At 36.2% G+C, this 132002-nt stretch overlaps 1 protein-coding gene across 2 annotated transcripts; it reads right to left on the reverse strand.

The window, feature by feature from the left end:
* Window positions 1–22733: 22733 nt before the first annotated feature.
* LOC150092848 (LIM domain only protein 3-like) lies at window positions 22734–121555 on the reverse strand. Of its 2 annotated transcripts, none has more exons than XM_090414497.1 (4): window positions 121388–121555; window positions 34942–35212; window positions 27516–27641; window positions 22734–24735 (listed from the first exon to the last, which is right to left on the reverse strand). In XM_090414497.1, the coding sequence occupies exons 2-4, from the start codon at window positions 35205–35207 to the stop codon at window positions 24525–24527; spliced, it is 603 nt and encodes a 200-aa protein (XP_090270623.1). In that variant the 5' UTR covers window positions 35208–35212; window positions 121388–121555; the 3' UTR covers window positions 22734–24524. The 2 variants fall into 2 exon arrangements, with proteins under 2 accessions (XP_090270623.1, XP_090270622.1); XM_090414496.1 differs by lacking the exon at window positions 121388–121555 and adding an exon at window positions 56970–57348.
* Between the last annotated feature and the right edge of the window lie 10447 nt (window positions 121556–132002).

Here is a 132002-nt window from a genome sequence, read left to right on the forward strand (position 1 = left end):
ATGAGAGCGCTGAAATACTCAAAGGAAGCGGAGAACATGACGCGTTTGGTCAAACAATGAGTATCGAAGATCCAAAAACTGAGACACCAGAGGAAGGTGAACTATTTACTATTAATGATCCAGCAACATGGCCCAAAATTTTGAACAACGCAACACTAACACAAATTGTACAACGCGGTCCACCGTCTCCTCCGACTGAAAATGATTTTCCAAAAGATGACAACAAGAGGTGTTTTTCCACAGCTCACTATGTTAGGACAATTGCAAACGGAGATTCAAACTCTTCCAACTCTATTTTTTGTTTTTGTTGCAAATTATTTTCTTCTGATGTTAATTTTTTATCTAATAATGGCTTTTCTGACTGGCGACATGCAAGTGAAAGATTAAAGTCGCACGAACGAAATCCAGTGCACATGAAATGCATGTATTCATGGACACAAATGGAATGTCATTTAAAAAATCACAATACAATTGATCAGACAAATCAAAATGTCATAAAATTTGAAGCAGAACGGTTAAGAAATATTTTAAGACGAATAGTAGCAGCAATTCTTTATTTATGCGAACATAATTTAGCTTTTAGAGGTAATTTTGATACTTTGTACACAGCCCATAATGGTATTTTTTTTGGAATCATAGAATTAATTGCAGAATTTGATCCACTTTTAAAATATCGTTTAATGCGATGTTCGGGAAAAAAAATTATAAGTAAGAAACAAAATTCGTATCTATCACCCATTGTGCAAAATGAATTAATTGGGAACCAAAATTCAACAAAATATTGTAAATATGATACGACAGGCAAAGTACTATTCAATAATTCTCGATTGTACTCCTGGTGTTAGTCATCAGGAGCAAATTTCAGTAATTTTTTGATTTTTACATATATTTGAGGCAGATATTGAAATTCGGGAACGCTTTTTGACGTTTTTAACAACTAATGACACTACTGGTAAAGGTATATCTGAAAATATAAAATCACTTTTGAATAAATTAAATCTTAAATTGTCAGATTGTAGAGGGCAAGGGTATGATAACGGAGCGAATATGAAAGGCGTATATAAGGGAGTTCGTGCTTACATTTTAAATGAAAACGAAAAGGCATTTTATACTCCTTGAGCCTGTCATAATTTAAATTTGATTTTAGGGAATGTCGCAAAATCATTAATTATAGCAATAATTTTTTTTAATGTTATACAAAAAATATATACATTATTTGCTGCCTCAACTTCACGTTGGGAATATTAAAGAAATTTGTTAAACAATTAACTCCAAAACCGTTATGTGATAGAAGATGGGAATGTAGAATAGAATCAGTTAGAGCTGTACGTTTTCAAATTCCAGAATTTTTAAATGCACTACTATCAAAGTAGAAGTGGTTTCAATATATGAACAAATAGATTCCTTTGAGTTTATACTAAGGCTTGTAATTCGGTATGAGCTTTTGTCAAAAGTTAATTTAATAAGTAAAGTATTACAAAATGCAAAAATTCCCATAGACGTAGCAACTAAGCATGTCAACACGTTCATTGCCAATCACGCGATATGAGTTCTCACCGGTTGGCAGATCACGCGTTATCGCGTTGCCGTCGCTAACTAAATAAAAAAATAAAAAAAATTTGGCCACCACACGAAATTCCAATTTTTAGCTTGGCAATGAAAGTGTTAAAGAGTTAGTGCAGTACTTTGAAGAGCAGAGAATATCAGGATTTGATAGATGTTTTGAGATTATTAAAGAACTGTCAAATCTATTAGAAATAGAAATTAAATTTAAAGAAAGTCGAGTACGTCGAAGAAAAGTATTTTTTGATTATGAAACGCCTAATGAATCACACATAGGTGATAACAAAGATAATTTTAGGATAAATTTATTTTTTTTAATTTTAGATACTGCTCTACAATCTGTCAAAAAAAAGATTTGAATTGTATGAAATTCACGAAAAATCATTTGAATTTCTTTATGATATGAAATTAATAAGAAAAATGACAGAAAATGAATTCAAATTTTGCTGCAAACAGCTGTATCAAAAATTAAATGCTGATATTGATGAATCTGAATTTTACAATGAATTAATTATTTTTAGAAATATTGTTCCAGAAGATGCACCCATTAATATTTTAAAATTCATAATTGCAAATAATTTGTCGGATATTTATCCAAATATTACTACGACATTTCAAATATAATTGACCAGTCCAGTTACGGTCGCATTAGCAGAAAGGTCATTTTCAAAAATAAAATTAATAAAAACCTCTGCGATTTTCTATGTCTCAAGAACGTTTGTCGTCCCTGGCAATAATATCTATATCTATAGAGTGTGAAATAGCAAAAAAATTTGAATTTTGATAGCGTTATAAATGATTTTATTGATAAGCGCATTAGGTTAAATAAAATTTAATATATTAAGATTTCTTTTAAATCTTATAAGTTGTTATACATATATTTCATTCTTTATAGTAAAAATTGTTATTTTTTTCATATTTTATATTATTATTTATATTATTAAATAAATCTTTGTTCTGGCGTATTTATATGATCATGTGTACTTACATAATAAAAGAATATATTATGTACATACAAACACATTTATTTTTTAACTAATTTTTTCCCTTTACTTAAATTGATGCTAAAGAGCATACTTGTTTATTTATGTGCATAAATATTTTTCATATTTGATTTAATTAATTAATTAACAAGATATCCATTTAAAATTTAAGTTACTAACTTTCAGGGGCCCGCTTTTCCATTTCGCACAGGGCCCCGCAAAATGTAGAAACGGCCCTGCCTCTGATCCTGTGCGATTAACAATAGCTTGTTTTCTCATTGCAGTGGCTCAGAAATGTTTGTCTTTCGCGTAACATCACGTGATACTCAACAAGAAGACAACAATCAGTCAGATACTTTCACAAAACTGATCTTCCTAAGAAGAACAGTTTGGTTTGAGTGTTTTTTTTTATTCACATTTTTATGCTTATTTAATTAATAATTTTCAGCTTTTATCTCCACACCACGAAGGTAGTCAGATCTGACTAATGAAAAGTAAAAAAATTATTAAAAAAAAGTTTCTGCTAAACTCATAAAATATTTTGTCAAAATAATCCTGTCATTAAAAGAAAAATTCCATTAAAATCAAAATATATAAAACTCGTTTTTCTATAGAAATTTTCATTTTTTAAAATAATTTTCTCCCTCTATTTTTTTCTTTCTTCATTTGCCTGCAGTTCTTTCTCTCTCTCTCCATCTCTGTTTTCCCTCTCTTTTTGTCCTTGAGATGGTCCTTTTCTATCTCTCTTCCTTTTTCTAAGATTACTAGTTATGAGCCTCATCCTCTGATACTTGATCCTTCTTCATCAAAAGTCTGAATCCGCATATTTTTTTTTTTTTTGTTTGTTTGTAGCACTGCGTTCGAAATTTTCCTTCGCACGCAGTGCTTCCACCATTTCATGTAGAGTTCAGTACCACACTGCACTTTTAAGCTCGTGCATTACGAAAACCAAATAACACGGGTCGTTATTATCTGTACTCATCTGTCTACATTTTCCTTGATTTTAAAATAAGAAATGTCACCGACCGTGAAGTTACCATTCACATAAAATTGTGTCTTCTGCCTGGGTTCGAATCCCGTCTAAGATGTGATGTATCATTACAGGAATTTAACTGAAGGGATGGGTTAGCTGGTCTCATAACGAAAGTAGTAGGATTGCTATCCCTCCGGAAAACTATAGTTTTTTATTCCTCAAAACAGGCAAATCGGCGAGAGAACATACGCAATTAGGAGATATTATTATTACATCACACCTCCAAGGAGTCCAACGACTCATCGAGGGAGGGCATCTACTCTCATCCACCAATCTCCATCATCTAACACCAACGCCATCTACCGCCGACCACCACCACTACCACCACCACTTTCACAGACAATCACACTGAACTCAATAGCAGTTAGTAATTTCAGTCCTAATTTCAAATAATCCAGCCCAATACTTTAATTAGTCCTACATTCATTCTCTTTACTACTTTTCTTTTTTTTTCTGTGTTTTTCTCTCACTAGGTGGTGTGTGTGTGTGTGTGACTTAGGAAACCGTAGTAACTAATACAGAGTGCACTTACTATCCTGACGGAGAAATGGCGATATTTTCGTTGACGACTTGTTGTTACGACAATGAAATAATAAAAAATAATAAAAAAAATACTATTAGGCGGAAGGTGCATAGCAGAAGGGAAAAAAAAACCAAACAAACATGCAGTTACTTTCACTTGCGCACGACGCCTTTTCCACTGTGTCCTTACGCCATTAAGCCACCGACGTAAATCCCCGAGTCTCCATACTTAGGATTACTGGGTTGCTATTTACATCAAGACAAAGGCGTGCTGTATAAAAATCCCCATTATGCTTATACGTAGCGGCATTTGTTCCCGGGAATCATAATGTCACGCCAGTCGAGGCAGGAATGTCTCGTGGCATCCGTTTTATGATAATCACCTGTGGAAAAAAAAAAAAAATGCATTAAAAGCTCGCGCGTCTCCTCTACCATTGCCCGAAACGAGTCCTTTACTCTCACTAGGTGGTGTATTAACTCTTAAATCTCGAATTTCTATTCGCAGCTGTGCCAAGTAGAAATAATGCCGACGTCCATCTGAATAGCTCGAGTGACGTTCTTCCGCTCGCGCGCGAGAGAGAGAGAGAGAGATGCGTCTGCTAATCATCATCAACTGTTAACACTTTCTACTGGAAAGAGAGACTTAAGTAGCAGTATACGGACTTACAGGCAGTATAAAGGATGGCGGAGGATGACAAAAGCTACCGAGCAATGGAAGCGCGAAGGGGCCAAGTAATTCCCGTATTAAGAACATAGAAGAAACCTCGGCGAGCTGTGTAAGGCGAAGAAGAAATGCGACAGTCGTACACGCTGAAATGGTACCAATGAGCTGTTATTGTGTACTTCTTGTTCATCACTGCGTTTTCCTCTTTCGCCCTCCTACCGAAGAATTTTCCCGTGAAAATAGTAGAATCAGTGCCGAAGTATTATGCTTTCCTCCGTCAACACTTCCTCTGCTAATTCTGCAAATTTGAATTCTTCTTTTCCAATTCTTAATTCCCCAAAGTTAATTAAAGAAAATCACTCGTAGTTGTTGCATCCCCATTTATGGAAAAATCCGCTTGGAAATCCTCATTCACGCTTGAAGAAGATCAAATCTTTCAGCTGAGGCAAAGCCATTGCTGCTGCTATGCAGAACAAGAAGATCGTCGATTCAAGAGGCGCTGCGTTCAGAATGACGCAAACAACCAAGACCATAAGACGAGCTTGTTCATCGGCTTTGCAGGGGCAAGGAAACTTCCAGAAAGTTAGTCGACCTCCATTTAAGACTGACTAACTTACCTTCAAGTAAAAAAGCCCTTATGTTTCTTTAGTATCAAAGTGGAATTTGACCAAGGTGTGTCTCCAAGCATCGTTCTTCTAAATGTGTAATGCAAGAGATTAATCAAAGGCGAGTACAAACGAAGAATATTTTACACAAATACCTGGGAAGAGGAAGAGCATGTGAAGTACGATATATTGGATGATTTTCATTTGCTTTTCGTTTTTTTTTTTTTTTTTTTTTTTTTTTTTTTCTCCCGAGTCATGAAAAGGGAATCAATGATCAGTCAACAGCATTTACTCTCAGTACCACAAAGCAGTACTGGGGGGACACAAATGCGAAACTTTTCCCAGCGAAACTTTTTTTAGGGGGGGGGGGGGGGAGTCTGTTCTACCATTGGGAATAAATATTATTTTAATCATTTAATAATAATAATATTTATTCACTTAAAATAACTGCGGAAAATAAAACATGTTTACAAACGAACAAGAAAAAAAAAAGAAATATTTATCCTATCATATTTATCAATATGAATACGGATTTGTAAATCTTCACTTAAGATATTCAGCAATATCTTAAAAGAATATCTGAAATATTCAGTAAAGATATTGTTAAAATATCTTTACAGAATATTGGAAAGATATTTTATGCATTCTTATGCATCACCACCCACGGAACTCGTAAATATCCCTCCCAAACTGTTTATCAACGTTAACTAATATTATCTTTCAAGAAATATATTTTTTTACCCTCCTGTGTTGATACCGTAGCTATTAAACCTCCCAGCTGCCACCAAGCGTCAACTTACGGAACTACCGGAAGTTTAAAACAAAATCGTTTTGATGTTCGTGATTTAATCCACTTTTAATTAAGAGTACTCAATTAAGGTAAATATGTTTGAAAGACCCACCTATTACACACCACGTTACAGCAAATTAATTTTAATTTTGAAGCCAAATTAATAAGTTTCCTAAAGTGAAGGGCCATATAAGCGAGCACGCAAGTTTTCTATGGAAAATATCGGAAGCCTTTCGACGGCTCCAGTTTGCTTATTTAAATATAATTCAGCGAAGTTAATCTTAAGATGCCTTAGGAAATTCACAATGCACGCATTATTAAAGCCAGTAAACATCTGAAACTACAACACAAGACATTCTATTGATATAATAATGCCAAATAGCATTCGGAATAATTATATACAAAATGCTGTAAGTAATTCTTACATATTCATAACATATACGGGAAAAAAAAAAGAAATTTCGATAAATATTTTAGATAAATTGAAGAGATAAACAGAAATGATGTATTAGTTTGTATCCAATTCTCTTTCCAACTCAATCGATGTTTGTAATAATTCCAGGAGGGGAAGGTAAGGTCTACCCAGCAGTAACCCTCGTCACATTCTTGTCAAATGTGTTTCTGTAACGGCAACTCTAAAATCCAATCACTAAAAATGCTTTTAAATTAATTTGCTAAAAGCAGTCATTAAAACAGTTCAGATATTAAAGTTATCCCACTTTGTTGCTTTGCAACACGAGACTAACAATGGATCTCGTGCGAATCGCATGTTATTATAATGGCCGCTTGTGTCAGAGTAGAAAATATGACAAAATATAACAAAGAGATAGCTGTTAAAGTAGATGTTTTCATTAATTAAATCAAGGACTGTAATTAAACTTCCTTTACGAAGTACAAAGAACATCGTTGGGAAGGATGGGTTTGAATGTTCGGAGTTAGAAGATTTTGATGAAATGCAGTATGAGGGATAATAACTGAAATTTTACAGAAACATAACGTTTAAGTTACATGTCGATAACGTAATTAATTAGGCGATTAACGTATACAATGAATACCGTTGGCAATTTTATATAATCAAGCCAAGAATCCTTTTCTTCTCCACACAAGTTGTAGTAATAGTTTAACTAACCACAACCCCTCCCCCCCTTTAGATTCTATTGGATGAATTTACCATCCAAACTACACTATTTCCTTCTCCGTCTTGTCATTATAGCTACTAACGAAGGGATGTAGCGTAAAACTGTCGCCATGTGCTGACGAGTGTTGACAAAATAGGAGACAAGGTCCCGTGTTCGGTCGACTACCTAATGACAACCAACTGGTCTGCAGGCAGCGCCGCCTGCTGACAGATTCCTCCCCACAGCGAAGCAGCTCTCCGATTACTGACAGATGAAGAGCCTTTATAAACACCGACTTGCTGATGAGTAGCAGGAGGAGGGGGTGAAGGGAGTTCAGGACCTGTTATCACCAACCCAGCCGTGCATTTTAGGTGGAGGGGGGGGTGAAATCTTTCACAAATGGATGATGAGGAATGAAACTGTCAACACAACTCTAATTGAATTCTCCCTCCCTTTGGCGTCTGGCAGGACGCCGATAGGGCGCCTGCTGGCCCACAGCCGTAGTACGGGCAGGATCCGTCAATAGCTGACACGGGATATTGGAAAGTAGACGACCCCAAGATGTTATAACTGGAGACAGATACCTCGGTATTAATCATAGCCAAGGAGTGACATGAAGACGGGTGGATAAATAAGGACAAGAGAGGGGAGGGGAGAAAGAGTACGAAGAAAGAAGCGTAAAAGGAAACAATCCATTCGGGAAAAACATCAAGGGAGAGAAAGAGGAGGTGAGAGAGAGTGAAGATTGTAAAGGGCCAATGGAAATATATGTAAAAATTTGAAAATAATAATGAAAATTTTCGTAATCACAGATTACATTAATTATGATAATCATAATGTAGTACTGAACCTATTTCAAGTACATTTAACTATCTTAAGTCTGCTTTTACCTTCATACAGGAGAGGGTGAATAGTTTTCTCGGTGAAATCATGAGTGTTTCAACAATTGTGTCATTGAAAACAACAATACTAGTTCAACAATACGTAATGAAAGACTTGATTTAACTACTGTTGTCTCAACAATTGGTAACATTTAAGCATTCATAATAATTAAATTGCAATTGTTACGAAACACGGTGTTGCATAACAATTATTTCTATTTTTTTTCAACAATCGGGCAATAAGCTTGTAATATTTTTACACGTTTCAAAAATAGTAAATAATATCCGTGAGGGATAATATTTTCTGAATCACAAGCTATTACACATACTGTTATTCAGCACTTATGTATACAATCATCATTTCTTGGAAGTAGTTGGCATATTTCTCAACTTGGTCTCTCAATAACTCCGTTAAGGTGTGGTCTGGACATTTTTACTGTGTTCTATTGAGGATAAAGATTTATATTCAACTTCCCTAGTCCTAGGGACGCAAGGAAAGAATACACGAAAAGGGATGAGGAGGACACTCGAAAAGATATAAAAAATTTATCGTAGGTGCACAATGGAATAAATTACTGACCGAAAAGACAGCTGTTCATATATAACCACAACATATATAGCTGTCTAATAATCCAGGTGGGGGATGCGTTCGTCAAGGCAGTCGTTTCTTTAAAACACTCTCTCAGCATGGGCCTGTCTTTACAAGACGGGAGAAGAAAAAAAAAAGAAAAAAAAAAACTTTTGTTCGTGACTATGAGTTGGAGACTTTTAGAGGCTTAGCTGTTCGCCTCGACTCTTTTTGATTTATTAACCAGACTGTTTGCTCGTGCATTGGTGAGGATGTGTGCGTGCATTCGCGTATGGGACTTCGTGTGCTTGGTTATGAATAGAAGTTGCGCAACCACTTTTTTTTTTTTTTTTTGTTAAGTATTTTTGCAACTCTTTAGAATAATGCTATGGTATGATGACATTCTCTTTCTCTCTCTCTGTACGCGCGCGCACACACACAAAGTTAATTGGAGAATGGAACAGTTTTTTTTTAATGAATTAGTAATCAAATAGCAAGTTATCACCCTGTCCTAACTAACCAATTATTTGAGATATTTATGGTTCCTTAAGGCTCTTTTATCCAATTCCTTTTTTTTTTTTTTTTTTTTTTTTTACTTCTGAGAATTTTTCATATTTTGATCAAACGGCTATTTTTTTTAACAAAATGCTTTCGAAATTTAGATAAAATTATGTTGCCACTGTCCGAAGAACAGTTTCAAAAACTATGTCGGCAGTTCTTAGGCTTAATCGTTGAAAAAACAAATAAACAAAAAAAAACAGTCAGCCGCAAAGGAAGAAAACGAAAAGAAAGACGTTAAAAGAAAATGGAAGATATTAGTGGGAAGTAAGAAAACAATGAAACAAATATTTTATCACTCAACCAGCCGAAAGCAGAGAAAACAGCATATATTTCCCTCGCGCAAATATAATACCCATTCTCTAATTACTGTCATTTTAAATTAAAAGATAACGTCACAATAGCCAGATGGATGCACTGTGTTTGTGTGGTGTTCTATTTTCGTCTGTACGCATTTTTTTTTTGGATGGACACATTTTAATGAAATTTGGAATCCACAAAAATTTGATGTCTCAATATTCAATTAGGTTTCAGCTGAGTCATTTTAAGTGTCAAGCGTTTCAAATATTAAAAAAATATTATAATATAATTTACAATATATAATCTAACTTAATATTAAGTAATATTATAAAAGTTGAGGGATACATAAAATAATTAAAAGTAAGATTTTATTTTTTGTGACTTCCACCCAAGAAAGGCTATAAACTTGTAGTACATTAGTAAACGTGGGTGGACTACGAATTTTTTTCTATTTTTGTTAATCCTATATATATATATATATATATATATATATATATATATATAAGCACTCAGCCAATCAAGCCGACATTTATTTATATTTATAAAATGCCATTTAAATTCTCCATCTTACGTATTTAAATATACGGTCCCCCCAACATACAATAAATATTACTACTACTATAGTTGATCATTCAATCAGTAATAACCACGTGCTAAGCATAAACTGTTTCTCCATTTTGCTTAAAAGAGGCGAACCAATCACACGCCAATAAATATAACGAAGATTTCTTCATGATAAATACGCAAGTTAATATTCGTTATTTCATAAAACATATTTATGTTAAGACGCCCTCTATCAGTAAATTCAACAATATTTTAGGATTTTTAAAAATATAAGTCAAATATTTCACTACTCAATATTAATTCCCGGAAAAGAAAAAAAATGATATCGTTGTGTTCTTGAGAGGTGGTAGTGTTGTGTGTGTGTGTGTGGGGGGGGGGGGGGTAATAGGTGGGAGTTGGCGTTGGTGGGTTTCAAGTACGACAGAGCCCAACGATAATCACTATGCGCCCGCAAACTTCTTTCCTTGTCCTGGTATGTTTGAAAGCACAGTTCTCACGTTCGACGCTATACACGAATATCTGGGGAGTTGACCCTGCCTCCTACGGACTGACAAGTTCTCCCCAAGCAAACAAAGGGTTGTTGCCCTTATCTCCAGTTGCACTTGACATCTGGGTGTAAAGTGCGGCAGTCTACAGGGAGCAACGGAAGAGTTTAGTAAGTGGATGCTCTGTAAATATAATGGCTAACGGAGATAACACGCGGCTCACAATAGGGAACGAAATGAGGGGGGGGGGGGAGATAGGAGGCACATAGGGTTACTCATCACTCGCTAAATATCCGCCTGAACCTGACTTGTAATCGAAGCAAACTTGGAAATGCAACCTTGGACATAGTTCGTAATAATGGACCGCTGATTTCATCTACGCTATACCAGAGATGATTTTTACCGAACGGTACGACCCCGAAAGTCATCAAATAATCAATGAAACCGAATATATCTGTGTGCGAAGGTAGCCAATTTACGGAGAGTTGTTCAGATATTAAAAATTTTTCTCAGCTCCCCCCCCCCCAAAAAATCCCGGAAGCATTTAACTTATTCAATGACCACTATTAGAACGGATGCCATCTATTACGTGCACCGTTTATCCCTTTCGTTTACTCAAAACACTGAAATTAATAATCATTCTCTTAAACCAACGTTAATATCATGTTAATCCATTATCAGTAATTCAATTACCTAAAATTTAATTAACAGTGGTTAATGAATACAATGGCTAATGAACTACTTATTTCTATTTTAAACACTTTACCTCATTAATTATCTGGACTGGTCAACACAATTAAGGAATCCTAATAGTTCGGCCCCGTAACACATCGATCTTGGGAATGTCAATACGTGTCTATGCGTTCAAGTCACTCAATGTCACCACAAAGAACCGAGAGAGAGAGAGAGAGAGATTGCGCGCGCTTCGAAGTCCTCCCAGCGTAAACTAACGTACGTTTCGGTGATACCAGGTGGAAAGCTACAAAGATCTGAAAACGGTCAACTAAATCTCAAGAAAATTTTTATTACTATTATTATTAGTAATAGTTTGCGTATATGTGGCCAATGGACAATACCAGTCACAAACCAATTCTTACTTCTCCATTTGCTGTGTATTATAAATTTCATTTATTTATTTTGTGGGTTGTTAGGGAGGGGGAGATGTATATTATGAGCTTCGTATTATCACGAATTAGCGATATAATGCAGTGTCCATAGTTGGGTCACTAGAACACAGCTCATTAGGAATACGGAAAAATATCAGATCGTCGCAAACATGCTTCCTATCTCAAGTACTGGAATTTTTCACCCAGAATGAGTTTACCGTTCTACCCTTTGGACATATGGGTATGGTGTGGCGCTGTCTCTACGTTTACTATTAATACATGCAGAGGAGAGCGCAAAAAAAAGAACTCATTCTCAGTTAAAGAAATCCAGCGCGTGAGATTGAAAACTGCACCCCATCCTCCATGATTCTGTATATTTTGTCACACAGCCAATAGGACAGTTATGGCATTGGGGAGGTTATAATTTATATTAATGAATTAAAAAAAATAAAATAATATGTTTTAATTAATATTAAAAGTTCTGTATTACTCCTGAGGATGGATTGAACGATAATATAAAAACACAAGTGTTTGTAGTTCACCAAATGAACAATCCACACTCAACGTAACTAATATATACAACCATCGAGGTATCATACTAAATCTGGTTTCTCTCATGAGATGCAAATTATCTTTATATTGTTGTTTCTTTTTTTTTCGGGGGGGGGGGAGTATAAATATAATGATATTACGTAGAAATGTTTGTGAGAACAATCTGTGAAAGACTTAACAGACTGTATAACCTACATAATCATTCACATTTCGCATATAATCTCCGTTCTTCTAGGCAAACATCACACACACACACATCTCCCCACCCAAAACACCTGTCGATTCCTATTTAAAAATGAAACATGCGTTTTGCACAAGCAGAAGTTCCTTTGCGTGTTGAATATGAAATGTATAATCAGTGGCATAACAGCTGAATGTAAATAACGACAAAAAAAGTCAGATGTTTCACAGATGTTTTTATTTTATGAGGTTCAGCAACAACATAACGATTTTATTTTTATTCGTCCGTAAATGAAGAACAATTAGGGTTAATTTCCTCTCATTATAAATGTAGGCCCACAGAGAGGTTATCTTTACGAAACCATGTTGGGCAACACCTGCATTAACACGCATTTCGACTTAGGTGATATCACACGCTGTTTAAAACTAGCTGAAAGTAAAACCCACCAATATCTCTCATATTTTAACATCCTACGAAAGGGGGGGGGGAGAACAGAAAAATATGTCTATGTATATTTATAAACGCCTGAAAGAGCGAAGGTGCGCGGAACATTGGCTTATGTTCCAGGCCTATCTATTCAGAAGTGTATAATGGTCGACATTGTGTATCGGAGATGTGGTGTATTGATACCCTTACCCTATGCAGGCTCATGTATTCACCTACACAAAGCGTGCTGCGTCAGTTATTACAGGTACTTCCTGTGTCCCGTGGAGTTAGAGGGCACCCACAGCCCGACCGCGCGAGATATCCATTGTGTAAAAGTCGCCCACATAGCTGTAGTGTAGGAGGTTGCTTGGATTATTCCCAAGTGATAGCCTGCCTTCAACCTTGTTCTATTCTTCTAAAAACATGTCGTGTCTAGAGATGAATAGCAACAAATAAACTGGTGCATCCTGGGAAATATCCTACATTCTTTTTTATGCAGATATGATAAATATTGAGCGCATTGTTAGCGCTGGAAAAAAAAAACGTAATGAATTCTCGATTCCATATAACATTAAAAGATTTATTTGTCGTAATTCCACAAAAGACGAATGGGATCTGAACTGAAAGAGTTCAGATCCCATTCTGAACTCTTTCATGATGAGATATAACATGCTTACATACAAATTGTAAGCATGTTATACCGTATTGGGTTAACATGCTTATATTTGAATGTAAGCATGTTATACCGTATTGGGTTAACATGCTTATATTTGAATGTAAGCATGTTATACCCAATACGTCAACACATTTAAAAGATTTATAAACATATTCGCGAATTATTAACAAAAGTAGGATTTTTTTTAATGATGATTCCAAGGGTTGATATATTCGTATTCGATCAGATAGCAAATTAACAATATACTGAAATACATAAACATTATTTTTAACGCCAATGTTAGCCACACGTTTCTTATTTATATGGAAATGACTATCAAAAGAAGAACAGAATAATAGGTTCTATACGATGTCGAAACTTTGTTCTTGATTAAGGACAAACTTGTGGTTTTCGCATTTTTAATGTCCTTGCTAAGGACGCTATGCAATAGGAGACAGACTTTCATGCACGTGTAACAGAGCAAGCAGTGGCATGATTTCGATCACACCCCTTCCTCTTCAATTAGCTTCAGTGAAATCTTCTTACGGGCTTCTCCTATGGAGGTTTCATAGGGTCTGCCAAGATCTCCCAAGCCTTCTTCCTTCATTACCGGATGGTATATATATATATATATATATACTCTATAATATAAAATGATAAGCCGTTTTTTTTGTAACGTTTTTTGTCAAGTTATTTGAAACATTTTGAAACTCAGGGGCTACCCTGAGTGTCGAGTCTTCAAAATTCGAGTCATCAGAATTCAAGAACTGGCCTACCAGTCCGCAACTCGTGGGGGATGGACGCCATAGGTACCAGGGGGGAGGGACCCTCCCCCCTTTCGAGTTTTCAAAATTCGAGTCATCGGAATTCAAGGAGAACCTGTCAACCAGTCCGTAACTCGGGGGGAGGGGCGCCGTAGGCAGAGTCCCCTACTATATATATAAAAAGATAAACTGAAATTTGAAACGTTTTTATGTCGTTTTTTTTGTCTCTTCATTGTTTTGAAACGTCCAACAATGTGTTTGCCTTCATGAGACAACAATTTGTTATTGCTTCAGGTTACAACAATCAAACTCATTGTCGACCAAGCCCGGAACTCGGGGGGGGGGGGGGGGGCATCGTAGGGTACAGGGGGAAGATCCCCCTAGTATATATATATATATATATATATATATATATATATATATATATATATATATATATTAGGATAACCAAGTTATTTTATAAACTTGGTTATTTTAACTCCTAATCCCAAGTATGCAAACAATTAAGTTTGCGTCTGAAACAAAGTTCAAGTCTAAAGATGGTACAATACCAGGGCAACTCATTGTAAAGTAGAATTTACAATAAGTTGTAAATTCTATTTAATTGTAATCCTTTACAGTGAGTTGTCCTGGTGTTGTACCATCTTTAGACTTGAACGTTGTTTCAGGCGCAAACTTAATTGTTTGCATACTTGGGATTTGGAGTTAAAATAGCCAAGTTTATAAAATAACTTGGTTATCCTAATATACAATATCCCCAAGTTAAAAAATTTATTACATCTATATATATGAAATGGACATAATAAGAAAAGATTTTTTTAAAATATTAATACATCTGTTTTGAAACCTGAGATTGTCATAGTAACTTCTCAACAATCATGAATTTTTTTAACTTTCTTTTCGAATCGTTTTCGTGAATGTCGTATACCACGTGACAATAAATTACCTTCATCGAGTGAAGAATTTTTTCGCAACGGATGACAGGAAGTGGCAAGATAGTTATTCTGATGTTCTCCTCAATTTCAATATAAACGTATCTGAGGGTGCTAAAGCAAAATTATGTCGACGCTTGCAAATTCTACCGAAATTAAGCAGTTGCAATTGAGTTTCTGCTAATGACAAACTCAAGAAAGTAAAACTAGCTTAAAATGACACTTTTATTGTTGTCAATAGCCGTTTTCTGAACTCTGAAGTAATTTTTTTTTTTTAATAATTCCCGCATCCTCCGTTTCTGATAACTGCTAATTTGGTTCTGAAAACAGGCTTAGTGTGACACTTGTTACAAAGAAGACGGGCAGCAGAAGGACGCTAAATGATTGATCACCAAACCTCACTTCGTGTTATAACACCCCCCCCCCCTTAAGATTTTGGACTTCTTTCCTTTTTTCAAAAAACAAGCTGTTTCGAAATCATTTCTGATGGCTTCAAATAGGATGTCAATCTCTCAACTAAACGACACATTAAAAAAATTATATTTTGGTAATTAATTCTGCTTTAGTAATTATTAAAATGCCGGAAAACAGAATTGAAGTTAAAAGTTAAGATAAGGCTCATTTTATAGCATAAACCAATACGTATATAATTTTAATTGTAATACAAGCTTAATAGTAAAAGTGTGCAGCTAAGATGTATTAATAAAATCCAGATTATGTATTTATTCTTGTATATTTTAGGTATTCTTAGTATTTGTCATTTTGTTCCAAATTTTGGAATCTGCCGATCTAAACGGGATTCACCATTCTTCTTTTTTTTTTCTTTTTTTCCCCCCTGTGTTCCGTCTAACAACAAAGTTCATAACTGTGAATCACAATTGTTGGAAACAGAATCACGTGACACTTCCATGTTCCGTTCCTGCTTTCTAGGCGATTCAAATAAAGGTGTTTATACGAATGTATAAACTCCTTATTTTGGGGACGGTAACAAAGTGAGTTTTTCATCCTTCGATCTACAAATTTGTTGCTAAGGGTAAATACAAATCGTGCCTTCCCTGCAATCAAACAATACATCGTGCCTTTCATTAATTATTTGTTATGTATTGTTGAGCCCTTGATTTTATTTCACTCTGGGGAGGGATGTTCCCCATCCTGAGTAGAGCATTGCTTCAACATACGAAATCCCAAGTCTTTGAGATGATGTTTAATTATTATCTTGGGAAGCTTTTTATGAAGAAAGTTAAGAAACAGAATAAAGAAGGATCGAATTAAAAACTAAAAGTTTTCATATGTGTGTGTGTGTGGGGGGGGTGCTGATTATATGCTGGAGTGCAGAGTAAAAGAAGTTCCTGAATTAATAGTCTCAAGAAAACTTAGTACGTGAAGGTCTCTCAGATTAAGAAGAAAAGAAAATTGAAAAAAGAAAGGACAGTATAAAAAAATAGAAGGGAGAAAAAAAAAACGGGAAAACTTCAGGAAGTTGGGGTTGGGTTAGGTTAGGTAATTTATCACTGAACAGTTTCTTTCGGAACATCGTATAATATTCGTACGCGAAACTCCCAGCAAGCACTGCATTAGATATAAATAAAAATGATAATTTATATGATCGTTAGAGTCACACTTGTAAAGATTTCGTGCATGCTACAAATCCGTTTATTATTCTTTTGTCCTTCGCGATCTCCTGTTAGCCAAACTACCGGATATTTGACTACACGGAAAAGATATATGCAACGCCCTTCCTCCGTCCGATCGCTCCGTAACTAGGCCTTAAGAAGGCAGAACTCACTGGGGAAACACGGAGTAAGCATCCAGGATATAATTAATCAAAAGTTTAATAACGTTTATATTAGCCGAGTCACGTGACTTCCCCATTCAAGTTCTCCTGCGTGGAACCACCCAAAATTATCACTACGCCAGAGCGGGGAAAAAAAAAAAAAACTTGTTACGAGCAAAAGGTCATCTAATGGCAGTGACTCGTCCGTACAACTTTTTTTTTTCTTCCTCCCTCTCTCCCTTTTCCTTCCTCCACCTCCGGGGGTATTCAACTCCGAGGTGTCTCTATACACTCAAGACATCGCGGCTGTTTTAGACCCACATTTTACGTGAGCGGACGATGACGAGGCGGGGGGGGGGTAAAACGAATGCAGGTACACCTAACACTCCTACCAAGAGAAAATTAATGGGCCGAGCTTAGCTTGATCCCAGTCTGATAAGTGTCGTCTACGAGTCTCGACCCGGAACGCAGATAAAGGAAATGAGACCTCTCCACTACGGCTATGCACTGGCGTTCTCCGGTTCTACGCATGCTCTGCCAAAGCCTCGTGAAACGTGAGAGCCTTGCACGACGGTTGATGGATTATGAAGACAACTAGATGGTATCTGTAATGTTGGAATCTGACCTCCTGCTCCTGTCCAGTTGCACGCGGACAACCCGAGTTGCGGGTGTCAAGTCAGTTGCTTCGCTCCGATAACAGAGAGCGGTAAACTGTAGCAACACTAGTCAAGCCATGAAGGAACTTGAGAAGCTGAACGTAAATATTTTGGGATCATGTATTTAGTGATTTCCTCTGTGCCAGCAGAATTCTCGCCATTTTCTAAATTCTTAAGATGGTGTGCTCTATATTTCGTAAAGCAAGACTGCTCTCACTTGATGTAGACTCGAGCAGTTTCAGATATGCCCGGAGAAGGCCCGCATAAGGGAAAAGAGATGGTATTTTTATTGCAAAAAATGTTGATGCTCGTATAATTTATGTTCATAATCTACAGACAGACACACAGAATGCGCTCTCCTGTCAGTTTCCCTGTTATATATAACTTCCTACACCATAAAAGTTTACTGATGCTATATCATAATATATGCTACAGCATCGGTAACACAGCACCAATAGCATTGTTGGAAATTTAATATAATTTTGCATTGTTGGTAGAATCACTAAGTCGTCCTTCAACAATACGCTGTTGCTATAATAACATTGTTTAAACGCTCTTAAAAATTACTGCAGTGCTAACTGAGGTTTAAGCTAATGCGTCATCGTGAATGATGCAGGATAAAGCCCTTAGTGAATATGTTCTCAAATGTTTCCCTTTCACGAAGTAATATTATTCTTCCGTGAACAAACGAGAAAGGATAATGTCAGGAAAGTGGAAGACAATCAGTTCTCAGTATCCTAGCAACAAGGGGCTCTTCATTTTGTCCTGTTCAGAAGAATGTTTTTCTATAATTAGCGATCTTCACTTAAACTCGTTTTGAGTACTTTCTAATGTAAATATAAATGATACAGAAAAATTGTATTATATGCGCAAAACAGAGAAACTAATATGAAAAAAGGGAAACAAGCTAGGGAGGGGGAGAGAGAGAGAGAGAATTTCAATATCATGCAGTAACTTCTAAACAGAGATGAGCAGACCACGTAGCATTTTTTTTTTAGATGTGTTTGATAAAAGCTAACGTCTTTAAGATTCCCTCTGTCAGTCCATCATAATTCCACTTTGCAAGGATGGATTTTTTTTTTTTTTTGATGAAATATAGTATTTGTCATCTTCTAAAATGTATCTAAATCCGACCACTTTTAATAGCAGAATAATACAAAACATGCGCTGCAAATGATAAATAAGTAAATTGAATCCAAGTGGTTAATAAGAAAAACTGAATTATTATGTCGGCACACATTTCACGTCCGTAGACGCCGTATAGTCACTCCCGTACCTCACCAGGTTTTGGGAGTGAAGCCATCTACTAGAAGAAGTGGTAGGGTAACAGATGCCCTTTCCAGAGTTGGTAGGACAATCACAAGCACACAAATATCCATGCCCATGGAAGGATTCGAACCCGCCAGAAAGCGATTGTTTGCTGCCATTTCTCTTGTTATTCCACTTATTGACTCACATCGGGAATATTCGACTGAAAGCCATCTTGGCTTTCGAAAGTGTCCGAAATCTAATTGTTGTCGAACAACTGAATTAAATCTTGGGTATATATATATATAGGATTAAAGGCACATTAGCATGAACATTGATTGTTTTCGTGTGGAACTCGCAGATGAATTTTATATTTACTCATGTTCTTGCTCCATCTTAAAAACCTACGCCTAAGCAACTGAAATATTTACTCATGTTCTTGCTCCATCTTAAAAACCTACGCCTAAGCAACTGAAAGCGATATTTTCGTAAGCTAACCGGCCCCTTGATTAAACCCACTTTTAAGCGCTAAATGAAAAACACTGGCACGAAAAGACCGACTCGTAAAGCTCTGAAAAGTTGTTTGGATGGACGACCCTTTCCTTCATCGTCAATATAGTCGTATAATATTCACGCCTGGTACTTAGGCCTTCTTGATGACGCCATAGAACATGTCATCACGTGTATTTTCATGCGTAGTCAAAAGTCAGTGCACTTTCTGAGAATGTCCTTCATAACATGATTGTTGAGTATATACTGTTAGTGGGGCAAACGATAAATTCCATGACTACAAAAATTTGTTTCTTATTCCTATACGCGCTGTAGTAAGCATATGTTGATCAGCTTGGAATAATCCTCTATAACAAAGTTTCCAAGGAACATGAAATGGCTTGCAGCATTGTTATAATGTTTTTGTAGTTGTTAACCGTTTTAGACGTTGTTGCAGCATTGCTAGAATCGTTTCTGTAGTTGTTTATTGTTATCGATTTGTTGTTGCATCATTGTTAGAATTGTTTTGTAATTGTTAATTTTTGTAGACGATTGTAGTTTCAGAATTGTTGCAATTGTTTTTGTAGTTTTCATGGTTACAGATTTGTAATTGTTTCTGTACTTTTCATTGTTGCAGAATTGTAATTGTTTTGTAGTTTCATCATTATAGAACTGTTCCAATTGTTTTTGTAGTTTTCATTGTTGGAGACTATTAGCTTTATATAGTCTACAACAGTGCTTCCCAAACTTCTGGATGTCAGGGCCCCCTTTGCAAAAATTAAAATATTTCACACCCCCCCCCCTCGAAAAAAAAACCCGTAATAGAGAGATATATTATAATATTTATTGTATTTATATTCAAAACAAAACATACACAGAGAATATTGCAAAAATCAAATGCAAATATTACATTTTTTGCCTCTTACCGTTTGGTTCTGAAGACGATGCGGGCTGTTCTGGTAAAATATGAAATACTGTCCTTTTTTTTTTTTTTTTTTGAGTCTGTTTCTGCTTCTTGTAGAATAATATCACCACTTACCGATACTGGCACATCACAGACTGATAACATGAAATTAGTGAATATTACTTGAATAAGGGAATCCCCGGACCAGGAACATTTTTCTCTTTTGTGACTTTTCTCCCTTGTACGGTAATTAAGCCTAACGCGAAACAGACAGCAAAGGCAGTCTGTTTATTAAAACGTGCATATGATTTGGTGCGGTATTAACAAAAGATCGCGCAACCGAAAGATAAAAGCATAGCTGACAATTGAGTTGAAATGCTAACTCTCTTCAACCGAATTCCATATGTGAAACTGCCATAACATTCATTATATATATATATATTACTTAGTTTTAACACTTTTACGAATTTTAACACGTTCGGTTGAATTTTATTGCTGCCTTGGGAAATCGAACTCACACACATCTAATTAATAACAATAGTTTTTAGTTAGATACTGTGTTTGCCCATGCAACATATGGTTTTGTTTCAGTCTATACAGCATAGTTTCTGCATGAGGGGACATGTGATTCATTAATTAGTGTGTTTTTATTCCAGTTGTCTCTAATTGCACTATTTGTTGAGAAATACATTACACAGACTCCTCATACCTTATTCACTGGCATAATAAAAGTACTTGTTTTTATTGCCTCTGCAGTATAGTGGCTGTTAGGGAGGGCGTGTTGTTTACCGCTGTAAGGGAGTTACTATCTCCCCACATGAATTTGTTTAAGCTTTTTTTCATGTGTGAAGTATATGCGAAACTTTTATTGGTGACAGAAAACTAGCTCGGATGACAGCGATAATATAAAACGAGTTTTGATATATATATATATATATATATATAAAGTCAATATCAACAGTCCCTGATTACGAACGCGTGATGAAAGGGACAGGAAGATTTGGAGCTTCCCTGGAGAGCATTCGAAGTAAATACAATTAACCACTGCTTTGAAATGAAACATATGAATAAGCAATATTTACTAATATTCATTAAGCGCCGAAATACGCAGGAAGCAAAGTTTGTGAACCAACACCAATGTGTGAATTTTTCCATTAAAATATAAAAAATAACAAAAAAGAAATAATAATAAAAATTAAATACGTTTCTTTTAAGATAAAAAAAATCTACTTAGTCTTAAAACATTTTAAAATTGTTTTCATTATTTCACGCCCTCCTCCCCCTTTCAACAAAACCTACTGCCCATAGTTTGGGAAGCGCTGGTCTACAATACTAGGCTCGAATCTGTTTATTCATTATATTTTTCAAGATAATATGATAAATAAGAAATTGCCTACATTATTGAGTGGGTGAATATTTAATTTGTGTTGTTGCCAGATAATAACAGTGGATTCAATGACTCTGGAATCAGAGAATTGTAAATGCTGCATTTATGAATACAACAGTAAGTGGATCCAATCATTAAGAAATACATTAACAATGTTTTAAAAATAGGGGGGGGGATCGAGTTTTCCATATCGGTAATCTAAACAAGCATTCTGAATTACTTTTTCGATGTCTAAGCTTGGTCGTTATAATAATAAAAAAAAATCATTAAATTACACCATAAAGTTAAAACTAACCAGCAAAAAAGAATGACGGTCTTTCTGAGTCTTGAATCCTACGCAAACAAACCAGAAGAAAACCTTCTGGCTTTAAAAGAAGTTGAAAAATAAAGAAAAAAAAAAAAGAAAAAACATTCAATGCTTTCTAGTGGTATGCAGAGAAAGGGACTTGGTTAATCCCTAAGTGGAATTTTAAATAGAAGAAGACTGTATATAAAGTGCTAGGAAATCGTGAGAGGTTTACTCTGTTATCCACCAGACAAGGAAAGGCTATTAAAGGTGGGAAATATTCCCTGACGAAGGCAAAGTGTGAACAACTCCGTTCTCAAAGAACTCGCATTCTCGCCACTTCGCCCGACACTCACGGGTCAACAGGGTATCAGTGAAAACTTTTTAAGCTGCACAGAAATAGTTGAGTAGTTGATTGCAGTGTTAAGTTTATTTTGAAACTTTATAGAACTAAATTCGCAAGTGCTTGTTCGGAGTCTAAGAAAAGAACGAAAGAAAAAGATCCTGCAAGGTACATTTGTAATAAATTGTACACCTTTGCGGTGCACACGAGAAACGTAAAACTTGCATATTCTTTCTAAATATAGGCACATCAAGTAGACAGAATTAACCTGAAGATGGTTGTAGTGATGATCGAAACGTCAATTTTTTTTTTAAATTTAAAAAATCAAATTATTGTGGTTTTATATGAGAGATGTGATGTATGTAATTCAAAGCTGAATGAAAACAATAACCAGAGGCGATTGTATCATTTCCTTTATTTTACAGTTGCCTATAACACAGTGGGGAAGACATGCTTCCAATACCAGCAGGTAGATGTCGTCCCCAGCTTCTTTATGCAAAGCCCAAAAAGATACACTATACACTTATGGATTATCAGCAACGATTATTATTATAAGTTCCATTGAAAACAGCTGTCAGTAAAAAGAGGAAATAAACACAATAAAACCAAAGAAAACTTTAAATGGAACATCGTATTACCTTTTGTGTGCATGGTTAGCAATTAGAACATGGCAGTCACACTCAATAACTAACAAAAAGAAATATTTTCAGTGCAAACTGTGGTAATTATTTCAAAGTTTTATCTTAAAAAGCGTTAGAAAACTAGAATTCAGCTGCCACCTATGTTTACTATTTGAAATATATTTGTACATTGGTGAAAAGAACAAAATTACCAACATTCTACATTTAAAGGAATTCTCATCTACCCCATATAAATAGTTACAATACCATACTTGAAATTTACAGTGCATCTGCTAAATTTATACAAAGTTTTTATGTTGTCACATACATGATGTCCACATTAATGGCGTAAATGCAACCACCGAAAAACAATACAGTTAGTTTGATTGCAACTCATCATTAAAAATTTCTTCCTCAGCTCCCAAAAAAAGCACTCGTTTTCTCCAACAAATCCCAGTCTATGCGAAGATTGCACGTTTTAAGCACTGCTTTCAATAAATGGTATTTATTTAAAACATCATCTTTGCCTAATATATTTACATTTCGAATGTTGCAGGCGAAGGAGCAGGAAATAGGGAACAAGGTAAAAGATGTGCTATTTATTCAACAATTTCCAGTTTCTGCTGATAGTGTTCTCCCTAACTGGCATTTGTAGATGTGAAACTAAACTATTTTCAACCCAGCACGTAACTAAACAATTCACGAAGCATCTCGTCATTACCATTGCTGTAAACTCATTGTTGTACTTGACCGATAGTTTTTGTCTTTTTGGAATACTAACAATAAATGGGATATTACTGATATTTTGTAGGAAGCAAGAGGAGAGAGAAGGAAGAAATGCAGTTTAAAATTGGATGTTGTTTTCACATACGGTGCATGGCAAGCGTTGTCCAGAAATAAACATACATAAAGAAAACAACCAGTTCGGTTATAATATTGATCGTCACTTTCTTGGATGTTTTTTTTTTCTTTCTTTCGCTCTCCCTCTTCAATTCCTAACCCTCTTTCATTCGCATTTCTTAACCCTGGCACGTGCATCTTCTTCACAGTGGCAGATGTACGACGAAAAGAAAGCGGTGGTAAATAATGTTGACAGCTGGCACACAAAAAGGACACAGTGCATGCACGTGATTCTCGGAGGGGGAAAGAGGAGAAGAGGGGAAAAAAATTGTAACTGCGCTCGCCGAATTAGGCGAGAGACTTTCTCTTTCTTTCTTTCTTTCTCTTTCCCCCCCCTCCCCTTCCGATACCGTCGACATTTGACGGAGCTCGAAGGCGAAATTCTGTAACATTTTTCGATCCGTTCGTCGGCCCCACCGCCGCACACACCGATTGTTAAGACGCGAACCGTGCACTCCGACTCCAAAAAGTCCACTTGATGTCACTCACGTGTAACCTAACGACTCCTACCCCCGCTGTCACGCGCAATAATCTGCAGCTGTGATGGCCGACGGCCTCGTGTGGACAACGCGGCCTGCAAAGTCCCTCCATCGTCATCCTCCCAGTCTCGTCCAGACTACTACAGACTTTTAAGAGGGGGGTCGGCGAAAACAGCAAGTGGCAGGGGCTACTTGCCATCACTTAGCAACGAGCTCGGACTGCCGTAGCCACTCGACGCGTCATCTTGGGAGAAGGGAGTCAGGTTGTCTGTCTGTCTTTGTATCTGGTCCAGACTGTTGTAGGTGTAGGGCAGGCTGGCGAAGAGAACGCGCTCCTCGTAGTCGTATTCGCAAAGGACTTTGTTGTCGTACAGATAGAATCGGTCTCCCACGCAGAATCTGCAATGCAAAAATAGAAAAATTGAGTAACCGAAAACATCTCTTTGTATGGATGCGGTGTCAGTTCAGTTTTGAGAATTTTTTTAGATTGTTGCAAAGGAACAAGACTCACAGAAGGAAGCTGTTTTATATTTTACCACTTTCGCAAGGAAAAACACCGTGTGTGTGTGTGTGTGTGTGTGTGTGTGTGTGTGTCGTATCACCTTGCTATAACAACAACCCTGCTTTTATATATAAAATCACGAAGGAAAGCAAAGATATTAATTACTTTCTCACTTCCTGAGTTAACTATTATGTTATTAATGTAACGCGATTCGTTTTTAATAATATGGCCACGCCTATTCAAACTGTTCCTTTGGCAAAAAATTTAGTTTTCAAAAGTGTCAAGGACAATAAACGTAATTCTTTCCAATCAGAAGAGCCATTATCACGATGCCCATCGGATTGTGATTCAGAACAGAATTTTGATATTTGGAGGATTCTAATTAACTATAAAATTAAATTATAACAAATATTTCTAGTTTAGGGACCGCCTTCAAACTGTAGAAACCATCACCAGAGTTCAGCTCACCAGAAAAAGACATTTCCTCCGATGTTCTGCAATAGGAACAGCACATTACTTAAAGGTGTAACTCATAACGAATCTTATCCCGAATATAAATCACTTTGATAAACACTTCCAGAAGTGTTTATCAAAGCGAGGAGGAAATAAACGACTCTTTCCTAGTTTTGCTGTTCCTTGATCAAACAAAAAGAGGTGGGAGCGAATTTCGCTGGAATATTTATCATCGTTGCCGGTCACTGGCAGCAGAAGTTAAGCTTAGTTCCAAACTGTGACGTCAGAATGAAACTGCGCTGTAATCTAGTCGTGATGTAAAGCAATTGCTCGTAATGGGATAATAATGAGACGGGGAAAATTGACCCGTGTTGATCAGACAACGTATTTGGTAACGACTGTGCCATTCAGGCCGATACAGAAAGCATTTCGAGACATCCGTTTTGAGTAGAGGACCGACGACTGTATGTATAGTGCGTGTCTTGAACAAAGAAAGGTACACAATCACACCCTAGCGTTGCTTATTTGAACCAATTCTTGTATCCCTCCACTTGGATTCAAACAGTCGGTGCACCAAAAGGGTCAGCTCCTTTCAACCTTAAATAACTTTTGAAGATTGGTAGGCAGCCAGTCAGAGACCCTTCAGTATCACTGACAGTGAGTCCAAGGCTATCAGTGAAACTAGAGACTTTTGGGGGAGAAATTACAACAAGCAAGTGTTATTATCTCGTAGTCTTCAACCCTATGAGGTATATATAATACCTGTAATAGTGTTCTACTGTTGATTTATTTTAAAATGAGGGATTTAAGTCCTAAATTTCGGTGAGGAGAAGCCCCATCCTGCCTGTGCCAAAGATAGACTAATTTTAAGCCTTTTAGGTTTAAGAAATGCTTTTCTTCAGCCGGAAAAAAAAGGTTCCAGTTGGCGAGTAGAATCGCACCTATCGTCTAGAGAGCATTTGTGTTAAATCCGATTATCGTTTCTCTGCCGCAAAGTCTCTAAATTTGCGCCCTTCAAAGTGCATCATAAACTATCTGTCTGTTTCTCTGCGAATGAAGTAGAATCATACACAGATGAAGTGTTTCGCCTTTAACTGGCAGTGTTCTGCATACGTCACAGACAGACTCATCTGTTTGATGAACGATATTCAGCAGTTAATTAATATATAATTGATGTTCATACAAATGTTTGCGTTCATCCATCAACACGCAATGGACTCTTGTCTATCGTTACAACGGACTAATAAAGACGAGCTTCTGAGTCCTTGAAGGGAATAACTATATTTAAATGTTATTGAAGAGATAATGTTACTTCCATCTCCTGCCAATGACTGGAAATCAGAGTTTTATTCATTCGTTTTGCCTCATTATTTGGTTATCAAGAAACAGGAGAAAAAAATGGAAAGAGTTTTACTTGGTGCATGAAATAGTTTACACTTCAAACTGAACTAAACTTGATTCACGCAAATGAATGCAACGAGCTTAACAATGGTTAACGTGTTTTACTGTGAAAAAGAGAAAACGGTACATTTCTGAATGCGCACGTGTTTCCAGTACCATTATTATGATTTGATTCTTACGTCATAATACATTGTCGTTTTTTTTTCATTTGTTTAAAAGCAAACGCCGTGTGCGTGCTTAAATATATGGATAGATTTCGAGAGAAGGTTCTTAATGTTAAAATACTATTTAGACATCTTTGTTATCAAATAGGACTAATACCCCCATGAATATGATCAGAGTTAATAACAACAACGGTATGAGAACATAGGCAAATTCTTATTCAGTGGAAGATTAAATGTCAAAGATTGCTCAACATGTTAAGAAGTATTTGATCCTTGAATAACTGAGTGAAGCTTCAGTATTTATGCATTAAACCGATTTATTTTTGGCACACATTAACAATCTTAAGATCTGACGAATCGTTATTAAAAAAAACTTGCCAATTACTTATAACAGAGCGAGTCCACACAGTTATAAACAAAGCAAGGTGATTTCTATTGTGGCTTCTGTTGGATAAATTTAAATTCCATCAATATTAATGAGAATGAAACAAAAGAAAATGATTCGGTTTTTTAAAACGTTAATGTGCAATCACTCAAGCGTGATAACTTCGCAAACTTAAATGCGCGAGATTTTTTTTTTTATTTTTATTTTTTTTTTCATTTGCAACAATGTTTGGATTATCGTATTTAGATCACCGTAAACTCGGTCATACACTTACCTGTGATTGCACTGCTGACAGGCGAAACACTCTAGATGGTAAACATTCCCTCGAGCTTTCATCACCATCTCGAACGCTGGGATGGTTTTGTTGCACGCCGAACAAAGACCTGTTGTCCCGAAGAGTCTGCAATATCAGATCAAGCTGTGAGTTTCAAGAGCTCCAAATAAATGCGGTAGAAATTAATTTCAAAACATGATTCAACTCGCAAGAAGTAAAACAACCCTTCCGAAAGAAAGAAATAACAAGAGTGATTTTTATTTAGCAGTTGTTTAAGACTCACATCAGTGAAATCAGTTTTCTTTCTTTGTTTAGAAGAATACAATTAATGCCGAGAGAGAGAGAGTCAGAACAAAGAAATTTAAATATTCATGATATGGTAAGTAATTGAATTTATGCCAGTATATAATTCTTCAACATTTTTCTTGAGCATTTATTATTATTATTACAGAAGAAACGGGGATTTTTAACTTTGCAACTCCTAAAAACTAACTATAGAAAGCACTTAACTATACTAGTTAGCATTAGAAACAGAAAATGGCGGCAGTTTTCACCATATTCTCATGTCGGCTAGAGATCGTACTAATCTGCCGACAAATGACCAAAGTAAAGTCGGCTGACCGATGTCCCAAAAAAAGTTAGGGCCAAAGACCACTTTTTATGTAATGCATTGTGTGAAATTTCCATAAATGGATGCAGCTGTGACGTCATATTCTTCGTCATGATTTAATAATGTAATTCATTATGACGAAGAATATGACGTCATAATTTTTTTTTCTCTTTTATTTTTTTCTGAAACTATAATGTAATAGATATTTTAATTAAAATCTCTAATTAACATTTCGACAGCTGGAAACATTTCCCATGATGTCAGAAGATGGAATGATGAGCTCCCGTAACAGGCTCATCGTTACAAAATCAACCATTAACCCAAGGTCATCACTAATTGTTGAGTTCATGACTACTGACGATTTATAGACCCATAGGGTGACGAGAAAATGCAAATAAAAACTACCGCGATCTAGAGTTCCTAACCCCCAAACGGTATTTTTACGATCTAAAATAGTGCGAATTCTACTATCGTCTTTTATTTATTTATTTTTATAGGGGATAAAATGGTGAATTTCAGGAAGAAAAAGCCTACTCGCCTGTGCTTGGGAGAGGAGGGGAATGTACTAACTCGGAAACGGCCTGCAAAACGGGTCAAAAAAAGTTTTTTTTTTAAGTCGGTTTTCTAGGGTTGAACCTCTACCAGTGTTTCTTCTGCGTTCATGGAAATTACCAAGAAGTATACAGGCAGAACACTGATAGCCATATACAGGTCAGAAATGGCAGCACGGATTCGTCTCGATCCATTTGCGAATTGCTAAGCTATTCAACGTAAGATGATCTAAAACTCTGATCACGTGCATTTATTCGACTGCGATGTAGAAGCAATCGGTTCTGTATGAATTACCCTGTACAAATTCTTTAGTTACTCGCAGATGTAACAACAAGCATACGTTATACGGTTTACAAATGTAATATATAATCATAACAAAGAATAATGGATGGTATATTTTACTCATAACAATCTATGGTAATTCAGAGTTTACATTTTTCTATCACAATCCCACCAAAGGTTGTAAGCATCAAGTAAATGCAGCGATGTGCATGGATTCTCAGCTCATCTTTTCTTTCCTGTGAGGATTACCGGCCATGGGCCAAAGTGGCTTTTAGAAACCTGCCAACTGGTATGATGAGGTGGTTAATCCCATCTTATACATTGTTTTCCATGTCTCTAAACTGCATATATGCAACTTCTAGCTGGTTTGTTTCTGGAAGGAACACCTCCAGATGAGACTGGTTTTAATGAAGGCGAGTTAACCAGTCTGATGGAGGTTCTCGCGTCTTACATGGGATTTGAAGCCAAGTCTTTCCAAACGAAAGGACTGGAGGCTGCTGTTTGTCCGAGAATTATGGATTTAATAATTTGGGAGCGTTGATTAAAAAAATAAATAAATAAATAAAACAAAATGAATAAAACGAACACGATAGTAGAATTCGTACTATTTTAGATTTGCAAAATACCGCTTGGGATTAGGATTGACAGTGGCGGTAGTTTTTATTTGCATTTTCTCGTCACCCTATGGGTCTATAAATCGTCAGTAGTCATGAACTCAACAATTGGCAGACCATAAGTATGCTATGTTCGAAGAACGGTGTAGTTTTTCAATGAAATATAAAACCATGGCTTTTCGGAGCTGCTATGATCTGAAGGAGTGATAAAGCTTGTTGGTTTTTTCTTCCCTAGAAGTGCGATTCTTCTTGGGAATCAACATATTCACATTAGGCCATATTTCTTCTGTGTATGATTGATGAAGACATCAGCATTAATCGTTCCAATCTCTCTCTTTCTCTCCCTCAACGACAAACCCGAAGTTTTCACAGTGGAATAATCCTAATTGCATTAAACCTCTTATAATCGAATCAGCGACCTCTTTCGATTAATTCTCCACCAATGGGCGTCCATCTGTATAATATACGTTTTTGGGAATTGCGAAATCCTTAATATATAATCTAATTAGAAGGAATTCTTAAAAGTGACAGCTTTAAGAAGGGGGGGATGACGAGAAAGAAAATACTCCAAGATATATGAACGCAACTAATGACCTTTTCGACATCGCCATTGCCATAAATACTTGAGCTTCACTGGCGACTTGTGCACTGTACTTCGGATGATGACGTACGGGAATAAGACACTGCAAGCATAAAGCAGTGATATTTATGAGCCGACTCACTCCTCTGAATGACGGTGACACGAGGGTTGGAGTGAAATGTTTATAAATGCTCGGGACCGTTAAATAGAACAAACTCGGGGAAAAAATGCGGTTGGCCTACAAACCGAAAAATTCCGTTTCACCCTCCCTCTACATAAAAATATGACGTTGAAATAGTGTAGACTAAGTTAGGAATGTTTTGAAGGCGGATTCTAGTTTTTTCAGGTCAAGAATAAGAATGTCTTCGTAATATATAAAAAGAAACGTTGACCCAAAGACAGTTTCTACGTGTGAGATTACCATCACGGAACACTCCTGATGTAGATCATAAATAAGTAACATACGAAGCCTTTGTAGTTCAGTTGGTTTCTACGGAGCCCTTGGGTTGAAGAGATATGGGTTCGAATCCCGTCTGACGCGAAGAATTATCAGAGCTTTTCAATTAAAGGTGAGATAGTTAGTTTCATACAGTGGTTGAGGGGTTTCCCTTCCGGAAACTTGGATTTTCGTTCCTGAAAACAGATCGACTTCGTGAACACACACACACACGTACAGACTACTCGCTCTTTTGGCGATGCAACATAGGAGTTCGAAGGAGGCAGCTGCCTCAAACCCTTAATTAGGAGACGTAACCCATCTCGGACGAAAGACAAATGAAATGGACTATACGGTGTGTGGATTAATCAGATCTTGTATAATGAGCTGGCAAACATTATTATGTCCCACGTGTATACGTGGCTAAATTCAAATACGAAACCATCATTAACCAAAACCAATATTCAAAGTATCTGAAGCTATTTACGTCTCATCCATTCCCTTCATTTACATCATGAGTTTCACCCAATCAATGCGCAATTATTTTTAGATGAAAATAAATTTGCGTCGTTATCATCATTATGTTCATCTGCAATTTGTTTAGGGACAGCTAGAATTCCGCGAATGGTAATGATTATCTAATAATTAAAATGACAGTTTGGCATTTAACACTTAAAACAGAACAGAACCACCGTAATTTATATTCGTTCCCCCCCCCTTCCGTGTGTGTGTGTGTGTGTGTGTGTGTGTGTGTGTGTTATCAGGTTTAAGAAATATCGTAAATTGTTGTTATAAATGCGATTTATCCTCCTTTTAAATATTACAATGTTAAATAATATATATATATATATAATTTAAATTTTATTTATTTTAATAAAATACGCATAACAACAGAAACAAAAGTGTTGGACATATGGGAAGATATTTTAGAATTAAAATGGCGATGGACAGGACATATTGCACAGATGAACAGCAATAGATGGACAATGATAATCACCCAATGGCATCCATGCGAAGGAAGACAAATACCGGGAAAACCAGAGAGAAGATGGAAGGGTGAGTTAGTGGAAATGATTGAGGAATGTTGACATCGGAAGCCTTCAACAGAGAAAGGTTAAACACATTTAAATACAGTCAATTGATCTGAATCAGCTCCTTATGAAGAATGTTCGTTACTGTAAAGTAGTTGTTAATGTAGGCTATGAACTTCGGTTGACTTGTTTGATCAGCCAAAGAAAAGATAATCAGAATAGAATGAACAATTTTATTAGCCTAAATTAGAAAAATAAAAATAATCTGCAAGTACTTAATTTAGTTGTTTTAGCCTTAGTTTATTTCTCAAGGACACTTGCAGGTTTAGGCATCATGAAACGTTTTTTTTTTTTTTTAATTTATTTTTACTAGTATACACAATAAAGCAAAAATTTTAATTTTTGTTTACATTTGAATTATTAAAAATTGTTCAGGTAAACAGTTACAAAAATTAATGAATATAGTTGATTGAAAGCCGACTTATATTATGATACCGAATTATAAAAAACATTTCAACTTTTTTTAAATTAAAAACCGTTTCCTTTTAAAGTATACTCTGCTTGTATGTAATATGCTTTAATACAAAGCCTTTTATGAATCTTTTCCGGGGATTGAGAAAAATCTGGGCTATGAAGAAAGGGCTCTTTCTTGATGAAAGTCTGATTCACCATAATTGGCCATTTTTGAAAGCAATTTCATTTCTTTTGCATGTGAAAAAAAAAAAACATTATTATTATTATGAAATTCATGTTTCTTTTATGAAAAGAGTGATTGCTTTTCGCAGTTTGTGGCATTTTTAAGCCCTTTCCATAAAACATATGCAAAAATAAACGGAATTTCCTTCAAGAAACAAGGTAGCGTGGAATTCCGATGTCAACAAACATCAAAACAAACGAACGAAACCCTTTCGTTCCCAAGATTTCTTTTTTAATCCTTGCTTATAAAAAAAAGTATGGCATTTATTTATTTATTTTAATAATCTCAGAGCTCTCTTTTGAATGAACAATACAAACATAACATATAAAGAAAACATAGGTGAGTTGAAATGCCGAGAGAGAGAGAGATGTAGCCTTTATTTTAACTAAAAATTCGCTATCTCTAAACTTTAATTATTATTGACCATTAGCGTCGTATAAGTTGTTAAAGTATAGAAAGAATATCCATTCAGATTTTCCAGCCAGCGTAAATTTTCTTGAGAGTTTATATAAGTATAAACTGTGGCATAGGAGGTTGTCTTGGTTTGCACTACTTAAAAGACACGAACTCAATCCATATATTCCTTTTTATGAGTGTGTTTAGGTTTCACTGGCCTGAGAGCCGTTTCGACAAAATTGGTGCTCATCAGAAATCAGGCAGAACGTTAAGAGAGCAAGAAATGTCTAACTGGAGCAATCATCTCATGTCAGATGGTTTTATTTTTTATACTCTCGATAGGTGCATATAACAATCACTTAAAGAGCCAAATGCTTTATTCTGACAAGAATGCCTTTGGATCTTAATTTAAGTTTTTTTTTTTTTTTAATTTGGATGTTATATTAACGTCAAAATTCAAAAATTAAGTGTTAAATACAACTTTTTAGTTATTAAAATCCATGCACTGGCATTATTGAAGAGTTATTTCATAGCTTTCCGATCTAAAGATGTAATATTTAGGCTTAATTTCGGATCGAATAAAAAAGGAATGTCTTGTCAGTTTTTCTAACGATGCATAAATCTAACAGCAATTAAGATGACCCAAAACAACGTAAAAAATAAAACGCAAATAAACGGTGTATTGCAATTAAAAATAATGACGACATTCGGCGACTTAATTTTTGAATTAATTCATCCTGTTTGTTGTTAAAGGACGCTGATTTGTGGTACAACAGTGGAGATAACAAACCAAGTCACGTGTCGATGAGGTTCGTAAAAAGTTCATGTGCAGCCGGTTTATTAGGACCCCTCAAAGGTGCTAACGAATTCTCGTAAAAAAGGGTTGTATTTAATTACTTAACATAAACAAAATAAAAATCAAGAAATGCTGATCTTTTTGGAAAAAAAAAAAAAAAGAAAAAAGCGCCCTCTACAGAAAGCAAAACATTATCAAGAAAATATGACAAGAAATATTGAAGAGGGAAAGATTATCTGCACGCAGTATCGCTATCCAATTAAGTGCACGCATTGTGGCTCACATTGCTAACCCAGGACTAGCGCATTACTTGTAATTAACAGCCGAGAGCGAACTAGCGCCATCTATTTTGCAAGCATTAGCTGACCCGGGACTATCTGGTCCTCATTATCGGGAGACGTATCTTTGACGGCAAACGATTTTAGGAGACGGACCTCATTAAAGAGCAGGCCTGCTGTGTGTATGTGTGTGTGTGTGTGCGTGGTAGGAGGGTGGACGTTTAATGAGAGAACAGCACGTGACAACGAGGAAACGCGCACTGGAAGACAAGCAGTCCGAAAAACCTAAAAATAAGCAGCCGAAAATGGATGAAGCTTGGAACACGTTTATGGTTGGGGATTTCGCTGTAATCCGTGCGTCAATATGACTCACTGCCAGCAATTTTTGCATCATTACACAGAGCATGGAGCATCGTAAGAATGAGAGAGAGAGAGAGAGAGAGAGAGAGAATGATCGCACATAGCAGTTGCATTTTATTCTTATTTAATCGAAGCTCTTTTCTTTGTTTGACAAGTTCGCAGATGGTGACGAACAGACGTGTTCTAACAGCTTCGGAGGATATTGGTATGTGGGTGATGGGAAGGTTATTACTATAATTTCAGATAAATAGTGATCGTGGAAATATCTGCAGAAAATAAATGCACCAGAAACTGAACTGTTGAAAGAAAATGGAGTCAAGCAATGAGTAGAGGTCACTAATCTAGTTACCCTCGTTAGCATGGTCCAGAAATTTAGGGCACTCAAAGCAGGGTCCAGAATTTTTAAGGCACTCAGAGCACAGAGTCCAGAATTTTTTAAGGCACTCAGAGCACAGAGTCCAGAATTTTTTTAAGGCACTCAGAGCACAGAGTCCAGAATTTTTTTAAGGCACTCAGAACACAGAATTTTTTAAGGCACTCAGAGCACAGAATTTTTTAAGGCACTCAGAGCACAGAGCACAGAATTTTTTAAGGCACTCAGAGCACAGAGTCCAGAATTTTTTAAGGCACTCAGAGCACAGAGTCCAGAATTTTTTTAGGGTGCTCAGATCAGAGGCCAGAATTTTTTTTAGGACACTCAGAGAACGACTAATGTGAACAATAATAATCTGTTGGTAGATGTTTGATGCATGTTTTTGAATAAAAGCATTTAATTAGTTATCGGAATGACTCACCTGAGATAATCCCTTTTACAGAGGATCAAATTAGCCTTTGTAAACAGAGTTGAGCCAACTTCTCCTAATCGGCAGTCGCAACAGGCACATTTGAGGCAGTCTTCATGCCAGAACTGGTCTAAAGCCTTCAATAAATACCTTTCTCTGATAGGTTTCTGGCAAGCAGCACATTCTAGATTTTCACGTGACACTGGTCCTACAGACGCAGTAACGGAGGACGAAGGACCCCTTTTCCTCTGGGTCCCTTCTGTCTTCAAGTCCATCATAGTTTCTGTAAGAAATGGAAAACCATTAATTAGCAGTGGAACACTTCCGTGTATTTTTTCCATTTAAAAATGAACAGATAAAAAGCTATTTTTCTGTGAAAATATAAGGAGCATATTTCGTTTTTAACCGAAGCTTATTTTAGAAGCAGTGGTGATTGAAGATTTGCTATGTTAGAAATGCTTGAATCGATATTATTATAACTGCTTCAAACAGCTGGCATTGCCTTGACAACATAGCAACAATATTTGTCTAACAATGCATCGCAGCATAAGAGAATAATACCAGCTGATGCTAATAGTAACCAATGCTATCTCGACCGTCCATCATCTGCATGGCGTACAGCATCAATTTAAGTATTACACATAAAGAAGTGGATTAATAACATGCCTTCTGCACTGATTAAGCATTGACCATAAAAGGTTCAAAACACAAAGCATAAAACGCTTCTATCTATGTAAGCTAATTATACATTCATTTGTGCCTTCCCCTTTCTTGTAGCGGTATCATTATGTCTGGAATAACCAGCATACATATAAGGGCTGATTATATAACTTTGGCTTTATAATTATACAGTGGTTTCTCTGTGGATAGGCCGAGCCAGCCACCATTATGGATACAGTATTGCAATTATAGTGCACAAATAGAGTACACAGTATCAGAAATCATTGTGTATTTCATTATTATCTGAATTCCCAATGTCGTCTGTTTTGTTGGTTATCACTAAAAGGAAGCTGATATCAACCAGTAGCACGTGACTCGATCTTATGACTAAATTTTGAAAGCCTTCACCCCCCCCCCACTCATCAGCGACCTTTCTACAATGCTATTAGAGTCCCAGATAAAAATGAATGCTAGACGCTACGTCTATAATTGAAGATCTTAAAATATAAAATAAAAACCTCTACCCTTTGGGCGACAGGCATAGGGTTTAAATTCCGCCTGGGTCAAAGAGTACTGTATATAAAGGCTTTCCAAAATTAAATAGCAGAAAGGTGGCACGATTTTTCCCTCCTCGAACTCGGGTTCTGTCTTCACAAAAAGATAGATTTGCCTCCTGGCATAATGCTAAAGCAGCCAATTAATATTTCCACCATTTCAGGCTTTCATCCAAGAGAAATAATTGTAGACATCGTTAACAGTAGTGAATGTTAGCATTATCTCATCAAGTGAATATTCCAATTGTTACTCTCATTTGGCAACATACTATACAAAATATTTCATGAAATGCCGTACCATATTAAACAAATGATGAATTTATCTCAATTCTATTCATGAATCTTGCTATCATTTTGTGTTAACAAAAGCTGAAAATCAGGTCTGCTGCTGTAAATTATCATAAAAGACTGAATATTCGAGTTTAAACATTCCCATGGCACCTGGTTACTGATATTCTCAGCATGACGTCACCGATCGCAACAATGGAATAATAATATACTGTTCTCTTGACAACAATGATAGCTGTTCCAACATTAGCATGATAGATGTATTCTCGTAAACAATGGCGCTAATTGCTTTATGTTGCATGGTAACATTGGCCTTAGAGATCACATCTCTTTAGGCTATAGTTTAAAAATTCCCGCAACTTATTACAAATCACAACCTCGAGAGAAAAGAGACTCCAGAAAATTGCTGATCTAGGCAGCATGTTTGGAGAAAAGTAAGAGATCACAACAGAACGTGCTAATAGTGTGTGTATCTCGGACTAAATTGAGTTTTAAATTTTAACATGGACAGCCTATTACCCGGGGGATTTTATTATTTTTTTTTTTAATTCGTGCATTCCCTCTATCTCTAGATATGGCGTCTTAAACTCTCCTAGGTGCAAATAACAGATGCGCAAAATGAGGAAAACAAATACTTAGGTGTTAAAAAATTTATCTTCCTTAAGGAATCAAAGAAAGAGTCTCGTGAACACACTCAAGTATTTGGAAACGTAATAATCACGGGAGATCCAGGGGTTTGTTTTCACATCAATACATCGTGCTGAAATTACCTCCCTCCCCCTAGAAAGAAATAAACAAAGGGGAAAACAACAACAAAAAAATATATCTTTTTGTCACTCCTATTGATGAGCTCTCTGCGGACCCCGTTTCGCTGCCAACAATTGAACTCCGACTCTTCAAGCGGAAAGGAAACTTGGCTAATGAAAGCTGTTGGGATTTCTAAACTATCAACGTTAAGGACAAAACGTGGATGATAATACAATTAATAAACAGCTTAAACGCGTCAAATGTTTGTTTAGTTGAGAATAATTTAGGAAATATTGAAGGAAGTAAAGGCTGTTTGAAGTATCTTACACAGATAAGTGTTATAATGATGATGCTTTGGAACTTGCGAATGATTGGAGAATTATTAAAAAAAAAAAAGGAAGAATAAAGTAATAGGCGAGAATTAGTTCTGGGTATCTTCTTGGAACGTGTCTTGGGTTCAAATCTATTCTGGAATACAAGGAAACAGTTTTATAACTGCTTTTAGTTGAAGGTGACAGATCCCTCCCTCCCCTGAAATGACACAAACTGGCCGAAGCACACATCGCATTTCATACACCCTTTATGATCTTGGGTGTTTAAAAGTAATTCCAAACAATGAAACATCACAAATTTGTCTTTTCCTGTTTTAACAGGGAAGCAGCATCTAAATTTGCTCCTTAAATTTGATAGCTTCACCGATTCTGACAATTTACCTTCTTCTTGGTCTATGATCTCTTGTGCTTTTAAGCGTCAAGATTTTGCCAAAGAGATTTCCATGCCGTCCTGTCCAAGGCTTGTTCTTTCGCTTCTTTTCCAATTTTTCTTCAATTTCCTTTTGCCAACCTTTCCTGGGTCTGCCTATGTTTCTTTTTCCTAATTTCTGGCTTTCGTATACAGTTTTTGCTATTCTTCCATTCGATTAAGGTGTCCAAACCACCTCATTTGGGCTTGTGTTATGAATTGGTTCAGAGGTGCAACTTGAAGGCTGTCTCTTATAGTTTGATTTCTTATTCGGTCTAGTCTTGTTTTTTGTGCCACTTTCCTAAGATATTTCATTTCAATTGTTTGTAGTTTATTTGTATTTCCTGTTGTTAAACACCAAGACTTGCAACTGTATGTTAATGTTGGTAGAAACACTGAACAGTACACTGCTATTTTGGTATTCTGGGTGACTTCTTTCTTATCTAGGAGTGGGCCTTTCATTGCATAGAATAGCTTTGTTCCCCGAGTTCTCACTGTTGTTAGTTTATGTGTCTAGTCTACTATGTTCTTGTATATATGATCCCAAGTATTGAAAGGAGTGGACTTGTTCCAGTTGACGGTTCTTTATTTTTATCATGTGTTTTGATTGGTTTCTAGACATGATCATTGTTTTAGTTTTATTTATGGTCACATTCCTTTTCTTTGTTTCTTCATACCAAATGTTGATGTTATACTGCAAATCTTCAGCTGTATTTGCTAGAATCACTACATCATCTGCAAAAGCCATGTTTGAAATCCTGGTTTCTTTCAGTTTCCTGTATCCTAGGGTAAAACCTTTTTGTTTTTGTTTGGCATGCCTTTAAACTCCATTAGACATTTACCTTCACAATCTGAAACTCAGATAAGGTTATCTGAGCTGAGGCTCAGATGAACTGTTATACATTTCAAATTTAAGTGGATTACCTTCTTCTTTACCTAACGAAGAAAAGATATACATAGTTTATTTATTCATAACGAAAGCAAAAACACAACTTATTGGATATACGTCATACATTATCCAAGCGAACGTAATTTATTCGCTAGGCAAACAGGAAAATAATCCACTTAAATTGAGAATATATAACAGGTTATCTGAGCCTCAGCTTAGATAATGTTTGCCTGAGTTTCAGATTAAACTCTTCAAAATCAGTAGAGATGACAATCAGTTGAGATGTTGTCATGATAACAAAGGCCATGAAGAGAACGAATTGTATCTATTTTGCAACAGGAAGATTACTACTGTAGACGGGATTTGAACCAAATGCTCTTCAAGAGACGTATGGATTTTAGTTACTTAAAATATCTTACTATAAAGCAGTGGGTGCTTTGTATTTTTTTTTTTTTTTTTTAAATATTCCGATAAAATTCTGTTGCTGTCAAATACCTCCTTTTCCCACCCACCACTTAAAAAAATCAGACGTCTTGTATGCCTCCAATTTGAGCCTCGTCTCTAAATTATCCTGGCAACGTCATGACTAAACTAAAAGATGATTAAGAGTCGCTGCACTACCTATAATCAAATTTAATGCTGGCAGATGGTTATATCCAGTCTGTCTACGATAAGAAAACTCAATTTACTTCACTGACCAGAATGCTTTTTTCTTTTTTTTTTCTCCCGATCATTTCTTCTCTGCCGTCTGTCATACAAAAATCCCCTGAAGCCTCTTCATTCATCCATTACTAAAGGGAAAGAAGGAAAGATGGGGGGGCAGAGTTACATGGCACTTAAAGAATTTTAAACTCGCTTCTATCCCCCTTATTGTGAAAACTGCAGGTCCATTAGCGGGTATTAATACCTTGTACACGTAATTCAGCACTTTTAATAGCCCTACTTGTGTGCTGGAGTCGGGCTGGCTGTTCGGGTGATGCCATTACAGCAAGATCAGAATTACCCGAGCCATGTGTGATTATGAGATAAAATTAAATCCCGAAAGTAATTGACTCTAGAATATTGGAAGGATGGCTGCTCGCCTAGTTTCCTTGCAGCCTTAGAACCGAAGCGTCTAATGTATTGAGCAGGATTACTTAATCTTATTCCTTTAATAAATCTGTTTAGCTTGCACGGCATAAAATTATGATAAATTGCCGCTGTAAATTAACTCGAAAGCGGCCGAGTTTGAAAGAGTGTTTTTATCCCGTCGGGAATACGTAATAGAAATAAGTTACCAACATCCATAATAATTACAAGCAGCATTTTGAAACTTTTGCAAACATTTTCTGTGATTAGGAAATAATAATCACATTAAGAAGGATGTCATTGTCTGGACGTCAACTTGGCCACACAGACCAGTCGCTAATAACCAGATTAGAATGGATTAATTGTCGAAAACGAGACTGGGCTGGACATTTGTCTTAGATGGGACGCAAGCGCACTTAAGCAATTGGGGTAGAAAGGAATCATTAAAAGCGATTTTAAAAGCAAGAACAAAGACGCGGGGGGGTAGGGGGTACGACTGGGGGATAAATTCATCTTAGTGTGTCTTTTATCTCTGTCTTTACCTTCGCTAGCTGATACACCCAAAAGAGCACTTCGCACCACTGAACTGTTTGCTTGAACTACGCGCGAGATGATCTGTTCGTTAAAGGAAATGAGAGACAATGGAGGCTTCCACTCAAATAAAATATTATTATTATAAACATAAAGCTGGTGCTCTGTTTGTTCACTTCCGTTTATATAATGGTTATGCAATGTATGCCGTGCGATGCTTACAGCAAATGACGTCATATCCTGCTTGGTCCAGTGGATAACACTTCTCCGACCCATTTATTGGAGGCCTGAAGTGGCTTCAAAAAATTCCATGTTTGGTCTCTAGAACGGATTATGTAATTGATTACGAAATTCCCCTAAAAATCAATAAAATCCGCGCAAAAGAATCACTCCATGATCATAACAACCTGGGAGCATTTTGAGTGATTTTATTTTGTCCTGCCTCTTTCATTCTTTTTTTTTTTTTTTTTTTTTATGTGAAGTTTTGAACGCGTATTCACACAAGGTTCGATATGAAGCAATACCGAATTTAAAAAAAAAAAAATTATTGCAATCGTTTGAAGTGATCCATATTACAGTTTATATATTCCAAACTAGCTGCCCGTGGATTTCTAAATTAAAAAAAAAAAAAAAAAAAAAAAAAAAAAAAAAAAAAAAAAGCAATGACCCCCTCTCTCTTTCTCTCACTCAACATCTGCATCAGATATCTCTTCAATAAATAAACATCCATCGGTTTAAATGACTTTTATATTTATCAAGATGAGGATAAAACCGAATATCCATTGCTGTTGAATATTATAATTACACGGAAAATAATAAAATGAAAGGAGAGAGAGAGAAGGAAAACATTGTATTGTATAGTGTTCAGTTGCATGCACGTGGCTTTTGATTTTTGCAGCTGTATTGCCCAATGGCGCTTCAGTTATGGATGTCAACATAAATTCAGTGGAAGTCTTTTCTCACAAGTATGATATTTAATAATCATTGGCTTCCATTTGTAGCGAAAAGTTCAAGTTGGTGAGTGTCATTTGTGTAATTCCTCCCCTCCTCAATCCAGCTGTTGTGAAAGATGAGGAACAAACAAATAAAACTACCAATAAACTTGCTCTCTTTGTCACATCTAGTTGTTGCGAAGCCATTATAATGTTGTTTCGACATGGACTGTGTCCCTGGTGAATGGAATGTTTTCGTCCTTCATCCTCGCGGATTAACATTATAGAAAATGAAGACATTACTGCAAAAAATGTCATTTCCCCCTTTCTCAATCAAAAATACAGTGTCGCCTTTTCTTGGGAACGCTTTCATTTCTTTCATTGGGGGTGATAATGTGCAAGTATTCTCTTTTCATATAATGAGTCCTAGAATCAACTAGAAAATGAAAATCAATCCCTGTATGGACTTCATTAACCCCGACAACTTTAGCCCGTTGTATAGCCTTAACGAGCCATTCATGTTGACAGCAAAAGAAGACCTGTGGTCTTTTGCCAGCACGAATGGCAGCCAAGATGATGACAAACAGATGGCCAGATTGATGAATAAACTTGCATCTATTCCTATTCTATTTGAAATACTTCAACGAAGCAGGTTGGTATAAATAACTTGAATGGATAAGAACCACTCACGGCTTTAGGGATAGCAGAACTCTGGCGTATCCTTTTAAAGCGGTGCAACTAATATTGTCAGAAATGCTTTTGTACTAAATTAAATGGACAAAAAATGGAGCTGATCAGAATGTGTATCGAATAAACCAAAATTTGTTGCATTTTTAATGGTAGATTAATTTAGCTGCGAGAGCAACACCCTGCATAATGGAGAATTGAATGATGATAATGCACCAAGCAGAGAAGGTGTATTATCGGGTGGGAATGTACGTCTTAGAAGATTGTGCTTACGTACATCCTCATCTGCAACTAATGTCAATATTCGGATGGAAATAAGAAATCAAAAACGAAAGAGAAATACAGTGAGTGAGTGAAAGTCGAGTACATAAAAGTGTATTAAATGAAAGAAAAGCACCGACAAAACCCCAATGACTGAAGATTTAAAATAATTTAGGAGGGGAAAAAAAGTGAAATCATTAGAATTAAATGAAGAAAGAACATTTTCAGAAGCCCAAGATGGTTCCACCGAGTGGATGGACCCTGAGGACATCAACCAGTGACACGTGCAAGCGCCTAAAGAACGATCAACGATAATTTAATATTGTACACGGGAACTTGAAAGGGAGGGAGGGAGAGAATAGGAAAGTGAGGTTTTTATCATTATAATTGGGGATAGTGTGCAAGAAGAACTTCTTAGAAAGAAGCAGGCTCACTGAAAAGTGAACCAAACGGCAATTTTAAGCATAATTTATTTTTTACTTTTTTTAAGGAAGCCGATTTTAGCAAAGGTAGAATATCAAATGGCTACATGTTTGAGTAGAAGTATTGTTCCAGTTACGAGTATGTATAAGGACATGTATACTTGCACATCTCCAGAATAAGATATTCTGGAGATGTATACTCATCCATTTTTCCACATCACTTCAAACATATAATTCTTGTCTTCAGTTTTACTTATATTTTTATCTCTTTTTTTTAATCCTCATCAGGGGGCATAAATTTTCAGAAAAGGGTATTCCTAGGCTTACAGTAATAATAATAACAACAAAAATTACTAAAAATGTGGATGGTACGCCATTTCAAATTTCCTACTTTTGGGGGGGGGGGGTAGATCATTACAAACTAATACGACAAAAAATGTAAAGCATTTTGGGAAGTATTGTCACAAGGTTTTGCTAAAATATTTGGACAGTAACGATGGTTCCAAGAGCAAACTAAATACGAAAATAATACACTACATTCCTAATTGACAGCTAACATAACCAATTACTCTTCTGAGCGGAATTACAGAGGACTTTTCCACTTTGTCATTCAAATTAACTTTTTAGTAAATACGATAAGACAAAATGGCGAGATCAAAAGCTATTTGAATACTAGAACGACTAATATATAAATGACATTCAACTGTTAAGGAGAATGATGGTGTTTACTGCAATGGAATATTGAAGACTTGCAAGTCAAATCGCGCTGACATTTTCAATAAAAATCCAAAGCGTTAAACACAACAACACAGAACTTGAATAACTAACACACCTATCAACAAACACGTTACGAGCATGGGAAGTTCGCCGGAGAATAGAAACATTATACGGGAAAGTGCAGACTGTAAATTTACATTAGACGTAATACGCATGTGCAGTAGAGTCAAATGACAATAAATTTAAAGTAAAGAAGATATAACATTCAAGAGTCAGGGACTTGATCACTTACTCATAATTCGTACTTATGATATTCTCTCGTTTGCATGGTATAAGAAGAAGACCTTTCTTCTTCTCCTCGAGTATTCTGCAATTGAGCAGGTTCTTCTCTTAGTAGCAAAAACTTTCCTTCCACTATCTTCTGTTCTGAGCCTTCTCTTTCAAGGTTGTGTCTCCATTCAGCATCTCATCTCGCACTGTTTTCCTTACTCTTCCTCTGGGTCTTTTTCCGTCTATTTTTTCTTCGATGGCATCTCTAATGATTCCATTCCCTCTCAGAATATGTCCGATCAAGTTTCCCTTTCTTCTTTTTATCCTCCCTAACAGACTTCTTTCTTCTTCTACTCTTTTTAAGACCTTTACATTAGTTATTTTATCTGTTCATTTGATTTTTTTCCATCCTTCTCCAAATCCACATCTCAAAGCTTTCCAAAATCTTAATTTCTTCTTTCTTCAATGCCCAAGTTTCAGCTGCATAGAGGGCAACACTCCACACATAACATTTTATTAGTTTTTTCTTTAGGTTTCTATCCATTTTACTTCTGAATAAATTCCATTTTCTATTAAAGGCATCTTTTCCCATTGCTATTCTTGCTTTTATATCACTTTTACATCTTCCATCACTGCTAATAACACTTGCTAGATATTTAAATGTCTTTACTTGATTCAATTATTCCCCATCTATTCCGATATTCATATTTGCCTCTTTCCTTGCTATTTTCACCACCTTTGTTTTTCTGATGTTAATTTTCATTCCATAATTGATACAGGATTCCAGTAATCATCTGTCTTTCCAATCTATATCAATCCCTTCCATTACTTCCACCATCTTATCCCATTTTACAAAGTCAAAAGCGTTTTCAAAATCTATATAACAGATACTAATTTCTTATTCACTTCCAGACTTCTTTCACAGACCTTTCTAAGAACGGTTATTTCTTATTTTCCGTCTTGAAGTAGAATATGATTTTGCTTGTGGCGTTATATTTAAGACTTCAAAAGGTAGTAAAGGCCATCTCAGAAGAACGCATGGTTTGCAGAGATTTCCTAGGGAACATTTGATTTTTTCCATCCTTCTCCAAATCCACATCTCAAAGCTTTCCAAAATCTTAATTTCTTCTTTCTTCATTGTCTAAGTTTCAGATGCATAGAGGGTAACACTGAGAAAATCTGAGAGAGAGAGATTTTCATATTTATTTGCTGCCATCGTCAATTTGAATATCCAGACAGTAAGACTGGTTAAATCATCACGGTACAATAAGTTCAGTGATGATTGGCGAATGACAGAATTGTTCTTACCACTATTTTGGCACCATTTATAAGAAATTAAACTCTGTCTTTAAACACTGGATTGTCGCGAGTTTCAAGTGCAACTTTATCTGTTTTATGTTGGCCTACAGGGCCAATTTCTCGATGGACTAATTGCATACTACAAAAAACATTCCAACATCATCAAAATGTTTTTTTACAACTGGGTCATTGACGTCCAGTCTGCGCCATCATCCGATGAAATGCATCGATTCGAAGAATCCGTTTCCAGTCCTCCAGAGTTTAGCTTTTGCTATTTAAGTCCAACTGCCACTGATCACCAACTCATGCTTTGGGCTAGTAACTGGCCCATGGAAATTAAGTGCATGTGCGCAGACTGCACACGCTTTTAGATCAACTTGGGAGATCAAGCTTTAGTTTTTCTTCATAACACGTCTATCAAATCCTCAGACTTCTGTGAAAATTCCTTGATCAAGTTCTTGATTTCCAGGATTTCCAGTCAATCTCCTTTTTGGTAGAATGTTTCGAAATGAGCATCATTTTCTTCTGGACCCTGCTGTATAGCAACCCTTTCATCCATAGTCGTTACGTTCTACTTTGTATATCATTTTAGCTCAACTGAATCTGAATTATTTGCTTATGGACGTCTCCCTCGTATACTTACTTTCCTCGAATACCAATTGCAGAATCTTCACCATCTGGCGACAAAGTGCAGTTCCTCTCACGGGTTCTTCATCATCATCTTCAAATTCCTGCCATGTACCCACAAGGGGTGTACAGGATATGATAGTACTACATGAAAAATTACATCATTACTAACTTCCTATCTACAATTTTCCTCCAAATCAATCTGTTACCCGACAAGACTCCAGCATTATCAAATCTTATATTTCTATCTTCTAAGGCACTTTGTACCGTATCAATCCACCTATATCTTGGTCTTCCTCTGGGTCTTTTTCCTGCCAACCTGGCAGAGAACACATGTTTTGCCAATCTTTCCTCTCCCGGGTTCTTTATAAAAGGTAAATGATACGAAGGCGACGTAACTAAATACAACCCGCATAGCTCAGAAAATACACAATTTCGTGTGCACATTTATTTTCTGAATAGATGACACGAATATGAAAATTCAAACCTGCGGCAGGAGTCTCCTTGATATTGAGTGACTTAAAATATACGATATGAAAAGAGGAGCTGTAAATAATTGGTTGCTGGAAGTCAGCAGATGGGTATAAAACTAATTTAGTCCCTTTTATAACTACGTAAGACAGTTTAAATCAGTGGAGACCCCACTCCCGAAGAGGGAAAAAAAAATTAATCGCTTACTGCCCCTTCATTAAACTCCACTGAAACTCGAGACTCCACTCAAGAGGAAAAATTAGCGCTGTCCCCTTTATTAAACCCCCATTCAAACGCAAGGCCTTTGTTCGTTTACCGTTATTGCAGTTAGGATTCTAATACGCTGACCTGCTCTCCGCCCCATGTTCTTTTTAAAAGGACCCGTCCCGTGCCTCTTTCTGACATGGCATGTGCGTGTCTGTTTCTCTCTCTCTCTCTCTCTCCTGTCTAGGACACTTCGTTGGCCATCTGTTGGCTAATTAGTTACGGAATTCATAACGTGAGTGGTCATAAGTTGGTGTGATGACCGCCGTGCGCCAGCTGGACTGGCCGCGGCAATCAAGCATTAAATTAGTTTTCTCATCGTTTACAGGTGGCATACGATGAAACAAAAGAGAGGAATTCCTAGTTAGGTAATGTCCAGAGTGAGGGGAGGAATGTGCCCTAAGCGGGCGTGAAACAAAGCCATCAAAATATAAAAGAAGGAAGGGAGGTCCGTTGCACATATGAAATATGAATAATCTACTGACTGTCGGGTGTAATTACCTCGTAACTTCGGTGCTTCGTTCATTACCTCGGGGAATATTTATGAAGCCTTTTGTCCACATTCATAACAATCTGGAAAATAAGTCACGCTAAACTAACCCTTCACAACTTTCCGTAGTCGACCTCCTCTCTTAAATCACTATACCATCACGATCATCGAAATCACTTCTATCCCCCCTCTCTTTCTCCCCTTATCCATCTCTCCCCGAACGTTGGAGGTTAGCTCCATATGGTGATTTGATTTTCACGTGGGAATTTGTTGGAAATGGAAGGGAGAGGGAAAACTTTGAAGGGAACATCTTTTGACCAGCCGTTACTTGGAAGATTTCGTTTTTAATAACAGTAATTAATGGAGCACGCTCTTCCTCTTCAGAAATTATGAACCAAGCAGCCCTTGATGGGATAAAAGCAGGCCGAAAATATGCAGAGGATTCATAACTATTCCGCATGGTGTCGTTAGTGTTAATCAGTTCAATAATAATCTAGTAATGTAGCTGTGTTTCAAAGCGAAGTTTTAAAGTACTAAACAAAAATATATTCAATATCACACACACAAGATAAACATTTTTCCAGGAAAAATATTTATCTTGTGTGTGTGTTGAAAACTATGACATATTTCTTTGTTTTCATACTTTCCAACGCTATAGGGAATTTTTCTATTGTTCGGAACGACTTCAAATTTAGAATAAGAACCCTCCTACACAGTTGGTGTCCCTTTCGAAGAAACTTTTAAAAACTGTTGGCCCAAGGAGTAGCTAGGAGCAGTTTTTTTTTTTTTTAAAGGGCTATGTTTTGTCCCACTTTTTCAATTATTGCTCGGCAGAAGATAAAAACCAAACAGTAGACTTTTCGCTCGAAGGTGGGTGATAAAATTTTCCAAATAAATCATGATTAGAAAATATCAAAAAAGACAATATAAAAAAGAAATGACATGAAAATTTAAGTATTGCACAAAAACTATGATGCTGTTTTGAAAAGAAAAAAAAAAACTGCATAAAATAAATCAGAAATATCGATCAATACTGATTTCAGTTTTAGTGCCAAGTGGTACTAAGAAATTCGAGAGGAAAAAAAAAAAAAAAGAAAATAACTAATCAGAGCACAGTTTTTCTTGGGATACTTGCTAATCTCTACGTTTTTTTTTTTTTTTTTTCCCTAAAGTTACCCAACTTCGATTATACAAAAGTTACTGCTCTCAAGTCGTGGTAAAAAAAAAGTGCAATACTAGTATTTGTTGTTTAAATTTACATCAGTAAATTTTAGCGGCACTCCGTAGCTCAGTCAATTTCGACTGAACCCTTTGGTTAGAAAACACCCGAATTCGAATCCCGATTCGGACAGGACTTTTCAAATAAAAGTGAATTAGACGGTCTGAAATGGGGGAGGCTCCCTATGAAACAGACAAATAGGTCCCTTGAAAACACATACAAAGAGTTTTTCTCCTGGAAATGAGAGTTTTTCGCCCTATTAAATAGACAAATAGGCCCTTTGAACACACACAAAAAATACTCACCCTTAGGGGGAAGCAGCAGAACAAAGCCCGCTGCATTAAATATCCTAAAATCCGTAATCAGGGGACTCGACCCTTCTCGGACGGATGATGAATTTTTAGGGGTTTCGCCTTTGTGTGGGAGAGACCCACACGACCGTACTGTATTCCATACAAATAAAAGACTCCCTTTATATATAATACAAAATAATAATAAGGAGGTTAATTAAATTCTTAAGAATATGAAACAAGATTTAGACTATAAAAACGAAAAAACATTAAAAAAATCATAAACAAGATTCCACAACACAAAGTCATGTGTTAGTCAAAAGGAAGCTCCTACGGAAAAGGGGTAGGTGGGTGGGTGATCGATGTACGAAGATGACATAAAAGGACAGAAGATGTCACTAGCAGAACTCGTCCTCCAGCCCGTAAGCCATCCAAGGAGACACGAGATTGATAAAGTCATCGTTAGCAGGAGTGTACGCCTTTTAATTAGTTGCATCTCGATGCCAATTAACACCAACCGGTGTGCTGTTAAATCACGCGAATGGTAAAAATGGCATTTGAAAATATTTCGGCACGATGACGACCTTCAGCAGACCAAACGAGACAATAAACCAGAGAGAGAGAACAAAGCAAAAATAGAACAATTCCCGTGAACAATTGGGAATTTTGCATGGCAGTTTGTGCGAAAGGGGCAGGGAGAGAACGAGGGGAGGAAGTGGAGTGAAAAGAAACTGGATGATGGAGTACACCAAACGAAAACACGAAGATTCATGCATTTAAACCATAGGAGGCACACGCACCTATACATTACAGTCAAAGTGGGCCATTAACTCGAAGAAAAATCTCGCTTGTTTACCGAAAGAACCACATGCAAGACAAACAGTACCTGTATAGATGACAGGTGGTTAAAATTCTGCGGAGTTTCAGGAATTGCCATTCATTCTGCATATACCGTGTTTGCCGACATGCAGCGAACAAAAAAAGAAAAAAAAAAAAAAATTCTTCTCCTGCTCACACTGACGCAACAATATCAGACCGTTTGCATTGTTGGACGTTTGCTGTCTCCTTGCCATTGTTGATCCTAACGTCCCTGAACAAATAGGCATAATTTTATTCTGGCGCTAAAAATGGACGCTTCCTTATCTGTTTTGTTTGACTCCGAACGCGTGCAAATATCATAACGGACGCGGAAACTCGCCCACAGCAGCTGGGACTCAGAATCAAACATTGTGTCCAAGTGCAGGGGAAATAAACTGTATAAAAATGTAAACTCCATTACTTATTCTGCATATGATATAAAATTTTATCGACTTATATTCTGACTCGAAGGTATCATTTCTGATATCGTTCGAAAATCTTACGGTTCATTACCAAGACAAGTACTAGTAGGTCCCAAGAATACCACCAGAGGGCAGGGAAAACAACCCTCAAACCACATAAATATGATTACTATCGATGCATTTGAAATTCACGGTCTATTCGCTCAATATATTTATATTTGGGGACGTATTACAATATGTATACAGATATTGACTTTTTTTTTTTTTTATCTTGTCCATTTCTTCTGCGCGTGCACGCTTGACAATGCGGATCTATTGCTGGTTTACTCCATTTGGAGTTAGCCCTTATCACAGAGTCACTTTAATATACCACCACGGGACACCGCACCTGCGAAATTCTTTCCCCACTGCTACCAACAAAAGAACTTATTCACAGTTATAACAGCAAAGTAACCTTGTTTAGGTCTCTTTTCATATATTATAGTGTAGAAAAATTTTTATTTCATAAAAAGAAATAAAAAAAATCGGAGAAGAAAGTGCACGAGGCGTTTTAAATTCGATTTGTTTATTTTCCTACGCAAGCAATCAACAGAAAGCATTGAACTAAAAAAAAAAAATAAACGAATGAAACTGATAGAAAACTAGACCTTCTAAACAGACCTTGAGCTTTACAATGGGAAACGCATATTTAGACGATATTTCAATCACCAAGTAGCACCATATAAAAGAATATGCGCTTGCGCACAATTGTGACATATTGTGCAACTTTTCGAAAAAAAGAAAAAAAAAGTAAATGCATAAAACAACAACTTTTTAAGAGAAGAAAGTCTGATGCATGGTCATATTTCATTATATCACAAAAAATGTAATGATTATGATAATAATACTGTCGTATAGAGTATTGTTTGCAATTTGGAACACTGCATTGTTGTGTAAGAGTCACATGGTGTAGGCAGCTTTCACAACAATGCTAAACTGTTTATATATGAATACAAAAGCGTAAATCGCCATTTGTGACATCACTGTTTGTAACAATTGGAGCAAGTAAATATAGGTAAAGATAAGTGAATTAAAAAAATTAAATCATATCAACAATGACCAAGACTGGCAAGTGTCCAAGAGAAAGGATCAATGTTCTATTAAGACATCCACTCGGATGGTGGTGGATGTTTCTAAGAAATTTAAAGAGGGCACGAAGAGGAAAAGACCCCCCAAAGCTGTAAAACATTTAAAATTTAGAACTTATTTTCTGAACTAGTTACCTAAGTTAATGTCTTTTTTTTTTTTTTATTAATGCTATTAACAATACTTTTATATTTAGGTAAAGATTCAGCATTCCGTGTCAATGACATCGCTTTCAAGGCCTCCCCATCCTCTAAGGTTGACTGTATAATAACCAAAATGAGCCAAGGACGTCTGAATGTGTGCTTCTTTCGACCTCAGTAGGGAGGGCTCTAGCATCCATAATATTTACTTTAAATGGCGCACGTGCAAAGCAAAAAATGCTTCAAATCGAAGTGACGGGATCGCCTTAATCGAAACCAGTCCATCACTGGAAAACACTGTCATGCCACGGTCGAGTCGTTCTATAAGAATTAATAATCCATTTCTGGGATGTTTTATCCTCTCTGGATAATTCTTCTGCATTGAAGAACAGAAGAGAAATATTTCCGAAATAAATTATAAAAATATTTCTGAACTTCCCATATGGACCACTTGGTGGCGCTGAGAGCAAATAGCATTAATGTTGGATGTAATTATTTCGCGCGGGAGAAAGTTAACGTATTTTTAGAAAGACTAATCTATTATATTTACATACTCTCGTCCCCGTTGTTTCTTTTTTCTTCTACTTTTATAGCATCGTATTACTCTTGTTTCGGTTATACGTCCAAGTTTAAGCCCGAAAAGCAATTAGGCACCTTGTAAAAGATGTCAGACAACTTTGAAACAGGATAGGATATAAAAAAGAAAAAAAGAGATGAAGTAAAAAAAAAGAGCGAGTACAACTTGCTGGTTAAATTTAAAAAGGAAAAAAAATCGTTTGCCAGTGCTAAGGACAGATTTGACCCTTTTTAGCAAGTACGCTTTGTTACCTTAACCACTGATAGCCTTTGCCATGTCTGGAGATTGGGAGCGCCAACCATAAATAAAATATGATACTCACCTGCATTAGAGGATGCCAAATAGGATTGCGGGAAGCAAAATTAATGGAGTAATGGATGCCTACGGAGCTATTAGGAAACGAGACACAGTTAATGAACTAATAGCATCTCTTCGCTAGTGACGACCAGGGTGGGCTGTTCTGTGTCCATTAACTGTCACATTTTCTAGCAGTCTCTTTGGCATCTCTTTGCTCCTTGTGCTTACTCGAGTGCCGATGACGCCTGAGTGGAAGACTGAATGCGGTGAGTGCGCTAACAATGAAACATCCACGGCAAGAACCAAAGAGGATAAAATTTCACAACCGCGCCACAAAACGATGTGCAGAGAGAGAGAGAGAGAGAGAGAGAGAGAGAGTTTGTTGTGTAGAAAGAATGGATAAATGATTAAAAGAGTCCTAATGCCTTTCCTTGAGCTAGCTACAGCAATTAATTATGAAACCGTTTTATACGATAATTGATGGACTACTCACACTCCCTCTGGTGGTGAATTTGTGCGAGTTATATTCAAGTATTCTACGCATAGAAATATGCATTATTCTAAGCCTTGTCAAAAGGTGATCCTGTTTTTGTTATTTCATCTTTCAGCAAATGTGGTTTGCCATTTATTCTTCTACGCAATTCATAAATCAAATGTTATGTGGAAAACAAAACAAAAAAAATTTTGCGATCATTTTACTAATTGGATTAAGTCATTTGGTTAAGTTAAAATCGCAAAATGGATTTTTTTTTCCCCTGCATTTCTTCTCAGGAGTGAAAAAATTTATTGCTGGGAATAATAGGTTAGCTGATAACCGTTTATTTTCAACAGCGAGCCAATGGAAACTTCAGTATATACTATTGAACGATATCTTTAACAGAAAGAGACTTACTGAGTATTGCGTTGGGGGGAGGGGGGGGTCAGTCGAAATCTTCAAGTGGTAGAGGATCATCATCATGCCTATCAAGGATTTAGGCCTAGCGTGGCCTGTTCCGGCCTTAGAAGTCATCGTTGAATCTTTTAAGAGGACGTCCTGGTTTTCTTTTTCCTAATGGCTTGTACTTTAAGGCTTGTTTTGGTAATCTTTCTGTTTTCATTCTTTGAACGTGTTCCATCCATTGATGTTTATATTTTTTAATTTTTTTTCTATTACTGGTTCTTGGTATAATTCTTTCATAATATCTTCGTTTCTTTTGTGATCAAATAGGGTATACTTTGCAGTTTTTCTCATCAACTTCATTTCTGCTGTTGTTAATCTTTGTTTGTCTTTTTGTTTTATTGTCCAGATTTCGCTTCCATACATTAAGACTGGTAGGGCTAATGTATTGTATACTTTTAGTCTGGTTTGTTTTTGAACTAGGTTTGGTTTAAATATAGAGTTAATTACACCTTATTTTTAAATATTTTGCAATTTGTACGTTTATATCTTTTTCATTTTCATATGTGATCATACATCCTAGGTAGTTAAATGAATTCACCTGTTCTAAGATCTTGTTATCTATTAATGCTGGATCTTGTCCTTTAAAGGCCATAGTTTTTGATTTTTCCGTTGATATTATCATACCATAATCTTTGGTTATCTCATTTAGATGTAAAATGGTAGAAGATGAATGTTATTATTATGCAAACTCGACGGCACAGTAATTATTTTTGAACATCGAAATAAATGAAATATCTGTAAACATTGTTATAAATATTTTTGAGAAAAATAGCCTAAAGCAAGCACGTTATTTTAATATTGAATCTATACAGGTGTCTGTTTGGCAATTGATAATATCAATAATATTATCAAGACTAATACAAAAAAAAAAATTATATTACTGTTTAATTTAATCCAGGAAAATGTTGATCTCGAATCATCCTTTCGAGTATTCTAGGGATAGAAATATGCATCATTCTCAGCCCTCAAAAAGTGATCCTGTTTTTACTATTCCATCTTTCAGCAATCCTTATCGTGTTTTTTTTACTTAAACACAGACTTGCAGAAAACAGAGTGAAAGAATCCATTTTCTTCTCAGGAATTAAGTATTTAATAAATAAATAGGTATTTTCACGCGGAAGAAAGACATTTCTTGTAGCATCTGTCCTACTTTTACTACCTTTTAAGAGCGATGCGTTAAGGTTAGGGGATGTGACGGATACATCCAATTCAGCGCACTTTCGTACATCCTTTGGTACATTGCAAGTAATACTGATACTGCATTTTCGTCTCCCCCTCCCCACAAAAAAAAAAATAAATAAAAAAAAAACGTTGGCAACAGCGTGGTGGTGATTAATAGCATTGGAAGCACGTGCGCGTTTCTGACACGCTCAGATAGTACGCATGTCACGTGAATAACAATCACGAGGAAATATAGCGCGTTTTAACCAACGCCGCCTCGCGCGGGCTCGTCTCACACACGGACAAACGAGTGGAGTGCAGAAGACAGGATGGAGGGCAAGGGAAAAAGGAATCGATAATCCGATCGCCCGATTGAATCCGTAGCGTTCACCGGAGGCTGAAAGTCCACTTGAAATCAATTTCCAACCGGAAACAGTTTTGTCAATGTCACTGATGCCGAGAGAAACCTCGCAAAACGCAATGCGCCAGTCGTCTTGACGAAAGAAAAAAATATATATAATCACAAACGTGTTTAGGTGGTTGCGCCATCCTTACCGTTCTGATCAGCTGGGAGTACCAAATGTATGCTAAAGGAAGCTCGCGAGCTAAAAATTGAAAAGGCACACAGAGAAGGATGGAACGAAAGGCAAAAGGAAAGTGAAGAAGAGAGGGAAAAAACTAAAAAAAAAAAAAAAAAGTACACATATTAAAAAAAGAGGATACGTAAATAGCACGTGACCTATTCCTGGGAAGGTAATTCCAATGTAATTGAAGACCATTTCTAGAGGAGAAGGTTCACATCAAGCCAAACAATGAACAAATTATTTAGTCCACATCCCCCACTTTCGCACATCGAATCCAGAAATCAGTGTTAAAGCATCTTTACTTGCATCGATATCTAAAATGCGATCTTTTTTTTTTTTTTTTTTTTTAAGTGACGGTTGCTCTTCGTGTCCGGTTCGATATCACGAATTTTTAAATAGGCTAATGATGCAAACCATAACTAAATAAAAACTGTAATATTCAATTGTTTGCACAATATTTTCCAGCTCTACTGAATTTTCGTTATTAAATGTAACTTATTAATTGACAGAATGTTTCAGATAACGTAAGGAGCTTCCTTTGAATTCCATACTAGTGTTCTGAATGCTTAAGAAAGAATGAAAGAAAAACTAAAGAACAGTAATCAAAAATCTACAGGAATGTCTTCAATGCAGTTCTAAAAAGCTGGAGATTCCATTGTGTGTGTGTATATAGACAGTTACATTATTTTGTTGTGTAGCCACGGAATTGCCATTCTCTATCTCTCTCTGTGTGTGTGTGTGTGAGAAAGGTGTTTATGTACTTTCCAATAGATAAAGAACTGAGTCTACTGGAATAGAAACAACTTTTGTTATCCAGTTCTGATAATTATTAGATCGTAGAACTGTTGTTCCTATTGTTTAGGATCACCCAAGCAACTTGGACTATGACGTCACAATAATATCTGATAATTGCGTACATTTCCCAGTCGATTTATCTATTGTGCGGGAGAACAAATACAACTTTTTTATGAGATCAGCTAAGACAGTTTTATATTAAAAATAAACGTCTGTAAGCTCGAAGACCTATATGAGATTTAAATAGATTTAAACCGAAGAATCCAGCAATTTTCGGATACTTCCAACAGTTGATTAGACATAATAATCCATTGGGATGTCCAATACGAAAACAATATATAATTATACGTGAATAAAAAGATGAATGCGTACACAAAACAAGCAGGAAAACAAACAGGCAAAGTATATTGATAAACAGAAGCGATGTAGACAACAAATCGACTGTCCCATTTCGCTAATGTGTTTGATGTTTTTGTAGCCTTCATTCCCTCCCGATGTTCGCAAACAATTTACTAGTTTTAGTGGAAAATAATCCATTTGCGTCCTGTTGTCAACGGTCGGTATGACGGGCGAAGTGCCTGATAGGACGATGATTTTTATCTTCCACTAATGTCTCTATTTGAAAGGCGGCTAAATGTCCCTGACTGCTGCTATAGGTTTTACATTCACTCCAGCATAAAATACGATAATTTCCTGTTCTCGTTCAACGTACGAAGTCCCATCAGTGCATAAAATGAGTCGACACCGAAGACAGATTGAGAAATGAGTCCGACTTCATTAAGGTATCTAATTCCATATTAACTTCCTTTGCTATCTGAGTGCAGAAGGTAGCAAAAGAACGTGGGAGGGGATGAGTCGATAACTTCCATGAGGGGGCGCTGTCGTGCGGTTTCTGAGGCATTTCAGACGAGAGGCCTTAAGCTGTTTAATTGCAAAATCGTTCAGAAAGGTATTAGTGAGAATAAGATAAGTGCGGGGTCGCCTTTTGTCTGTGCTTAGACCTACAGATTTGCTCGTCCCTCCGTAGAAGGTGGAGCGTATTTCGTGCAACGCAGTTATCGGCTTATGGCAAAACCGTACGCTCCGAATTTTCCAAGGTGCTGTCCATAATAAATTCACGAAGGACGGAAATTGTTGTGGGATTCGAGTAATGAAAGTTTAAGGGCTAAAACACGAATGCTTAAATTACGCACCACCTGCATTCCCTGATGGAAATTGCACTTAATGGATAATGCATCGGGTTTCCTCGGGATCAAAACCGAGAAAAATAAAGGCATCTTGTTGAGAAATAATAGAATGGCGTAAGATAAGTAACGTGAGACTCTCCTTCCAACAGCTGCGCCTTCAAGGATGGCTAACTGGGGAAAAGTCACAATAAAGAAGGCCCCCTAAACTCTGTGGTCATGGGGAGGTAACTGCAGTGTCTCAAACGATATTTCTTCCCTTGTGTAACTCAATCTGAATACGGAGTAGGTGAAGACACATCGTACGTGGGGAAGTCCTCCCAACAAGTCGTTTATATTACGGAACTCTAGACAACTATGTTAATTGCATGCCACAGACCGTGGCAATCCTCGTCTACGATCTTCTACGGTTTAGGGGTTGCTTTTTTATTTTCTCTTGTAAGTCATAACGATATAAACTCTCTATATTTAAACCTATCCTACTTCAAAAACAAAATCCAGACTATAAGTATACGATACGTGAGCCTTACCAGTCTTATTGTATGGAAGGACAATAAGACTGGTAAGGCTTATTGTCCTTCCATACTTCTTCATGTCCTTCCGATGACTTCTAAGGCCGGAACAGGCCACTCGAGGCATACATCCTTGACAGGCATGATGATGATGAAGCCATAACGATAATTCCCGTACGTAAAGAAAGGATGATGAGATGCATGCGGTAAAAGAGGGATGCAAATCGCTTCCTTGTAATATCAGCGCTGGCAGTAAAGCAGATTGAGACCCGAACATAAACGTGCTTTTAAGGGTATGAAGTTCGTTGTCACTCGTGTTTTTTTTGTTCTTGGTTTCATTAAACACATTTATTTAGAGAAAGGACGATCCACAGAGGAGATAAAAAAAAAAAATCTGAAATTAACCACACACACATGTTACGAGGTGATGGAAGCCTACATACGGCGCAGGGTCAAGAAGCACAGCGAACCGTGTCGAAGGACGCAGTTGCACTCAGCGACATGTAGTTAATACGATCCCGTCTTCAACTGGAGACCAGCAACGCCCTCTTAAAAATCATAAAGCGTGAAATGATAGGCGAGGAATTAAGTTTCCTCAGATATTTCTTAACGCTCCCTCGAGAGGCGCAAGGTTACAGCCACCCCGCCCATCCTGCCGCCCACTGTGCGGGTGTTCCTGCCTAACTTCACGCGTCCCCTGTCAACTTCAGTAGGCGGTTTAATTTTCTTCGTCGACATCCGCGGCTAATGAAAACCTGTTTCCCGGACGGAGCTGACGAGGTGGCCCACCTGTAGGTCAGTGATGACATCAATGATATATCTCCCTTCGCTACAGGAGTCAATCAGGCTCACAATATTTAGCCTGGGCGTGGTCTCTTTTGCTAAATTACCTGCGTCCCAGAGTAATCTTCTTTGATTAGACAACCTGCCATTACGATTGCCAACCGGAACAAATATGGCCCGGACAGAGATTAGTTTTGACGGAGGGGGGGGGGGGGACGCGGATGACATTTGGCATTTATACACGAAAAGACACTCCTTCCTATATTTGGGAGAACACCTGCCAGAATGAGAATTTGTGGTACGAAGATTAAACTCGACTTCGTTAGGATGCTCTTTCAAGCAGTTCTTAGAAGTATTTAAAAGGGGCGAGATTAACTTTGGTTGAACTAGTGCTATGAGTAATAGGATTAAAGCACATTTCGGATTATGTTTGGATTATCAAGACTTGTGCAACTAAAAAAAATAATAATAAATTAACGATAACAGGTAAACGTATCATGAGGAAATTTCTACCGATGGCAAAACCATATGCACTAAAAAAAATAAATAAATAAATAAAAAAAAAGTTTTTTTCCTTCCAAAAAAGAACAAAAATCGAACCTAATGGTTCACAAACGGGATGTCGCGATGTTTTTCTTAACTCAAGTATCCTTGGAGTGCGAAAATAAAGAAAGTAAGAAAAACAAAATCTTTGAATTTCTTTCTAACTTTTTTTTTTAATCAAAGCCAACACACACCAAAACAACCGGAACCTTCAATATTATTAAGTCATTAAGAAAGCCAAATATAGGAATGTCTACAACGCTAGAATTCTCGCATTTGACACTTCAGGTAAAAGAATTCGAAACGGTATTTTAGTGGTAAAACTTTTTTTTTTCAAAAAAAAGTTCGCATATCTCTTGCCTCACCAATAATTCTCCCACATCTCTCAAACCCCACTGTTCCCCCCCCCCCCTTCAACAATGAATGTATATCGCCATACGCCGGGGATGCCACTGAAAAAGAAAACAACCAGTAACATCCCACAAAGGAGTGTCCGTTTTTTTCCTTCCTATATATTCTTCATAGATCTGTTCATATAAAACATAAGTAAAATTTGAGTAAAAAGCCAATGACATTATAAAAAACGGGTACTCCTAAACAAAATTAGGCTAAATAGCCATAAAAATAAAAAGAAAGAAAGACATTTTGCACTCTTTACTGAAGAATTTACATAAGTTTACCGGTATGAGGTACTGTTATTCGCCAACGACTAACACTTTAGTTTACTTATTAAATGAATTTCCTCCTCGGTATCTGAGCCCACCTCCCTGCTGATTGGAGACCTGAAGTGGCTTCAAACGTGTCATGCTTGATCTCTAGAGCGCGACTTCTGAATTATCTAATTAACCTCGCCTATCCACTAATGTACTATACGCTACACATGGATGGACTTTACATGATTACACCACAAATATTCAAATTTTGTTTTCAACTGGTGAGCGCGCCATGAGTAACTAGAAGAGTTCTCATTGAAGAGATCGCTACATCTCAATTATTGCATCTAAAGAGTAAAATCAGAAAAGCAAATCTATAAACAGAATTATACCGAAGCTAAGAAATACATCTAAATGTAGTTAAGAGATAGAATTTTGGGGCGGCGTGCCACAAAAAAAAAAAAAAAAATCAGATTAAATGGCCAAATGCTTCTCAACCATCAGTACATTCTATCAGACCGTGTTTGCAAAAAGTCGTGTGGATCTTTCGCCGGTCTAATCAGCTATCTCCAGACTCATCAGCAGCTTTTTGGAAGACACTTATACTTGTTTTGAACTGCTGATGAATCCGTTTCAGAATCTATTTCGAGTAAAAGTTTATTTTAACTGTTTTGCAGTTGCGAGATCTGCACGTTAAGCCAAAACACTAATAATCACAATGAAAACAATAATAATCCCGAAATTTGGAACTAAAAGATCCAGTCAAACAAAAATAGATTGATTATTAAGTATAAAAGGAATCCTAAGAGGTGCTTAAAACAACTTCAAGTACTATCCCTCCTGGAAAACAAACAGCTCGACCACTTTTGAAAAGATTACTGTGGTTATAAATTTTAGGCCGAAGTAGGTCATGGGTTGATCTGAATTAATATCAGATGACTATCGGCAACTGGAAAAGTTAAAACACACTTTAAGAGAGGAAAGAGAATATGTCAAGCATCAGAGTCAAAAACGGGTTGCGTCGAGAGTTGACATTCACTACTTTGAAGGAAGTACTGAAGCTTAACAATAACTTCTTTCTTTCGGGAATCGAACCCAAGTCTTTCCGGGCAAAGGGCTTCGTTTATACCGAATGGCTATGGAAGCTCTATTAACAATAACAATTTTTTTAAATATTTTTATCATCTTCTATCTCATCTAACTTAAGTCTCTTTCTGTGGTCTCCTTCCAGCAGGTCTTATCGTGAATGCTCATTTAACGATTTTCTCGTTATCCATTCTTTCTATTATCTACAAGGCTCTTATTTCATCAGCCAGCAGTAGAATTTATATAAAATTAGTGTAGTTCTTTATGTCTTTTTTTCCAGTTCTATTATCTTTTGCAGGCCGTAAGAACTTTATTTTCAAAAATTGACTTTTACATCGCGGTCTGTTATGCTGCTGGTTTCTGCTTCATATAAAATAAGTCTAATTATTGTAGTGAATAATAAGATCTGTTTGAGGAATATATCATACCTGTGTTTCTGTACTATCATCTCGTGTAATCAATATTCTGAGATATTTGAAAAAGTGGCATTTTCAAATTGCTGATTATCAATAGTAAATAAACTGGTCGCTTTGGTTGTTTCTGCATACTTTTACAGATTTGTTTTATCCTGGTTGATTTGTATTTTTCAATAGTGGTTTATTTATTTTTAAAAGTTTTTAAGAGTTTTAAAATTCTTTAATGAGTGAATTTGTTCATTTCTATCCATTGATTAAATTTTGTTGCTTTTTTTTTTTTTTTTTTTAAGGTAAAGCAGTAAATCAATAGTAATGTTTGTAATCGCATGTCCAGATCATACAATCTTAATTCACGATTTTCAAAAAGTGTTTGAAATCAGTTTTTTAAAAAATCTTTTTGTAGAGAGAGGACGCTGATGACTTTGGGTATTCTTGCTGAGTTTTGGTTAAGGGGTTATTTTCGATACAACTGCAAACCGATTCATGTACGTTGCTTGGTCTTCATTAGTTGAATAAATAGAAAATGACATCTGGATATTGGCGACTTCCCCCCCCCCAGTGTTTCCTAAACTAATTCATCATTTTAATGGAAACAAAAATTAGCAGTAACTCTTAAGGCAAATCATCTAACGAGTCACTGACTGTTCTTATTATAAGGAGTGTTCAAAACCGAATTCGACCCTGCTGTAACTCTGGCTTTAGTTGAATAGTATCGGCCTACCCATTTCAGTTCCACAGAGATATTTAACACGATACTGTCTGCTAAATTTGATGAGTTGAATGTAATTAATGAAAGATGATTGTGAACTCATAATAATAGGTCCTAATTCATCTGAAACAACTTTCGACATCCCAAAAGAAACTTAATAATAATAAAAAAAAATATCCCGAAGAAATCTACCAGAAGCAGTGGCAGTATGTGAACTGAAACTTCTTAACCTCTTTTATGCACAACCAACTCATATCTTGTACACTAAAGAATATCCTTACATATCGTATAATTGCATAGCTTCTAATCCAAATGACTAATAAATTCTTAGAAAATCTGCCATATTACACGAATATTAGTCCAACTTACCTTCTAAACGTGGCATTATCAAAAAAAAAAAGTCAAATGGTTCAGCAAAATTCGACGACTTTTCAATAATCCGAAGAGGTTATCAAGTGGATCAATGAGAAACAATGCCATGTGAAACTTGCATTGGTTTCTATGACGTCACCCAAAAGTACACGTGATGCATGACAAGTTCTAAAAGAATGTATTGTTAGATTTCTTTCAACCTTTTACCGACAGGAGAGGTTATAGAGACAACTGTGTCAACAGCAAACTTCAATAGATCCCATTAAAAACCCCGTGCTTATAGGGGTGATGTAGTATTGCGTTCTGTTTATGCAGCTGTGTGTGTGTGTGTTTGTGCACTTGAGATGTTTGCACAGCTCCGATAGAAAACACAACTCGAAATTTCAACATCCGTTGTATGTATAGGGTGTTATTCAAACAGTCGCCACTGCTTCTCTATGGCAGGCGCAAACCCCCTCCCCCCCACACTTTTTAGTCTCCACCCGTTAGAGAAATATCCCAAAAATAATGTAATGCCTTGTAATAGTAGACTCGTGTGTTATGAAACAGAAGGATGGGCAGTAAACAAACTAAAATGCTTTATTGGAGGCGTCTATATCATCCAAGAATCTCAGAAATCCACGGGTCCCTCCTTAAATAGCTCGAATGACTTAGTAGGAATACTCGAGGATCAAGTTGGCACAGTATTTCATGGAATTCGACATATTTATTGCGTCTGTCCAAATTTTAAAATTTTTGCAGTTTTAATTCATCCAGGAATATGTTGTTCTAAATTTTACTACTCAAACTAAATAAGTAAAAATAAATAAATATTTAGTTATGTTTTAAGTTAGGCTCTCTCTTTTTTTGCGGGTATTACTATCAATCTACTGCTAGCTGAGCCACCGATCCTCTGTTTCTGGCATTTATATAGCATATGGGAGCATTTACTCAATTAACTTGAGCTACAAGACCACATGTCTGCAGTTGACGAGAAACAGTAACTGTGGTCACGTGCTTGTATGGTTATAATGGAGAGGAAATAACCACGTCGAATGAACACATCCGGGCCCTCTGAAGACAAGCAAAAACTTAAAACATTTATCTTAAATGCCTACATGTGGATTAAGACTAAATTCAATGGAATGTGACAAAATATGAATACAAATATAAACTGATTTTGTATTCATAGCGATTGAAGATAAGAATTATTAGCGCTCTAAAATAGAAGAAATTACACAAAATTTTCTTCCTTTTGAAGCCTAAGGCAGTATCAACATTGTGTTTAATGATAACAGAATTTGGATTGCTTGACAATGCGAATCTGTACAGGGAGGATTAAGTTGCGTCCAGTATTCTGAAATTGCGTATTTTTATTGAGCTGTCTAATTGTAGGAAATCTTCTTGTCTTATAGTATTTCCTGGAATTAATGGAAGCCCCTCGAAAAAGACAATCTTGGCTGTTTCCCCACCGATTTCCGATAATTTCTTTAAACGGGTTGCTAATCTACCATGGTTAATGAAACATTGATGAAGTTGCACAGAACACCATTAGTAAATAGGGGAGTCGTATGATGAATTCTCGAGCAAATGTGATTAATCTTCGGCATTTTTTAAAGCAGGAAAATGAAGGAAAAACGAAATTTAAAACCCGTATCTTATAGCATCGGCTTCATCAATTCAATATTTGGATTTGTTTGAACATTTTTAGTCAGTTGGAATTTATTTCCTTTATGGTTTTTAAGTATTTATAAAATAAAGAATAGGTATCGATTCGAGTTTTCATCATTCTTGCTTTCTAGTGTTTTTTTTTTTCTTTTTTAGGAGGTCAAATTTTGGAAGAAAAACTCTTCGAAAACTGAAGCTTCAAACTATTCAGAAAAGTCCAAAGAAAAATGAAAAAAGAAATTTTCGGGAGTCGTCGTAATATTGACGGAACCGATGAAGAATACCAACGCTAGATGGGGAAACGCACTCACATACAAAACACTGGGAGAACGAGAGATCTCGCAGTTTGTGTGTGTGTGTGCGCGCATCAGAAAGGGGGAAAGAGAAAAAAGTGCAGCAGATCCCATCCCCTTGTCCTTCAGTGAACGCACCGGTTGATTGAAGACAGAAGTAACGTAGTGCCTTCTGGCGTCGGTTTTGTCGGCTTGTCCACCGTGTCGCTTCGTGCCGACAGGCCACAAATGAAGAAAGATCATTTCATTTTCCTCGCTCACTTTCCTAGTGTCAAGTCCACGTGCTCCCCGTCCATCTCCAGGTCCAGAAGGTATCTCCCAAGGGCAATGTATTAAAAGAGGCCGGACGTAAGAACAGCCGTGGAATTCGGTTCCGAAAACACATTTCTCTCAGTCTGTGTGCGTGCCACACTTAAACAACGCCCTCTGCTGTTTTAATACCGAACCGCCTCTTGTGTCTCACAGATGATCAATTTACCACAAAAAATGGAGTATTTTATATCCGTGTCCAAAGGTCTTTTAATGTCTCTGCCTCCCCTTCGCGATTGCCAGCTTCTGAAACTGCGACAGCTGTTCTGATTTATAATGTTCTGTGTCCTCAAATCCCTCGAGATACTGTCGTTCTCCTTCCTTACCGTTGTCGCTTTTTGTTTCTTTTTATCTGCCAACGAGATGTGCTGAAACACGACGGACGTTTCGGGAGGGTGGGTAGAGAAGAAATGAACGCAACACATTATCTGGAGTACTCCGGGAGGTAGCAGCGGTCACAATTACTTTGCTATCTGCTACCATAGTGGAATATCAAAGGGCACATTCCCACCTACAACCCCCGTATCGGTGGTTGCTGTTTTTTAGAGTCAGTATTTGATTTGAGTTTTTTTTTACTTCTTTCGTTATTTGGGGAATTCTTGATAGGTTCCAGAAAAGAATCACCTGTCGACTAACAATTAAAAGGGGAAAAAGAACTTTTATGATGTTACATTGTTGCGTCGTACTGTCTACCAATGCATTGTTGCAAGTTTAAACAATGAGCTAAATACAACGAACATTAAAACAGAATAACAATAGAAAGACCTCGGAAGAAAATTCTAATAAATCGGAAGTTAATGGATCCCTACAGATACCATTTCTTCCACCACCAACAGGCTGTTCTCGAATAAAAAAAGGTAAAAGGATTTTTCCTTTTGGAAGGAAAAGGAGAAAATATGTAAGACAGAAGAGTAAAAGATAGAGAAAGAAAAATAATGGAAAACAAAAAGGGAAGAGAAGATCAAAGAAAAGAAAGAATGAGCAAGTGAGAAGGCGAAAGAAAACATATTTTACTTCAATTATTAAGCAGCGAATAAAAGTTATTGTGGCTTCAGGACTGCGTTAGTTAAAACATCGAAAGAGCAATTAATTGTGCTCCACTTCTATTCATCATTTAGACAATGGGGATGATCAGCTCCATTGTCAAACTGATTAATGGCATTAGAGTCAGGAAGCGTCTAAGACAGTATCGTTCCACGGTTTTGTTCTATTGTGCGATTCGAATATGTCTTCTCACTATCTCTCTCTTCGCAGGACTTCGTCCGTTAAGATCTCCTCGCTAAATCCTGAATGGTTGTCATCCTTTCAATATACAGTATGTGGTCCGAGACTTAATTAGTATTTCTTCTGAAAAGATTTCTAATAATTATCTGAGCAGTGTAGTTATGGTGTGGCCGTTTTCTTACTGCCGGATTTAGAGGGAGAGATTGAAGAAGGGAGTTGCGGAGAAGGTCAAAAATTACAGCAACGCGGAGTTCAAGGATCACCGTGACTGACAACAGCAGCAGCGTGCAGCCCCCTTACTTATACAAGTGTACATCAGTCATTAGCCTGTCGTTATCGATCACCCGGCTCCTGTGAGAGGGGCAATTCGGGGAGCATTTTTACTTCCTCGGAAGAGATTCCCAAGGTAATTGATTCCACTCTGTCACTGGGATGAGTTGCAGCTCATCTCTCGGTGACAAAACTGTCAACATCCATAGGTCTCGGATAAGAAATTCTCTATAGAAAACAGATACCGCACCTACCCGTTATTTTTACACTGTTTTTTTAAACTGTTCTTCTATTAATATTTGCGGACCGATCAGTTTACCGCAATGGGAATGAACTAAGTATTGATATCTTGCACATCCATGCAACTTATAATTCATAAAACATGATTAGTGACAAAACAACAAAAAAGGGGTCGAAAAAGATCACGTGTGAACCTACCGATTTTATTTCTGATACTTATGGAATCGAGAAATTTGATTTGTTCTTTCTACAATCAGTAAAGTACAGAACAATATTTCAAGGAATTTTCTGATCACTGATACAATATCAGTGAATGATCAGTGTGTAAAAGGACGGATGTTAAGGCTATTATCGTACCGAACTAGTCAACGTTGATTTAATGTCCTGTGTTAATTTAATTTTTGTATATGATGACGATCAATTGGTTCGAGAGAGGAGATACCCAACCAGGAAGTTATTTTATCTAAAAAAAACTACGTATATTAAAAACAAAGGCACATTTAGATATATACTCAGGTGCTAGATAATAACTTTTCACATCACCATTAAGAATAATCAAGCCGTACCATTATTACAGCAATTCCCTGAATCGTGTTATCTCGTATTCAGATAACAATTAAAAAAATGGTGTTGAAAATAAGTTTAAAAAATAGTTGAAATTTATTTCAGTTATATAGCCAAATCATGTTTTTATTATAATGTGTTTATATAATAAATTAATTTCTTTAAAAATAATTATTTATATATTTCTTGGAAAGATTTATTTCTCCACCTAAGTATATGGTAATCATAGCCGACTTAATTCATTGACCCCCCCCCTAGATTTTCTTACTGGTGCTATTTTTATAAACCGAAACTATATTAATTCTAAGAGTCGTAGGTTTGCTGACCAAAGTTTCCACATCTGAAACTGATAATGAAATGTCTTAAATGCAAACGCAGACCATCCCAGATTGGTCGAGTGAACAACTTGCTAGTTATCAATTTAAATCCTATAGATGTTTGTTGAATAGATAGATAGATGAAGAGTTTCTGTGGTACATAATGACCAGTCAGAGCGAAAACTGACCACTCGAATAGATCAACAGCTGAGGAAACCCTGGTGAACCGCTAATTAGGTCAGAGGCTTCCAGGCAGTTGGCTATTGATGGATTTCTCTCATATTTCAGAAATAAAGTGAGGGAAAAAGTCGTTTGCTATGTGGAGATCGCATTCTGACAAGAGATGCTTCAATGTTAGGCTCAAATTGTCAACACTCTTAGAAACATTTTATTGCGATGCATTGCGTCCCTTGTATGGTAGAAGATAAGATAGTCAGCTTGGATCGTAAAATGAAGTTGCAACATCAAACAAGACTGTGTTAAAAGAAATATTTCATTCAAACATTACAAAACAAACAGAAACCGAAAATGAAGACTATTAATATAGTTTTAACTGAAAAAAAAATAATGAACATAATCATATTGGATGATTCAGTTTCTGTGAGCATCATTTCGTATTCTGTGATGTCCCAGTCAGCATTATGTTCTCCCATTCTCCACTCGCTAATGTGTGGGGAAGAAGGGGACCGAGTAATTGGGAACTCTAACAACGTATATTAAGAGCACTAATTCCGTATAGAAGCACTGGAATGAAATCTAGTATCCAAGTAAAATTTGAACCAAGCGGCAATTCCCCCTGTCCTTCCCTCCTTTTATAATTCCCCTATCTAATTATTTGCCCTTCTTTATTGTGACATCAGCACGCGCTGCCATTAATAAATTGCCTTCCACATAGGATTAATTCTGACTACCATGTCAAAAAAAAAAAAAAAAAAAAAATCTACCAGGGAGCAGCAGTAGAGTCAGGTAATTGCAGAGCAATTTCAACGTTTCAAGCCACGTCAGCTCGGTAATAAAACGGACGCATCTAGGAAAGGGCTTCTTGAAAGAGAAGTAATATCCTCCTCCCCCCTTTCCATGTATGCTGTCCCCCCAGTGAAATTTCATGTAGCAAAAGTATTGAGGCAATAGCAGAGGCTAAGATGTGTCCGTACGATGGAGATCGGTCAATATCCTCTCGTGCAGTATCATGACCCCCCGTATAACAGACCAGCGCACCATTGTGTCATATCAGCGGACGTCGGGGATCGCACGGACAGATAAAAGTTCTCCAGGAACGCTGTGTGAGAAATGGCCGTATTCCTGATGTCGAGACAGGACATTATGGTCAAGAGCTGGTGTCGCCATCAATGTGTCAGTGGGGAGGACCGCCCACGCGTGACAGCAGAGGCGCCACAGGCCACTACTGGCGAGGGAGACAGATATTGGGTAAGTGTGCAGTAGAAATTTATAGCCACACGTGAGCTCGCGCCGGAAATCACTCTCGTAGCTACTATCAGCCCTAGCTCAGTCATGGCTACTTATGAGTGTGGTATAGAGAGGGAATGAAACTAGGGGGTTGGTGGTGGTGGGGGGGGAATATCACGGCACGAGAAAGGAAATGACAGCCTCGACTTAATGAATAGGTGCTTTCAAAGCTTTCCTGAAGTTTTGAGTTTGCTACATTCCTCATATATATCTGACGTCAAGAACTTTCTCTACTTCCTTCACTTACTTTCGCTTTTCCTTGGTGTTTTTTTTTTTTTAGACTAAACCTTCATCGATGGTAGAGCTCTCGAAATATTAAAATTCCTGAACAATACGGAAAAAAAAAAAGTTTGCTATTTTAAGAATGCCAACTCTTTCCTAATCAAAGAAGTGCTCTGTTTTAAAATAATCCATATTTTAGAATACAATGGGGGGGGGGGAGATAAAAGGTTAAATGACCTCGAACTGCTTCGACTTTAGATGACCTTACATTCTTGACTTTTAGCGAGCAGTTTTTCTACAACACTAAGATGAAAAGTGAGGTAATATTTTATACTCGCATTTCAGCGAAAGGTCACACATTTTAAGGTCAAAAGGGTATGAGGGATCTCGGATATCACCCGATGATTTAGTTCAAGGTGATACTGTCGATTCAAAACATGGCTCAACTAGAACAAATACCTCGTTTACGATGCTTGCGTATATTCTACGATTTATTTTTTATATAAATCAAATAGTTGTTTAGCAATTTTTATTTTGCCAGTCCGCTGCTGAAGCTGTTTGTTCTGCAACCCAGTTCGACTTTACGAAGCTAAAAATTAAATGAATGTTTATTTTAAATAGTATATTCCTGCTAAAATAACGCCTCATCTTCGAATATGTTTTCTTAATTTCACTTTAGTTTTTTTTTAGTTGCTTCCTGCTCGTCGAATTTATCTTATACGCACATTGAGCTGCTTTTACCTTAAGCAGCAAGACAAGAAAATATTTAAGTAAATGTTTATGATCGAGACTGTTATTGCTGTCTTTTATAAGCACGCACCTTTTGGGGACTTCACTTAAGGGATGAACTGATTATGGTGGACAATAACAAAATGTTATTTCAGCCATTTAGAAATGCATTTAGTAATAAATTTAACAGAAGATCTTCATCCAATAGGCGAAGCTGTCTGCTGCAAAGAGTGTAATAGATGTAATGAGAACCTTATTAAGTCGTTCATGTGTGCTGCATTTGTCTGTTTTAATTAACATATCCCAATTTTTACAACTTGCGTTCTTTTTTTCGTTCTCCCTAGAGAAAAATCTCTTTAGATGAATTTTATTAAAAGTCTCGCCATTGTAACGTCAGTATTTCACATACATGAAATATTTTCACTGACGCATTTACGACAAAACCGAGCTATTTGGCATCGTTCATCATTTGTTACATTAATTGCATTAAAACATAAAAAAAAAGTACAGTTAAGATTATCTACGACAGAGATCATTAGTGGGAATTCTAATTTAATCAGTTTAATTAGCTTAATTAAATTTGGTATCTAATTAGAACGCTGGAAAGATGCGTGGCGATACTTGGAACATCAGAAGAGACACACAGGAGTCAAAACACAAAAGCGTACATCACGCGTAGGTGTAGAAGTGTGTTATGCATCTCATGACTGCTGCTTCGATTAGATCGTTATGTAGGAACAAGTGACAGCCCTACTCGTTTGCTTGTACCAGATGAAAAAGCTACGCTACCAATAAGCTACCCCGCTTATTGGAGTCCTGAAGTGGCTTGAATATGTCCGATGTTCTAGAGGAGGTTTCTAGACTATGTAAAAAATAAATAAAAAATTGTAAAAATATAAAAACAGAAAAACTCCTTAGCCTACCCATAGTGATCATGTACCATACGTTTGCAACCTTTCACGGATGGGGGGTTACATTAAAAAAAAAAAAAAAAAAAAGTCACAAGGAACATTTTGAGGATGTTTTTTTTTTTTTTTTTTTCTCCCTAAGAGGGATTCATCTTTTTACAATTTTTTCTTTTTACTATTATCTACCAATATGTTTTCAACTGATAATGAAAAAAAAAATATAATGAAATTGCCATAACGGGCGATAAATCATCATTTTGATGATTTGATTCTTCAGCAGAGGTTGTATACAACACCCATTCTTAAAAGAGGGGATGAAAGGGTCCCAAACACGTAAACGTCATTGTCAGTTAGATTCAACAGAAGCTAAGATGTCAAATTTTCACTAAAAACACTAGGGATACAAGAAAAATTACCGGAAGTACTAAGAGCGCATGTGCAATCTTTTTTTTTTTTTTTTTTTTTTTTTTTTTTTTTGCCTCAGCGCTCGAGAAGAATGCATGATCTGTTATTACATTGATTCGGCTTCTACTTAGCGACTAACTTTGGAAATATTAACGCAGTTATTAAAATTTTGTTAAGGCTTTTGAGGGTCGAATCAACCCTCCCCCCCGCTTCTAAATAACTGTATAAATAATTGGTTGTTACCCATTCGTGCTATTTAACACGAATTTCATCTGTAAAATTCGTGCAACTTGCCAGATATCTTCGTGACAAGTTTTTCAATAATAATCTTTAGCATAACACGATTCTGTAACTATTCAAACAGGAAATGCTTATTTTAACGAGTGATGTTTATATTTAATGATCCACAAACGAATTTTTGAAGTCTGGTTAAAAAAAAAGGGGGGGGGGTTGTGAGGTGGCAAGGAATGGAACTTAGCTGTAGATTATAAGTATACAAAACTGGTTGCTGCTTTTAGCAAAGAAATAAATAAAAGAAACACTTAAAACACACTCCACGAAGGTGTCAATGTCGCGTTCACCACAGGACTCGTTTGCTAACCAGTCATTTTCTGCCTAAATTTGCTACTGGGTATAGCGGAGATAAAAATAAATTAGTAATGTAGCGACTTCTTTTTTTTTTTTTTTCCACACGCGCGCGCTTCACGTAGTATGACGAGAAAATTAACGGAAAACGTCTTATTGGTATGTTATACCGCAGGTAGAAATACGTGCCGATACGGGTGGCGTGAGTTGTTTGCGGAGTTCCAAATCGTTCCAGTTTCTGTAATTCATTTGGGTTTGCCGTTAGCGAGACTACAACTCTAATGGTTGGCAGTTATGGGTAATTCAGGTGATGTAGTCGGTGTGCCATAATTTGTTCCATTTATCGGTTCGTTAGCATCTGGACGTGATGGGGATAGCCTATCTTTGGTTGATAAAAAAAAAAAAAAAAAAATCGAGATTATACTTCACTACGGCTATATCTACTAAGCAGCTTTCTTTCTTGCTTCCGAATTGTGGGGGGGGGGGAGGGGAGGTTAGAGAGGTGAAAGAGAGAGAAGCGGAAAAGGAGGGGGAGGATATTGGGGAGGGCGAAAGTAAAATATTACTTTAACGGGAGGTGATTTGTAGGAGCGCGAGGGTTTAGTTAGATCGAAGTGCGCAGGCAATCACACTGTTACTACAGTGGCCATATTAATGACGGCTGCATTATGCCACGGACGGAAGGGCTAAGGCAAAGCCGCTTAAACAAGCAATCTCTCCTGCGCGATAAATCACCACGTGTACCTAAGCCGCACCAGCGCGGATCGCCTGGCCGTTATGAGGCAATTCATTTTCTGGAAAAGATTGTCGCCCGCGTTTCTCGTCAGTCGGCTAATCCGCGCTCCTTAGCTGCCTGCCGTAATGGTAGTGTACAAAGCCAGCCGTTAGTCTTTTCTCACTGCAACTAAGAAGAGCTACGGCTTCCCTTGCGGCATCGTTTACCGCTCGCGGAAGGCGGCTGCCGAGAGAGAGAGAGAATGAGAGAGACTATTCCTCTGTCCATCTAACTGTATGGAATCGGAGTTTTCTTCGGCGAACGCTCCTTTTGTCTTCTGACAGCACAGCCGGTGTTTCTTACAGGTTCGTCCGTTATTTTCCCCTGCTGTTTATAGATAGTGCATCGCTCTGCTGTTGTTCTTCTTGTTGAAGCGACTAGTCAGCCACAAGCGAGAAAGCAATTTCCCTTCCCCCTCAAAATTTATCCCTCCCCCTCGTGCTATTCTTTCCCCATCTTCCCTTGTTAGAGTTCGTATCGCTAAATACTGTTCTGCGAATAGCATCGATTGTCTGCGGACCAAATAAACTACGTTCGTTGTACGATTACTTTAAATACTGTGCGCAAATACCATTGTTCAAGATCTCACTTATTTTAAATGAGTTCACCGAAAGCTAGCTGGATCAGACGTCTATAAACTAAAACACTGAGATTCTGTTGTTCAATGCAGTGGTTTTCTATAACACGATAATCACAATCAGTCTCTTGAGGTCAGTTTTTCCATCTGCAGTTCATTTCACTTCGATTTTTCTGTCGTCTACAAATAAAAATGTAGAAAGAATCACGTTCGTTTCCAGATACGCAGTCTAAAATATATATTTCTTAAGAAATGCTGGGTTTTCTGCCTACTTATAATAAGAAAAATGAATAAAATGGCTAAATAGACCATCATAAAGGTTTTTGAGTGGAAAGAGAATTACAACAAAAGCAGATGGTAACTGAACTATAATCACAGAGTTAAAATATATTTTCGTTGATGTTGTGACGTCAACAATAGATTTAAGAATATGAGCACCAACCAATCAGAGTACTCAAACAATATGGATATCTGCTGCACGATGACAAAGTTATAGAAACGTGGAAATTTCTATATTAAAGTACAGCACCGAACAGGTAAGTTAAGGAAAGCACTGCCACCTGGTGACAACCAATAAAAGCGACTAGCCAGCGCCTTCGCTCTCTCTATCTGTTTCCTATTGACCGCCAAATACATTTATATTTTAGTAACTTGGCTATTATTAAGTGCATCCAGTTTTCTCGACGACTGAAATAGTAAGACATTCCACGAGGAGACAGCTGGGATTACACACTTAATTTCCATCGGAAAGCAATTACTAAGTTCGCAGATAATTTGTTTGCACGTTTTTTGATTTCCCAAGGGACGAAGTAGTTATTTTCCAAATACTTTTCATTCGAATCCTTTGGGAAGTTAAAAAGGCAATAAGAAAAATCATGGACTTACTTGCTTCCTTCTTTTGGCGTGTTCTATCTAGCGAGACACCCAGTACGCTTATGACGTCACACCTGTATTACATTCATTCGTTTGCCTCTCTCTCTCACGTTATTCAGGCGCACGACTAAGGGCTAAAGTTTACAACAAATTGAAATCCACTGCACTTAACAAAGCATAATCAGAATTAAGTGATATTCGACGTCATAAAATGCAGTTTTGAGGTTTCGTTCGGAGCTAACAACAACAAAGCTTGGAATTCGTTAACTGATTCTATTGGAGAGGCGGGGGGGGTAGGCAGAATTGACAATACTGACAAGAATAAAATGATATTGAGGAGGGATATGTAGATTTAAATGGAAGCAATGAGAAAAATAAATTAAAGAGATAAGGAGTAGATTCCAAAAAACGTAATATGCGAAAGAAAAATGTAAAATAAATAAAAACTGATTATGGATGCAACTGCTGCTAAGAATGAAAATTTAAAGTAGCAAACGCATCCGGTAATATGTCTTTTTCTATCTTTTTTTTTTTTTTTTTTGCAAAGTATTTCTATATAGCAGTCCTATTTGTGAAAGGCTGAAAATCTCCCTGTACTGATTTAGTCTGTGAATCAGGCAAGGATCAGGTAAGCCAGGAGCCATGCTTCAGAGGTTTTTTTTTTTTTTTTTTTTTTTTCCCCATTGTGTGCTGATTACGTAAAAATCATGAAACCATGCTAGCTAAAGATCGCATATATCAGACTGCACGTATCGAAAACGTTCAATTACAAAATCATTAAATACTTTAAAGCAGTCAATTTAACGCAGGTATTTTCTAGCCTGACTACGACAGCTAATCTACGATAAGTTCACGACCTTTTGTAGGTGGAATTCACATACAAAAAAAAAAAAAAAAAAAAAAAAAAGCACCTTTAAACCTTCCATATCATTATGTTATTACAATTATTTTGTAACAAGGACATCGCATTAACAGCTTCAATTATTGGAACACTGAGTATCAAGGGGATCTGATACTCTAAACTTTCTTTACTCTCTGTGTGAAGTATATTTTGGATCTAAAATACTCTTGCTAGAGTTTAACCTCCATTGAGATTCGAAGCTTTTTTTAATGGAACCAACGACGAACTCAAATGTTCAGGATAAACAGGCACGTTCATTTCAATAGAGTTATTTATTATATCTAAATGAGCTTTTTTTAAATATATATATTTTATGCCATGTAATATTTGTATTTTATTTATAAGTAACTACGTCACTAGGTCGTTTAGGTTCAGATGATATCCAATAAGCCCCAGAAACGTGTTTAAAGGGGGATATTATTGTTTATGGAAATAGTGAGACAAGACCTCTGTTTGCTTGACGCTAGAGGGAGCTCTGAACGTTCGTTTTGGGCACTGAATGAAAACTAAAATATTTTTATGATGTAAGAGATCGCCTCTAGTAGGTCCAAAGATTTTCTACACGTTCTTATGGTTAATAAGGTTGGGTTTTTAGATAAAGACTTTTCTGTCTAGCTGCATTATTAAGTGAATGAAAGAATAAACGCACTAAGTACGGTATATTATTACGGGGTTTCGTACCGATAACCTATCCTCTGACAGTGTTGCGTGAGGAAGTTGTGGATAATGGACCTTCACAAAGTGCACCCATTACACAGCCCACTAAGTTCTTGGTTGCAGTTAATTCGCGTGCGCTGGTTGTTACCCTTGTGAGTAAAGCGTAGTGGTAGTAGCAGTGGGAAGGTGGATAGGCACGTGCACACCGAGCAGGGATGGTGCTCGTTACATTAATATACGTTATGGTCGGTGTTAATGTAGAAATGAGTAAAAATAAAGAAGTGAAGGCGGGGGGGGGGGGGGTTAAGAAAGGGAAAGATCAATAAAGGAATATTTAGACGTGGTATTACCGGTGAAACGCACGAACACAAACACACTATTCATATATAAGCTCTACTGTGTACATACATTACTTTAAAATAAGTACATAAATGTTTTATAATTATCGACTTGCTCTTATACAGAAAACAAATGTACACAAATTGATGGATGCAGTTTTGAATATAAAAGTAGAGCAGAACTGTATTATATATGATGATTACTAATACTACCAAGAGATGGCACCATACGTGTTTTATTTTTTTTTTTATAATTATAAAATATATATAATTTTATAAAAATAGCAATAAAGTATAAAAATTCAGGTTAGTGTTTTTATATTATCGCTTACCAACATTTGTAGAAGAAGATACACCTGCGAAATACTTTCACAATTTTCGTTCAAATATTTATGAATTTTAAGATAAAAGCAAATATGATTGCAATAAGATATTTGTTTGGCAAATAGCAAATCTTAGCATGTTATCGTCTCATCTTAAAAGAAATCAGTGCATCAATACGTTTCTTATTCGGTCGTGCTACCTAATAATTATTTATTACAATAAATGTTTTAAGAGTTTTCCAAAAATTTTGCGTCACTTTATAATCCGTTACAGCTGACTTGGTGTCTCTGTTTTGAAAATTTTTAAGCGTTTAGTTATTACTATAATCTCCTTTTCCTCCCTTTGATTCATTTCTTTTATCACTTGAAGATTATAAGTGATTACTGAGCAAGTCAGGATTTAGAAAGAAGTGGGTCAAAGCTTCCAATGTATGGCCGGTTCCGTTAATGAAGTGCGTGGTGAGACATTCTGAAATTAGAGCAAGTAGTCAGGATTTCCAGATTAGTTACACAAATACGAACATTTACTTAATTCTGGTCCAAAGAAGAACAAAGCAGACCTAATATAGGGAAGTCCTTGGTCAAATCGACTAGTGATGGACACGACCCAAAAACTTGAGGGTTTTATAAAACAAATCTGCAGTAACATGTACGAAAAATAAATTGCTCTATGAATGAAACATGCTCAGTTAGGTCATCCCATATCTTTAAGTTGTTGTTTCTAAAAAAAAATAAGGCAGTTATTAATTTGCAGTTAAAAGTGTGTGCTTCTGTTTGATCTTAAATTTCTTTCCGGCAGTTTATTCTCAAAGTTGACGGCCTGATTGGCCGAGTGGTTAGTGTATCTGCTCTCCAGCCAAAAGGCTGCGGGTTCGAATCCCGCCGTGAACATGGATGTTTGTGATTGTCTGTGGAAATGGTGGTGGTGGGCGATAGATGGCATTGGTGGAGAGTGGTAGAGTGGGTGCCCTCCCTCGATGAGTCTTTGGACTCCCTAGAGGTGTCACATAATAATAATAAAGTAAGGCTGGCGACTGAGATATTCCCCACCTCCTGTTAAAAGAAGGAAACATCGGTAGTCTTCCCTTTTATACGCCTTGATACATTACTTCCACCTGTCTTAGGAAAACTTCTTACCCGTTTTGTACTCCTTACATTCACTTTCATAACTGCTTCTTACTCAGGAGCGTTAACTAGCTGTCGTGCTTTTTTTCCCTCCTTTCTATTACACTTCTGACCCGTTTGCTTCAGTTGTGTTTTCATTTCTGTGATGCCCCTTTCTTATATTCCTTCTCCTATCAATGCATCTTTACTGACTACACTTCCTTATTGTCCACTTTTCTATCCGACAGTATTTTGTTATCCCTTTTTGTCGTACTATTCTTCACATTACGGTCCACTAACCCTTAATATATTGGGGTCTTATTATGCATACCAACTGTTCCGTAACCCTTTTCTGTCAGCACCAGGTAATCACTAAGCGCGAACTGTCTACAATTTCAGAGCTACAAAAACGTGCAGAATTCGTAGTATTTTTTGTTTGCTTCTTTAGATAATTCCATACGTCACCTATGAAGATCTATGGTATAGTAGCCTTGAGATTGCATTAAAAGCTACGAATAAAGGAAGAATTAACATTAGTTTTCAAATATCGGTATATTATCTTAAAAACCATATAAAGTAGGCTGTTTCAAAAGAGTGGAGATAGAAATTTCTCTTTACAAAAAGAGAAGGAAAAAAAATTGTCAATATCGCTACACCCAAAGCTGGTCTACAGCAGTCAATGCACCGCATCAATATCTCCCCCCCCTCTCCAGTTCTCGGGATCTGTGAAAATCCACGAATCTGTATTTTATGAAGCGATGTGCATAATTCAGTTTCGTTTCTCATATTTCAATCCATCGGATGGGGAAAGGAGGGATCCCCCCCCCCCCCGCTTACAAAAAGTCATTCCTGGCCATCCCGTTTACCATTTCCTTCTAGTGAGCCCGCAGTTGATATCGATACTTCAGACCGTGACCCTTTACTTTATATATTTGATGCCTGCTTATTTTTCAGTCTTCAGGTTCTGGCTCTAATGGCGTATATCAAGTGACTTACTGTAATTTGATAGTGTAGGTAAAAGTCTATGGAAAACATAATTCGGGACATTGGATACACTATGAATTCAACTGACAAGTTAGAAATCAGTAGTTGTTAAGCACTTTAAAAGGGATAGTTTTTATTATCATCACACACACACACAAATTGAAAGATTTTAAAGCATCAGAAAACACCGATATTTCTTTATGTAAACTCTTTCGAAGCAGTGTCGTTAGCTTTTAAGAAAATCACCCTAATTATTTAATAAGTCAGCGGTGGTGTGACATTTTGAAAGGTTGGATGCACGGGTGAACATAGCGTGGCAGTCTCCACCCAAGTTATTCCGTAACCGGAAAAGGCGAAGTGATATACGAGATAGTGCAATGACACCGCTCACTAATTGCCGTATATAACAATCTTCAAGGCGTGTCCCCAACATTTAGTCGATAAAAACAATGAGAAAATCAACTTGGGTTAAGTTGTTGGTCTATTTGCACATTTCGGAACTCTCCTGTTTAGCAAACAGCTTGAAGTATCTAAAACAAACACAAAGCAGGCTACACACCTAAATCTTAAAAGTTCGGTTGCCGAGAACAAAGAAACCCAAGAAACAAATACTGTTAAAAGTTGTCTACCAAAAAGCTTGAATTCGTTTCCGTATTTGCATTTTTCTGATTCAAGCCTTGACAGAACGTGTCATTCATTTTTAAACGGGGGGGGGGACAGTTGGTTTATCGATTAGTATGCATGCTAATTCGCATATATTAAACCAACTGGTTTTCAGAAAGGATTTGATTGTCCAGCATATATGAGTTAATTTAATCCACTCCATGTTAGGTATTAAATGTTGTCCTTGACAGAATTGCGGGTATAAGAGACTTTTTTTTCAATAAATAAACCTACTTTTCCACTGAATTTCATTAAAAAAATATGAGATAAGACTGAAATGGCAATTAAGTATCGAAATTGGAAGGAAATTTACATTGTTGTGGCGAAGTATACGAGAGTGGTTTGAAAAGTTCTCGGCCTCGACCATAGATGGCAACACTATCGGCAAGATTTTTTTTCATCTGCATAAGCATCCATGAGAAATTGCAAGTCATTCCATCCAGTAGTTGTTTTATATATATATATATATATATATATATATATATATATATATATATAGCTGTCGGAAGCAAAAGTGTTGTCTTTATCCCTTGAAATGGATAAAATTGAGTATCGTGCGATTATAAAATTCTTTGTAAAAGAAGGTTTTACGCCAAAAGAAATTCATTCGAAGTTCATAAAAGTTTATGGGCACTCTCCTCCTTCGTTTTCGACAATTAAGAAATGGGCTCCCGAGTTTAAACGTGGCCGTACCAGCCTTGAAGATGATCCACGTGAAGGACGTCCAAAAAGTGTAACACCACCAGAAATCACTGATCAAGTGCACGGTATGGTATTGGATGACCGGCGAATCAATGTGCGTGGAATTGTTGAGACTACAGGCATCTCAAAAGAACGTGTAGGATATATTTTGCATGAAGAATTGCAAATGAAAAAGCTTTGTGCAAGATGGGTGCCGAGCTTGTTTGCAGCAGAACAAAAACGCACTCGCATGAAAATCTCTGAACAGGGCTTGGAGCGTTTTAACAAGAATAAAACTGATTTTGTGCGTCGATTTATTACTATGGAGGATACTTGGATTCACCATTACACACCGGAATCCAAACAGCAGTCAAAATAGTGGACAGAAGCCGGTTTGCAGCACCAAAGAAGACAAGGTCATGGCATCGGTGTTTGGGGATGCTAAAGGCATTTTGTTTAATAATTATCTTGAAAAGGGTAAAACAACAACCGGGGAATATTATTCCGATCTTTTAACCAGACCAGACGAAAAAATTCGTGAGAAAAGACCCGGTTTGCAGAAGAAAAAAATCATCTTTCATCACGACAATGCACCTGCCCACAAAGGCGTTTTGGCAATGGGAAAATTAAGGGATCTGCACTATGAATTGTTGGAACATCCACCCTATTCCCCAATTTGGCTCCCTCTGACTTCTATCTCTTCCCAAAACTAAAACTCTTCCTCGTTGGTCAGCGTTTTTGTTCGAATCAAGAGGTGGTTGCAGCTGCAGAGGGGTATTTTGCAGATCTTACTGAGAACCACTACAGGGACGGGATGATGGCACTGGGGCATCGCTGGAATAAATGCATTAGTCTTAAGGGAGATTATGTTGAAAAGTAAAAATAATTTTGAAATTATAAATTCGAATTTTTCATTGTTAGGCCGAGAACTTTTCAGACCACCCTCGTATAATGTATTTCGAAGCAAGTTTAAAATGCAAAGGATGGATAGAAACCGCTGAGAGTGACATCATTATTGATGGATGACTCCGAAAGAGAGAGAGAGAGAAAAAAGGAGAAACTGTAAAAATAATATCCTTAGTTATTTCCCTAACATTTCACTTCTATATTAGAAAAGATACCAAATTTAACTGTTTTTTAATTCTGTTATCAAATTTTGTCCGTGAGAACTTAATGGTCAAAAAGCAATCGTACATCCCTTATTATCAGAGAGTATACCTCAAAGAGCAAAAGATAATAATATCACTGATGGACTTTAAAGCGCACTTTAGAATACCGATGGAGAGAAGTACGCTGTTAGACATAACAATTAATGTAAGATGGAATGCCAATATGATATTGCAGCACAAGTGACCAGAGGTGCGTTAGTCAACATGATCTTGGAGATTCGTTATCGCTGTGACCAGCTAAAAATAAAGAACTAAATGAAAAAGATTAATCATTATATTTGGTCGGAAATTCTATTCTGCTTTCAACCATGTTTTCTCCTCGAGTAAACTAAGTTTGGTATTAGAGTAATAAGAACATTATTTCAATGGTCTGCTATTCAATACATCAATTAATGTTCGACTTTAAGTAATTAAGAGCAAAGAAAAAAATGTTTTACTCTGTCTCTCTCTCACATACACAACAAATAAATAAAACCTGTAAAAAGAAACCCGAGTTTTGACACCCAAACTGCGTTGTTCCGAGCGACGACAATTAAAAGTGTTTAAACCTAAGTTTCCGCATAGCTGAGTGACCTCGACACACACACACACACACACACACACACACACACACACACACACTGAGTAAATGTCCTCTCAGCCTTTCGCTCAGTGACGCTTTTCAGTCACCGCTCCCGTGATTCTTTTGGGTGGTAATGTGTGACCTCGCACACTTCCATGAGTTTTCGTTTCCGCTGAAAATTTTCGTCCGTGTCCGGCCAACAATGTAGGCGGGGGTGAGTGACTGATTGATTGCCTTTTCCCGCCCGGTAGATGCGACTTCGGTCCTCTCACGACTGTAGCATCCTGCGCCACGGTTCGGAAACGCGTTGATGCGACGTCTCTGCTTCGAATGACACGAATGCCTTGCGTTTACGGACGACGAAAAAGTAAAGGGGGAAAAAAAAAGAAAAAAAAAAACTGAACGCAATACAAACACTTACGCATGCGAGCACGCGACACGCACTCACCACGCGGTCTTCTCCCACTTTGTTGCATCCAAGCCAAGTGACGTTCGCCGAGCTTTTGTTATCCAACGCTGGCAATGGACGAACATTTTTCCGCATATCCTTTGATCGTTTACGGCTTTAATGTTGTTGATGGAATTGTGGCAGGGACGTAAAATATATACACGTGTCGCCATGGCAGCGAAGCCTTACTAATAGTGGCCAGAAGGGTCCGATATATATAGGTCACTTTAGGAAGTGCAATTCTTTGTATTTCCTAGCAAAGCGTTGCGAATATTTGTGACGTTTATGCTCGTTCGCCATCTGCCCTTTCTTTTCTCCACTTAGTTCACAAAGCTTAATGTTTAGACATTTATATTGTGTAATTTGTAACTTAATATTTCAGCATTTTTATCTTTTATTTTTATTCTCTTCGCTGAAAAAAAAAAAAAAAAAAAATTCGAATCCCATCTACAAAAGGTTGGAAACCTGTAGTACCTTTTGGGGCGGTTGCATTATGTAGTGACAGTTATTCTACCACTACATAATTCAACATTTTTAAAGCATCAGCACAATGATTGCAAAAAAAACCATACGTCAGTTTGCCACACGAAATAATAATTAAAAAAAATATATATGCGAAAATATAAAAGAAGGATCAGTTAACGAGTCATTACAACAGATGTGCATCGATACAGGCTTCCATGTACCGTTTTCGTACCAAAGCCACTAAGTATTCCGAAGTGTTACGGGCTCACTACAACATTACGAAAATGCTAAAAAAAAATTTTTTTTTAAATAATAATAATAAAAATGTAAGAACGCTAACAATATTTAAAGATCAAAAATCTTAAAACATATCACCTCTCATTTCAGAAAAAGCAATAAACTGTTTTGCTTTTATCGTACACTTAATGATCTTCCAGTCTGGCCAATGTAGCTGCAAAAAAGAGTGTGCAGACAATTACTCTCAACAAGAAAAATTATATTTAACGTATCGAATACAAGTATGAGGTAATCATGAAGTTATTTTGAGCATAAAAGCAGATGGATATGTCACCGCTAGCCTGAAATGATTACAATACTTTTTTCTGAGTGAAAAACAGAAGAGAAATAAAAGAAAACTAAAAAAAAATCGAGTTCTTGTATCTATACTGTTGAGACCTTAATAGTGCTATTCTATAGCGCTTGTGTTCGACTGACAAGAAGTCAACCGGAAATCTCTGGTTCCAAACCATGATCGGAAAACCCTAGAGCATGCTGAAATTGAGATAGTGAAAAGAAGAGAATTCTTTCAATGAAACTTACTGAATCATTGAAGTCAATCACTTTGAAATAGCATTTCGGTGAATGTTGTTGACAGCAGTTCTCATTTCACAGCTTTCAGATCTGCTTTCAAAAAAAAAGAAAAAAAAAAGTAGTTTTTCTGGAATTCGATAAAAACAGTCATGACTATTCAAGAAAGACAGAAGAGGAACAGGGAAGATAACAGAATAGAAAGAGCAAATAAAATGAGTTGTGAGGGGGGGAAAGGAAGCCATGGAGATAAAATCAGGCACAGAAAAGAGAAATTACCTATAACTTTAAAGTCGGCATGAAAGAAATAAAAAACGAGGCCACTTCTGAGCTGCAACCGAAATTCAGAAGTGAAACATAATCGTATCAGGCTACACTCTACAGGTCACGGAGACAAGGACAGACCCTTCACTCTTCGCATGGCTACTCTGTCAGATGACGACGAGAGCTTCGGAAGCATGACTGCTCTTTCCAAACTACCGCGACAGCTTGAATAGCGTAGTTCCTGTGTTAACCCCTTTTTTTTTTCTTCCCTCTGTAGTTCCTAAGAAAATTTAGACAATGCTTTTTTTTTCCCCTCCCTCCCATACGTGAGAATTTGGGATGCTGAAAGATTTGAAGGTCGCCTAAATTCAGAAACCTCACTCACGCGAGGTTTAAAAAAAAAAAAAAAAAAAAAACTGTTCCGGAAGAGAATCGGTTTGTAGAATCTCTCGATGGTAAAAGCTGTTGGGGTGGAGACATTTTTTTTATGGAGAAATATCAGCTAAAAAAAACGTATTGCTATTTCGCTTCGTATTCAGAAAATGAGGGAGAAAATCTTTTTGATTTTAATCTGAGATACGTTTACAATCTGAGATTATAAACACATATTAAAAAAAAAATAGCTCAATTATTTTAACGTGATTTTAAATAAAAATTAAATTCAAATACAGATTTAATTTTATTTCTTCGATATAATGAATAGAATTAGACATATATCGGGATATCGAGAATAAATTAATAATCGTAGGTAACCATAGGTTTAACAAAAGAATCTTTCGTGGGCGAGACCTACATGAAAAAAATAAAATAAAATAAAAATACATATAAGGAAAAGTAAAGAATATATACGTTGAATTAAACGAGGGGAAAAAAATGAAATACTGCTAACTAAACTGAATTAGACATTTCCAATGTCTAATTCTAGAGCGAGCTGATTTTCGTCAAGTATCTAGGTGTGGTTCTGACTTGAAATGGAAAACCACGATTTAAAAAAAAAAAAAAAAAAAAAAAAAAAAAAAAAAAAAAAAATGCATAGATTCTATTATTTGAAACGAATTGTATCAAGAAAATTTATGTGCACCTCACATGCTCCGAGTCTAATCAATATTTCAATATGCAGTTGGAGAGGTAACTACAAAATAAAATCACACAACTTAATTACTGTCAAAAAAAAAAAAAAAAAAAAAAAAAAAAAAAAACATTCAATGTCGAAAGCTTTTCAAACATACAATTACCTCAAACCGACCACTTTTAACAACCTAAGACAGATCCTATCTATACAGAATACCGACATTTTTTCATATAAATAAATGCCACGTATCAAACAATCTTAACCTATAGCACGAGAAGAGGAAAGAGCGCGCTCAGTGTGTTGCCATAAATTAAAAATAAATAATTCCTTTAACATCTGTTTATTCCCTAAAGGGATTACGGTTCTTCTATCCTTTATTTTTTAAATCGGTAGGTTTGTATGTTTTACCATCAGTGACGTGCAGTGCATATCCATACTGTGCTAGATATGAGACGGTGATAGCTAATTCCAACTAGCACTTGTTTGTATAACTCTTAACGAAAATTACATTTTATTAAATTAAATATTAGGCATCATATATACTATAGATTTCAAAGAGAAATGTGAAGAGGCTTGGTTCTTAATAGTAATATTAAAGTACTTTTATTATTATTATATTTTTATTTCATTTTGTCTCTACTTCAAACTCCGGATTTGCAATAGCTGGACAAATTTGACCTGCTGAGTGACCATATCCTTTGCCTTAGGCAGATCATAGAAAAGTATAAAGAATTTAGACTACCTGTGGTAATGTGTTTCATAGATAACCCCGATGCTTTTGACTGCGTTCAGCATACGAAAAATTGTAGGAAGTAATGAAAAAAATGGGTTTTCCTCAACACACAATCAGGTTGATAGCTTACAGGGAGCAAGAAGCGACGGTAAGAACAGATGTTGGATTAACTGATTGACTTCAGGTTGGAAACGAGTTAGGCAAGGATGTTTACTTTCTAATCACCTGCTGAGGTGTGTAGCACTGGATGAGCTCGAAGCAAGAATTAGGATAGGTGGTAGATTGATCATTTATCTGAGGTATGCTGAGGATACAGTACTCCTTTGTAATGACAAGGAAGAACTAGGGCAAATTCCTGACAAAGTTAACGAGATCAGAAAGAACAGAGGACTTCGGCTTAATCCTAGCATGACAAAGACTATGGTTCTCAAAAGAAATACAGGCAGGAAAGCTCCTGAGAAACAAGTGTACCTTAATGGAGAAAGAATTGAGGAAGTCAAGTTCGAGTACCTGGGATCCATTATTAATGTGAAGAACTGCCGTTCAGAAGACGTCAGAAGATTAGGAATGGCTAAAACAACAGGCAGATACTTGTCTAAAATCTAAAAGGATGGATCTATCTTCACGAGAACAAAGTTGAGGATTTTGGATGCAGTTGTTTTATCCAACAGCGACTTAAGATGCGAGACTTGGAACCTAAACAAGTCAGATAAGAAACGGATATGTGCTTTTGAGATGTGATGTTACAGAAGGCTGCTGAGGATATCATATACTGAAAGGCTGATAAATGGATGGGTGCTAGAAAGAATCAGTAGAATTTTAAGGCTCCTTAAGGATACTGATCTTCAGAGAGGTGAAGCTTCCAGAAAAGCATACAACAGGACCACCTGACAATGACTAGCGTGGCACATCACAGAGCATCTGAGTCACCATGCGGCATCTGTTGATGTCCAATGAATAGATGGATGGATGGATAGCCAAGTAGATGTGACTCCAAAAGGCTGCGAGTTTCAATCCCATTCAGGAGATGGGCGTTTTGTGAACATCTTTAGGTGGTAAGCAATTTTCGTCACCAGTGCGAGATCTCCATCCTCCTGCTTATTGAAGGCTCGAATTGAAAAGTTCTCGTTTGATTTTTAGAACAGGATTTCCGAGTTATATTATTATCATATTTTACAGCATCTCCATGGAATCCGGAGACTCATCGTGGGAGACCCAAATCAACCATCATACACACAAATCCTGAATCCATTCACTGTCAGGAAACTTGCAACCAATTCTTTTAGCAATCTATTCCACTCACTCACCACGTAAAACATTTGGTCCGCACACCCCTTCTGACCACACTCTTACACTACTTCCACGGATGACCCCTAGTTCTCTGATGATTTGTCATATGTTGAAAATTTTCACTTGTATCAATTTTATAAAACCCCTTTAATATCTTAAAGGTTTCTATAATGTCCCCTCTTTTCCGCCCATCAACTAAGCTTTGTAACCCTTCTATATGAAACTCTTAGTCTAGTTAGTAGCGTTTTGTGAGTGGGAGTTAATTTTAAAATATGTTTCTTTGATCTTTTAGACATTCAGCAACAAAATACTTAACTTTTTGCCGGCCTGGGTGGCCGAGTAGTTAACATATCCGCTCTATCCAGCCTCTAGGCTGCGGGTTCGAATCCCGCCATGGACATGGATGTTTGTGATTGTCTGTGAAAATATTAGTGGTGGTAGGTGGCGTTGGTGTAGATGATTGTAGTTGGAGAATTGGGTGGAGACAAGTTGTAGTGTAGGTGCCCTCCCTCGATGAGTCTTTGGACTCCCTGGAGGTATCACATAATAATAACGCTATTTCTAAAACATTCTATTTTTGGAAGATTTTATTATAAAATGATGAAAAGTAGCACCTGCTGACTGCACTGTTTCACTCTTAAATTTCAGATGGTCAACTTTAAAAATAACTTTCTGCATGCATTCTATTTAACTATCAGTTTTATTTTACAGACGCATTTATTGATCGCCTAATTTAGTCGTTTTAACTATTAGATAAAGAGGTGGGAAAAAATTACCTTCCACGTAACATATTTAATTGTTGGCCAGTGCTAATTACAGTATGAACGTTACTCTTATTAAGCTGACTGAATCGTCCGCGAGCATCATTTGTAATGTTGCACATCTCCGGGTTCTCTCTCTCTCTCCCTCCGAAAACTCTCTACTGGGAAATCTTGGTCAGCCTCATTAGTCATTCATGGAAGTTTAATTTGTACACGCAACAGCAGAGGGCAGCGTTGATGCAATTGTTGAGAATGGGTGAACAATCATCGTTGCGTACACAACAGGTTACCAGGGCGAAGCGCCGGTCCTTCCAGCTTGAAGACCTCATCGCTAGTTAGTGGAAAGCAGAATTTCATGCGTAAATGAATTAAACCCTCATTGTCAAGTTAAGGCCACATATTGAGTTAACACAGCGTTTGATAAAACTATGCATTTTGATTATATCGGTGGCATGTTAAGTGTTATAACAAGGACTGTTATGCTTCTCTACATAACGCAATACTGGATATTCAACTACCGATGCGATATGATGTTTATTATTTTTAAATAATTCGGGAAATTTATTGATATACTCAGAATTTCCGTCAGTATTTTGGGAAAGTTCTCATTAAAAAGAAATCAAAGAGCAATAAATAAATAAAATAATAATATTTGGTTTACCGATCAAGTGTTGATCAATTTTATCAACTGATCGGTAAACCAAATATTATTATTTACTAATTTATGATCAAGAAAATAACCTTCATGATGAATAAGAGCAATAAAGTTTTCTATAAGGAAAATGCTACTATATTACACAGAATAATTTCCCTAGAGATATGGGAAATACCCTATTTCGCAAGAGGATTTTCCGTTCTTAAAAATCAGTTCTTTGAAAATAAAAGAATCTTAATAATTTGGGAAATTACCTATATTAATTAAAGAGTAATCCAAATATTAAAGAAGTTTATATAAGGAAATCCCCTATCCTTCAGGGAAATTTCCCAAATGACGCTCATATCAACCAGATTCAAAATTGTGGGTGCGTAAATGTATCCCCTTAAATGATCTTAAATACTTGGAAGAAAAAGGGGTCGAAAGAGGTGTGATCACTGAATGAGAGGATGAAGTGTAACTCAACTGGTTCTACTGCATCAAGAAAAAAATCTAAACAAGCCGAAGCACTTTCTTGGAAAAATCTAAAACTTTTTCATATTAAAAATGCAGTTTTTTAAATATTTAAAAGGCGTAACTTTTTTTTTTTTTTTTTTGAAATTACGGCGCTGAAGCAAATAAGGCTCTGACGTCATTGAATACTATTATATCTGTTAATGGCTTGTGTTCTTCTATCGGTTGATTTTTTTTTTTTTTTTGAGAGGAAAATCCCCGAGTTTCAGGGAAACATTTTCAGGTATTTGCTTCATAAATAAAAGCAACCATAATAAAACCGAGTTGCTAGATTTAGCTTGCAGGACTTCTAATAGCCATTTTTGTGACATGACGTCATCGTTGGAATCCCTGAACGCCATCATTCCACCCGTGCGAGTATTTATTGCTCGGTAACGCTGTCATTAAGCAAAAAGAACCCAACTAATTAGCGACGTAATTTCCCTTGTGTTATACTCAAATATGCATTCCTATATAAAAGCACACTATTGTCCACTCCCATAGTTCATTTTAATAGATTAGCGCACATGAATTCCAGGGGAATTTGCCTAACTGAGATAATGACACACGCCTTCCCTAGCTATTTGTCATCAGGACGAACATTTGCCTGAGCACCAAAATAACTGCATATAACAACATCATACTTCACTTATGATACCCATTTAATATTACACATTCTAATCAAGTTTCGTTTTTAAATGCATTTCGCAAAAGACGCACTCGTACTAATAATTCACTAAAATTTCATATTTGAAAGAGTTGCTGAAATTATACATTACAAATGACAAGAAATAAACGGCATACCATTCACTTTAGGTAAGCCAAAAGTGAATGGGTGAAGTGGTTTTGATAATAAATGCTCACGCTACACAAGAATGATATGGCAAAAGGCATCACTTTATGATGGTCTACAGTCATTTTCACACCTGGTTATTACCTTCCCTCACTAATGTGGTAATTCTTTTAAAATGGGATCTGATGGCATTTTTTGCCAGGATTCTGTTGTTGTTTTTTAACTCCGAAAGCAAACAACGTTTTTATAATAATGTTATTTATTTACAAAACATTGAAATTTATTAAGAGTCAAGTGGGATGGAGAGAATTACTAAAAACTTTCTCTGAAAAGCTTTGTAGTTTCTGGAAATTAGGGATCGAGTAATATTACACACTATGGATGGATAAGTAATTCGATGCTAAACTGAGTGAGGATCGATGTTGAATTTTAAATGCAAGTTCTAATAATTATCATCCCCAAAATATTCTCTAATAATATGAAGACAGAACATCTGAGTTTCAGAAATTGCCTGTTGGACAACGCGTATAATTTTTAAGGAGAATTTTGGGGACAATATTCTGTTCCTGGATTTGTGCAGAAATGCACTAAGAGAAAGATGTCTGGAAGAGAAGTGCCAGCTTGACGTGCGTAGTCAGGTGGGTAATATGCAGGATACGTTTATGCCAAGTGTGAAGCTGTTATCCCAAGAAAGGAAAACTGTTCTGAGCTATGAAAGTGGGGAGATTTTAAATATAAGCCAGAGCAGAATGTTTTTGTTTTTCCAAAAACAAAGAGACAAAGCAGGATTGAGTTTTGGAAGAACTGATATGGATTGAATTATTCTTTCAAATAAGACGAATGTTATGCGAAGAACAGTGCCCTGAGATACTTCAGAATTTAGAGGGTTAGAAACCGTCGACTCTTAAAATGGATGAAAACTGAATATCTCATTACAAGGAAATCCACAAGTTGTTAGCTCGCTCCAGGAGACCATACGATCAAATGAGTTGAGGATTTCAAAAAGACTAAACACCCTGGGTTTCCAGAAAACCTTTTTTCAGCAGTAAGCTGAAACATAAGCAAAATCCTTGTTGTGATTTAAGATTGCGCAAAGTAAGCTAAGGCTATGAGATAAGACATCTGCTCAGAAATATAGAACTCCTCCAGATGGGGGAAAACCTTGAAACTTCCAAGTGAGAGGGTCTTTTCTCAGAAGATCTTTCCAACCCGAGATCACTGTCGTTATTCAGAGTTCACTACAGACTCATAGGATTCAAAATGGCGATCGCAGATGATGTCGGCAGCTAGTTGTATTACCGAAGTTAGTTCATGCATTACACTTCTTCTGGAAAGGATTGTGTTGGGAAAAAAAAAAAAAGACTAATGAGATGCCATGGATTTTTATCTCCCTTTTAGGATAGGCTGCAGCTAATTTCCAAGCGACGCCAGACAAAACTGAAAAGTGTAAAGAGATCACGTGCAAATAAATATCATCTCTGGATCAAATATGTTGAAAGCAAGTGGAATAATTTCACCAAGAAAAAAAAAAAAAAAATGAGTATCGAAACTTGTTTCAAGTAACTTCAGTGTTCCTTGGTAGTCGAATGCAATTATTCGATGAGAGATGCAATGCTGTGAGATGTCAAGTTTTTGTTTCATTTTTTTTTTTTTTTTTTAAGCCGAGGACCTTATAGAAGTGATGTGATTAAGCCAGGAAAGGCTAAGAGTAAGTCACTCCGAGAAGAGATACCTGGTTCTAACTGTTAATCTAAGTATTATCAAAGGTAAGAACTAAAGTGTTTGATGCGAGGGAAAAAAAAAAAAAAAAAAGCCAAATTGTGTTTTGGAAGCATTGAAGGTGATTAGGCGGAGATCATTGTTTAGGACACTTATTGCGGACGATCTTGTTCAAATTTTTGAGCACAGCAAGATTAGACATAAGTGGAGAGTCCTGTCATCATCAAAACTGTGGATGAAGTTTGAGATCAGTGAGAGCGAGTTGTATATGAGAAAGAGGACGGGTGGAATAAGAGAGCACCGAGGAACACCCCCATTAATCAGAACTGAAGCGAGAACACTCTCCATCATTACATGCAGCGAAAGGGAAAAAAAGAAGCTCATATTACAAATGGGGAGAGCAGACCTTAGGATGGCAATATAACGAAACGCTCTCGATGCCAAACCCGAATTGCTTTTGAAAAGTCAAGGGCAACAGCCCAGTTTTCTCCAAACTTTTCCATGGGAAGCGTCCAGAGGTAGGCTGAGCAATAGGCGAGATTTGCTGTGGATCTTGATTGCGAAATCCATATCTGTGGTCACTCACTGCAGGTGTCGAGAAGTGGACCGTTTACGACCTTCTCCATTACGTCAGACGGCAGCGAAGTGATAGCAATGGGTTGATAATTTCGATAAATATATTTTTAGAAATGTTTGAAGATGGACTTCCTTCCACGCTGTGGAGAATGCCAGCGGAATAAACAGCACAGAGTTGACCAAGAAGAGGTGTTAGTTCGGAACATCGCTTGAGCACAGTTCGTGAGATGTCACCAGAACAAGAAGTGAATCCCCTCCTTTACGTTAGTCATATATTCAGGAATTACGTGCAAAAACTGATGCAAACTGGTCAGCTATATCTTTGCTGTTTGATGGCATGATGCCAATTGTGCAAGAAGCCAGTTTACTCATTTCACCCTCCAAAGTCAGACTTAGCCTTGTTAACGATGGTTTTGCAAGTGTTGCAGGCTTTGGTGTAGATGAATGAAGCTAGTCTTTGTCCAAGTCACTTGCGATTGTTCGATTTTTTTTTTTTTTTTAATCTTCTTTCTTTGCTGGAACGTCCAGGCACACTTCTAGAAAAACAAAATGACTACAACACAGAGGGGAATTTCTTTAATAATGAGGAATGAAGGCTTTCATTTCAACAAGATTCTCGCCATGTGAACAGCAATCACATATTTGCAGCCGGTATAAATTGAAGGAATGTGATGTTCCGTAGTCAGCGCGACAGCATCCCGGTGAAATGGTTACGAGAAGGTAACTGACGGAGTTTGAAAGAGGCGATGTGATAGGACGTCAATGTTCCAGGCCTGTCTGTTCGGTAAATTGTTCACCAATTGGGCCATCCCTGGTCAAGAATCACTAACCAACTGATATGGAAGCGCAAGGAGTCAACAGCAAGTGCTGTCTGCAGTGGACAACACACCACACTCACCTAACCTAACCGTAGAGTGCTACGAATGATAGTATGTAAAAACCACTATTCATCGGCCGACACGTTGAACGGGGAGTTCCGGACAGCGAACAGAACACAAATCTGCACCATGGCTCACAACATGGGTTTCCATGGTATGACCGCAACATACAAGCTCCACATTATCCGAACCGACGTGCAGCATCGTCTTCAGTGGTGCCATGAGCATTGAACTCCCAGTGGTATCTGAATATTCTGGACAACTCAGCTTCCTACGGAACTGACCATTGTCTCTCTTAGCAAGACAATGCGCGTGTCAAAAGACTGCTGCTGTAACTGCGTGGCTTATGGACACGAACGTCACCACACTTGACTAGCCTCCACAGAGCCCTGATCTCCCCCCCCCCTTATTGAACATCTGTGGGATGAACTGCAGCGTCGGGTGAGGCCATGGGGACGTCTGTCCCACAACAGTGTAGGATCTCATGACATGCGCACAGGAAGAATGGTCCAAAATTCCGATTGATCGCAATCGTGCACTTGTGGAAAGTATGTCCAGTAGGAGTGCTGCAGTCATCGCAGCGAAAGAAGGTTCTACATCTTATTAAGGCGAGTGCCATGACTGTTTGTTCCTCACACTAGGGTGTCCGTTTACGTCTTTCCAAGAATATTAACAGACATTTTATTTATCATTTACGTATTCGATATCGTTTTTAGGAATAATAGTAACCTATAAAACGTATAATATCTAAGATAATGCGTTTAGAATAGTATATTTATTGCACATTGCAAAATTCGTTTCTAGTTAAGACTGAATTACTCATTTCGGTTCGAAATTAAAAGTTTCCGTGTGCTAGTAGGAGAGATTCCTCATTAGCTCAGAATTCTATAATGGAGTGTGCTTTGAATCCATGAAGAGTATAATATTTTTAACATTTCTAAGTTTAAGGATCTATTCAAATAGTAGAGTCTGTGTGCGGTTTTACAACTTACATTTCAAATCAATTTAATTCTAAATAAGTTTTTCCATTTAAATAAACTGCAATTTGAATTTCTTCTGCAGTTACAATCATAAGAATGACTGTTTAAATGTCTCAAAAGCAAAACTACACATTTTGTTTTCTTGAGACATTTACATTAAATTAATTTGAGCGGACTCGTTACTAGTAAAAGATCAGCATTTCTTTGGCTCTATCCTAAGCAAGAGAGAGAATTAAATTTGTTAATCTAGCAGTAGCTAGTCTTTTTAAAATCCTGGGGAAATGTGTTAGTCCTTGATAAGTTAAAAATGTTTCCCTTCTTTGACGATGTTAATATTAATGCCGAAGGTTTATTTGTTTTTCAAAGCATTGATTTCTAGAAAGCCTAAAGTGGTTCCTTCTTCGAAGAGAAACCGGGTCGAGAAAACACTTGACAATATTGACGATATATCTGTTTCCGTGTCATAATCTTAGTCGACAATCAAATGGCAGAACCTGTGCACGAAAAAAAAAAAAAAAAAAAACATTTAACAGCAGTAGAAACGATTTCTACCATTAAATAAACATTTCGAAAAATGTATTGTGGGTATTTAATGGCTTTCAAATGAATGAACGAATATTAACTGCATTGCTGAAGCATGTCAAGTATTAAATGCATTTTTTTGGCGGGGGGAGGGGGAGCATGACGGAGTATTTTTAAATGCAGCCAGTAATTTTTCAGCTCTGTGCTTGGCACTAAGCTAACTGCTGCGAGTATAACAAATCGTGACCTTACAGAATGCACAATCATTGAAATATTCGTATCTTCCTTCGATGTGAATAGTGAATTCGCTCTATTCACTACTAGAATAGAGCGAATCGCTCGCTAGAAGCAACTTGGTGACCCAAAGATTGTTACTTGTCTTCACAGTGCAAATGATAAGGAAGAGGCAGTGTCTAGAGATGTCTACCAGCGTGACAGTCCAACACGACGGATTTTAATCAGACGTCATGAACGACTTCGATATCTGACAGGATCCAAAGAATGCAGGACAATTTAGTCAACGTCTGTCACCTACCGTATTCCCAAAACCGACAGTAACTATGCAATGAATTGTGTGTTTGCTATCAAGTGTTACGCTAGAAGCGGTTTTAGGAACAAACCTACAATTGTCACCTCGGTGATGAGAGAATCGGTTACAGAAGTACAACAGTTCAAATAAGGGGGAAAAAAGAAAGAAAAAATTACCGCTTTATAAACCTTATTCTCATCTGCGTGTCTCCTCTCGCCAATGGAGCTTGTAGCCCTGTCAAAACTGACACATGGGGTTTTCGTAAGATGTTTGGAGTTTTAAGAAACGCAGTGTTCGAAGCTAGGCAACAAAATCCGGGCGATTTATTCTGGATAAAGAAACTGGGGTTATTCCGCAACACGGACGCTCTCTAAATGGATTCTGTCGTTGCTGATCCCCAATGGTAAAATAATGGCAACCGGCGGAGGACTATTATAGGTCCTACTGTTAGCCGATCTGCGACTCGAGAAGCCAACCGGAAACCCATCAGGACGAGGGTAGTGAAGCGGACGCCATAGCCAAGGCACGTAATAAGGTTCTCTATACGTCACCCTGGGCCTAGCCTCGTCGCGGGTTTCTGTGCCAAATCAGAGCAGACGCTTGCAAAATGATTGAGCACATATTCAGCGTTCAAATCGATCTGACACGGTATTGCCCCAATGAATACTATTACTCAGGCGGCAGCCTGTTATCTGGCAGGCCACCCGCTACCACGTGCAGCGCGTTCCTCCCGCGCAGCCAAGCGCGAACGCTCAACGCGCGTTTCTCACCGTTCGTTGGCGTTTGTTGGCACGGCTACTGTTCTTTGCGAGCAAGGATAATTCACGGTCCACAGGCAAGCCAGAAAGTAAATAATCGGTTGTTAACGCGCCTGACCTGACACGTGATATTCCGCAGCATGTCGCGCGGCACTACGTAACTGGTGCCATGACTCATCGGCTGCTCCACAGATAAAGGGCGAGTTGGTTTTCATCGAGTGTTTGATTTTTCGGGGATGCTATAAGCGGCAGAATCCTTCATTCGGATGTAAGGTAGTGCAACCATCTCTCACTCACTCGGCGCTGAAACAAAGACCTTACAGCCACTCAAACGCCACGCTTGGACTGATACTGGAAACGAGGATATTCTGCAATATTAGACATTTCCATTGTTGTCCGAATGCGCACTCCCAGATGGAGCAGACCAGTTGTAAAAAGGACTGCAACACTATTTGTCTGCAGGTCGGTAGACCGGAGCGACTTGAGATGCCGTTCCAGCACACCTGGCTCTCTGAAGAGCATTAGCGATGCCCTGAACGTATCAGGTGGAGCAGACTACTCCACATCAATCAGGTCTTGTATTCATTAAATAGAAAATATAAAACAGCAGAGTTATTCCTTTAAAAGGACTCTCCTCTCTCTGTTATAGATTTTCTTATGTCATAGGTTTAAAAAAAAAAATTCACGTGAATACTTTTCGGTTTAAACCTTGTCGACCATAATTGCCTTTGAAACCGCAATATAATGTCTTGTAGGTTGGTTTAACAGGTGCCCATGCTGTTACTGTATGTGGAGGAAATGTCTCGCACGGATCAGTTAGATCTGATGAATTACATCAATGAAAAAGCATCGAAATGATCATTAAGAAGCTTCCACTAAAACGGGTACTTAAGGTATCAAAAGAAATTATCTTCATATCTTGGTACCTTTTAAAATGCACGCAAATTCTTAAACAAAAATCCTTCTATTCATTACTTATGTTTGTAGTAATAATCATAAGTATCCACTACCAATCTCACTAGATTGGTCACATCGCCTATGCCATGCACCCGTATGCCTAAAACAAGTCATCTCAGAACTCAGTTCTGAGAAGACCTGTGTCAAAGATAACCCCAAGAAGAAATTAAATTGACAAACAACTGAGAAGCTTTCGCTCTAGATCAGTTAAAATGGAGAAAGACACTGTCTACAGAATCTTAGTATCTTGATTGATTGGGAAGAGAAGAATGGGGAAATTAGTTCGATGAAGCATGGATAAATGCTTTCAACCATCATATCACTACTGTAACAAAAACAGTCTTAGGATTCTGCAGCTTTAATGGGATGGTGTGTCTTTGACCAGTGCGCCTGGAGTTTTTCCTATAGGACTTATATCCCCTCTTTTTTTTTTTTTTTTACAGTTGCGCGGTGCTGCTACTGCTCTTAACAGGAACGTTTTACACGACCTGATGACTGCGCGGCACTTTAAAAAGTTCTTTTTGTAATATATTTATATATCTACTCTATAAATATAAAAAGATAAGCCGAAATTTGAAATGTTTTTATGTCACGTTTTTTGTCAACAAAGGATTACAAAGAACAAAGGATTTGTTTCAGGATTACAACAATCAAACTCATTGTCGACCATTAGAACAGTACGTGTTAGTATTCATTATTGAAATTAGCATAACGCGCATGTCATGACTGATTATACAGTAAATATTTTATTTTCATTTCGTGATTTTGAATCACGAAAGTACTAGGTTCATTTTGATCGTGATATACTAGCCCGGAACATAGCCCCCTAGTGTGTGTGTGTAGTGTGTGTGTGTATATATATATATATATATATATATATATATATACATATACATACACGAAACCCCGTCACCTGATGGTGACGTCACCTTTGTACGAGACTGAGTCTATCTCACATAACTTCAGATTTCTGCCGCTAGATGACTCTAGTAAAGCAATCGCTCCAGCCAATCATCGCTTTCCCATTCGTTTGAAAAAAGGGAGGCCTCCGATTTCATTCCTAACGTAGTCAGCCTTGATCACATGACGGAAATGAATCAATCCAACAGTAATCGATAAGTGTTTGTGGGAGCATCTCGCTCATTACAGAACAGCTTAGAGGAAACATTGTACAGGACTAAAATTACGAAGATGTTATGTAAAAACTGCTCACAGAAAGTATTCGGAGGTCTTGATATAAGCATAAATATCCGTGGTTCTAGGATTCAACAAAAGTTATAAAGCCTAACACTGGAAATGGGAACGTCAAACATGTTTCCTCAGACACCAAATTATGAATCATAAAAAAATTCATGATTAGCAGATATTTAATTTAAATAATCTTCCGTACCTGAAATATCAAAAATCTTAAGATCTTCTTGGAAACTCATGGACATGTGATCCGACGCCTCCAGTTTCCAGGCTGAATATTTAACGGATTCTGGAAACTGAACTTATCAAAGACCATGAAATTAAACAAAACATATTCAAGGCTGGGGGAACGAAAGACCAGTTTAGAATTAAAAACAACTTATTTTTACGAAATAAACATGCAGCAAACTAACGCATCAGTATTGAATTCAAATATTACTATTTATTCAGTCCAGTGCACCCAAAGTCTTTATTTAATTTAAACTTACCTGAGCACCTCTTCGACTCCAATACAGTTGCTGAATCACAGAAGAATCCTGTTACGTCATACGTTGAAAGTTAGTTACGTTAATTAAATACTTTGTGAAATAACGCATTTGAAGTTTACCTTAAGAAAATAAAGGCGACATCGACGACTGCAGTTGTTGTTGATGCGTGTCAGGGACAGCCGCGCTGCTAAATAGCCTGTCTACTAGTAGTGGTGGTGCAAATACTTCTACTATCGGAACAACAAACATTTCCCCCTTGAAAATAGCCTCAACCCAGCCATAATTACTTCCCAACAAGCTACTTACTTGTGGCAGAATAAACCATGTCTAATCTAGTATTGCCTTCTTAAGTCGTTAATGCTAAGGGACAAAGTAACACTGTGCGCTTTCTTATCAACTTCCTCGCGTTTCTATCCCTCCGAGCGACTTTTCCTCCAGCCGTATTTTACCCCTGTGTAAAGACAGAGGAGGAAATCAGAACGAAATGGTACGACTAATGTTCTTACATTACCCTCCCCATCGCTCATCTTTTTTTACTCCCGACTCCATTTCATTCGCGAACAAACAACTCCCCCCCCCCCGCCCGTGGTTTGATGTCGCAACGGGATTTCATACCGGCTAGGCCAGGTGTCAACACAAATGGTACATGATACCTGTTAGCAGTCACAGCGTGTGACGTAGTCACCCATCAAGCAATTTGTTTTGGGGTCGGAGCGCTAAAAAGCATATGGAGCCAAGTGGTCTGTGTTAAAACAGGTGTAGACACGTGTTATTTCCGTCAATGCCAAAGCTGTTCGGAACTGTTTTTTTTTTATTTATAAATCCACTTGTCCTTTGAAAACTAGAGGCTCCTTTAAATGCACTCAATTGTTAAGTTGTGAGCATTTGTGGATTTATAAAATCCATTTTTAATATAATTATCGTATGATGGCGATTCTTAATTCCATACACGCAAAACTATAAAAATAAACGTTATAGTTTTGTTTTCTACACGAAGAACTAATAATTACAAATTGATTTTATTTATAGGAATTGCATGTTTGGTTAAACAAATAAATTGTTTCGTAAACTGAATCACAAATCACCCGGAACCAATCCGCTGGAATCAGGCAATGGGCAATCAACTCCTAGGGTGTTGTGCTTTACCAGACGTATATAGATCGCGGTATACGAGCAGGTGCACTGCCGACTAATGTGGTTAGTTGCTGCGGACATCGAGGCAGAAAGTTTGATTATCTGTTTAACTACTAATCACAAATGCGCGCTGAACTGTCGTCGTTCATAGTCAAAGAATGTCTTCCATTTAACCTCGTCATTAAGAACTTCAGTTTGACGTCTCCCATCATACTGAAAACCCAAATTTTTAAGATATTATTAAGATGTATTCCTCATTTTTTATAACTTCAAAAGGAGGTTATTGCAGGGAATTGACAAGTGCCACAAGATGTTTTACTATTCGAATATTTACTTCTCTCTTCCCTCGAACAGTGGAGGAGATGTTCCCCCCCTCGGTAAAAGGTCTTGTTAGTGCTTGCTTTGCTCTTCAGTGCCGAAACCAAGTGTGAAATAGCTTTGCAGAATACCTTTTCATTTATCGCTTGTAACAGCCAACTAATAAGATGTAGTATAACTTTTTTTTTTTTTTTTAATATCCAAACGAAACCACGTCAGTGCCAAGTTGATGTGATTCCACTTCAATTGCTACATGTCGAATACAATCGGCGGAAAAAAACAAAGACACCTACACTGCCACCCATTATGGTTGTAAATATCGTGCATCCATATCCACAAGTACCGAAATATATATTACAACAATGCAAGCGGGGAAGGGGGGGGAACTGTTTTCATTTTTCCTTAAAATCGAAAAGGGGTTAGCAGACGTGATATCATAACTCCACAAAAAAATTAATACCAACTAAAAATTTTTGGAGTTGTTCGGAAATTACAGCCGAAGCAACTGAGACTGTGAAATCAGTGTACTACTGCCTGTTAATTGCGTGTGTTCTTCTGACCGGTTTGCCTGTTTGGCGATGCGAAAAACCCTGACCTCAGCCCCTGTCAGGTGGACTGGTTCACCTGGTAAGAGTGATTTTGGAAGGCCAATCATATTCTTTCCAGTCGTAATAGAATATTGCTATATATTGTGTGTATAAGTGCGTGCATGAGTCTCGCTTTATGTATTATATGCTTCAAGGATTTAAACTGCTGTAGATGGTTAATATTTGATTTATTCAAAAAAAAAAAAGTTGGAAAATTCGTCTCATAATAATAATAAAAAAAAGAAAGAGAGAGTTCTTTTGAACAAAGTTAATTTCTAAAGGCATGAGGGGAATGAAAGAAGGCTTAAATCATGTTTTCAGGAAGTCTCGTTGCGTTAATTCCAAGCATTTTAAACTCGTCCGCTTGATTTCGTTGTTGCAGTCGGTAAACAATTACAAGACAGCGAATTTTCTCGTAGCCATTTCCATAACTCAAGACACTAAAAGGAGTTTTTTGTTGTTTTAAACAAGATAAATATGCAATTTCGTGGATCCTTATTTCATCTACGTGCTTCGCAGTTACTCGAAATGCAGTCTTTCCCTCACTCTCTCCGGCGTGCCCCCGCCCGTAAGTGATACGCATATCTAAATCTAAATTGAATAAAAGTCTTCTAAACGAACGGCATTACAGTCTAACAATATCCAACATTAGCAACATTCCCAGTCTACTGGCAGCCATACTTCGTGTTCTTAAAAAAACCCCAGGGAAGGAAAAACTACTAAAAATTCTAAGATACCGCAAGACGTGCTACAGTATTTAATGATGGACGAGTCATAGAGGAGTCCAACATCATCATGGAACGTGACGTATGTAGACAGACACTTCACCAAATGCGTGGTCTCATAATGGCCATAATGCCGCCAAGGCAGCGCGCATCTAAACACCGAGCGTATATCCAAGGGGGAAATTTAAGACGACAGTCTTGAGACGTTATATAAATCAAAAAAGTAAATGCCAAGTCACAGCGAGTGCGAAGAACAACTTCTTATTCTGGCAGCCTTTAAGCCATTAGTCCATTTCAGGTTTCTCTCTTTGTTTCTCTCTTATATAAACACTACCAGAGAAGGGAAATGGAGGGGAAGGGGGGGCTAGACCTGTTAGTCTACTCTCCCTCCCTCCTTGTGTTTCTCTTAGCATCAGCAGCCCAATAAACTATTGGGATATCGTCGACAATACGACATTCACAGCTGCGGACAAATTTCCAACGAAAAGTGACGGCCACAGCGGCTAAAAGCCCCCCCCCCCCACACACACACTTTCCCATATCCTCACATTCACCTCCTTCTCTCCCTTCCCCCCCTCCCACAGTTCTCCTTGAAACACTGCTTTTGGCAGAGTTCGCTAATGCAGCTCTTTTGGAGTAATAAGATAAGAGGCCATCAGCAAAAGCTGGTTACGGGTCTGTGTTTGCACGCCGCCGGTGTGTCTCGGCCTCCAATCCCCCCCTCTCTCATTCTTTCCCTCCCCCACATTTAGGCCACTTACTCACAAGTGTCATTAGAGGCTGGAGAAACTAGCTTGCTAAAAGCTTTGGCTGCAAATCCCTTCTGCTGGCATAGAAGCAGAAATTGACAGGCACCCCCCCTTCGTCCGCCTTCTCCCTTAAAGCTGATTTTCTCTAACTCTGTATGCTTCTTCTTCTAACAATAGTGACTAAAGCTCACGTGCGTGCGTGCGTGCTCTCCCTCTTTTTTTTTTTATTCTCCCCCCCCCCTCCCCTGCCGTCTCTCTCTGGAAGAACCTACCAATAATGTGTAGTGTCTGATGAAACCATTGTTATCACGCTTCTGATGTCTGCATCCAATCTGCAGGAAAAACATTTCCGCCAGTAGACGCTGTGCACGCGTCTCAAACGGACGCCAATACATCAAGAACGTCCTCTCGTGGTTATTTACCCGACGGCCGCAACACAAGTGCAGGAGAGAGAAATGGAAAAGCTGGGGGGTCCACAAGTTCTCGCCTTACAGATGGTGCTAGCGCTTCGCTCGGTCATCCAGGATTCTGCTCTGAAGCCGGAAGCTCCCATTATACCCCTGTAGAACTAGCAAGAGGGGCATGGAGCGCAGAGCAAACAAGCATAGACATTTTCAGTTTGTCGTCACTTCGGAGTGACCCCGTTGTGTGATCTGTCACTCGGTGAGGCAAGGGAAGGAAGGTATTAGGAGAGAGATGAAAGTAGCCAGACTCGCTAGCAAGTCAATATAATAATAATAATAACAAAATCTTTTATTTTCGCATATTAGTTCTATATTTAGTGCAAACATCGATATGAAGAGCAGCAATACGATACATTTATTTCATTCCCACATCATTCGTATAGCTATATATATATATATATATATCATAATATAACAATTGTATTATAGAAATTCGCATAGTTCGTACTACTGTGATTGATGAATATACAAACAATTTATAGTGAGAAAGAAGGCCTGCCAATAAACCACGTGTTTTTAAGCCTTACTTTTTTATGTGATCCATCCTCCCAAGAATGGCTGTTCACCTATAATACCTATAGTCTATTAAGTATCGTGGGTGAGCCAAGGGTTAGATCCTGGAACCATGTTCTGGAAATCAACCAAGGCCTTCAATAAACAGGACCGTGGTCTTACCAAGCAATGAAATTTGTATACCACCTAAAGGCATTCGCAAACATCGATCACCACAGTCGGATTCGAACCCAACAGGACTTTTGGCTGGAGATGGGATACGCTATCCCCTCTACCAACTAGACCGGTGAACTTCACCGATGCCCCAACAGCCGTTACAGTTTGCAATGAAGGTGTATCTCGTAATATGAAGATATTAATGCTTTTAACTATATACATGTTAATAGAATTGGGCTGGTTAGACAGGCCAAAACAACGAAGACTATGAGGTTGGTCTTTTGACAAGTTTGTCTGTTCTTATAAAGCTTTCTCCTCCTGGGGGGGGGGGGATTAGAACCCAGCTTGTTCCAACGAAAGAGAAATGTCGCATTGTTCTAGTGACAGCACTATGGAAGGGACAGTTTATACCTGATAGTTAATCTTTATAACTGAAACGAGAAGCTGTCAGTTTTTTTTTTAATTTTTTATGTGAAAAGTATATTCGAGTCAGAAATTTAAGTTAAACCTTATTCCATGGTGCTAATATTAACGTACTTTGACAAAAATTATTTTGTAGGTGGAATTCACACGAAAATAAATTAATAACAGCATAAGAACTTGATGCAATAAATTACAATATAAGAAACATTGATTTTATTCTAGGAAGAAAGCTATTGTATATTATACTGCGCATACAGTATTTTAAAAGTATTAATAGCAGTGTTTATTGGTAAAGTCGAAAGTTCTGGTATTATTGACTGTGATATTTTGTTCTTAACATTTCTTAAAAATCAAAAATTGCAGAAAAAAAAATCTTTGTTTATATATAAAATGCTACTGATTTAGGCTTAACTACATTCGGAAAATCTATATTTGGTGCTGCAAGTGCACATTTTCTCCGAGAATAGAAAGAAAGAGAGAAGAAAGAAAAGGCGCTGATTCATAAAAATTTAATTTAAAGAAGGCGTCGAATTATGTTTTCCCTTTACGCACCGGAAAATTTAGCGACGGTCCTTGCAGTAATAACAAATTCAGTAAATATATGTATATACGGTCTTGTGGAGTTTGGTGCAATTACATTACCAGCGTTTCGCCTATTTTGTATTTTTAAGTCAAACTTTTTTTTTTTTTTTTTTTTATCTCAGTCACGGAAATCTGAACTTGAAATTTTACAATATGTACCTGTGTACGTAGGTAGGTACTAATGAATCCAAAATGCAAACAGTTCCAACGTAAGTGGCAATTTTACATGGGTTTAGAAGATTGCATGAGTTGAAACTTATCGTGCTCCGCAGATGGCCCTTACTTATTTCAGAGATGCGTTGCATTTGAATGCAGCCGCTCGCTGAATTATTTAACATAGAAAAGAGTTGTAACGAATCTGCAAGAATAAAAAGCATATTATTCTGCAACAATTGAGTATTGGATTATTCAGCTTTCAAAGATAAAGTGGAACGAATTGTAACAATGAATATTATGCTTCTCAAACGACGAACTCTAACAATGAAAATTACGTTGCTTAGCAACAGCCAATTGCGTGTTATATTATTTAACTTTAGAAGATGGAGCTGGAATAAAGCACCGTATCGCATATGGCACAATTGTAGTACAAATCTCCGTCTTTCATTACAACGATACAACATCCATATCGAAAGAAATTGAGGTAAGATATTAAAATTATATAAAAACGATAACTGAACTGTCTCTATTTTTTTACGGGGGGGGTTCACCCAACAGCATTTGAGCCAAGTATTATTTTGCTTGCTCTTTCAAATCTAAGTAAATTTTGTTTATCGATACGGAAACGAAAGAAATGGAGACAATTCTAACAGAGTCAAAGAGAAATTTATTCTACTGTAAGTACTGTCATTATTATTATCATAAATATGAAATGTTTCAAATGGGTTCTGTGGTTTTAAAAAATGCGTTTAATTTCGGAAGAAAAAAATCGAAAGATAAGAAGTAAATAGTAAGCTGAAATTGTATTATTTCAGATTATTCAAGTCAAAAATAAAACTGAATTGTAGCAATCAAAATTATAGAAAGCAAATTAACGATGCTAACAATGGAAAATACGCTAAACAAATAGCAAAGACTAACAATGAAAATTATGCTCAGCGAAGACTAACAATGAAAAATTACGATTTGCAGTAACGAAGGCTAACAGTTAAAATGATGCTTAGCAAATATATTGCGGAGGCTAACAACAATGAAAAGGACGTTGCTTAGCAACAATATAATTTTGTTTTGTCTTCTATTTATATAATAATTGCATTCATAATGGATATATCTCACAATGAAACTCCGTTTGCAAACATTTGAAATCATAAACTTATTCTCTCATTTTTTTTTTCCCTGCATAGACTCTGCTTATTAGGAAATAACGTAAGATGAGATCAAATTCCCGAAAAAGAAATAAACAATTCCCAAAATGCGCTGCTTGTTACTACGAAGTGACTATCACTATTTTATTATATTTTATTTTTGTTAATCAGAATGAAATCCCACTTTATTTTTCACGAGTATCAAAATAATTTAAGAGTTAGCTAAAAATATATATATTAGCTGTCTTCTTCGTACATTTTAAGAAACTTTTGAATAAAGTTTTTCTGAAAACTTCTCTACAGCGAGATATGGGATGTTTGGTGCATTGATCATTGAGTAACTGATTTTAAATTATTCTAAAATATTACTTGGCATCACGCCAACAATTTGGCGATTCTATCGCTTTATATTATTAGGTCAGCGTTCCAGAAAGAGCCAGAAATGAAAAGTAATATATTATAGAAATCGGGACAAACCGATGTGTTTAAATCTGGGACGCAAACTTCGTACGAAAACAGGGCTTCCAGCTGGGTCAAATGTATCAGTCGCTGAAAGCGCCAATAAATTAAATTCTTCTCAATTTTTCTTCAAATCTAAAAATAATCGCATATACAAAGGAATAAACAACTGTGCCAAAAAACTAACCTCGACAACTTTTATCGAAATAAGGTTCGTAATAAATCGATTGTGGTTGACTTTTAAGATTATTTTGATTGGCCAGAGTAAGATATAAAATGCACTGAAAGAAGAACTTAAAGTTTTCTATTTATTCAAATACTCGTGTTTCTAAGATTCAGAAATAGTGGTGCGTCTCAGGTTTTCTTATCGTTAGGACTCAGAGAAAGAGGAGAAAAAATTGTTTGTTCTGACTATCCAACTTATACATTTTGCAAAAATGGTGGGCGGAAGGTTTTAGAAGTAAAGGAAGGTCTAATATAAGAACATTAGACTCAAGAAATTCTTAAGATTTCTTACGACAGAATGGAAAAGGAAGGAATACGTCTAAAATGTCTTAATCATAAGTTCCTCAATATCCTCCAGATCATGACGTCTCTTTCTATCTGATCATTCCCACCTTAATCTCCGTCTGTTCTTTGATTTTTCTTTTGTTTTCTTCAGTTTCTGATCTTTTCAATATAACTCGCTCTTTCTCCCCCCCCCTCCTTATACCCGCCTTCTGTTTCAGATTCTCTCTCCACACTCGCTTGTCGTTCCTCCAATTTCTAGAATATTCAAACAGCAAATAGCTAAGCCTGTTTTACAAACGACTTAGCCAAAGTACCACTTAAACTGAAGCAGTATGCTGCTGTGGTCTGTAACTCCTTTATAGCAAAGAATGTGAAGTGGATCTTCTTAAGTTTGTAAAGTATACGGCGTCCACTCATAGTCAAGGCCTTCACTTCCCATTAACTTCCCCTTTCCCATTAGTGGTACACAATAACTCGCCAACACACAGAGTTAAAATCCAAAAGCAGAGTAGTCAACATTAAGTACTAATGAACAGCAAGAGATGCAATCACTAAAAAATCTTAATTCCAAACGAGTTGCAAATTACGAAAAAAAAAAAAAATTTAAGGGAAAAAAAAGTTTTTAAGTTAAGTGATAAGAACTTACTTTTAGCTTATTTTAAGAAACGAATAAAGTGTCTTTGTCCAGTAATGTTTTTCCTAGAAAGCAACTAACTAACAATACTTATATAAAAAAAAAATAATAATAAATAAAAAACAGGCTTTCATTGTTGGAATACAAATTAGTGGAAATAATATGGTTTCTACTTTTATTAACGTGTATATTTGCGCTCAACTTCCCTAAACGTCTATTATTATATTACCTTTAGATTTCAGAGATTGGCAACCTCGAAGAAATCATAATACATATAATCAAGAGTGCTACTTAGTTCTAACAATTCTCATAAACTGCTTTGTTTTGCAGATAACTTCCCTAATTCTTTATTCTTTGTAGCCTATCAAAGTAGGTTAACACAGAAGACCCTATTTATAATTGCTAAATCCAGCGTTACTTTCACTGAACATGGTTTGGCAATCACTGAAGCGGAACATGAAAAAAAAATAATAATAGTAATAAAGCTTTTACGCATAAGTGTCAGCGAATGCAGCTATTTTAAATTGTTTCTGGGCTGTCATTATGTACATCCTACGTAATCCTTTATTAAGATCTCCTACCGGTTTGGAACTATGACGTGCAGTGATTTTGTAGATCTCTTAAAGAAGAAAAATACTTCGCAACCCTTCCGTTTGTGTATAAGCAGCCCACAGGAGTCATCCGATAACCGATTAATTATGCAAATACTAGTTTTTTTTTTCGCTTGCCATTACTGCATAAATTTTCTTATATCATTAATTAGCAGCTTATAATTTTGAAGTATATATTCTGATAAACACCTGGAACAAAAATTAATTAATTTTATATCCAAAAAGAAAAGATATTTTCTGAAAAAAAATTATGAAAATAATTTTTTCATAAAAGATTTTATATGAAAAAAATATTTTTTCTAGGTATTTATTAGGTTTACTTTCCAGACTTCCTCCTCGTGTGTGTGTGTGTGTGTATATATATATATATATATATATATATATATATATATATATATATATATATATATATATATATATATTGTTATACCAACCAAAATGCCACAAAGAAAGTAGCTAACTGTGTCGCACTGTGGAGTGATATATTGTGTTATGGTGATGAGGACTACTGTGTTACCGAGGACAGCCATAGTAAGCCTTACAGAAATGAGCAAAAAGATGGAGCGAAACTAATGTTTGCTGAAGCTACAAGATTCTAATCCTCTAAAAAAAGCATTATAGATGGAAATCTTTGGCACACAGCCTACACAGAAGCCATTTAGGTAGTCGATACGCATTATCCTTGCATATTGTAAAAACCAAACAAGCAAGTAAAGGCATTACCTTGTATTTGGGGAAAGGAAAAAAGAAATTTAAAAAATCTCTCTCGTGGTATATTTTACTGCATATTGTACAGCTTGTACCACATTTTTAAATATAAAATCAAGTACATTCAAATTAAAACTAACTGTCATGGAGGAATAAGGACTGTACTTTAAACATACGTTCGAATCACGCAAATGTTTGTTTGTCTGGTATGCAATTTATACCAATAGACAACTCACAGTCGAATTTTGCATGGCCATCCTTTTGATTATGAAAAAAAAAAAAAAAAAAAAAGTAAACAATGTTTAGATCCGAATGTTGCTTCTCTATCACCCATGTGAGTACGAGATGTTTCTGTAGACATAAGGGATTTTCTTTTTGTTGTAGAACTTTTTATTAATAGAAACAAGATAGTGAACAGGAAAGAAAAATAAAAGAAAAAAAAGCTGGAAGTTAAGTGCTACTAAAGGAAAAATACCGAAAACAACAAAAATCTTCTGTTTAATCCAGAGTCGTGGCAGTGACTTTTAAGCTAATTATTGTAGAGAGTCACTCACTGCCAAGCTCCAACCTGCCGAAAAACTTCAGTTTTAAGTTGAGTGTAGACGCCATTTTCATACGAACGAGGTGTTTCATAGGATGTAGCTTGCCAAATTTCGTTCTAGTTAATGAAAGAATTAGAACGCTTTGAAAATAACGAAAAATGCCCCCCCCCAAAAAAAAGCACCTCCCCCTTCCCCACAGTGCACAGGGGGGTATCTTTCAACTTTCTTTTTTAACTAAGAAAGCAAGTGCTGCTGTTACAGGTCATGTTTGATTTCGAGACTTATTGCATGATTGTTTTAAATACTTCACAGAAAGAAAAATGATATAAAAACATAAGCTATCCCAGGTGTTAAAAGTGAGCCAAGTACTGAAAAAAAAATAGACTGGTGCAATTTAGAAACGGTTTTTTTTTTTTAATTGTTCATTCTTTTATTTTTCAACAATAAGATTTGAAACGGGCAATTTGAAATTTTTCCATTGTTTACATTGTTAAAAGTTTTCATGTATCTCATACCACATTAATCTGGGTTGCATTTTTGTTCATTTTTATACGACTTTTCCATAATCCCTAAAGACGCTAAGTAGATATTTGGATAGACTTTTGCTTGTATTGTTATCATTTGTTTATTTTTAAATATTTAAAATTAATTTTTAAAACTTTTCAGTTTGATGTTAAACATTACTGTTATTAATGCTACATTCAATTAACAAAGTTCACAGTCACAGAGTACAAATAATAATAATATGTTAACAACACATTTATTTAACTTTGAAATCTTCCTTAATTTATCATTAACTAAGTACTGGCTAAAATAAGTAAAACAAATCGTAGTTATAGCAAGCTAGAATTGAAATATCCTGCAATAGACAGCATTGAAATTTTGAACCTTGACCACACAATTCATTCATTGGACCTTCAGTTATGAAAACAATGTTGAACTCATGAATTAACTCAGTCCTAAAGGGATACTGCACTGCAGTCGCACTTGCACGTGCTTTTTCTCTTTCAACACACATACACACATAGACGCCACAAAAGCACACGATTTGCGCCGGTAGGCAATTACATCTACGCCCTACTGTGCAAATTGTCGATGGCGTCTATGAGCTCATTTTGCATGCAAAATACCAACTAACCACAGTGAGTGTGAATGGTGGGATGAAGTGGATGTCATCAGTTCAAAATTCATCGGTAGGCAAGCACTCCTTCAAACAAGGATAAATCGGTGACTCCAAATACCATTGCCCACACAGTCATCGTCTCTTTATATAAATTATGAATTTAAAAAATTAAATATTTTTTATACATCAGAAAATGTAATCTTTAATTATTCGTTTTTTTTTATTTTATTTATTTATTTTTTTAACCATTCATGTTTCACATTTTTGAAATTGAAAACACCCATGGAAATATGTGCTTTCGCTACTTCAAAAACTGCTTAAGCTTGGCTAATCCTATTACACTGTGAACTTAGAATCATATTTTGTTCTTTCTATTACTGATGATTATTTAAATTGTAATGTGAAGTTGCTATGAAAAACGAATCAGTGGTTTGGAAGCATCGCGTTTGGGATTATAACCATTCATACGATCGGACTTAGAAGAGACTTAATCACAAGCCGAGTGAAGTCCAAGATAATGGTCTTCTTCTTACGGGTTTTGGAGAGAATTTGTCTGTCCTATATTTTCAGATCGACAATATTCAAATTTCTAGGCAAGATCCGACCTCTTACCTTGAAATTAAATTTAAATTGAATCTTTCGTGACACGTCCATCTTCGACTTGTTCAGCATCTAAGAAAGCCAGATTTCCTGTTTTATTCCCGGGATTGTCATTAGCATTATTATTAGGTCTCCTCCAAACAACTAATATCGTACAAGCAACTCATAAATCTGCACGGTCATAGAACTCCCCCCCCCCTTTCAAATCTGGGCTCTATCGTAAAATCCCTAGCGAGTCGATTCAAAGAAGTGCAGTCTAGTCAGTTCCTTGAAGTTCTCGCTCCACTATTACTACCCTCACTACATAATATGTTCAGCTGCTGATACTTCATTCACAGGTGTGCCTTTTCCACACTTATCTTCACGAACTTTTGTCTTATCCGCGTCTACATCTATGCGGCTAACAATGTCTTTTAAACCTGCTATAACACATACAGAAGTCAAACTCTGTTGAGCTATTCAAGCAACAAACGAATATTAATTTATTTTCGAAGCCTAATAGCCCGGTTAATATTACACGCCTTAACATTAGTAAGATCTGTATCCGATCATAACAATCAAAACTCTCTGTCTCTCTAAGATAAGCTATCTGTTATCAGAAAGTATAAGATGAGAGAAATCCTGATTTTTACTTTGGTAAAATAAATTAAAGTAACTCTGGTTCGAGAGTATTAGCTGTTATTTCAAATTTTCGCATTTGGAACAACATGAAATAACACGTGTGTGTTATTTTGATTATTTCAAAAACTGTTATTATAACTTAGTAGTAAACTGAGTATCAGAGCATTTGCAGTTAACCGAAATAACTATTTTTTAATTTTTTCATTAATTTAAAAGAGATCGAATTCGTTTATTTCTTACTTTGCTCGATACTGAACTTTAAAAAAATAACCAGTCTATAGTGTACTAAGCTTCCGTTTTAATAATAATACTTGTTTATAGAAGTGATAACTGAATATATATAAAGATAATGAAATAAAAATAAAAATACATGAAAAGTTGTCTGAAAAACAATCTATAAACCAAGGAGTAAGACAGGGATGCTCTCTGTCTCCAACACTTTTCAATATTTACATTAATGAAAGATTAATACAGTGGAACACCATAAACAATCAAGGTATAGAAATTTCTCGGAATAGCAAATTAAATACACTATTATTTGCAGATGATCAGGTAATAATATCAGATAAAGAAGACAATCTACAAAGAGCAATATATAATTTAAACATTATAGTAGAACAGTTTGGAATGAAGATTTCCATAGATAAAACTAAACCAATGGCATTTTGCAGAGAAACTTCAGTTAGAAGCAAAATAGTTATTAATAATAAAATAACAGAACAGATAAATACTTCCAGTTATATTGGATGTGAAATATCATATGAAGGAGAAAAAGACATAAAATTAAAAACTTCTAAATATTTACAGATTATAGGCCTGATAAATAGAACACTCAATCCAAATATAGTACAAAAAGAAACACGCTTGAAAATATACGATACTTTAGCAGTGCCCACATTATTATATGGCAGCGAAATTTGGGCAATAAACAAAGAATAAAAACAAGTGAAATGAGATTTATGAGAAGAACTGCAAAATACACATTATTAGATCAAAAAAGGAACGAAGAATTTTAAAAGAACTAAAAACAAAATCAATAGAAGAAAAACTAAACAATTATAAACAAAAATGGATTGAACGTGTAAACTGAATGGTCAACACCCGATATCCTAAACAAATACTAAAATATGAGCCAATTGGAAAGAGAAGGCAGAGTAGATCTCAAAAAAGGATATTGGATGGATAATGAGACCGGAACAGACCAATATGATCTATCCCATAATAGCGTTATGATGCTGAGTCCCTCTTCACCTACTTTAAAACAATATGTTACACATTTGAATTCATTGTTAAAATAATTCCATTATTACCACAATTTAACTCAAGTTTTACAATCCCAACAAATAAATTGCCTCTCGTTGTGTTTATTGTTAATAAATATATCCAATTGTTATACGCAACACGTTCGTCCTATTATTATCGCGATGATTATAATAACTCCGCATTTTATTGTTATGAACTACCATTTACTGGATATTAAATAATTTAATTTACCTCAAATGACCATACTTGCTCGAATACTTTTTGCTATAACGTTCATTGCCTTTATGTAATAGATCTATTATACTTCATACATAAAATAAATGATTATTAACAACCAAGCGTTCCTGACATTGGAATTTCATTCTTCTATTCATCTGAAGACAAAATTCTTTGAGCTAGCGTAGTCCTTTCATATAAACACGAAGAATGGGACTCGTGAGTTTACATGAGATTTAGTGCGAATCAAAGTGAGGGAAGCACATTGAGGAGCTCAGCTGACAATGCCATTGAATAAGTTCCTTCCATCAGCTCCTAATACCCCAGCCTATTCCACGCCAGCTGAGGGACGATGACAAAAAAAAAAAAAAAAAGCAAGAATAGTTGCTGCAGGCTTGTTACTCCTACACAACAATGATCGAGGCAAAGCAGATAGGTTCTCTGAGTAAACTGCACAGAGTTATGACTTTAAATTGCCTCCATCCTCCAGATTTACCACATAGAGATCCGTCGCACTTTTTATTTGTGAAAAACAGAAAAGACTTTATGGAACATGGCCCAGATTTAGTCAAAGATCGTATAAAATATATAATTATCTCGTTAATAATTTCAGATGAAAAGTAGAAATGGATTGGAAAATATGTTCGAGACAAGGAATATTTCATTAGCAATCAAATAAAAGGAATCGAGTTTATTTTGTATAATTAATGTTTATTTGAATTTGGGATGATAAGATTTTAGAACTGTCGGGTTGAAAAGGTATGGACTTGAACCTAAAGCGTGTGCGTGTATGTACATCTCCAACCGACAGGCTGTAAGCTCGAATCTCGCCTTGGGCGTGGATGCATGCGATTGTCTTTAGGTGGGAGATGAATTCCTCGGTGTGAGACCGCCTTCAAAGTGGCTTAAAAAGTTCCATATTTGGTCTCTGGAGCAGGATTTCCGGACGAGGTAAAAAATGAATAAAATATATGAAAATTAATAAAATTATAAAAAAATAAATCCTCAAACCCATCCACAGTACTAAGGGTCATATTAGGTTTACAACCGTTTATGCTTCAGGGGTGGGAGTAAAAAAAAAAAAAAAAAAAATCTTACTTTTCATCTTAAGGTTAATGTATTCTTTATTTGTTGTACTTTGTATGGATGCCTTGATAATTAAGAAAACCGCTTCGTTTGGCGAGAGATGGTTGGTATCATCTATATGAATTCAACAGTTTGTAGCAGTAAACTGGTGGTCATCAGAAAAAACAGAAAGGAAAGTCCATAAAATCTTCCTGCAAAAGAATATCAGGTAGTTTCTTGTTAGTAAATACATCGCATACTTAAACGAACGTCTTTTACTAAATACCTACTTAATGGAACGGTAGCATCTAAGAAATATCATTCGCATGACCACAAATCATTCAAATGCAAATACACCGCGCTATCTCCCTTCTGTTTAAGGAGAAAAGAAAATTACGAAGCAAAAGTAAAGACAAAAGGAAAAAAAAATGAAGAAAAAAATAAAGAAACATTCGGATGAATAGATCTCATTGCAAGTAACTAAGAAATCCTCATCTCCCTCAGAAATAAATTTCATTCTTACAGAACTCTAAAACAAATGCACAACCATTATCTTGCTTTTGGAGAGCAGCAGAATATATATACATTTAAATCATTCAATATATCTTTAAAAGTTCAATAAAAACCTAATTTCTGTTCCATTTTCGATTTAATGGAGACTACAGAACCGAATAAGGCTAAGGACTAAAGTCATTTGAAGTAAATGCTAATGTCTATCCAGCGTATAAAAAATGTCTGTTAGTGTTCCCACAGTAATCTTTTTATGCATGTAACGGTTGTTCCTCAAACGGTCTTTTGTATGTAGAAGAGAAGAAAAAAATATATAAAAAAAAAAAAGCGCGAGACACCGCTATTTTCCACTGCACGGAAAGCACGTGATTATCATTCATGTCCTCCACGCACGCGATGTAATTGCATTGTTTACTTCCATTATTTTGAAAATTTGTCCAATGAAATTTTTATGTTTATAAGAATTTTAGCGCAGCTATCATAAGATAATAGAGATGAACCCCATGATGGTTTACTTAGATGCTTCTAATTTTTCCCTAAGCTTTAGTTTTGCCTCGGAGATAAAAAAAAAAAAAGAAAAGAAATAAATAGAGTCGCAGAGAATATTTCACCAGCAAGACCATTTCTAAATATTTTAATTTGTCCGCTTGAATGCATATTTAAACAAATTCCTATAATAAAAGAGGGGGAGGGAATAAACGATGCACCACAAGAACAGAGAATAAACGAGACAATCCAGAAATGCGAAGGTAAACATATTATGCTATGTAAATGAGAGAGTGCTGATGCTAATGGATGCACGTGACTACGCAAAAGAGTGCACAGCTACGGACAAAAAAAAAAAAAAATCCTTTGTCCTTTGCAATAGAATTCAGTTTGTTAAGCCTAAAAGTTCTTTTTTTTATTGCATTTCTGTATTTTGAAAAGGATCTCTCATTTCGCCCCTAATTTTTAATATTAAAATACTGGCTTTAAATATGCGTACATTTTTAAAACATTTCTCAATGTGTAGAACAAATACATTAACCATTCTAAATAAATAATTTCTTGATGCTAATAAATATATGGTGTTGGAAGTAAATAATAATTTACTAAATAATATTAAAGTAACACAAGTTATTTAAAGTCATTTGAAATATAATTATATTTGCCATAAAATTATTTAGAAAATATTTGAAAACATTTAGTATATGCATCTTTTGATCGTTTTTATTAGTTAGCTTATTCAAATTCACGTTTACTTGGAAGTGAAGCCAAGAACTTGTGAATTCCCATTAAATAAAAACCTGTTCCCTTAATGATGACTAAATATATAAATTTATCTTTACTTTCGTGTTTTATTCAATGAGCAAGGCTGTAAATATTTTGGGAGTAACAATAAACAGTGAATACTTACAGAATCAAATTATTTAAATTACGCTATTTATGATAGATCGTAATGGAAAAAACAAAACTTCTAGAATGGAGAGGGTGTAAAGGGGAGGGTGGGAGGGGTGTTCTTCAAAATCGACAAGATCTTAAATTCATTCTCAGCCTGATTTTAATATGCTTAGTACAGTAGGGACTAATGTAAGTTAAGTTTTTGTCTAAAAGCCTTTTTGTTTAACGGTAATTATAATTTAATTAACAGCGGATGATTCTGTTTTATAATAGCAAACGGATTAGCTAACAAGTCAGCCGTGTCGAAACATTAAAAGCTGGCAGCAAGTGAGAGCAAAGAATTAGGGCGAAAGGGTTTTTGCTTATTATCCTATAGCTCGGTAGTCACTTCCCTCTGGGAAGGGGAGGGAGTGTTCCCCCTCAAACAAGTGCGACTGACGGATATCCTTTACGATACAGATGAATTCCAGAATGATGACGTCATGTAACTGTAATTTCTTAATACGTTCAAGTAAAGATTTGGCAATTATAAGACTTTAAAACTTGATTTTTTTCAAATCAGTGGAACTAATCACCAAAAAGTAAAAAAAAAAAAAAAAAAAAAAAAAATATATATATATATATTGACAAAACCAGAACTTAAGCAATATTATAGATCGTCATTCAATCATGGGAAGTTGCACTGTCATGGAATAACAGAATAAACAGTTACGACACTTTGTTAATAAATAAGCAATATGGAGATCTGTTTGGAATATATTTCCTCTAATATATTGAATTACATAGACTCGAATGAAGTATAGTGTAACAACAGATATCACTGTTAACCAATGGCGCTACGCAGTGCCTTTGGTTAACAGAATTTTAAATAGCTTGTAGAATTTTAAATTTTTTGTGTATTTTAGCTGATCATGAATGTGTTCCTTATTTATTTATTATCTAGTGCTGCTAAATTTTTTCAGAAAACTATAACGTTGCAATAAAGTTATTTCTATTATATGAAAAATATTACTGTAAAAGCTAACTAGCCAGTATGCGCGTCAGGATTGAATGACTTGGCAAAATTTTGTTATTAGATAGAAGAATGTTTAGACAGCTCTAGAAGATCCTGAAGGTATCTTCTAGAGGGGGAGGAAGAATAAAAATAGTGAAGCATTATCTGTTATCACATGTAAGGCTCAGAAAAATTTGTGTAATTAGTATCAAAGCAAGTGAGATATCATAGTAGCAAATATTTTCTGTTCAATCTAACCAGTATAAAATTACAGTATAACTATCGTACATTTTAAAAACCATAGAAACCATTGTTGAATATTTATGCAAAGTGATAAATTCAACTGAGTTCACGTGACTGTAAAGTGCATTGTTGTATAGGCGTTATTGTTAATGACGTTTATTCCAAGAGTGCCACCAGATGTCATTCATATTTAGTGAAAAATTCTTGCGTCGGCATTAAAATAAGCGCAATGATCATAAAAGAAGCACTATTTACTATTTAAATACATTTAAATTACGTTTTTACTCAGTAATTGTTAGTATAACATTCCTCTTTAAACAATTCTTGTCCATTAACTGTGGCTGAAGCTGACCACTTTAATTATTACAGGGTAGGACTAATTTCGATTATCCATTTTTTAAATTTATTTAGGTATACCCAAGAATAAAATAAAAAGAATACTAGCGAGAACAGAACAGACGAGAATTTCATTCTCCGTGTTATCAAGAACGGAAGACATACAAAGAGTACTTAATATTAATGTCGCGTTATCATTCTGTCACGTAAACATATTATTTATTCTTAATTATTACTATTTCATGTCATTTAGCAAATCATCCTCATACAGTTGCCTGTTCCTTTGGCTGAAACAAATGAAATACTGAATCATCTGTAGACGTCATTTATTTACCGAAACAGTAATCACGTAAATATTCATTATAGCACTCCGTAAACCGTAAAAATGAATATATGCCGTGACACAGACAGGATATGCAAACTAGATGCGTAGGGAATTTGAAAAAAAAAAAAAAAAAAAAAAAAAACTAAAAATTCAAGTCAATCAGGTAATATTTAGGCATTTTAAAAGTTATTATTTTAAAAAAAAGAATAATAAAATAAGAAGTACACACATTTTAGGCTTTGAAGAAACGAGAACAAATAGGCAATGTCTTTGTGAATTTAGAAAAAAATACATAATAAATAAATTCATGTTTTTCAGAGAATTTTGGATTTTTTGTTTATCGAGTCATGTTACGATTCAGATCTAAATTTTTTTTTTTTTAAAAAAACCTAATGAACAATTTATCGTATGGATGATCCATTAACTTATGGGAGACGTGTGTGACATTTTTACCATTCTTGACTACAACTTACATTGTATTAAAAAAAAAAAGTACAATATACAGTAAATCATGCATCCAGTATCAAAAGCATAGCTTCATTATATACGGTAGACTGGTACTGGAAAATAATTAATTTAACTCTAATTCATTTTCGAAAAATACGTAATTTTCGCTTCACAAATTTCGAAATTAGAGATGCATATAGAGAGGTCATTTCATCGAACAGATCTCCGTTATCAATGGCATAAAAATTCACAATACTATAGAAAAATAAAATAAAAATCTCACTGGCACAAACATTGACGCACTGCTACTACGCAAGCCACCGTTGATCTGTGTTACGCAAAATGCAAACCTCTACCTGTACTTCATGTACAATTACTGGATTACCCTATTAATAGATTGATGTGAATTATGTATATTATGAGAGAAGTGTGTACACCCAACCATTTATCTTAAAATACTATTATTTGGGTGTTCAGTGGTGCATGGTAGCATACGTAGATTAATGCATTGGGACACTGTAGGGCAGCAATCAGCTTTGCAAGTAATATTTTAAGTTTCATTAAAAAAAAATGCAAATAATTATAAATTCTTGATGTTAGTTAGTCTATTATCTGTGCTGAACTACAAAGAAAAACCTCATGCGCAGCTACGAAGAGAAAGCAAAAAAACACGAATGTTTTATGAGATATAAAAGCCTCGTGGATAAGTCGCTTTCTGTCACAATAGCTTTTCATATTTCACTTGGAATTAGTGGAAAGAATATCCCATGACTGTTCTGTCATTACTTTGGATCCCTGCGTCCTTGTGCATGCATAGCTTCAATGCAGGAAGTGTAACGTTAAAAGGAAATTCTAACCAACCAATTCTAAACAAAGCCAACGCAATAAATAGCATAGATGAAAGTCAGAGATAAGGCAGAATACCAGTACGTACTTTCAACAGTGGTAATTAGCTGCAATTGCATTGCAGGTTCTGCCGTTGCAATTCTAAACGTGTAAGAAGAGAATTATAATTAAAACAGACAGCCAAAACTGAAGGTATCCAATCAGCAGAGACAATGCTGGCATGCACTTTTACAGGGAAGAAAGGGAATCAGATAGCAAGAGACTACATTAAAAAAAAAAAAAAAAAAAAAAACGTGCCTTAATGTTAGGCCCACCACTGGGAGGAACTCACAATTGGGAAGTCTCAATAACTGCCTGGTCGCTAAGTTAAGGGGAATTTTTTAAATTATTTTATTACTTTATTTATTACTTTATTTATTATTATTATTATTATTTGCAAATTTTGTTAACCCAGGAGCTTGAAAATGTGATGATTTCATATTAAGAACATAATACAGGCATAAATATTTCATACAAATAAGTATATATCGTTGTTAATGAGATAATTGTATTACGATAAATAATACTGATTTTTTTTTCCCTAACTTGTTGGAAGTATTTTTTATATACGTAAAACAAAATTTTAAAACCGAAACAGGATCATGACTCAAAATTTAAGGATTACAAAAAATAAAAAATATTTATTACAATTTACTATTACAAACCATATATGTTTTATAATAATAAAACTATAACATGAAAAAAAGAATACTTGTAATTTTAATAATTTTAATATTTGCTTCACCCTTCTGGCCAATGATGTTATGTTATGTAATTTTAATATTAATATTTTAATAAGAACCACAGGATTTAATTGGAATCAACACACTGGAGCCGTCTTCCTAGATCTTCCTAGATATCTCAAAGGCCTTCGATAAGATCTGGCACCAAGGCCTCCTCTACCAACTTATCATCGCTAACCTTCCACTAAACATGATACACCTGATCAAATCATACCTCTCCAACAGGAGGATGCAAGTCAAAATTAACGAAACAGTCTCAACCCAATGGAAAATCCTCGCTGGAGTTCCTCAAGGATCACTGCTAGCCCCGATCCTGCTCAACTTCTATATGGCAGACATCCCTCAAAATCCTCTCACATCCACCATCGCCCTTTATGCAGATGACACGGCTATTCTAGCCAGATCTCGCTACCAAAAAACTACAAGACACCATCCTGAATCTAGAAAAATGGTTTACCGACTGGCGACTACAATTAAACCCCCAGAAAAGCAAAACGATTCTCTTCACAAGAAGACGAGCATCCCCCCCAAAGGAGACATCACCCTGTTCAACTCCAAAATTCCCTGGAAAACTGAAGCAAAATATCTCGGAATAATTCTCGATAAGCGATTATGCTTCAGCCACATCAAGAGCACATGCACCAAAGCTTCAAAAGTTATCGCCCAGCTATACCCCTTGATCAACAGACACAGCAAACTAAGCTCAAGAAACAAAATTATACTGCACAAGACAGTGATCCGTCCCACAGTTATATACGCCTCCCCAGCCTGGAGCCATACCTCCAAGACAAACATCCTCAAGCTACAAAGACTTCAGAACAAATGCCTGCGAATGATACTGGACGTCCCGTGGTTCATCAGGAACGCCCAGATCCATATAAATATCCCCTACATCTCTCCACTACTACGCTCCCTAGCAGAAAAATTCTTTATGAAGACATCTACGCATCCAAACCAACTAATACAGCAAGCAGGAAACTATGACGGTAATGACCACTGGAAACATAAAAGACCGAAAGCCATCCTAACACCCAACGACGAATAACCACTTCTGCCCACTCAGGGCGAGCTAAAATAGCTCACAAATCTCTCCCATCACTGCTCCCGAAACAGATAACGGGGAATATGAAAAGCGTCAAGCTTCACCCTCTGTGCCATATATGTCCTGCGTCCTGTAATTTTAAGAGCTGCAGCAAATGAATATGAATATGAATAACAGAAGTTGAACAATGCATCGATCTATTTACGAAAGAACAACAGAAACAAATAATAAAAACAGTTTGAAACTCTGATATTGGCACAAGTTACTATGTTTCTAAACTATAAGTTTATACATAAAAGCTAGATTCTTGGCGACTCTTCGTCCAAAATTGGCATTCTCTGGCAATAATGTAACTTAGTAACGATTTACTCAAAAATCCTGCATGTGTCAATCAAAAGAAATGCCTCATAAGAAATACATCTGACTGCATCGATTGCCAACAGTATATTGACGTATTAATATTTAAGAATGTAAATAAAACAAATGCTAAAGTTCATCTCTCTTTTAGAATTCTAAAATGCTTTAAAAGAGATATATACAGTATATATAAAATGATTCATAAAAATGTATGCACTTCAAAGTCATAATTTATGTGTTTACTAAAATGCAGTTTGTGTGAGTGTATACACACAATGCCTGAATAGCACGGAAGGATTATATGTACATTTGAGGAATGATGTGATTATCAGTGCATGCAATGTATGAAACTATTTAAAAACATAAAGGTGAATAATGGCTTATAACACAACAAGAGCGCTCCTTAAAAAAATAAAATAATAAAATAAAAATTCTTATGATAGTCCTATCAATATCAAATAAAAACAGTTCCTAACTATGATATGATACGTTGCGGCTCTTAAAATTACAAGTATTCTTTTTCTTTGTTATAGTTTCATTATTAGAAAACATATATGGTTTGTAATAGCAAATTGTAATAAATATTTTTATTTTTTGTAATCCTTAAAATTAGAGTCAAGATTCTGTTTCGGTTTTAAAATTTTGTTTTATGTGTATAAAAATTTTTTATTTTATTGCTATTACGAATGACAAAGCGATTTGAATACAAAAATAATAAATAAATAAAAGATCAGAAACAAACATATTATTGATTGATTGTTACGTGAATATGCCTATAATTAGAATTACGCATACTGTATAAAATTATGAAATACGTATGTAGCATACTGCCGCTCTCAAATCGCAGTTTCGAAAGTTCCCTTCTCCCCCCCCTACTCTGAAGATGATGAGCTAAATACTCAGGATATCAATATACCTATATAACAGTGGAAACGTACAAATTGACACAATTTATAGGTCATTGCTAATTTGCACAAACACACAGCTATACGGAACACATGTGATAGTTGCCCTTGGCAACACTAGAGTAGCTGCAGTGTATACGCAGTCTCCACGTAAATGATGTAACATGTTTCATTGCTATTTGAATAAGAGATTGTCGTATGTCGTACTCTCCATTGTTTGCGCATTTTATTGCTTTTATTTTATTGTTATTATTATTCCTTTTATAAATTATAGTAAAAAAAGGTTTCAGTAAAATAATTGCAAAATATAGAAAAAAAAAAGTTTTAATTATTTTAAACATTTATAATAAATTTCTTTAGTGGCTGTGATTAATCTCATGTTGCATTTTAAGTGACAAAACTAAGGAAATCTCTCTCTCTCTATTTATATATATATAAATATATATATATATATATATATATATATATATATATAAATATATATATAAATATATATATATAAATATATATAAATATATATATATAAATATTTTTTTTTAAAGGTATTTTAGTGAGCTCTGCTCTAAAAAAATGCCATATTTACACACAAACTCACACATTAGCATATTGAGTTAAATATTAAGTAAACACAAACAGGAAGTTATTAAACTGCAATTTTGTCGTAGCCTTGATAAATCACGCTCATAATTATCGAATACACATTCGAAGGAAGCTGTCAAGGGAACATTCAACCTGTTCAAAGATGCCGACTCCCAAGTCCAATCTATAACTAGGTTGCCTTTAGGGTATCACACAATCTGTTTCCATGAAGACCAGTAATAGAAGCCTCTCGGAGCATCTACCAGTTTCTCTAGTGCTTCCGCAAGAAACAAGAAAGGGAAAAAAAAAACACTAAAGAAATGCCTATCTTTGAATTACACTTGAAACTACTACATGCTTTACTGTTACTCACGCTCACACACACACACACACACACACACACACACACACACACACACACACACACACACACACACACACACACACACACTCCTTGCATCTATAAACTTTCCTGTGTAATTCATGACCGAAGAAGAAGAAGAAAAGCAGAGCCATCGTGTAGAACGCCGAGAAAATAAACAAACGCCTGCATGTCCGGAGGTCCAGTTCACCCAGCGGCAGCCTAGTAACACAACGTCCATCTCTTTACGCTGGAGACTACGGCTAGCAACTACTATAGCAACAAAACTTCATCTTACCTTGCTCTGTCCGCAGCTGCAGTCTTCAATTATCGCTGGTGTTGGTCAAATAAATATCCCGGTAAATAACAGAGCCCACTTTTCTGCTGGAAGTCCCAATAAAAACCCGGGTCAGCTACAATAAGGCTTCTCCCTATGGAAGCAGCAGATCCACGAACGCTGCCAGCGCGTCCGTGCACGCGACTGACAACATCCGCACGTAGCCCTGCGCGCGGCGGGCTTCACATTCAGTGACGTCACACCCAGTGCTCTTGGCATAATTCCCCAGTGACGTAGAAGAAAAGGTGGTGGATGGGTGGGTTGAGCTTGACGTAATTTTCTTGAGCCAGACCGTATGATTAAAATAACACTTAGCTCTATTATTGTTGAAAGAAAACGAAATTATCTGGTTTACTGAATTAAATAGAGATCGCTCCTGCTTTCTTCGAAGATACCGAATAGTCTTTTCAGAGAAAATATTTTATTTTTTCCTCCCCTCGTTTCTAAGCAGAATTTGTCGATCGCATTTACGATAAGAAGAAACGCAAACAAAATTAACGAGTTGGAAATTCGGATTAATGAAGAACGCTTTTCTAAATTCAAATTTAGCGTAATTTTCAAACAGCGGTTTCATCTTCAAGAGGACAAAAAAGGTTTTTTTTTTTTTTTTTTAATTTTTAGTTCGCATTTGAATTCTTACAAATGGAATTTGGGTATCAAAAGTCTCCTTAGCGATGGTAGTCATGAGACCAATGCCATCCCTTAAAAAAAAAAAAAAAAAAAAAAAAAAAAAACGCGGAGGAATCTGAGGGAATAATCAGTTTATGTAAATCAACTAACACCTCATCTTCAGCTTAAATCCAAAGTTGAGAGAGAGAGAGAGATGAAATATTTTTTTAAAATCTTATTTACTTTCAATTTTTTTTTTAATCTGTTGAATATAGAGGTTAACTATAATCAGCCATTTATTTTTCGTAGTTTGAAAAATTGTTTACTCATCCGATGGGATTTTAATACGCGTTATTTATGTCTATCTGTTGCGACAAAAAAAAAAAAAACTTTTTTTAAAAATGAAAATTAATTACTTCATTTTGGAGGTGTTAGCTGGCCTTTTTCCCCCACTTTTTTATACCGCGTATTAAAGTAAATCTGCAAATTTGATAAGCCGAAAAAAACTTGAAATCATCGCGCGATGAATATGTAAATAATAAGTTGAAATAATCAGCATATTATTTTTATGTTTTAGGCTGACGGTGTTTTGGAATTTTGTGTGCTAATCATTCGTGACAATAGAGAAAAAAATGCAATGTTTGAAGCTCATGTAAACATATCCAGAATCCATCGATCAGGTGACAATTATTGTTAAAGGATTTAAATTTTTCGGGGTTTTTGGATTTCATTTTTCAGGAGTGAGACCAAAACTGTCAAAAAACAACAGAATTTGATATCCTACATGAAACGTGATATATAAAAGAAACACGCAAATATAAAGTTTAAGCTTTCAAAAGTTCCAAACAATTTCATTTCCATTTCGGTCATGATTACTGTGATTATCAAAGTTATTGTAAATTTAAACCAAATCGAAAGCTTTATTTATTTAAATCTAATTGAACATTTTCAAATGATTTCTACATCATATAATGATCAATGAATGGTTGTGTTCAGCTGAGCATAGAATTCAGTTGGGTGTTTTGTATTTGTAGAATTCTGAAGCTTGCTTGATCAGCGGGTTTGGTTGTTGATTACTGGTGAAGAACATTTCTGCTAAATCATAAAGGAGGGATGTGATGTAGAGAATGTTGACTTCTCTGTGAATCTGGGAGTTTCTCATGAACTATGAGGCGTCCAGAATCATTCTCAGGCATTTATTCTGTAACGATCTTTGATTTTTTTTTTGGGGGGGGGGGGATGGACCGAGTCCTTGACCCTTTATCCCTTCATCCGATTGAAGAAAATGTATGGATGATGTGTTATGGAGCTCTAAGCTCTAGTCATGGCTGGGTAACCGACAATAGCCGAGCCTCAGTTAAAACTTCATTGGCGATGTTTAAGTAAAGCCAACTCTAAAAATTAGGACGATCCTCAGACCACTCCATAGTGGCCGAAAGACCGTCCAACTCAGGTTGGCTCCACTCAGTGACGGGCTCTCCCACCAGCGAGCAGAACCGCACATATTTTCCAGGGAAAAGCATCCACCGACACAGTCCCTCACCGGAGAATACCCTCCCAGGAGACTCAAAATGCTCTCTCAGGGCAAACCCCCCCCCCCCCCTCACCGGGAGCAAAATTTCGAAAGAAACCTAAGAGAGCGAAACTCAACGTCCCAGGGCAACGGCAATACCGAGCCTCAGTTAAAACTTCATTGACTACATACAGCATTGCCATCCTTTACCCTGGGATAATACCTGCCCCCACGTCTCTTTTTCGATCTTTGAATCCTTAAGAGGACTGGTTAGATGGGCTAAATTATTAAATGGGTTAAATTATTTTATATGAAAAGCTTTAAAAATATATTCTTAAGTATAAGGGACTCTTAAAACTAACCATACTTATCAGAATCTTGATAATGTCATCCAGTCTTGAATGAGATGAAATTATAATTTGGATATTAATATTAATCCAGCATTTCAGACTTTTTTCCCAAAATCCGCATTTCAAAATAAATTCTCAAATATATATATATATATATATATATATATATATATATATATATATATATATATATATATATAAGGTAATATTTAACATTACTGAGTAGTAATATATTTGTATAATTTTGCAGATAAATAGATATAAACAAACACACTATAGACCTTGTTTGAGCTGTATATTGTATTATGTTTTAAGTATTAGCTCTATTTCTTTGGGTTTCTTATTTTAAACTGGATTTTCAGACATCTCAAAGAACTTAACTCGACTCAAACCTCTACGATCTTCATTGGAAAAAATAGAAATCCCAATACCGACAAAAGTGGTGAATGCAATCTAAAAGTGACTACACTTCTATCCCATGGTATCCTCAAAAAACTACCCCCCCATACCCTTCCCCTCAGTAGCACTAAAATCACACAACACTCTTAAATCGATTTGTCCTTCACTAGTCACAGCAACCTTCCTGATTTCTCAGTTTCTCATCAATCAGCTGGCTACTCGCTGTCAGCAGATGATATGAAGTACACTGTTACCTCTTCGCAGATCCTTGGCTTCCTGAGTTATTCAAATATCTCAAATTCCTGCTTTGCAGATATCAGGTTTCACCTGAAAGCCAGAATCTATTTTCAGGTGCGAGCATTATCTTTCTACTGTTCCTACTGGAATAAATGCTTCATCCCTTATCGCTTAGATGTTTCTTCGTTTTTTTTTTCTTTCAGAACCCACACACTTTACTCATATTAGTTGAATGATGACTTCTCTTGTGTTACTTTAACAACACTTCCGAAGTTTAGTCAAGAGGTCATCGCGATATTTACTCTTCCACTATAAAGACCTGGGTTCGATTCCTGTCCGTTTAGTGCGAAACTTAATGGTATATATATTATTTTATTTTTTTCTTCAAAATCCTTGACATTTAGTTTCAATCAGAAATTTTGAGACATTTTAAATTTGGCTGTTTCGCTGTGTTTTGGAAAGGGTCCTTTTTTTTTCTTTCTTTTTTTTAACATTGTATTTTTCGTAATTATAATATTATTTATTAGTGTGTTTTGGGGATGATTTTTTGTTGTTAAATTTATTAGTATTCCCATATGTATTTTTTTGTTTCTTTCTCCTCACCTTCGAGTGAAACGACTACGTTTATTTTGATGTTGCACTCAATACCATTCAGAATCAACAAGAAAAGGAAATTGATATTGAAATTGAAAAGAAAATTGGAACCGACACTAGCTTGTGTAAACATCTTTTCGCTGAGAATATTGACGTTTCCAATATGAGTGGAAAACATATTGGCCTTTAAAAACATATCAGAAATGAAAATAATCCAGCAATGTTTGTAATTTTTATACTTGAAATTTCGTACTCAATATATATCATTGATTATTAAATACTGTATTTACGTGGGAGAAATACTCAGTTAACCTTTCAATCCGCGAATAACATGCATAAAAAAAAAAAAAAAAAAAAAAGTCAAATCAAAGTAATTGTACTACAATGATTTGTAACAATGTATCATGAAATTTATGATACATTGTTTAAGAATCTTTGCAGTTGCAATCGTATGATAAGGAACTAGAAAAAACAAATTTAATGCAATAGCAGTAAGACGAACCAAAAATACAATTTAATTATCAATCACTAGACGAACTAATTACAGATTAAAAAAAAATATAAAGTTAACTTTTATTTAATGTTTTATTTACAACAATAAGTCAATAATAATATTCGATATGTTTATATAAATAAATATGTTATAAATGATGAAGATCTTGACAGATTCTTATGCGTGTAAATCATATGAACAATAACGTTGCATAGCATTGAGAATTATTATTATCATTATTATTATTATTATTATTTTACTGTTCAAGTTTCTGCGTATGCAATAGACAAAGGTCATTAAAAAGCATTTATACTTATATTTAATTCGATGAGTCTTTGGACTCCCTGGAGGTGTCACGTAATAATAATAATAATTAAAGAATATGCTATTTTAAAAGAACTAAAAGTATTCATATAAACCGTCAAACTTGTGAACCGAATTTTTTTTATTTTAATGTTGTATTATTGATTATATTTGAGTGAGCAACTGCAGCAAGTAATGTAACTGCTCAATCGAAATCTTTTGACCTCGGAACATGACCGTAATGCAGTTGAAATCTTAAACCGAAACTACTCGGAGCCAAGCAAATACCCAATTAACTAATTAAGCAATAGAAAAACAAAATTTTTATAACAAAGAAAAAGTCATTTCTAGCAATATTATATACAATTTTGCTTCCAAAAACAGAAGCAAAACCATAAACTGCATTTAAACTATTTATATACGAGGTTTAAACACAAAATAAAACTTAAAGGTATCGCCTGTGATTTAAAGCATTTCAAGAGAAATACTCGTCAAAAGAGAAGTCAAACTGAATCTATAGGTTCAGTAAGCGGAAGGAACGACGAGCTTCCTTAAAGGAGGCCACCTGAATCGACTGAAACTGAATGGAAAAATCAATCCAATGTCAATTGGTTTTTTCTGCTTTATCAAGTGGTCGGCGTTTATCAATACTTTATCAAGTACTAGTTTTTCTTCTCGTTTATCAGCAGACCGCTGGGTTAGCCACGAGCTGTTGGCATCTTTTAGTTTATTCCAGTTAAGCGATCTGACCCGGAGAGAGAGAGAGAGAGAATAACTGGGCTGGAGACACCGATTGGCGACTGACCGGAAAACTGATTGTAATTAAGATATAAACTATTTAATCGGGAAAAAATCTGTGCCGTTCCTAAACTTAGAAAATTACCTTATGATAATTAATCACTCGGTGATATTCAGCATCAAAAGTAAATCGAATCGTACAAAAGAAGGGAAAAAGTATGCGGCTTAGTCAAGCTGGCAACTAATTTTATCACTTTGTTGTTTTTCTGCTTATACGAAATCGGAACTGTCAAACATTAAATGATCGTCGCTTCATTGAACCAAATGAAACTTTGAATAACCGGATTAACTGGTGGACACAAACACCCGATACTTGGCGAATGTCTGCAGAAAATTTATTTATGAGCGTAAAGTTAATTTAAGTTATGTTTTTGTAATCTTTGAAGTGTCTTTTTGCACTTAAATAAACACAACTTTCGATAAATTCATCAAAAAATACAATAAAAGCTGTTTTTTAATCAAGAATAGCATTAGCATCAACTAAAAGACATCGTTGATACAGACTGAGTTACGGAGATTCTTGTTGAAGATCTAAGTTACCTAGTCTCAGGCGGAGGTGGTGGGAGTTTTTGTTCCACGAAAGCAGAAACTGCGTATATATACACAACTGACATACACGTGCACTCGCTCCATGACCTTAGCCAAATCAGAATTTATTCTAAATAACCTAAGCCTAAGCCAGTTATAGACATCCGACTTTATAACATGAAAACTTCTTACGTACGTTATCGTACAGAAGAGTAATCATATAAGCAGGCCGCTTGTTTTTCTGTCTTGATTGACATCCACGACAACAACTGCGTGGATGCATTTGTGCAATTGTAACTGTCACTCTATAGATATCGACGGAAACACTTGAGTGACATGTTATAGCAGAGCAACATTGGGAATCAACGTATGTAGCATAAAGTATGTTAATCAAATTCAGATGACCTTCACAATGACTTATATTCGTAAATTAAAAAAAAACAAACAAACATGGAAATTCATTCTGGCCTTCGGAATAACGGGTGTATTCAGATTAGTGGTAAAATGATCAATACAGTGTTTTATTATGCACCTAATTTCTAAATGTCTTTTGACACCCAAGATTCTAAAATTTCACTTCTTTGTGCACTTCTTTATACCTCTCTAGTTTTTGACAGCATGTATTAAATAATCCCTTTTACGCGACATCATAAAGAAAAAATAGTCTGGTGGTTTTTGATTAAAAAAAAAAAACTCCGGTGATGATATGGACGCCTTCTTTGAGTTTTCTTTCAAGATCCTCTTATTTCTCAAACAGCAGAGTATTTATTTTTTGCTCTTTAAACATTACAAGATTCCCAACATACCATTAGAAATAATAGATTGTTGACGACAATCCCTTAACTTATTCTGGTGAATATACACGTTTTTTTGCCTCTGACATAACTCGGTATACAGTAATGCGGGTCAAGGTTTCTTTTAGATCCATTCTTCAGAGAAATTGATAGATCCGATATAGCCGCCATACTTTAGATAGCCATCGAGCCCTACACGTGCATGCATATTGCAATACCAGCCCTAGCATTTCTTTAAGCTTCAGCTCTGCAATTCCAAACGCGAGCAAACATAATGAAATAACCCTGACATGCACAGGGGCAGTTGTAGAACTCTGTGATAGGAGAAATAAATTTGCAATAAGACTAAAATTAAATAACGTCGTAGAGTCATTGTATTGCCCTCTGTATTACAGCGTTTAATCAGTCGTATTCCAGATTACGCGAACACCCGGTCGTACGTCCTTTTGCTTATGGTGCAGCCTAAATAATTTGCCTTTAATGCATTAGATGGAATTTCATGTGTCCTAACATACAAAGGCTATAAAATATTTAAAGGAAGTCGGAATATAGACTTTTATATTTTTCTGGAAGATGGAAGAGACAAAGAAATTGCTACGGGGTGAAGGAATGTTCGGGCATGTTTTATTTGAACATCCACTTTATCTAGATATAAAGCCAGTGGCAATAACAGTACCTTGCCAGCGTGCGATATAATAAAATGCATTAAAATTCTATTCACATAACGAATACTTTTGCTCTAAATTTATACTCGAGAATGTAAGCCAATCGATGAGATAAAGAAAAAGGGGAAAAAATTGATGAAATATTTTGAACACATTACTAATTCTTTAATAATAATAAAAGTCAGCGCTCTTATATATTTAAATAAAATGCATCTACTTTTATTTAGAAGGAATAGAAAGAAAGAAATATGCATCATCTTCTAGTTAGAAACTTATATTTTTTCGTAATTCCAATGTTGACTTGGTTTCGTTATTAAAAAAATAAATAAATGCGACATTAATTTGAATTTATGTACGACATCAGGATTAAATCTTACCAGCAGAAAATAAAGATGACCTAACACATGCAAGAGAATAGAAAACTGACGTTATCAACAGAAAAAACTGAAACAATGACAGCTGTGATAGAACTCATAAGATGTAAATGGGAAATCAGAGAGAAAATAATTGAAAAAGTTAGTAAGATAAAATATTTAGGGATAGCAATGAACGCCTTCACACCAAATGAAGTACAAGAACGAGCATTAAAAGCTAGTAGGATATCTGAATGTCTCAACAACCTTATCTGGAAGGATAAGAACATAAGCAAAGAAAATGATAATTTACAAAGGAGTAGTGAGATCAGTACTGACGTACGCAGCAATTAAAAATAAAATAAATTAAGTGAAACCACCGAGATGAAAACATTAAGAAAAATTCAAGGCGTATAATAATAAACAAAATCAGAGAAAATTGTAAAATACAGCCAATAAATGGCTGGATTCAAAATGGAAAAATCGTGTAGAAAGAATGCAGGATAGCAGATGGCAGAGAGAGAGAGAGAGAGAGAGAGAGAGAGTAGAGGAAGACTGACGAGAAGACTGCAAGACAAGAAGAATTCCCTGATCAGACATTTCAAACGAGACATCAAAAATAAACACTCCTTACAAATTTGTTCAACCCAGTATTATCGCTAATAATCTCGTGCTGAAAGAAGAAACTGGAAAACAAGAAACACTAATGCAAAGTTATCTTGGGATGAAAGTACAAATTGCTATTTTTTTAAAAAATGAGCTCATCCTTATGCAAAAAATAAACAGAAAAATTGGACTTAGACTCTTGATCAGGTGGTTAATTATATAAAGCATGTTTTTTTTTGTGTGTGTTTCCCTCATTCCAATGGTTGGTGGGTTTGCAATAGTACATTACAAGGAATTATTATAGAACGTAGTTTCTCGTTATCCTTCTGTTCACGGGCTGGTTTGCCTGTTTTGAGGAACGAAAAACCTGAGTTTTTAGTGGAAAAGATGATGGGATGGCACGTCATCTTTTCCAGTTTCATAGGGGGTAGAGGTTATCTCTACCTCCGTATGACACCAGCTTACTTTTGACTGAATACCTTCATAAAAGTTCTTCGCGTCATAGAGACGGGATTCGAACCCAGGTTTTTTCCATCCAAAGTGCTCCTTCGATCAACTAAAGCTACGGATTGTATTTAAGATCTTTATATTATTACATTATGGATCAGCTAAAGTGAAAAAATTTAAAACAGCTGACTGTTAAACACCCAAATCTACAACTAGAGAATCGATATTTTAGACTTATACATAACTAAAAAAAAACAAATAAATAAATATGTTCGTGGACAGTTTTGGGTTTCTGAAGGGGGAAAATAACTCAAAAAAAAAAAAAAACTAATCATTAGCAGGTGAACTATACTGATATTTCCAGTGTCGCCTGACAAAAACAATTAAAAAACGGAGGAATTAAAAATAAAACAGAAATTACAGACCAAAGTTTTTTAAAATACTCATTTTAATGGACAGCATATAGAAAAACAAGCCTTCATTTAAATAAAAATCAAATGAACAGCGATAGCTTATTAGTAATATAAATACCAACAGATTGAACTCAACTGTGATATTGTTGAATAAATGCATCCTTTGTTGATACAAGCACAAGAACTAATTCGGGTCATTAATAATAAATGGCGTTATAGAGCATAATGTTATTGCAGAACATTCCACCTCACTTGAAATTCATATTATAGAGTTGATTAGTGCGACGGTTAATACTGATGACGTCACTTCCCTTGAAAATTCATGTTCCGTTAATTATCCATCATCATCACGGTTGCATACAGCTTAACCAGTGCCACATCATAGAAAGGGCTATGGGTTGGTGATCTGCAGAACCGGTCTTGATTGTGGCGCCCCCTGCTGCATTATAACTACCGTCTTTGTTAATTGCTAATATTATGGACAATGGGTTTTCGGTTAGACCAGAATTCCATTTGCGTCGGGTACTGATCTACGCAGATGTAAGCTAACGTTGTAAGGGATAAAAACTGGCAGTCATCTATATTTAAAGGAAGTCGGAATATAGACTGTTCAAATATTCAATGAATATTTGAACGTATCAGTAACTACATTTCAAATGAAGTGCAATTAATTTTTTTCCATTCTCATATTTTTCAGGGGAAGAGATATTCGTAATTCTCAGAAAATTCATATCCTTCGTGTTAAATAGTGTCCTGGTTTGAGAATATTATGTACGTTATTCGTTTCTCATTTTGGCACTGATTACAAAAATCTTTTTAATTCAAAGAATTATGGGATTAAAATGCAGGTTCTATTATGTTCGTAAAGATACCGAATAAAGAACGCAACGATTAGAATCTCCCCCCCCCCCCATACATATAACGAAGTTAGTTTTGTTGCAGTAGTAAACACTCCCTCATAGCGGGTATAATAAAAGAAATAATTATTTTCCTGTCCCTAAAAACCTATTCTGTTTGCTGTTATGCGTTCAAAAAAGCCCGGATGGAGTACTTTCGCATCAGCACGTGCGAAGAATTAAATTTATCTTGTTTTGGTGTGTCAGAAAAAAAAGATTGTTTTCTAAGGGATGCGTGTGCATTTTCTACCAAGGCATCGAACTCAGATGTAACCTAGAGAAGCCTATTGCTAATTCATTTCGAAAAGATTTTTAATTATTATTATTTTCAATGTCCAGTAAAAATTCCTATGATTAGGATAGCAAGGAGTAGTGGTTATCTCACAGTAGTTTCGAACTCCATTATTCTTATGTGCCTAAAATGTCGGTCTCTGAAACCACGGTCGATTTGAAGTAGGCTGAGAAAAAGTACTCGCGAACAGAGATTCCACTGCATTTGGTTGAATTCACTAACACAGTGTGTGAAGAACGGAACACTTGACTGTTTTCACAGAGAATTACTCTCACTGCGAACTACG

The sequence above is a fragment of the Typopeltis vanoorti genome, chromosome 25 (genome assembly GCF_054136105.1).
Source record: "Typopeltis vanoorti isolate ZY-2024b chromosome 25, IOZ_Tvanoo_1.0, whole genome shotgun sequence".
Lineage (NCBI taxonomy): Eukaryota > Metazoa > Arthropoda > Arachnida > Uropygi > Thelyphonidae > Typopeltis > Typopeltis vanoorti.

Coding starts and splice junctions, on each gene's coding strand:
- LOC150092848 (XM_090414496.1), bottom strand. CDS start 57,228: ATGTTCGGGTCTCAATCTGCTTTACTGCCAGCGCTGATATTACAAGGA. Junction 35,213..56,969: donor CCTTCCATACAATAAGACTG/GTAAGGCTCACG, acceptor CATTTCTTACAG/AAACTATGATGGACTTGAAG. Junction 27,642..34,941: donor TGTAAAAGGGATTATCTCAG/GTGAGTCATTCC, acceptor CTGATATTGCAG/ACTCTTCGGGACAACAGGTC.